At 48.1% G+C, this 113,762-nt stretch overlaps 2 protein-coding genes across 3 annotated transcripts; one reads left to right on the forward strand and one right to left on the reverse strand.

Annotated features, from left to right (window-relative positions):
- Positions 1 to 37,007: 37,007 nt before the first annotated feature.
- RIMS4 (regulating synaptic membrane exocytosis 4) lies at positions 37,008 to 95,790 on the forward strand. 2 transcript variants are annotated; one of them, XM_030826051.1, is made up of 6 exons: positions 37,008 to 37,373; positions 76,148 to 76,289; positions 89,395 to 89,507; positions 89,808 to 89,909; positions 90,540 to 90,679; positions 91,224 to 95,790. In XM_030826051.1, exons 1-6 carry the CDS (start codon positions 37,277 to 37,279, stop codon positions 91,440 to 91,442), a joined length of 813 nt encoding a protein of 270 aa, XP_030681911.1. In that variant the 5' UTR covers positions 37,008 to 37,276; the 3' UTR covers positions 91,443 to 95,790. The 2 variants fall into 2 exon arrangements, with proteins under 2 accessions (XP_030681911.1, XP_030681912.1); XM_030826052.1 differs by having other exon boundaries at positions 76,151 to 76,289.
- Positions 95,285 to 105,144, reverse strand: KCNK15 (potassium two pore domain channel subfamily K member 15). The gene is made up of 4 exons (XM_012511654.2): positions 105,021 to 105,144; positions 104,051 to 104,175; positions 101,559 to 101,838; positions 95,285 to 97,462 (listed from the first exon to the last, which is right to left on the reverse strand). Exons 1-4 carry the CDS (start codon positions 105,142 to 105,144, stop codon positions 96,762 to 96,764), a joined length of 1,230 nt encoding a protein of 409 aa, XP_012367108.2. The 3' UTR covers positions 95,285 to 96,761.
- Positions 105,145 to 113,762: the final 8,618 nt, after the last annotated feature.

Raw genomic sequence — 113,762 nt, forward strand, 5'->3', positions numbered from 1 at the left:
CCGTACAATGGAACTTTCTGCAATGCTGGAGATGTTCTGCACTGTCTGATGCAGTAGCCAGCCACTACCTTTGTGTGGCTATAGAGCACTTGAAAAGTGACTAGTGCAATTGAGAAGCTGAAAGTTTATTTTATTTTAATTATATTTATTTATTTCTGAGACGGAGTCTTGCTCTGTCACCCAGGCTGGAGTGCCAGTGGTGTGATCTTGGCTCACTGCAACCTCTGCCTCCTGCACTCAAGCAATTCCCCTGCCTCAGCCTCCCGAGTAGCAGGGATTACAGGCACTCGCCACCACACCCGGCTAATTTTTGTATTTTTAGTAGAGATGGGGTTTCACCATATCGGCCAGCTGGTCTCAAACTCCCAACCTCAAGTGATCCACCTACCTTGGCCTCCCAAAGTGCTGGGATTACAGGCATGAGCCACTGCACCCGGCTGAAATGCTCTTGGTTTAAGGATGACAGTCTCACTCTCACAGTAGCCAGTTTCTTCCTTTCATTGTGGGTACCTCTGTCTCTCTCTGTTTTTGTCTTTTTGGTTTTTTTTTGTTTTTTTGTTTTTTGAGACAAGGTCTTGCTCTGTTACCCAGGCTGGAGTACGGTGGTGCAATTATAGTTCACTGCAGGCTTGACCTCCCAGGCTCAAGTAATCCTCCCACCCCAGTCTCCCGAGTAGCTGGGACTACAAGTGCACATCACCATGCCTGGCTATTTTTTAAAGTTTTCTGTGGAGACATGGTCTACCTATGTTGCCCAGGCTGGTCTCAAGTTCTAACGTTCAAGTGATCCTCCCATCTTAGCCTCCCACAGTGCTGGGATTACAGGTGTGAGCCACCGTGCCTGGCTTTGGGTACATCTCTTATCTGAGTCCGACTAACCGGGTTCCTCTGCTTTCCACTACCTGTGTGAACTTTGGGCAAGCCACATCTTCGCTAAGAGTCTTCATGTCTTCAACTGTAAACTGCACATAGCAGTCATAACCATACCTACCTCACAGTAGGATTGCTGAGAAGGGAAAACGAGCTAGGGAAGTGTAGTGCAATGATTAACAACGAGAGTGCTTGGGTCAGCACTCATTCAAAGTGCTGGGGTCAGCCTGCATTCGAAGTCTGGCTCTACCGTTTTCTAGCCATATAACCTGTGGCAAATTATTTAGCCTCTCTGGGTCTTTGGCTTGTGTGGTAGGCACAATCACGGCCTCCCAAAAATGCCCATGTCCTAAAACCAAACCTATGAATATGTTAGGTTACATGGCAAAAGGGAATTGAGGTTGCAGATGGAATTAAGACTGCTAATCTGCTGGGCATGGTGGTTCACGCCTTTAATCCCAGTGCTTTGGGAGGTTGAGGCAGGAGGATTGCTTGAGCCCAGGAGTTCCAGACCAGCCTGGGAAACATGGCGAAAGCCCATCTTTACCAAAAAAAAAGTGGCGCCCACTTGTAGTCCCAGCTACTTGGGAGACTGAGGTGGGAGGCTCGCTTGAGTCCCACAGGCGGACGAAGGTTGCAGTGAGCCAAGATCGCGCCATTGTACCCCACCCTGAGTGACAGAGCCAAACCCTGTCTCAAAAAACAAAAACAAAAACAAAAACAAAACCCTCCTAATTGCCTGACTTTAAGGCAGGGAGAGTATTCTGTGTTACTCTCTGGGTGGACCCAGTGTAATCACGAAGGTCTTTAAAAGTGGAAGAGGGAGGCAGGAGAGGAAATTCAGAGGGAAGAAGATGCGACTGCAGAACAGCTGGAGTGATAAGAAAGACTTGATCATTGTTGCTGGGTAGATGAACAAGGTCACTAACCAAGGAATGCAGGTAGGCCCAGGAAGGAATGCAGCCCAAGGTGCCCATGTAGACTTGTAACCAGCAGAACTGTAAGATGACACATTTGCATTGTTTAAGCCACTAAGTTTGTGGCAATTTGTTGTAGCAGTAATAGGAAACTAACATGGCTTGTCAATTGAAAATGGGCAAAATGATAGTATTGGTGACAGCTGTTGTGAAACCTCAGTTCTTATCTTCTTAGTTTAAAATAACCAGCCGGGCGCAGTGGCTCACACCTGTAATCCCAGTACTTTGGGAGGCCGAGGCAGGTGGATCACCTGAGGTCAGGAGTTTGAGATCAGCCTGGCCAACACAGTGAAACCATGACTCTACTAAAAATACAAAAATAGCTGAGCATGGTGGCCTGAAATCCCAGCTACTTAGGGGGCTAAGGCAGGAGCACTGCTTGAACCCAGGAGGCAGAGGTTGCAGTGAGCCGAGATCGCATCACTGCACTCCAGCCTAGGTGACAGAGCGAGACTCTGTCTCAAAAAATATTAATAATAAAATAAAATAATTTAACCCATTTCTCATTTGCCCTGAGAATACTTGTGCAGCTGCAGCATTTAGCCTGAGATAACTCTCGGACAGACATCGTTCTACAGCATTCTCTTTTTAGTAGTGGTATTTCCATTTACAAAATATAGTGATTCTCAATCACTGAAAATGTCAAATCCTAGAAAACATAGCATTCCTATGCATGATGTTAATTCTGTGGTGAATTTATGGCACCAAAATGGTCTGACAAGGAGGTGATAATGTTTTCAGCATTCCACAATGATACTGTTATTGAAGTAGACCACAGAGATGGAAATAAAACTAAGAGGCCATGTGTCATTGTGGAATATACGAGAATATGGGAGCGGTGGACTCAGTTGATCAGATGCTCTCTTCTTATCCAACTGAGCACAAAAGGCACAAGGTTTGGTATAAGAAACTCTTTCGCCACCTTCTAAACATGGCAGTGCTGAACTCCTACATCCTGCTCCAGAAGGACAATCCTGAGGACACGATTAGCCATGTAAATTTCAGAATGACGCTGATTGGAAGAATGCTGGAAAAGCACCCTAAGCCAGGGTGGTAACGTCTTCGAGGTCGTCTGTGCTCTGATGATGTCACACCTCTTTACCTGTCTGGAAGACACTTTCCCAGGAGCATACCACCCACGTCAGGGAAACAGAATCCAGTGGTGGCTGCAAAGTTTACTGCTCACACAACAGGAATGGCAAGAAGATCTGAAGAGAAAGGCGACATTTTTGTGCGGAATGTGATGTTCTGCTTTGTGTTGTTCCGGGCTTTGCAATTCACCACATGAAAAAAAAAATTAAATACTGATCATCATATACATTTCTGTTACATTAGGATTAAAGACAAGTTCTATTTAGAAATAAGTAACTCCAGGCATGGTGGCTCACACCTGTATTCTCAGCACTTTGGGAGGCTGAGGCCGGTGGATCACTTGAGGCCAGGATTTTGAAACCAGACTGGCCAACATGGTGAAACCCCATCTCTACTAAAAATACAAAATTAGCCAGGTGTGGTGGTGGGCACCTGTAATCCCAGCTACTTGGGAGGCTGAGGCAGGAGAATCACTTGAACCCGGGAGGCAGAGGTTGCAGTGAGCCGAGATCGCACCATCGCTTTCCAGCCTGACAGGTGACAGAGCAAGACCTTGTCTCAGAAAAGAAAAAAAAAAAAGAAAGAAAGAAAAAAGAAATAAATAACTCCAAGAAGAGATTTTATATTTTATTTTCACATTGAAAATCAGTCAGATTTGCTTCAGCCTCAAAGAGCATGATAATGTAAAGTTAAATGAGTGCTGGCAGCCAGCTGCACTTTTTTTTTTTCCTAAATGGCAGTCGGTTAAACAAGAGACACACAGCAAAGGAGATGCAGCACAGAGCAATTTATTGCAAAGGAGAAAGAATATTCTGAAAGTTAGGTACAGAATAGACAGTCCACCCTGAGGGGTGATTCCGAGCGGGGAAACTCCCTTTATGGGAGTCTTACCTAAGGGGATAGGAAGAGGTGTTACTAGCAAGCATATTTTGGATGGTCCTCTGGGTGAACACGTGCAGTAGCACACGCTTGTTCATACACTGCACGTCTCAGTAGCATCTTAAATCTCTACCCAGGAGTGTGTTTTTTACTATTATAATGAGCAAGGGTCAGCCTGAGGACAGGTAAAATCAAAATGTGCATGCTCTTCACAGGAGACATTCCCTACTGGAGATAGCTTTGCTTGCATGAGCTGGACTACAATGCAAATGCTGGGGCTTATTGTGTTGACGGTCACAGTCACAGCCATGGTTCCTGTGGCCTGAGGACATGTTACTTCCTTGCCTATCTATCCTGCCTCAGTATGTACTTCTAGGTTTGTCCAGAGGATTGTATGAATTCACAGCAATTCCAGGTGCATATAAGTTGTGGTAGGTAAACTAGTGGTCTACCAAAGATGTCCACATCCCAATCTCTAGAACCTATGAATGTTACCTTACATGGCAAAAGGGATCTAGTAGGTGTGATTAAATTAAGGATTTTGAGATGGGGGCATTATCCTGGTGGACTCAGTATGATTGAAAATGGAAGAGGGAGGTAGGAGGGTTAGAATCTGAGAAGGAGACGTGACAATGAAAGCAGAGGCGAGGGTGTTTGTGTGTGGTGGGGAGAGATTGATTTGAACATGCTACACTGCCAGCTTTGAAGATGAAAGAAGGGGCCACAAGCCAAGGCATGCAGGTGGCCTTTAGAATCTGAAAAAAGCAAGGGAACGAGTTCACTAAACACAGCACTGCTGACACAGTGATCTCAGGAATTCTGACCTCCAGAACTGTAAAAGAATACATTTGTGTTTTGGGCTGGGTGTGGTGGCTTACTCCTGTAATCCCAGAACTTTTAGAGGTCGAGGTGGGAGGGTGGCTTGAGCCCAGGAGTTCAAGACCAGCCTGGGAAACGTAGACACCCTATCTCTAAAAAAATTTTTTTTTTATTAGCTAGACATGGTGGTGCATGCCTGTAATTCCAGCTACTCAGGAGGCCAAGGCAGGAGGCTCACTTGAGCCTGAGAGGTCGAGGCTGCAGTGAGCTATGATCACGCCACTGAATTCTAGCCTGGGCAACAGAATGAGACCCTGTCTCAAAAAAAAAAAAAAAAAAAAAAAAAAAAAGATGTGTTTTTAAGCCACTAAGTTTGTGGGATTTTGTTATAGCAGCCACAGGAAACTAACATAGTGTTCCATAAATGTTAGCTACTGCCATTAGGTAGACCCTTTAGCGTGATGTCAGGCACACAGTTGGTGCGCTTAGTAAATAATAGTAACAATGAGTAGAATTCACCAGAAGGGGCACAGCAGGATGCCTCTACCTTTTCTGCTTGACTTTTGGCATCTTCAGTATCTGAAATTTGAGGTTTGTGTTTTTAAATAAAATTCTAAATCAGCGACTTTGTTCTACATTCAGGCCTGATTTCACACTTTAATGAATGTTAATCATTTTGTTACAGAGACAGGCAGTGATGATAGGGAACACCCCTCAGGGTGGAAGTCGGATAGCCTGGGCCCGGTAGCAGCTCTGCTTCTATCTGGCTGTATGACTTAGGTCATCTTGCTTCCTCTCTCTGGGCTTCATTTTCACCATTTAGAAAAGGAGGGAATTAACGTAATAATAACTGCCATTTTTTTGATAGCTATGATATGCAATGTATACTTGAAGTTTCTTTTTCTTGATCCTCACAAAACCTGTGCAAGGTATCACCCCCATTTTAGAGAGGTTAAGTGATTCACCCAAGGTCAGAGCATTGCTATTCGGCAGAGCTTAGATTTGCAATCAGAGCTCTTTGACTCTTTTTTGGTGAACCCCTTTACCTTTCCCACGTTTCTCTGACCTCGATGCCATCTTTAAAGGACAGCTTTGGCCAGGCTCAGTGGCTCACGCCTGTAATTCCAACAATTTAGGATGCTGAAGCGGGCAGATCACCTGAGGTCAGGAGTTCAAGACCAGCCTGGCCAACATAATGAAACACTGTCTCTACTAAAAATACAAAAATTAGCTAGGCATGGTGGCACATGTCTATAATCCCAGCTACTCAGGAGGCTGAGGCATGAGAATCACTTGAACCCAGGAGGCGGAGGTTGCAGTGAGCCAAGATCGTGCCACTGCATTCCAGCCTGGGTGACAGAGCGAGACTCCATCTCTAAATAAATAAATAAAGGATAGATTCATATGCCTCCTGGTTTTCTCTGTAGGTTACCATGAGAACGAGGGCGGGGCTGCAAACAGCCCTAAGACCTTCCTCCAGCCCTCTGCCTTTCCACATGGGGACCCTGGAAATGGGTCCAGTTTGTGTGCTCCTGAGAACCTGTGACTAAGCCCCTTGGAAGCTTCCCTCAATCATGACCCATTTCCAATCTTCTCTTTTGTGACAGACACTACTAGTTACTTAACCAATGCCTTTACTCCCTTTCTTACTTAGTAACAGAATCCCAGTTTTGTTTGAATGACAATATGCCCAGTTAAAAATACCCTTGCAGCTGGTCCTCTGACCCAGTTCTGACCAATGAGATGTATAGGAAAATCTGGATGAGGCTTCCTTGGAATCTCTTGTCTTCCACATACAAAGGCGTGGGGAAAACTCATCAGGAACATGCCTTCTCATCTTTGCTTTTGCTTTTACCCCTACCTGGAATGTAGGTGAGACTTCTGGAAGTGGGGCAGCCATCTTGTGATTATGAGGGTGAGAGCCAGCTGCTAAGGATAGCAGATCAGGAAGACACAAAGAGCTTCAACCCTTAAGGATTTCTCTGAGCCTCTATAACCGCCTGGACTGCCTACCACTGGACTTCTTGTTAGGTGAGGGGAAAAAAACTGTATCTGGTCAGACTTGTTACATAAAACTCAATGTAATTTTGAACTGACAAGTTCCCCAAGACAAGTCTCTTGTCTGTCCTGTGGTCCTGATATGTGGTGTTAATAAGCATCTGTGGTGACCCAAAAATAGACTTGGGGATGGAGAGATTGGCTTTGGCTCTGATTCTGAACTTGCTGATCCATCACCTGTTCCATTTGTGCTCTGAACAAGAGTACTGTTAATTACCAGTCCCCTCCGCCAGCCAGAGCACAGGGGGCTGTGTCTGTGTGCTCTCAGAGAAGTTCAAATATAGCTCAGGCTCCTCCACTGCTTTTGCTGAGTGTGCAGCATCTGCAAGTCTGGCAGCCCCGGTGCAGAGTGGGGAAGCTTTTCCTGGAAGGCTAGGGTCTGAACGAGGGGCCAGAAGCCAGGGATGTCCGCAGGCCTGGCTGAAGTAAACAAGATTTCCTTCCTGTGAGGTGGGTGCAATACTTTCCAGTTAGTAGATAACAAAACCTGCTCTGGGTCAAATTAAGACCTAGAGGGTGAAGGGACAATGTGTTAGTTTCATTCTTTGGTTACATGCAACAGAAGTGAACTCTGTATAACTGGATAAAAAAAAGTGTATTGGAAAAATATGGGATGGCTTACAGAATCATAGGCAAAGCCGAAAAATCAACTTGAGAGCAAAAAGAGTCATACTTCCAGGAGGTCTTGACAGCAGAAAGCAGCATTGGAATGACATATTTGGGTTATGAACCCATTCTTCAGTTGAAGGAGGACAGGATGCCTTTACTGGAGTTTTTCTAGATGATCTTGGAGATTGGAAAGAGTGGTTTACCAGAAGTAATGGAGGTTTCTAGTACCTGAAGAATGGTGAGAAGATGTTGGGCAGTACAAACTTTTAAAAAATGTTCACTGAAGATAATATGGAATTGGTCAGGGGCATAGGTTTGGGGATCAGGCTGATCTTAAAATCTTAGCTCTGCCCTTTACTGTTTGTCCTCCGTTAAGCCAATTAACTTCAGTTTCCTCACCTGTGTGTGATGAGAATGAGACTTGTTTAAACCCGCTAGAATGTCAGCTGTATAAGAGCAGGGATTTGTGGGTTCCTTCCTTCCACTCTTAAACGCCCAGCACCTAGACCAGTACATGGCTCATCACTGATATTAATTGAATGGATGAATAAACTTTACATTTGTCCCAGAACATTTCTTAGGTAGAAAGCTATTTTGTTGAAAATATAACAAGGTAAGTGCTTGGAGTGAAATGTGAGCATTGCTCCTGCCTCACTGCTTCACTCCGGGGAGGGCGAAGGAGATTCAGGCAGACATTAAGAGAGAGGAACAGACGCACACGCTATAGTCTCTCTACCTAATGCACCCCCAGCAGCATGCCGGCCCGCTTACTCACAAGCACGGTCCCTGTGCCCTCATACTCACAAGCTTTAGTTGAAAATAACTAGCCCTCATTGATGCAGGATGAATCCATCCCAGAAGTCTTCAGGACTTCCGGGCACAATGTTGATGGGTTACACCCTGCTCATAAGTTTCACGTGTTGAGAAGTCTGAAGTCACCATGCTCCTATGTTTCACAGTGAAACATGACACTGTGGCAAGTAGAATAAATTATAGCCCCAGGGAATGTGAGCATTGTTAAAAAAAATACACACAACAGGACTTAACCGGTGGAATGAATGCACATCAATTCTCCAGTCATGTTTTCATCTACCAGTCTTGACAAGATGAAATTCTAAGTCGTTTCACTCCCCAGGGCCATTGTCGAAATACAAATCATAAAAGAAAGAGACAAACCTTGAAGAAATAGGGATGCTGGTACCCATGATCTTTAGCCCCTCCAATAACCAGCATCTCTGCTAAGGAATTTTGGTACCCATAATCGCTAGCCCCTCCAATAATTGTCACACTCACAAGCACCATGACATGTCACCACCACCACAACCAAGCCCCATGTTGCTGGCAGTGGCAGCAACAACAGTGGCAGCACCAGCTGAAGGTGAACCGCTTCTCCACCTCATCAGTTTCACCATAAAAATCAGCAGTGACATGGTTACCACTAGATAGTAAATGATACTGGGGCCCCGCCCATGTGCCCACACTGATTTCAAGTTATAGAAACCAAATTTGAACTAGCTTTAATAAAAAGGGGTTCCTCTTGGGCTCAAATCCATCCTTAGGAGGGATTGGCAGCTGGCCTTAGGGCTAACTGGAAAGAGGAATCCAAAACTAAACAGTTTCTCTCTCTCCCCCCCTTCTCTTTTTCCCTCCCTGCTCTTGCCATCTCTTTCTTTGTTTCTCCCTGCATCCTACGGTCTTGTCAAGAGCAGGGATAGGGGAAGGCTGTTCCAGCTACCCCAAGCCCTTTCCCCCATCTGATTGCAGAGAATAGCTGTCCAAATCATTCAGAGGGTGGTGGGATCTTGACCTGGGATTTCACGGATCTCTCTGATCCATGAGACAGAGACTGTGAAGAATCTGAAAAATCTTATGGATCAGAATAGTTGCAGAAGCTCATCTTCTTTCCCCATGATTGGGATTACTGTACGTGTCTGCAGCCCTTCCTGGGAAGCAGGTGGTGTAAATTGTGTGTATGTGGGGGGTAGGGGGAAGAGTGTGGCTTTAATGTCACAGAGATCTAGATTCAAACAGTAGCTTTCCTGTGCCTGCCTGGTACATTGCCTGATAGACATTTGATGGTTAACTGGCCGAGTGGCTTTAGACAAGTTACTTCACTTCTCTGAGTCTCTATTTCCCCATAAAATGGAGATGACCAGCATACTTAGCAGGCAGAGTTGTGATGATTTAGTCAAGCACTTGGAACATACCTGGTGCTTAGTCAACATTAGTTCCCATGCCCACTTGCTTTTGCAACGGAATAAGCTCTCTGCTGTTATGCCATTTCCAACTTGGCCAGAGGGGTAACCCCCACTCTCACCCAGGGCTATAGGCTAAAGGGAAATGTATCAATATTAAGAAATATTTGTATGAGGCCCTCACTCTTTGCTCTGCTAGCAGTTACATAATCTCAGTCATCTCCATCTTTCCCTGCCACCCTGGCTGGCCTCCGGGCAATTAAACATTGATGTCGTAGCTATACTTATCTTCTCTTCCCTCTTTCAGCCAAGCCTTGGACATCAGTCCGTCTTTCAAATAAAAAATTTGACCCTCACATTTGTGGAGTTCTTCAGTATATGTAGCACTTCCAAATTCCCTTTTTTTGACATACTCATTATAACGAATTAAAACAATATAAAAAAGTACAAAGAATAAAGTAAAAAAGTCAAATGATCAAGGTCAACATCACCAGTGAGAAGTCAGGTAGAGATCACGTGCCCTTTCATGTAATGAATGGGATGACAGGACACATCACTTCTGTGATTTTTCTTCCCCAAAGCCTAAAACCTCAGTCAAATCATAGAAAACACCAGACAAGCCAAAACTGAGAGACATTCTAAAAGTATCTGACCACCACTTTTCAAAAGTGTCAAGGCTATGAAAGGAAAGGAAAAACCAAGAAACTGTCATAGGCCAGAGGAGACGAAGGAGATGTGATATCTAAACACAATGTGGTATTCTGGTTTGGAAAGTGGAACATAAAAAAGACATCAGTGGAAAAATTAGAAAATCTGAATGAAGTATGTATTGTAGTTAACAGCATCATACTATAATAATTACCAAGTTAATGTCTTAATTTTTATACAGGTAGCATGATTACATAAGATGTTGACATTAGAGGAAGTTCAGTGAGGAGGAAATCAGAACTTTCTGTCCCATCTTTACAACTTTTCTGTAAATCTACAATCATTTCAAAATTAAAAGTTTAAAAATGAAAATAAAAAGCCAGAAATGAGCATAATTCAAATGAGATGAACATCACTCCAAACATCTTTCAATGCATCTGTACAGATAGGTAATCAGAAATAATTTCTAAAAATTATTTCATATTATAATACTCTTCTCAAGTTTTGAAGGGTATTTCATTTAGTTTACTTGAATTTAATGGAATTTTAGAAACAAATGTAAAGAAAGAATGAACTCTAGATACAAATTTCTCCACCAAAAGAAATATATGAGCCCCTTAAAGATCCCTCCTGAAAACATTAAGAGGTTGCAGACATTGTTGTTTTTAGCCTTATATATCAATTTTAGATGGTGACTACACGCAATAAAACACTGGCACTGTTATACTCTTTCCATCTCTTCTCCCCAGACTTCCCGTTTTATGTTGCTATTTTTACTATGTTGTTATTTTTACTTTAATGGAGTGAATCAGTTAAAAAGTGCTTTTAGGCTGGGCACGGTGGCTCATGCCTGTAATCCCAGCGCTTTGGGAGGCCGAGGTGGGCAGATCACCTGAGGTCAGGAGTTTGAGACCAGCCTGGCTAACATGGTGAAACCCCATTTCTACTAAAAATACAGAAAATTAGCAGGGCCTGGTGGTGCATACCTGTAATCCCCACTACTCAGGAGGCTGAGGCAGGGGAATTGCTTGAACCCAGGAGGCGTAGGTTGCAGTGAGCTGAGATCACACCATTGCACTCCAGCTTGGGCAAAAAGAACGAAACTCCATCTCAAAAAAAAAAAAAAAGATTGCTTTTAGCCATGAATTACAGAAAGCCTGAGTAGCCAGTATCTTAAATAAACAAGTAGTGAAGAGTTGGGCAGTTGCCGTCACCATTTCAGTGTTTCAAAGATGTCAGGGTTGAAGGGTCTGTGTAATTCTCCTGGGATTTTCCTTTCGATTGCAAAACAGCTGCTGAAGCTCCAGCCATTATGTTCTTATTCCACCCAGGAAAAAGGAGAGAATGACTAAATCAGAAAAGGAAAGTTTTCTGCGAATTTCTAGTCTGTATTTCATTGACCATAACTGTGTTATATGCCACCCCTAGCTGCAACAGAAGCTAGGAAATGTGGAATATTTTTTTAACTAGGCACATTTGATGGCCTCAATCAAATTAGTATTTCTTAGTAAGGAAGATGGAAATAACTGAAAATTCTCAGTTATTTTCTTCATTTTATATTTAAGCCTGTTTAGTATTTACCAGCAATTTTATATACCAAAGATTTTTAAAATATAATTTTTTAGATCCACTAAAAACATTTAGTGAAATTTTTTTATATCCACTGGATTTTAATTTTTTAGATCCATCTTTATTTTGATCCATGTCTTGGTTGGCAAGATTTTATTGTCAGGAGTAAGCTGAAGCTGGGATCTTGAGAAACACCCACAGTAACCTACCTTGCTCTTCTCTAATTTCTCCACTGCCCTGGAATTAGACTTGAAATGGAAAGAAAGAATCAAGGTGGCCCAAACCTAGCTCCCTTGCCCAGGCAGAAGCTGCCCCTTTAAAAGAGAGAGGAGGCAGAGATGGCTCACTGCTGCCAGAAAAAGGCTTCTGATTGACAGCCAGTGTGCTCCCTGGAGACCTGATGTCATCACCAGTGAGCAACAAGGCATCCAACAGGCAGCCGAACCATGAATTGTTGCTGTGACAAGGATGGCTCCATGGCCAGGATGGCTGCAGGCAGCCTTTGCCCAGCTGAATTTTAAAGTCGGAGGAACTTATCTTAAGGGTGTTGCTTCTAGTTCATCTAAGGCTACTCAGGGATTCTCACTTGCATTTCCTCCAAACAGGGCTGGCCACTGGACTTCTCTCCACCATTCTCAGTATCCTTGGAACCACGGTGTTGTGCCTGCGAGACTAGACACAGGCTGGTGCCCAGCACTGGAGTCCTTGAAAAGCTCTGCCACCTCCAGGGTTCTAGATCTGGACTACAGCCTGGCTGTCATGTGCATGTTCTCCCCCAGCCCCCAAGAATAAGATACTACAGGCTCATTGGAGGGGTGGGAGATGCAGGGGAAGGAAAGCACAGAAGGCCGGCCATGGTGGTACATGCCTGTAATCCTAGCTACTCAGGAGGCTGAGGCGGGAGGATTGCTTGATCCCAGGAGTTCGAGTCCAGCCTAGGCAACATAGCAAGCCCCCATCTCTAAAGAAAACCCCCAAAACAAAAAAATGAAAAATAAAAAAAGCCCACACATACACAGAACAGTATAAAGAATAAAATGAAAATTATACTTAGTGACAATCACTGCTAACGTTTTTTGTTGTTTTGTTTTGTTTTGTTTTGGGGGGGCCAGGGCTCTTTCTATGCATTTATGTATTTTTGAAGTGAGATATAACTTACATAAACTTGTATAAAGCACACAAATTTTAACTGTACAACTGGCTTAATTTTTATGTATGTATACATCCATGCAACCCAGCAGGCTTCCCAGTCGATGACCCCTTTCCCCTCCAACCTTGATCATTACACCCTGGTCTTTCCTATTTTTAAACTTCACAAAAATGGCACACATGCATTTTTAAAATTAAAATGGGACATAACTTATACATCATTTTCCCCATTTGATATACCATGAACATTTCCTGGTGTCATTGTTGTTTCAGAACTTATTTTTAATGACTATGTATTTTATCATATGATCCTACATGATTTATTTAATGTCCCCTAATTCTTGCACATTTAGCTTATTTCAGAATTTTTGCCATTTTAAACAGTACTATGTACAGCATCTTTTTTACACCTAGTGTTCCAGAGGATAGGATAACAAGGTGGTTCGGAGAATTGATTTTGGAGTTAAAGAGATCAGGATTTGAGCATCCTGTCACTTACCAGCTACTTGAACTTAATCAACTTACACCACTTCCTTGGGACTCAGTTTCCCCACCTAAAAATGGACTTGACAATACTTCTCACATTGCATGTTGCTATAAGGGCTAAATGAGTTAAGTGTAAGTGCTTAGCATACTGTCTGCACAGAGTGAACACCCTGTAAATGTTAAGCTGCTATTATTCGTTTTTGTATTCACTTCTAATTATTTCCTTAGGAGAAATTCCTAGAAGTAGAATTGCTGGATCAAAAAGAGTGCTTGTCTTTAGAATTTTTAAATACAGCCTGCCAAATTGCCCTCCAGAAAAGCCATGCCAACTCACACAACTACCAGCTGTGCTTGAGAATACCCTTTCACCACTCCCTCAACAATGAGTATCGAAGGAAGGAAGGAAGGAAGGAAGGAAGGAAGGAAGGAAGGAAGGAAGGAAGGAAGGAAATGAGTGAATGAGGGAGGGAGGGAGGGAAGGAAGGAAAAGAAAAAAGAAACTTTGCCAATCAGACAAGGAAAAAAAATATCCTTTGTTGTTTTACTTTCTAATGAGGCTGAACACTTCCTTTTTTCATATTGGCCATTTGTTTTTCTTCATTTGGAAATTTGTCTAGTCAGATCTTTTACTGTTTTTTCTGTTGGGATGTGGGTTGGTGTTTCAATAACTGGACAACTACCCAATTCAAGAAGTCTGTTAGACAGTTCCTGTGACAGGGCTCTGACCTTGGTCCCTGCCCCAAGTTGTCACCTTGGTGTCTGCCTGATTTTATGGCTCATCTAGGTTTGGGCTTCTACCAAGACCCCTTGCCAACCTGAGATATGCAAATGCCCAGAGCAACTAAGAAATCAGTGTCACTTTTTCCTTTAAATAAACATTTGCTCAAAATTTGTTTAGAAGAGAAGCTGCATCATGCATGAAGGAACAACTGGGAAGGAAGACCTCTTGTGACAATACTTTGGATCATCTGTTACAAGCAATTCAGCTCTGGCCCCAAACTTGCATTACTGGCTTAAAAAAACTAGAGTCCTGTAGTAAAGCATAGCTGTCTTCCTAGAAGGCAGTTTAACATCATCTTCCCTTCTCCAACACTCCAAATATTTATTTTAAAAGTATACTTAACCCCTGAACAACACACGTTTGAACTGTGTAGGTATATTTATGTGCAGATTTTTTTCAATAAATATATTGAAATGCTTTTGAAGATTTGTGACAATTTGAAAAAACTCACAGATGAAACATACCCTAGAAATATCAAAAAAAGGAGAAAGGAAATATGTCATCAACATATGAAAATATGTGAATACTTACCTATTGTTATCATTTACTACCATAAGATATACACACATCTATTATAAAAAGTTAAAATTCATCAAAACTTACACACACAAACGGATGGTGCGTGGTGCCATTCACAGTTAAGAGAAATGTGAACAAATATGAAGATGCAGTATTAACTCATAATTGCATAAAATTAGCTGTAGTTAAAAAAAATAGCCAAGTGTAGTGACATATGACTATCATCCTAGCTACTCAGGAGGATCTAGTGATCTCTGTATGGGAGGATCACTAGAGCCCAGGAATTCAAGGCTGCAGTGAACTATGACCACACCACTGCACTCCAGCCTGTGCAACATAGCAGGACCCTGTCTCAAAAAAAGCACAAACAAACAAAAAACTGTAAGTGTACTACTGTAATAATTTCGTAGCCACCTCCTGTTGCTATTGCTGTGAGCTCAAGGGTTGCAAGTTTCCACTTAAGACGCTGTGTGCTGCTAATAATCTCTGCATGAGCCGTTCATCTCTCCAGTAAATTGCCTGGGGCAGTAAAAAGTGATTTCGCAAAGTTCTTAGGTATTTTTCGCTGTGTTTAGTGCAATGCCATAAACCTTGAATGACATCATGGGACCCATAACAAGTGCCACCAGTGATGCAGGAAGTACTCCCAAGAAGTGGAGAAAAATTGAGACATTATAAGAAAGAGTGGAATTGCTTGATATATATCATAGGTTGAGGTCTGCAGCAGAGGTTGCTTGCCTTTTCAGGCAGACAATTCATCTTGTAAATCAATAACATAAACGTATGGTTTCAATAAGTACAGTATGGTAAATATATTTTGTCTCTCTTACAGTTTTCTTTTTTCTTTTTCTTTTTTTTTTTTTTTTAAGTCAGGGTTTCACTCTGTTGTCCAGTCAGGAGTGCAGTGGCATGATCTCTGCTCACTGCATCCTTGACCTCCCTGGGTTCAAGCGATCCTCCTACCTCAGCCTCCTATGTAGCTGGGACTACAGGCGCCCGCCATCATGTTCAGCTAATTTTTTTGTATTTTTTATAGAGACAGGGTTTTGTCATGTTACCCAGGCTGGTTTCAAGCTCCTGAACTCAAGGGATCGCCCTGCCTCAGCCTCCCAAAGTGTTGGGATTGCACGTATGAGCCTTGGTGCTCAGCTCATTTTCTTTTCTCTAGCTTACTGTAAGAATACAGTATGTGATACATATAACATACAAAATATGTGTTAATTGACTGCTTATGCTCTCAATAAGGCTTGTGGTCAGCAGTAGGCTATTAGTAAAGTTTAGGGGGAGTTAAGTTATCCTCAGGTTTTCGACTGCACAGGGGTTGGTGCCCCTAACCCCAACAAAGTACAAGAGTCAACTATATCACCTTCAAATACATACAGTCATAGCCTTGAGAATAAGTCAGGTTAATATAATTTTCTCCATGTCATTTTATTTCTAAAGTTCTTTTAGAGTCCCCAAGATGCTTTAACACCTTTTATAGGTGCTCATCTGACTAGTGCCTTACTGGTTCTGTTTGGTTTGTATAGGGTCTGGATTTCTGGGGTCATCTCTTGCTAAAGAGGTGATCCAGGAGGCAGTGTCATGAAGGGAAGGGTATTGAAAACTTGGCTGAGAGCCAGGCACTGTGGCTCACGTCTGTAATTCCAGGACTTTGGGAGGCTTAGGCAGGAGGATCCCTTGAGCCCAGGAGTTCAAGACTAGCCACAGTAACATAATGAGACCCTCTTTCTAAAAAAAAAAAAAAAAATTTAATTAATTACCCAGGAGTGATAGCTCATGCCTGTAGTCTCAGCTACTCGGGACAAAGCTAGCAAATGATTAGACAAAGCTAACAAATGATTAACAGACTGGGAAAGGTATTTATAGTATATTTTCAACAACAATCAAAGGATTTAAAATCTAAATTATATAAGAAACTCAGCAGTAAATCAGCAAGAAAAAACCTGGCAACTCAATACAAAAAATAGGCAAACTCACTCTCAGAGAAACTCAATTAGTGAATAAACATATAAAGAGAAGCTCAACTTATTAGTAATTAAAGAAAGAAAAATTAAAATAACAATGACATGCTGCTTTATACTCATCAGACTGGCAAAAAGAAAAAAATATAAAATCAGGTGTTGGTTAGGGTGTAGGGCAATGATAACCTGTCTTGTAAATTAGTGTATCTACCCTAAAGAGTAATTCCAAAGCATTTAGTGAAACCAAATATATTTTAATCCATCGTTTTTCAACTTGTGGGCCATGACCCATTGCTATGTTGTAAAATCAATTTGTGAGTTGTAATTGACATTTTAAAAAGGAAGTTGAATGAAATAAAATAAAACACATCAGAATACATTTCTAGTAATAAAGATAAGGGCTATTTCATGAAACTTTTGTTTTACTTGTGTATGTGGAGATCGTGATGTAAAATGTGTTTATTATCATAGGTCACAATAAAAAAAAGTTTGAAAAACAATGTTAACCTACCAACCAGCAAACCACTTCTGCATAGAAACCCTAGTAAAGATATAGGGACGAAGATGTTCATTACCTCATTGTTTATAATAGCAAAAGGATAGCAACAAGTTACATTAGTCTGAAAACAAATTTTAAAAATGAAGATAAAATTTAACACTAGTTAAAATGAATAGAGTTATGTAATTTAATGCAAATCTCAAAAACAGTCTTGATCGAACTAGAAGAGGCAAGAGAATATACAGTATGATAGCATTTACGTGGGGTTTTTAAAATGCCCTTCCAAAGCAACATTATGGATTGTTTGTGAGCATACATATATGTAAAGAAAGGTTTTAAAGGTGGCTTGTCTAAGTTCACACATTTAATACATCAGAGTAGGTGGCTATTAATGGTGTGTAATATGGTTTTGACATTTGTCCCCTCCAAATTTCATGTTAAATTGTAGTCCTCAGTGTTGGAAGTGAGGCCTGGTGGGAGGTGTTTGGATCGTGGAAGTGGATCTCTCTTGAATGATTTAGCACCATCTCCTTGTTGATGAGTGAGTTCATGTGAGAGCTGGTTGTTTAAAAGCATGTGGCACTTCACCCCTCTCTCTCCTGCTCCCACTCTTGTCATGTGATGTGCCTGCTCCCAATTCACCTTCTGCCATAGATTGTAAGCTTCTTGAGGGCCTTCGCAGAAGTTAAGCAGATGCTGGGACCATCCTTGTACAGCCTGCAGAACTGCGAACCAATTAAACCTCTTTTCTTTGTAAATTACCCAGCCTCAGGTATTTCTCTGTTTTTTTGTTTGTTTGTTTGTTTGTTTTGCTCTTGTTGTCCAGGCTGGAGTGCAATGGCACAATCTCAGCTCACTCTTGGGTTCAAGCAATTCTCTTGCCTCAGCCTCCCAAGTAGCTTGGATTACAGGCACACTCCAATATGCCCAGCTAATTTTTGTATTTTTAGTAGAGACAGGGTTTCACCATGTTGGTCAGGCTGGTCTCAAACTCCTGACCTCAGGTGACCCACCCACCTCGGCCTCCCAAAGTGCTGGGATTACAGGCATGAGCCACCGTGCTTGGTGGGTATTTCTTTATAGCCACCCAAGAATAGCCTAACACAGAAAATTGGTACTGAGGAGTGGAGCATTGCTATAAAGATACTTGAAATGTGGACACACCTTTGGAACTGGATAATGTGCAGAGGTTGAAGGAGTTTGGAGGGCTCAAAAGAAGGTAGGAAGATAAGGGAATGCTTGGAACTCCTTAGAGACTGGTTAAATGGTTGTGACCAAAATGCTGATAGAGATATGGACAGTAAAGTCCAGGCTGACTAGGTCTCAGATGGAAATGAGGAACTTATTGGGAACTGAAGTAAAGGTCACCTTGGTTACACCCTAGCAAAAAACTTGGCTGTATTGTGTTCATGTCCTAGGGATCTGTGGAACTTAAGAGTGATGACTTAGGGTATCTGGTAGAAGAAATTTCTGAGCAGCAAAGCATTCAAGATATGACCTGACTGCTTCTAACAACCTATGCTCAAATGTGGGAGCAAATAAATGACTTAAGTTGGAACTTATGTTTAAAAGGGAAGTAGAGCGTAAAAGTTTGGAATATTTGCAGCCTAGCCAAATGGTAAGAAAAGAAAAGGCCATTTTCAGAGAAAGAATCCAAGCAGGCTGTGGAGCAACCATTTGCTAGAGAGATGTGCATGAATAAAAGGGAGCTAGGTCTTGCTAGTCAAAACAAAGGGGGAAAGGCCTTGAAGGCATTTCAGAGATCTGTGAGGCAGCCCCTCTTATGACAGGCCAAGAGGCCTAGGAGGAAAGAATGGTTGTGCCCTGCTGCCCTGTGCCACACTGCACCATCCCAGGAGGTTGCTCCTTGCATCCCCACTGCTCCAGTTCTAGCCTCAGTTCATAGGGCCCCAGGTATAGAACCAGCTGCTGCTTTGGAAAGCACAAGCCACCATAAATTGTGGTGGCTTCCACATGACATTAAGCCTGTGGGTGCATGAAATGCAAGAGTGAGGGAGGCTTGGCAGCTTCCCCCTAGATTTCAGAGGATATGTGGAGAAGCCAGGATGCCCAGGCAGAAAAAGTCTGCTGCAGAGTTGTAGACCCCACAGAAAGTGTTTACCAGGGCACCACCTAGAGGAGCTATGGGAAGGGAGCCAACACCTGCCAGACCCCAGAATTGTAGATTCACCACCCGCTTACACCCTATGCCTGGAAAAGCCACAAGCACTCAACTCCAACCTGTGAGAGCAGCCACATAGGCTGCAATCCACAAAGCCACAGGGGTGGCTTGCACCAGAATACACCCCTTGACCCAGGATGTGGGACATGGAGTCAAGGATTATGTTGGAGCTTTAAGATTTAATGCCTGCCCTGCTGGGTTTCAGATTTGCATGGGGTCTATTACCCCTTTCTTCTGGCTGATTTCTCCCTTTGGGAAAGGGAAATGGAATTCTATCTTGGGAGTAAATAACTTGTTTTACCCATAGGTGGAGGGAGATGAGTCTCAGGTGAGACTTAGGACTTTGGACTTGATGTTGGAATGAATTAAGACGTTGTGGGACAGTTGTGAAGAGATTATTGTATTTTGCAATGTGAGAAGGACATGAGATTTGGGGGACCAGGAGCAGAATGATATGGTTTGGATATTGTCCCCTCCAAATCCCAGTGTTAGAGGTGGGGCCTTATTGGAGGTGTTTGGATCCTGGAGGCAGATCCCTCATGAATGGCTTAATGCCATCCCTTTGATGATGAGTGAGCTCACACGAGATCTGGTTGTTTAAAAGTTTGTAGCAGCCAGGTACAGTGGCTTATGCTTGTAATTTCAGTGCTTTGGGAGGTTGAGACAGGAGAATCGCTTGAGCCCAGGAGTTCTGACCAGCCTGGGCAACATAGTGAGACCCCATCTCTACAAAAAATAAAAACAAAATTAGCTGGGCACGGTGGCATGCACCTGTAGTCCCAGCTACTTAGGAGGCTGAGGTGGGAGGATTGCTTGAATCTAGGAAGATGAGACTGCAGTGAGCTGATATTGTACCTGCTCTCCAGCCTGGGCAACAGAGTGAGACCCTGTCTCAAAAAAACAAAACAAAAAATGTGTGGTACCTTCTCCCCTCTCTCTTGCACACGCTATTGCCATGTGAACATGCCCACTCCTGCTTCACCTTCTGCCATGATTGTAAGCGTCCTGAGGCCTCACCAGAAGCCAGGCAGACATTGGTGCCATGTTTGTGCAGCTTGCAGAACTCTGAGCCAATTAAACATCTTTTCTTTATAAATTACCCAGCCTCCAGTATTCCTTTATAGCAGCTCAAGAACGGCCTAATGTAGTGAGGAATGGAAGGTGTAAAATTATGGTATTGCTGGGCTGGGTGCAGTGGCTTATGCCTGTAATTCCAGCACTTTGGGAGGCGATGGCCAGGAGGATCACCTGAGGTTGGGAGGTCGAGACTAGCCTGACCAACACAGAGAAACCGTGTCTCTACTAAAAATACAAAATTAGTTGGGCATGGTGGCACATGCCTGTTATTGCAGCTACTCAGGAGGCTGAGGCAGGAGGATCACTTGAACCCGGGAGGTGGAATTTGCGATGAGATTGCACCATTGCGCTCCAGCCTGGGCAATAAGAGCAAAACTCCATTTCCAAAAAAAGAAAGAAAGAAAGAGAGAGAGAGAGAAAGAAAGAAAGAAAGAAAGAAAGAAAGAAAGAAAGAAAGAAAGAAAGAAAGAAAGAAAGAAAGAAAGAAGAAAGAAAGAAAGAAAGATAGATTATGGTATTGCTGATGGCAGACCACGAAAAACAGAATCACAAAGAAAATTGCTAGTTTTAGAGAATGAGAATGGGAAATAATGTCATATGCTCCTGGAGAGTGAATGTCATATGCTCCTGGAGAGTGAAGATTGGTACAATGTCATTAGAGGAAATTTGCCAAAACTTATTAAAAGCCTTCAAACCATGCAACATTTTGACCCAGCAGTTGTCCTGCTAGTGAAGTCATGGATGTGTTCAGCAATCTAATTGCAAAAGTATTTCTTTAAACTTTAACATGACAGCAAAAAACTGGTAATAATTTAAATGTCCAATATTAGAAATTAGTTAAATTATGTCAGTTGTTGTTCAGAAACTTAAAACAATGAGATGGAGGTATATTTATTGCTGTGAGAAGATGTTTATGATAGAAAGCTAAGTGGAAAAATAAACAAAACACAGGCTATAAAATCACTTACAGTATAATACCATTGGAAATATTTGCAGGTCACATATGGTCAAAAAACACATCAGGTTTAAAAGTGGTTATTTCTGGGTGGTATGATTAAGGTGATTTTCGATTTTTTTTCTTTGTGATTATTTTAATTTTTTCCCTAACTTTCCTAAAATGTGCAAAAATTATTGTTGTAATAAAATTAGTTTATTTTGATTTGCAAATTGGGCATCTGGGCAGCTGTCCAGATGATTTTTCAAATGGATGGAACTAGGCTAAGAAAAGAGAACCAGGCACAAAACCATCAGGGTGGGCAAGAAGGTTGGAAACAGGGAGAGTGAGAAGCAAGGCCTAGAGAACAGATGGCCTTGTAGTCGAGACTTATAGGGGCTCTCCAGTTTGGGGCATGGCCAGGAGGGAGCAGTTAAAAGTGGAGAGTCCTGTCCCTGTCCCCAGACCAGAGGCTAGAGCCCTACCTCCTTTAGGCAGCTTGCCCAGTGGCCTGGACTCCAACATCTCCAGGCCTTAATTTCCCATCATTCTCCTGTTTGTTGGGCTAGGAGTGAAGATCCCCTCACGTAGGGATACTGAGCTCTGTCTACCAAGGGAAACCTCAGCTACTGTCCACCTCAACTGAGTGCAGCCAGAATGAAATAGGGAAGGGTTCCTTGAGGGTCAGGTGTGGGAAGCTGAGCAATAGCCTCAAGACATCAGGGTCCATAAATGAGCTGTGCAAATAATCAGGACTCAGTGATATGGTTTGGCTGTGTCCCCACCCAAATCTCATCTTGAATTATAGCTCCCATAATTCCCATATGTGGTGGGAGGGACCCAGTGGGAGATAATTGAATCGTGGGGGTGGTTTCCCCCATACTGTTCTCACGGTAGTGAATAAGTCTCACAAGATCTGATGGTTTAATAAGGGATTTCCCTTTTAGCTTGGCTCTCATATTCTCTCTTGCCTGCCACCATGTGAGACGTGCCTTTGACCTTACGCCACGATTATGAGGCCTCCCCAGCCACATGGAACTGGGAGTCCGTTAAACCTCTTTTTCTTTATAAATTACCCAGTCCAGGCTGGGTGCAGTGGCTCATGCCTGTAATGCCAGCACTTTGGGAGGCTGAGGCAGGCAGATCATTTGAGGCTGGGAGTTCAAGTCCAGCCTGGCCAATATGATGAAATCCTGTCTTTACTAAAAATGCAAAAATTAGCTGGGCGTAGTGGTGCGAACCTGTAATCCCAGCTATTCAGGAGACTGAGGCAGGAGAATAGCTTGAATCCGGGAGGTGGAGGTTGCAGTGAGCCAATATTGTGCCACCACTGCACTCCAGCCTGCGTCTGAGTGAGGGTCCATCTCAAAAAAATATACATTAATAATAAATAAATTAACCAGTCTCTGGTATGTCATTATCAGCAGTATGAAAATGGACAAATATACCCAGAGAAGCAATAATTTGGAAAGGGTGTTTTAGTATTAGTAATCCTGAGTATCAAATGGCCATAGACTTAATGGCTTAAAACACACACACATGTTTATTATCTCACAGTTTCTGTGGATCAGAACTATGGGCAGGCTTAGCTGGTCACTCTACTTTCGGATCTCTCATGAGGCTGCAATCAATGCATCAGCCAGGGCTGGAGTCTCAATCTGAAGGCTCGATGAGGGAAGCATCTGCTTCCAAGCTCACACAGTTGTTGGCAACAGTTGGTTCCTTAGAGGTCTTTGAACTGAGGGTCTTAGTTCCCAGCTGGCTGCCCACCAGAGGTTTGCATTGGTCCCCTGCAGCACAGCTACTTGCTTCATCAAATCATGCAAGGTAGGAAGGCAATAGAGAGTTGCCAAGGTGAGAAGGCAATAAAGAGAGGAGTTAGCAATGTGGAAGTCACCATCTTATGTGGAGTCTAATCATGGAAGTAACATCCCATCACTTTTGCCATATTTTATGGGTAAGAAGCAAGTTTCAGGTCCTACCTACACTCAGGGGGAGGGAATGACCCAGGGACACCAACTCCAGGAGGTAAGGATCACCTTAGAGTCAGCCACCACAAAGGGCAATGTAAGAGAAGGGCAGGCTGAAGGCAGATGGTCTTAGACTACAGGGCGGGAGAGGGACTGCTGGTGATAGGAGGAACAACCATCCTGGTTTTTCCAGGACTGACTCAGTTACAGCAGTAAAAGTACATCCCAGGAAACCCCTCAGTCCCGGGGAAACCAGAACAATTTGGTCATCCTGCCTAGTGGGAGGTGAGATGATTTTCTATAGTGTAACACTAAATACCACACCGGAGAAACTCCCAATTGGTGCTAGTATGCTTTTTGCCCCCTTGGCACATGAAGTAGGAGCTGGGTGCTAGTATGTCTTGTCACTTCTCTAAGACTGTCAGTCAGACTTAAGCCTCCTGCAGGCCACCGCATCTCTCTATAATTTAATAATTGTTTCAGTGTTGTATTTATTTATTTGGTTACCTTCTATTTGTTGCAAGTGATACTGGTCCTTCATTTATAGTAGTGATATAAAATTTTCATTTCAAATGTATCCAAACAAAAAGCAAACCAATTTAAGGAACAGTAACAAACTAATAATATTTATGGCATATGAATATAGCACAAATTGATGGCCGGGCACAGTGGCTTATGCTCAGGCAGGTTGCTTGAGCCCAGGAGTTGGAGACTAGCCTGGGCAACATGGCGAAGCCCCATCTCTAAAAAAATTTAAAAATTAGCTGGGTATGGCGGTATGCGCCTGTAGTCCCAGCTACTCACAAGGCTGAGGAGGATCACTTGGGCCCAGGATGTCAAGGCTGCGGTGAGCCAAGATCACGCCACTGCACTCCACCTGGGCGACAGAGTGAGACCTTGTCTCCAAAAAAGAAAAAAAAAAGAATATTGCACAAATCAAGAAGGACTGTATCATTTTCCCACTCCTTTCCATCATTACTCTCTGACTTCATGTATTCCCGCCTGCCCTTCAGTCATCTACACTCACTGCCCTGGCCTGCTTTCCAATTCTCTGACATATGAGGGGCACTCCCACACCTCAGGGCCTTTGCACGTGTTGTTCCCTTTGCCTGTAATACTCTTTCTCCAGATATCTGCAGGAATCCTCCCCCATTCAGGTCTTTACTTGAATGTCACCATCTCATGACGCCTTTCTTGGCCATCCTGCACAACATTATAGACCCCTCCCAATTTTCCTCTACTTTATATACATTTCCCAACAGCACTTACATCTAAAACACTGTAATTTCTACTTGTTTCTCTTCTTAACCCATTTATGCTGGAGCTTGCAATTTTTTGTGTGTGTGTTGTGTGTGTGAAAAATTAGACCTTGGCGATGACCTTGAGCAGTAGGATATAAATAACTCCCACAGGCTTAGCGTTCCAATAATGGAACACTAGGCATAAATGGATTGTCTGTTTATCCTTACTAGGTAACGATGTTTCATGAGGGAAGACATTTCTGTCTGTTTGGGTATTTTCTGAGTTCCTAGGCCTAGAACCATGCCTGGCTCAGAGGCACTCACTCACTCACTATTACTATTGGCCAGGTGCAGTGACTCACACCTGTAATCCCAGCACTGTGGGAGTTTGAGGTGGGTGGATCACATGAGGCCTGGAGTTCAAGACCAGCCTGGCCAACATAGTGAAACCCTATCTCTATTAAAAATACAAAAATTAGCTGGGCGTGATGGCAGGTGCCTGTAATCCCAGCTACTCGTGAGGCTGAGGCAGGAGAACCACTTGAACCTGGGAGGTGGAGGCTGCAGTGAGCCAAGATTGTGCCACTGCACTCCAGCCTGGGTGACAGAATGAGACTCTGTCTCAAAAAAAAAAAAAAAAAAAAAAAAACTATCCAACGGCTCCATGGTGTGTATCAGCCTGGTTTAGAGGCACAAGGCTGGAGAGATGCCACCACTACCTCACCTTTCTGCCCTGTGTGTTTCGTCCATGATCCACAGCCTGCCCTACATTTCTTCCTAATGCCTGCCACTTTCTTCCCCAAATCAGAATCAAAGATGCCTGCCATGAAAATCTATACGCAGGGGTTGCTTGGAAAAGCTCTGGCTGGGTGTGTGGTTATTTGGTTTCAAGAAACAAAACGAGGAGGGGGTTTTATTGAAGGAATGCAGGAGAATGTCAAAGAGGTCATGGGCCAGAAGATAGTCAGGCGAGCAGGCAGGTCTACTCATTAGGAGGCTTTTGGTGACAAAAAGCATTTAACAGATGTGTGCCTCTATGCCTGGCTAATTAAAAAAAAATTTGTAGGCCAGGAGGAGTGGCTCATGCCTGTAATCCTAGCACTTTGGGAGGCTGAGGCAGGTGGATAATTCGAGGTCAGGGGTTCAAGACCAGCCTGGCCAACTTGGCGAAACCCCATCCTGTCTCTACTAAAAATACAAAAATTAGCTGGGTGTGGTGACTCACACCTGTAGTCTCAGCTACTTGGGTGGCTGAGGCAGGAGAATCACTTGAGCCCAGGAGGCAGATGTTGCAGTGAGCCAAGATTGCGCCACTGCACTCCAGCCTGGGCAACAGAGCAAGACTGTGTCAAAAAAAAAAACAAAAAAACAAAAAAAAACAAAACCCTGTTTTGTAAAGCTGGGGAATCTGAGGCCTAAGTTGACACTAAAGCCAACATTAAAGATAGGCACCTGGCACAGCAAGGAGATTGAGCCCACTCGCTTGGTATTAAGTTGGGATGGGAGTGGAGACAGAGAAACATGGAGGAATATCCAGCTTTTTCTACTGGGGACAATTCCATGTGGAGGTGATCACAGTAACATAATTTATGCAGCATCAAAAGCTCTCTTTATGTACACCTTCCCTGAATCTTAAGGGCTTGTCACAGTACCTGGAGGGAATGTACCCCTCCTGGAAAAGATATTGCAGATGAAACCCAGTTGAATTCCAAGAGGCCCCTGTCCCAAAATCCTTCCCACCCGTTAGCCTTTCCTGACCATCCCAGAGGTTTAGTCTTTATTAATCAATTATAATACACATGGGTGATTTGGATGGGGCCACACATTAACCTATGATTCCATATGAATTCATTTAATTAATTAATTTATTTATTTAGAGACAGAGTCTTGCTCTGTCCCCCAGGCTGGAGTGCAGTGCCACGATCTCAGCTCACTGCAACCTCCGCCTCCCAAGTTCAAGTGATTCTCATGTCTCAGCCGCCCACATAGCTGGGATTACAGGCATGTGACACTCCGCCTAGCTAATTTTTGTATTTTTAGTAGAGACAGGGTTTCACCATGTTGGCCAGGTTGCTCCTGAACTCCTGGCCTCATGTGATCCACCTGCCTCAGCCTCTCAAAGTGCTGGGATTATAGGCGTGAGCCACCGCACCCGCATGATTCCATATGAATTCAGTAGCAAGGATAAGGTTTTATGCTTATTGATTCCTAGGTCAGAGCACATGGCCCTCCCAGGGCAGAAGAGCTGTTGGGTACAGGTTGGGAGATGAGTGGGAAAGGTCCTTAAACTAGGGCTACTTCTGAGGGGCCAGGTCCAAGTAAGACTCTGGATGATGATGATGGCTGCCATTTATTGAGGTGTTACTATGTGCTATGTACAATTTTAATGCTTTATATACTTTATCTCCCAATTACTCTATGAAGTATATTATTTTCTGTTTTATAGATGACCAAATTAAAGCTCGGAGAGGTGAAGTGGTTTGCCCAATGGTACACAGCTAGTGACTTTCAGAGGTCAGATTTGAACCCATGACTATCTAACTTAAGTTAAATGGGTCAGAGTTGGGAGGGCTTTTGGCAATCATCCTATCCCATCCCCCTTCTGACATGTGGGGAAGCTGAGGCCCAGAGGGAGAGGGTGGCTTCCCCAAGATCACAATACAAACCTGTGGCAGGGCAGATTTTAATCTTGCACTAGGTTTCTAGACTCCAGCCATATCCTTCTTCCGGGCTGGGTGGCATCAAGGGACAGGTTTAGATGTCAAGGTTGCTTGGTCGGGGGGAGGAGGTGTGCGGTAGAAAAAGGTTGTGGTTCCTGGAAAGAAGAATCCACCTTTTCCACCCAGCCAGAGCCTCCCTTGGCTCAGGAGAGAAAGTGACCAGCTTGGGAAATGGCAGGTGGTTATTTTGGGCAGCCTAGCCTACTTTCCCACTCCCAGGAGACTGGCGGCAAAGCGTGCTCCCACCCTGAGGGTGGTCCCAAGGGGGATTCTGAACCTAATCCATGTTACTGAAGTCACAGATAACAGGAAGCTTGTAGGTAACCCTGGCCCAAGTAACACATTTACACTGTAATTATTTACTAACTATGGACACTAACTCCTTTTTTAGGTGAAAAAATGTACTTAAAATTATCTTATTCCAAACAATACATGCTCATGGTAAAAAAAAAAAAAAAAATTCATATGCTAGAGAAGGGCATAAAGCAAAAGACACTGACTACTCCCTAGAAGTTATCAGTCTTATGTACCTAAGGAAATCACCATTAATAGCTTCCTGTGTATGGCTCCTGAAATCTGTGTGCCCAAAGATTTATATTTAAATACCTACATACATATGTATTTTGGACACAGATGGGAGTGCACTATACATACTGTTCAGACATTGCTTTCTTATTTCATTATATATCTAGGCTATCAGTGCCAAACCCATCTACCTCGTTCATTTTAATGACTATAGAATTCCCCTATATGGATGTATCATAGTTTATTTGATGGGTACCTGGCTTATTTTCAATCCCTTGCTATTATAAACAATGCTACAAAACATTCTTTATACATTATCTTATTGCATATGTGCAAGTATATATGTAGAATGTAGAATAAATTCCTAGAAGTGGAATTGCTCTGTTCAAATGGTGAATTGCTAAGTTAAATGGTTTGTGAATTTAAATATTTTGATAGATACTAACAAATTAATCTCCAAAGTTTTCATCAATTAATATATACTTCCACTAACAATGTGTGACTGTGTCTATTTCTCCACTCTCTTCCCCATACAGTTTATTTTCAAGCAATTTCTTTGTTGGACTGATGGGTAAATAATGATGGCTTGCATTTGTTTTAACTGACATTCTGTTAATAGTGAGAAATGCTGAATAACTTTTTGCTGTTTATATGTCATTTGTATTTTTTTTCCTGTAAATTGCCTGTTAAGAGCCTTTCTCCATTTCCTACAGGAGTGATGGCTTTTTTGTACTGTTTTGTAAGTGCTCTTTATATATGAAGGGAATCCAACTTTTTTTGGCCTTTAAAAGAACTTACTGGGCCAGGCGTGGTGGCTCATGCCTGTAATCCCAGCACCTCGGGAGGCCGAGGCTGGCGGATCATGAGGTCAAGAGACTGAGACCATCCTGGCCAACATAGTGAAACCCAGTCTCTACTAAAAACAAAAATTAGCTGGGTGTGGTAGTGCGCACCTGTAGTCCCAGCTACTCAGGAGGCTGAGGCAGCAGAATCATTTGAACCAGGGAGGCGGCAGTTGCAGTGAGCCAAGATCTCGTCACTGCACTCCAGCCTGGCACCAGAGCAAGACACCGTCTAAAAAATAAAAAAACAAAACAACAACAAAAACCAACCAAACAAAAAAACTCACTGTAGTTTTAGGATGTTTTGGGATTTGACAGAGCTCCTGATCACTCATTATTCTTCCCCACTTTCCTCAACTGCACATTTTCCCAGCAATTTTCCATGTGAGCTGTATAATTAGCTTGCCTAGTTCCAAAGGTCCTTTTCCAAACTTTTCCATTATTTCTAAAACTTTTTTACATCCGTTATCCCCTTAAGCCTTGAAACCACTGAATGAGGTCTGCGGGCTTATTTTCCAAATGAGGAAACTGAGACTCAAATGGGATGTGGCTTGGCGTTGCGTAAGGTCACACACAGGGGTTCCTGATGACCAAAATCCACCCCTACTTTGAGGCCCCTGCCTCTTCCTCCATTTTGTGAGCATGTGTGTATGAGCATTTGAGGATGAGTGTGTTTGGGAGTGTGTGAATGTGTGTATGAGTGTGTATGAGTACACGTGTGTGTTGGATGAAGGTGGCCTGAGGAGAGTGGCAGTCCTTGCTACAGGGCTCTTACAGCTTTGTAAATTGGGGCAGCCCAAATCAGGTCTGCAAGAAAGCCCGACTTCATTCTGATCTCTTCCTCTCTCCAACCATCTCCCTCCCTCTCTCCTGTTTCTGCCTCTGAGTCTTCCATTCCCTGTCTCTTTGTGTCTCTCTGTTACAGTGTCCCCTGTCTCTTAGTTTCTGTCTCTTTCTACCCTTTCTCTCCTTTCTCTGTCTCTGTTTGTCTCTTGTCCACAGTAGTGGCTTACTGGGGTGGACATCACACCCCATACCTAGTTCTCTTTTTCCTTTTTCTTTTAAAAATAAGGCCAGGCACCTCACTAAATAGTAAGTGAGAGACAAACGGTGGAGAAGTGAAGAAGTTCTGCTCCATGGCTTCCCGGTAGGTGCATCCCCAGAGGGAGAACAGGGACTAGAAATGACAGGAAGGCCTGTCAGTGCCAGGGGGTCTAGCTTTGGTCTGTCAGTGCCAGCGGGTCTGGCTTTGGCCTGAAGTGCCAGGGTGTCTGGCTTTGTCCCAGCTCTGCCTGACCCTCTTGATGACCCAGGACAGGCCTCTGCCATTTTAAGGCTTTGGAATGTCCCCTGACCTGCTACATAACTGCACAGCTCCTTGCAGGTTAGGAAGTGTAGATGCCCCCAGAATCTCTGCAAGAAGGTGGGACAAGGGTGCTCTACCCACTTTATGGGTTCAGACAGGGCATAGGCGTTGTCCAAGGTCACACAAGAAGGTGATGGCAGAGGCACTTAATGGCCTCTGCTATGGATAGGGCCTCACCAGCTTCTAGCTCAGGGGTGGTCCTTAGTTAAGTACTGATGAGAATTTGCTGAATCATAGTGACCACAATGATGTGACAATAATCGTTACTCTAGTGAGCACCTACTATGTGTTAGGCAACATGTTAAGTATTTTATACACACTATCCCACTTAAATTTCTACCCCATATCCCCAGCCCTATCAGGTAGCTACCTTATCATCTCCATTTTATAGACGAGAAAACTCACGCCTAAGAGAAATAACTACATAGTTACTAAATGCCAGTGAAATCAAGAGGGAGGGAAGGAGAAAGGGAGGGAGGGAGAGATGGATGGATGGATGGATGGATGGATGGATGGATGGATGGATAGATGAAAGAATAAATTGATGGTTAGGTAAGTAGTTAGGGGATTTAGAGTTTATAACAGATTTTAATATCTCTATCCCTATTAGCTCTAAGGCATGTGTTAGCCACTTACAGACGGAGATTAATCCAAGAAAATATGAGTCCCCTCTCAAGCTACCAGTCAACATGGACAAGTTCACACAAAGCAACATTCACACACAGTCAGGGATGCATTCACACTGACCAGGATGCAAAGAGACACACATAAGCATAGGCATTACAGAAACCTTACACCGACACGCGAATACGGCTAACTCAACTCAGTTACACATAGACACCAATACACTTAGAGACAAGGCAAACACACAGAAAGACACACCATCAACAGAAGACACAAACACAACACAGAACCACATGGAAACGGGAACACATGGCTCATGTGCACACAGAGACAGGCACTGTCTTTCTCTGTCTGTGTGTTGTGTTTGTGTCTTTCACCCACATACATACCCACATATCAGTACATGCAAAGACCAGGATACATATCACATTCGAAACTAGACTGGATACATTTAACACAAGGACACGCACCTTGAAAGGATGTATTCAGAAACAAGGTTATTGCCTCAAAGACAATGACGCAGATATGCAGAAATGCTTATCAATCGGAGGCATGCACATTAGCGGGAAGTTTTACACACACACACACACATGCACACACACACATACATACACACACACAGAGCAGGCAGAACACAGACAAGATCAGTCTTTCTCTCTTGGATAAAACTGCAAATAGGACCCCCTAGAGGTTTAACTAACTACATTCCAGCCACTTGTCACTTCTCTAGATGAAAGCCACTCAGCTGGGTCTTGCAAAATATGGAAAATTTAAGGGGCACTCCCCTGAAGGCTTCAGCTTAGGGCAAGGTGCCTGAAGAGGAGGGCTCCATCTGTATGTGCCGTTTCTCTTGATGCTCAGAGCTTGGCAGTGTCTTTGTTCCTCCTTTTCCTTCTCAACCTTCACCCCACCCAGTCTGTCACCAAGTCCTGCTCAAGTGATCTCTGGAACTTTCAGGCCCAGCCCTCTCCTTAGCCAAGGCCTTGTTACCTCCCATCCATGTCTCAGCCTCCCCTAGCCATGGCCTCCTATCTGGCCTTAGGACCCTTGGTCACTCAGCCTCCTCCACTTCACCTTTCCACCGAGACATACTTTCTCAGCCATCTTCCTCTGCTAGGAGGCAAAAAAAAAAAAAACAAGCAATGGCTTTTTGGTTCAAATCAGGACTTACCTGAAGAGAAGGGTCAAGGCACTCTCTGAATTCACTCAAATCCATCCCTCTCAGAGCAGCCCCAGAGTTATTTTATTTTATTTTTTTGGAGACAGAGTCTTGCTCTATCCCTCAGGCTGGAGTGCAGTGGTGCAATCTCGGCTCACTGCAACTTCCACCTCCCGAGTTCAAGTGCTTCTCCTGCCTCAGCTCCCCCAAGGAGCTGGGATTACAGGCACCTGCCACAATGCCCAGCTAATTTTTGTAATTTTCATAGAGACAGGGTTTCTCCATGTTGGCCAAGCTGGTCTCAAACTCCTGACCTCAGGTGACCCACCCGCCTCGGCCTCCCAAAGTGTTGGGATTACAGGCGTGAGCCACTGCGCCTGGCCCCAGAGTTATTTTAAAATGCAAATCTGAGGGCAGTGATTTGGTTTAGTTACTGATATAAATAAGTAAAATGTGTTCTAAGAACAAGTTTGACCAAGAACAGGACCAAGAACAGTCCAGGTACATAGGAAGTGCCATTTTCAACATCACATCCTCAGGGAAGCCTTCTTCTATCTCCTCATGCTGGGTCACATGCTCCACCCACTTGAAGCTGCACACACACGTACACAAATGCACTGCAATGTATATACATACTGGGCTGGGCACGCGGGCACACGCCTGTAATCCTACCCACTTTGGGAGGCCAAGGCAGGAGGATTGCTTGAGGCTAGGAGTTTAAGACCAGCCTGGGCAACATAGCAAGACCCCATCTCACCCTATCTCACTCAAACACACACACACACACACACACACACACAGAGCATATAGATATATATCTTTTATGGCACTTATCACAATTGCAATGAAAATTATTATTATGCGACTATTAGATAAGGTAGTAATTAAATAATTTAAATAATTATTAGCATAATTATTTGTTTAATGTTACCAAACTATAAACTCCATGAAGGCAGAGACCAGGTCTGTTTTATTCATCCCTGTATTTTTAGAGCTGGGTACAATAGTGAGCACTTGGAATTTACATTCAATAAATTTATCTATCAAGTACCTATTACATGCGACACACTCTGTATATGTCCAATCTCCAATCTTCATCACGATTGTGCAAAGAGGTGTTAATTATTCTCTCTTTTTTTTTTTTTTTTTGGAGACAGTCTCACTCTGTCACCCAGGCTAAAATGCAGTGGCATGCTCTCTGCTCACTGCAACCTCTACCTCCCAGGTTCAAGCAATTCTTGTGCCTCAGCTTCCCAGGTAGCTGGGGTTACAGGCGTGCGCCACCATGCCCGGGTAATTTTTTTAATTTTTAGTACAGACAGGGTTTTGCCATGTTGGCCAGGCTTGTCTTGAATTCCTGACCTCAAGTAATCCTCCTGCCTCAGCCTCCCAAAGTATTGGGATTATAGGCGTGAGCCATCACACCCAGCCTATTACTCTCATTTTTTGATGAGAACCTTGAGGGAACATACCCAAGGTCACATAAATAAAATAAGGACAGGCGTTTAAACCCAAGTCAGGCAATGCTTCTTCCGCTCCACTCCACTGAGCTGCCTGGTTTTTGGCATCATCTATCTCATTGGGCTGTGAAGTCTAACCTGGAAGTTCATCTGTGGTTTCCCATCCCTTCCTTCTCTGGATCCACATCCACCACTTCCCTCATTCATATCCTTAAGCATCCCTCTCCACCCCCTAAACTTGTTCTTAGAATGCATTATTCATACCCAGGTGTAAGTGGCTGACCACTTAAATTTCCCATGGGGAAACATTACATATTTACAAAGGGTAAATGATTTAAGTTTACAGGCCCAAACCCTATGGATGGAATTTTAGGCATGAGCTAACCAAGAAAGGAGAAATCACACCAAGAAGTCCAGGCACATAGGAGGTGCTATTTTCAGCTTCAACATCACATCCTCAGGGAAGCCTTCTTCGATCTCCTTATGCTGGGTTAGATTCCCCACCCACTTTTTTTTTCTTTTTTTTTTTTTTTTTTTTTTGAGATGGAGTGTTTGCCCTGTTGCCCAGGCTGGAGTGCAGTGGCGAGATCTCGGCTCACTGCAACCTCCACCTCCTGGGTTTAAGCAATTCTCCTGCCTCAGCCTCCCAAGTAGCTGGGATTACAGGTGCCCGCTACCATGCCCGGCTAATTTTTGTATTTTTAGTAGAGATGAGGTTTCAGCATGTTGGCCAGGCTGGTCTCGAACTCCTGACCTCAGGTGATCCACCCGCCTTGGCCTCCCAAAGTGCTAGGATTACTGGCATGAGCCACTGCACCCAGCCCCCACCCACCATTTTTGACCAGAGGCCTACTCACTATGACCTTGAATAAGTCCATTCCCCTTCATAAGCCTCAGTTCTTTATCTGTAAGATGGGGAGAGGATGCAAAGGATACACCTATTTCCTTCCTAAGGCTGGTGTGAGAGTTTATTTATTCAATCAACAACTATTTACTGAACATGAACTTTTTGCCAGGCATCTTTCTGGGGTCTGGGAAGGGGAAAAAGAGACAATAAACAAACAAACAAGAATAAAAATGTGTGTGTTGTGTATGTGTATACATATATATGCAAACACACACATATATACACCCTTATACACATGTATGTGTGTTTGCACATATATACACGCATATACACATGTACATAAATATGTGTGTGTCCGTATATATACATGTACCCCCCACACATATATATGAAACATGTCAGATGGTGATGAGGGCTACAGAGAAAAATAAAGCAGGGTAGAGAGGATCTGGCATTTCAGGGAGGGGTTTTTGCTACTTCATAAAGAGTGGTGAGGGAAGACTTCAGAGGGAAAGTGACATTTGAGCAGAGATCTGTGAGTGAGCTAAACAGCCCCTTGCAAGGGAGAGGGCTTCAGGCAGAGAGAACAGCAGTACAGAGGTTCTGAAGCCGAGTGAGCCACCGGGGTGTCCTGGGTATGAGGACAGAGGGGTGGCAGAGCCAAAGAAGTTAGGACCTTGTAGAACATGGACTTTGACTGTGAGATGGGAGGGTTTGGGGCAGAAAAGTGGTTAGTTTCTGGTTACATTTTGTGTATAGAAACGACAGGAGTTGCCGATGGATTGAATGTGGTGTGTGTGAGACTGGAGTCAAGTATCCAACATTTCTGATCCAAACAAGTGGCAAAATGGAGCTGCCATTGACCAAGATGGGGATGATTATACCAGCACTCTTAACCATAACACCAGGCTGCCTTAAAGTCCAGATCTGGTACCTTGGAAGGGGCCAGGACTCAGGAGCACCTGCTGAAGGCCAGCACTGTGCTAGGTGTTTTGCACACTGTGATGGGCAGATGTGTCAGAATAACTCCAGTGATCCTTGCCCTTATGTAATACCTTGTGTGATCCCACCCTTGTGTGAGCATGGGTGGAAACTGCCACCCTGATCAGGAATCACTACCATGATTATATTACATTATATGTCAAAGGGACATCATGCGAGCGGACCTGACCTAATCACACGAGACCTTTAAAAGCAGAATCTCTCAGGCCAGTAAGCAGAAGGCAAGGTAGAAAGATTCTACTAAAGGATGAGAAGGGCTTGACATCCTGAGACTGGCCTTGAAGGTGGAAAGGGCCATGTGTAAGGACCAGAAAGCCACTTCTAGGAGCTGAGGTCGACTCCTGGCTGACAGCCAGCAAGGAAACAGGAACCTCAGTCCTGCAACCACAAGGAACTGAATCCTGCCAACAACCTGAATGATCTTGGAAGCAGATTCTTCTCCAGAGCCTGCAGAGAAGAGCCCAGTCTGGCCAATACCTTGTGAGGCCCTAAGCAGAGAACCCAGGTCAGGCTGTCCAGACTTCTGACCTACAGGATTGTAAACCACTAGATTGGTGTTTTTAAGCCGCTTCATTTGTTATGCAGCAATAGAAAACAAACACCTGTGTTATCTTGCAGGCAGTTCACAACCATCCAAAATGGAAGGCTCCTGTCCGCATTGTACAGATGAGGAACAGGACCCATGTGGTGAAGACTTTTGCCATAGGCCACCCAGAAAGACAGCACCACAGCTGAGATTCAAACTCTGGGCTGTCTCTTTCTGAGACCTGAACTGTTTCCATGTCGCCAGATGGCTCCATAAAGAGGTGTGCGAGCAGCTGGGAAGGTTGTTTGACATCTGGGGCCTGATTAGGTGGGCAGGGACCCTCACGTCCCAGGTCACAAGCAGGGAATGGAGCATGGGTTTCCGATTCGCTCGTCTCTGACCTGGGGCTGCAAGTGTCTGAGCCCGTGTGTGTCTGAGGACTGCGGGTCGCCGAGGGTGATAATGGGAGAGTCTGTGAGTGTGAGTCTGCCAAGTGTGTCTCAGTGTGCCTGAGTCTGAGGGTGTCAGTCAATCCGTCGGGATGCACCCACACTGGGACGAGGGATGGAGTTTGTGTGGCTGTGTCTTGGCGTGTGTGTGCTACTGGCCGTGTCAGTCAGAGTGTTTGACAGTGCTGAGATGGTCACAGGGGAAGGCGACACAGAGTGTGTGCTGGGTCTGGGCTTGTGTGTTCATCTGAGTGTATGAATGTGTGTATGAATTCTGGGGTGTCTGTGGGTAAGTGTGAATGCATGAGACTGTGTATGCCTACCTGAACTTCGTGGGGTTTTGTGGCATCTGAGAGTCTCCCCGTGAGGGAGGCCGGGCACCAGGGATGTCCTGCCTACCTCCCTGAGTGTGTTTGCAGGTCTCTGCGTGAGTCTGCGTGTGTCCGTGGACGTGTCTGTCCCCGCATCTGTGAGGGGGTGGGTCTGTGGGTGTATCTGTCCGGGTGTCTGCGGGGCATGTTGCAGAGTGAATGTGTAGGTGTGGGTGCCCGTTTGAGCTTCTCTGTGGGTGCAGGTGTGAAGTCGAGGGTCTCTGTGTGGGAGGCCGAGTGCCGACCCGCCTGGGCGGGACCCTCTGAGCGCATCCCCTCCGAGCGCGCCCGTGTCTCTGGGAAAGGCCTGTCTGGGTGGGGGACTGGACGCCGGCCTCTCCGCAAGTCGGCCGGCTGAGGGTGGGAGCCGCGGCGGGGTCGGGAACAGCCCTCGGACCAGGGCCCAGACAACCTCGCCCCACGCCTGCCTCCCCGCGCGCACCTGCCAGGCCCGGGGCTGCTAGAAGGGGCCGCAGCCCGCGCCCTCCGGGCTCCCACGCCCCGCAGCGGCGCCCCCTCCCCCGGCGGCACGGATTGGCTGCGGCGCCGCTCCAAGCCCGCCCCGCGCGGCCGGCGGGGGGCGCCGCGGGCCAGAGCGCGCTGCGCCGCCACAGCCAGCGCCACCGCCGCCACAGCCGCCGCCGCCGGGAGCACAGCGCGCCTCGGGCTCCGCGCGCCGCCAGCTCCTGGCCCGCCCGCCGGCCCCGCCGCGCCCGCCAGCCCCGCAGCGGAGCCTCGGCCCGGCCCCGGGCCGCCGCCACCACGCCGCGCGCCGTACTCCGCGTCAAGAATGGGGCGGCCAAGCTGCCCAAGCCGCCCGCCGCCGCCGCCGCCGCCGCGGCCGAGGCGCCCGGCGCCGGCGCGGGCATGGAGCGCTCGCAGAGCCGCCTCAGTCTGTCCGCCTCCTTCGAGGCGCTCGCCATCTACTTCCCGTGCATGAACTCCTTCGACGACGAGGACGCAGGTAAGCGCGCGGCCCGCCCCCAGACCCCCGGGGTGTCCCGGGATCAGGTCCGGTAGCCCCCTCCCCGACCCATGCGCCCTCCTCCCCACCGCCAACCCCCTGGGAAGGCGCCCCCTGGGTCTCCTCCGCACCCACGGGACCCCAGGGTCTCCAGGATGCGCTACCTCTGGCCTTCTCCCCCAGGGATCCCGAGATCGTCTGCATTCACCTTTCCCGCAGGTGGGCCCTTTCGGTCGCAGGACCCATCTCCCTCCTCACCTGCGCCTATTGGAGGCCCCTTGCCTCGTCCCTGGATCCGACCTGCCACCCTCCCTGAGTCTCCTGAATGTGCCCACTCTTCAAGCCCTGGGCTTTGGCCGTCCCACCCCTGGGGCTCCGACGCGCCCCCCGCCATTGGAGGTGGCGCGCAGACCTTACCTCTCCATCTTTGTCTTGGCCGCATCCAGAGGATCCCTGCCCAAGACCTCTGCCCGGCGCCCGAGGCCTTGAGCGCCCCCAATTATCTCTCCTCTCCTTCCCTCATGGGCTGGGGCTCCAGACTCCTGCTTCTTATACGCCTGGGGCAGACGGAGGGGAACCGGCCAGGTGACGGCCTTTCCTCCCCTCTCTTCCCGGAGAGAGGTGTAGGGCGGCGCCAACTCTACACTTGTCCGTGCCCCTGACCTCAGGTGCTCTCATCACTGGAGTCGCCTTTCTTGGTGGGCTGAAGCCGGCCACCATCCAGCAGCTTGAACCTCCTCCTCCCAGGCCTGCGCACAACCTCAGCCAGAGCGAGGGGTAGGGAGCTGTAGGGAAACCTACTCTTTAGGGCCCTGGGACCCGGCAGAAGGAACATGAGAGCTCCAGATTTGGTTCTGGGGTGAGGAAGGGAATCCACCAACAGGTGGGGTAGCTAGAGGGCTTGGGTGAGAGTTCCCCAAAGAATGCCAGATTGGGAATCGGAATCAGGTTCCAGTCTTCATTCTCTACTTGTTAGCTGTGACCTTGGGCAAGTCATGCCACCTCTGAGCCTGGATTTCCTCATCTCTGAAATGGGGATCATCGTATCGATGCAAGGCTCTGTATGGTGTGAGCTGAAAATCCGAGTCTTTGAATTCAATGGGGGAACAAAACAGAGGAGTGTATGTGCTGGAGGAGTGTATGTGCTTGAGGAGCAAAATGGTTTCATGGGCACTTTCAAGACCCTGAGGAAAACATGGACTATCTCTCCCGAAGTGCATATATGCACCATCCACAAAATGTAGCCTACGTTTTAGGAAGTTCCTGGGCCCAGGTTTAGACTTAGTCTTTGGGGACCGTTGTCTGATCAACCTGGCCACCAAGGTTCTATCATGGGATGAAGTGGTGGTCATGTCTTCCTGCCCTTTCTCCAGAAGAATTTGTTGACTGGTGAATGAATGGGGATAGGTGAGGCAGATCCCCAATAGACCTGTCTTTCTATTGACCTGGAGGTGGGGATGGGGGTAAGGGTAAAGATGATTACTGCAGAGACATTTTACCATTTTTATAATCACCATTTTACAGAAAAAAACAACTGAGGTTCAGAGGTTTAACTTCTGCCTTGATGTAGCTGAGGGAGGTTGTATTATTATTCTGGACAAGACAAGGTGGGAAGAAGTAGGGGGCTCCCCAACACAGTAGAGTGGTCAGCAGGCCACTTGGATCTCAAGAGCCAGGCTGGGCAGGAGCATGGGTTTGTAGGAGCATCAGAGGCAGGAACGGTTTGGTTTTTCTTCAAAGTCATGCTCTGTGTCATGGGTCAAACACCTTGGTTATTGCAGGCTGCAGGCAACTTGCTCTGGTTTCACTTAAGTCAGAACAGATAACTTCACGTAGTATTAATGATATTTTTAAAGGTCCACTCATGTTTGTTTTTTCCAGCAGTCTTCTTGAAATTCTTTAGTGTTTCACTTGGAAGAGACCTAGAAATCATCTTGTCTATCCCCTTTTTGCCCGCAAAGGGTGGGGGGGGGTGTATGTATTTGTATGAGTGTTTGTGTGTGATTGAAGCCCTGGAACGGGTGTGTGTGTGTGTGTGTGTGTGTGTGTGTGTGTGTATGCCAAGGTCATCTAGTGAGGCAGCCACAGAGCTGAGACTAAAATCAGGTTTATGGTTCTCTTTCCATTAAACCAGTAGCCCTCCCTCTGAAAGAGAATTTTTAAGAAATCCAGACCTTACTGTGTAGAAAATATTTCCCAGGTGGGGGGGGGCCTGGGGGTGCGGCTGGCGACCAAGAGAGTTTGGTTTGGGCATCTTGTGCTCACTGTCTGTTCTTGAGGGATGCTTCAAATTTGGGAGGGGGAGGGAGAAAGTCAACTTTCATTTCCGGAAGAATAATGAGTGTCTGGTGAAAGTCGGAAGTAGGCAGCGTTGTCTTGGTGCTTAATTTCTCTTGTTCTCCTTAAAGTCATTAATTTTCTCCTAAAAGAAGCCTTTTTGGATTTATTCTTTTAGAACAGCACTGTGCTGAACTGATTTCTAAAAGCAATGGAATGGTCTCTCCCATACTGGACACAGGCGTGGCTCCACCTGCCTCTTCTCCCTCCCTCCCCTGGCCTTCTTAATGCCTGTCTGTCTCTGCTGGCTCTGTCTCAGAAGTGTGTCCCTGACAGGCCTCCGGCTCATCTAGGAGCCTCCCCTTTGTTGAAATTCATGTTGAAATGCATCTTTTTCCAACTAGACTGAGCTAGAGCCATCTTCAGAGTTTAGTTGCCATCCTTTTGCTAGTTTCCTGAGAAATGGTGTGAGAAGGAGCCTTTTTCTCATTAGCCTTAACTGGGGCAGAGCACATTCCTGATTTGGACTTGGGATCCTTGGCCATTGGGGTGGGCACAGGAAGCTGAGCCTTCTTCACACCTCTTTCTAGCCCACCATGGGCCCAGGATGCTGGTCATTACTGGTTCCTAGAATTCCTCTCAAGGGGCATCTTCCCTCGTGCACTTCGAACTTATTTCTTGAGATGCTCCTTTTGCCCTCTTTCACAAGGATGCTGGGGCTTTAGGGAAACGTGCTTGGGGGCGTTTTTGTGTGTGTGTGTTTTGTTGCCCAGCCTTGCTGGCACTGGGTTTGTAATCGGGGAGGAGTTAGACACGTGGCCTCAGTTTCGTATCTGTAAGGAAGAAGAAAAATAATAACATGGACTGCATAGGGTTAACATTTTACAAATTATTACCTTTGTGCGAGACATATTCCCAGGCATTTTAAATATATTAACTCATTCCTCATAGCAAGTCTATAAAACTGCTATCCTGTTAACATCCCCATTTGCAGATGAGAAAACTGAGGCACAGACATATTAAGTCCTTCAAGGTCACTCAGCCAGGAAGTGAGGGAATGAAGCCTTGAACTTTGGCAATCTGACCCAAGCATCTATGCTTTTAATCAACTATTATGCTGTTTGTGCTGTGCAGAAGTCTTAGTACAGCACCTGGCATGAGGTAGGCTCTCAATACATGTTAGCTGTTATCTATCTTATTACTGAGAAAGAGTTGTTCCTGAACATGACCGTAGAAAAGAATCTGTGGGTTTGGGGAGGGGAGAAGGCTGATTCTCAAAATGCTAGCTTTATAATTTTAATAGGCTAATCTTATTGCATCGTTATAGTTGTTAAGGTAGAGCTGGGCCCTCCTTCTTTGAAGTGGCTTAAACAAGGGATTTGGGAGACTCGCCTGCCAGTCAAGAGGGGGGGGAGGATTTCAGCCACTGGTTCCCTGCTCTTCCTGACCACTTCATTTGCACCAATCACATCTACAGTCCCAGCCCTGACACTCTGCCTTGGGGCCTAGCTGGGGAGCTGGGGTGTCTCTAGTTTCCAACAGATGCCAAAGGGGGTTGTTACATCAGGGTCTGGAATTGAGCCTGGTGTTCCTGAGCCTGACCAAGTGGTTTCAGCGTCCAGTTCTCCCCCCTCCCGCCTGGGAGAAGGGCGGAGAAGCTGGAGCAGCCAGCTCTGATTTGCCCATAGGATGGAAGCTTCGATCCAGCGCAGGGAGGAGGTTGCCATGGCAACACCAGCCAGCTACCGGTCCCTCTCCTAGCGGTTTAGGCCACATCTCTGGGCTGGAAAGCCCTTCCTGGCACCACCCTCTTCCGCTCAGACCAAATCTGTTGGGCTTGGGGTGGGGTGGGATAGTGGATGGGATCCAAAAACTAGTACCACAACGCCCCGCTCCCCATTTTTGGACAGAGGGGAAATGTAGGGGGTGGTCTGAGTACTTCTGGGTGATGAGGCGGCGATACCCATATCCTGCCAGACAGATCCTGGCAGGGAGAATCAGAGTTCCAATTTCTCCCCACACCCGCAGGCACCTGGAATGACCTCACTGGAGTTCTCCCCCTCCCCCTTTATTCCATTTGGCAGAGTTTTCTTTCCCAGACCAAGTGCTAACTTTTGTCCTTGAAATTTGACCTGAGCTTTTTCTGGGAAACAAAATGTCCTGCTGTCTCACCCCTTCCCTCTAAGATGGTGGGAATGAATCCTTCAGCCCTAGAAGGAGGCTGGCAGGGTGGATGAGGGAGGAGGCCTTAAAATATCCTTCATGATCAGGACCACGTGGAGGCATGAAGTTGCGGCTTTGAAGCCTCCACTCCCACCCTCACCCTCCAGGGCAGGACACTTCCTCTCTCCCTTCTTCCTGACCACACCCCCCTTCCCATTTTCTTAATGTTTTCAGAGCTGGGCAGAACTCTTGTAGATTTGGATAAGTGAAGCATGATGGAGAATTGAACCAGTTGTTCCCATAGTTCAAGTGGAGGGGTGGGGTGAGAGTGTGGACACAAACCACTTTATTTATTTATTTACTTTGAGGCAGAGTCTCCCTCTGTCGCCCAAGGTGGGGTGCAGTGGTGCGATCTCAGCTCTCTGCAATCTCTGCCTCCCAGGCTCAAGTGATCCTCTCACTTCAGCCTCCCAAGTGGCTGGGACTGCAGGCATGTACCACCACCCCTGGCTAATTTTTTTTTTTCTTTTTGTAGAGGTGGGGTTTTACTATGTCACCCAGGCTGGTCTCAAACTCCTGAACTCAACGATCCTCCCATCTTGGCCTCCCAAAGTGCTAGGATTACAGGCATGAGCCACCATGCCCAGCCCAAACCACTTTATTTTAATCAAATTATCCTGAAAGAATGATCTTAGAAAATCAGGTGCATAAGGATTCACGCCTTACCCCATTGTACAGATCACTGGTCTGCAGGTCTGCTCTGGTGCAATCAGCGCTCTTTCCTTATCTTCTGTCTCCCTTAGGCACCCCCTTCCCCATCCCCAAGCCCCTAGACTCCTGGCTCCAGCTTCCTCGGGTTGCAGCTGCCATAGGCCCACCTGGTTCTGTTTGGTGGGAAGGGGGAGAGAGGTCCATCTACCTTGTTTCCCTTTCAGGATGTGGCTCTGCATCCCTCCCCACTCCCTGCTAGAACCAGAGGCAGAGCCAGTTCCAACTGAAGGCTGAGTGGGGGTGAAGGGAGAGGTGCGGAGGAGAGCGAGAATGGAAGGAAACCTTCACCCTCAGCCGACCCTCTCGCCTCTCTGGGGGACTTTTTTCTACTTTGCCTCCCCTGTGTCTTTTCTTTATGGCCGTAGCAACCATCACTTCATCATGTCTTTTAAAAATTTCTGGAAAGGTGCCACTTTTGGTGAATGTGCTCAAAAGGGTGCAGTATCTCCCCCACTATAAACCTTCCCCCATTCTGCATTCCTCGTCAGTTCCACTGCCTCTTTGTATTAGAAAGATAACTGGGCTTGGGTTTGAATCCGCTCTGGCTCTGACCTCAAGCAAGTCTCTTAACCTTCCTGAGCCTCATCTGGAAAAACAGGGTTAATTATTTTTGTTCAAGCATCTCCCAGGATTATAAAAATAAAATGATTGATGGGCTTGCTTGGCCATGCTCATTGCTTTCAGTGATCGCACTGAATCCTATGGCAACCTGAAGGGGTAGCTGCTGTTGCAGATGTACCCATTTTGCAGATGAGGAAAGCCAGGCAGCTCAGAGCAGTTGAATTCATGACTTTCTCAGGTTATAGGATGGCAATTCAAACCCAAGTGTGTTTGACTCTAGGCCATCTTCTGCTTTTGGGCATGAAATGAGATCCCGGGTGGGACAGGACTGTGTAAGCTCCTGGGCTGTGCTTGTGCTGTCAGAACAGCAGGTGACAAAGGCCTGGGTGTGATGTGCCCCACCAGGGTCCACCACCCCGCTACAATCCACCCATCCATTGGAGTGCCTTCCTGGCCATTGGTTCCTGGTTGATCCCTATCACAGTTGGCCCTCAGCTGCCGTGGCTGCCTGGCCTCCTTGAAGAATCCAGTTGTCTGCCCTGGCCCTGGGGGCCAAGCCATTACCTTCCTCTCCAGACTGATATAGGCCAGTGCTGGATTATATTTAACGCTGTGCTATTTCCACTTGACAGCTCCAGAGCGCCATCCCCCCTCCCCTTTTTTCCTTCCTCCCCCCTCCCCTTCTGATTCACTCGGAAACTGAGGAGGCTGATGTCAGCGCCTTATTCTTAGCCCCCGTAATTGTAACTGCATTTAGCAGTGCGCACTTCATTAACAGTTTCTGCGACGGGGGAGTGAGATGACTGTGTGGCTGGGCAGGGATGTGGATGGGGGTGGCGAGAGGGCAGCTGCTGTCAGGACCCTGGCCAGCTGCCTTCTCTGGATGGACCAGCTGGGCTGCTTCCAGGTCTGGCTTTCCAAGACTGGAAGTCTTGGAAGGACCCTTGGAGAGCATCTAGCCCATTTCCTCATTAAGCAAGTAGGGAAACAGTCTCAAAGAGGCGAAGTGGCTTGCCAAGGTTACATATTAAGGATCCAGAGCTCTGACCTCTGAGTCCAGGTTTTCTTTTCTGGTATTTATTCATTCAGCTAGTAGTTAATGAGCTGCTCAGTGTTAAACAATGTTCTAGATGCTAGGGTGCTAGGGATATATCAGGGAACAAGTCAGATGTGGTTTCTGCTCTCAGGGAGTTATGTTCTGGGGTGGGGGAAACAGACAATAAATAGGTAACCAATTCAGTAAAGAATTTCAGGTTCTGTTAAGTGGAATGAAAATGGAACGATGATGGGCTAGGAGATAATGTTAAGTAAGGTAGTCAGGGAAGGCTAAGGAGGTGATATCTGAGATAAAGCTTAAATGACAAAGAGCCAGCAATGGGAATATGAGGAGGAAGAGTGTTCCAGGCAGAGGGAATAGCTGTGCAAAGGCCCTGAGGTCAGTGCGAGTTTAAGTTTTAGGGAATAGAAAACAGACCAGTGTGGCTAGAGATGACAGACCAGTGTGGTTAGAGAGACGAGATCAGAGAAGGGGGCAAATTATCTCAGCCTCGTAGAGGATAAAGATTATCCGGTGCGGAACTGAAGTCCGAAGAAGGAAAAGAAAAGGCCCCCAGCTGAGTGAAGTTAGAGAGAGGCCAAGAACTCATGCCTCCTGAATCCCTGTTTTTTATGTTCCTTAGGCACAGATGGCTGTGCCTTTAAATGCGTAACGCAGCTTCCTTTCACATTGTAGCTGGAAGGCACTGTGGAGTCCAGGCTGGGTTCTTTCTGCTCACCCTGCCTGCCTCCACCCCTCTTCGAATCTCACCTGACCCAGACTGATGTAGGTGTGAGAGACCCTGGGGAACTTCCATTGACGGACAGAAAGAACATGGCTTTGGAATCCGACAGATCTGAATTTTCATCTTGACTGCCACTTCTAAATTGTGTGACTGTAGGCAAGTTTCTTCAACCCTCTGGGGTTCAATGTCCGCATCTGTAAAATGGGGCATAATAATAGTAAATACTCAAGAGGGTTATAGTAAGGAGTAAATGACATCATGCACACAACACACCTAGCCCAGAGCTGGACGTGTGGAATAAGGTGTCCTTTGCTATGAGGATTAATGGATGAGAGTGCGTGTTTAACCCTCGGCACATAGTAGGTTCCCAGTCATTGGTAGCAGCTGCAATTGTCACAGTGGCTGTTGTCAGTTTAAATGGGTTAGAGCAGGGCCGCCAAACTTGAGTGAGCCTCAGAATCCTCTGGAGGGATTCTTAACGCAGACTGCTGGGCCCACCCAGAGTCTTTTATTTAGTTTGGGGGCATGGGGGACTTGAGGATTTCATTGCTAACAAGTTCCCAGGTGATGCAGGTACGGATGGTGCTGATCCAGGGACCCTACCTTGAGAACCACTGGGTTGGAGGAAAAAGCTGGAGAGAACTGAAGGGGTCTTGCCAACGCGGGATATCTCCTGGCTCCTGATGTCTTAGATGCTGGGACATTGGGTACCAAATTCAGTCCTGGGTATGGTCTTCAGACCCTCTTGTTTCTGTCACAGAGTCTGTGATCCAAATGAGTCTCAGCTGCTGCCTGCATTGTGCCGGGTTTAACACGTAGGCCCTCATAAAGCCTCTAGGAAGTCATTTGTACAAAGGATAAGTGAGTCAAAATGAGCAATGCATCAGGCCATGAGACCATTGCATGGGATATTGGACCCAGACAGCTCTGAGAATTCTGAGGATTCGGGTCTAGCTCCTTTTTTGTCCAGAGAGAACAGGACGTGGTCCCTTTTCTGCATTGGGAAAAGGGAGGGCTATGTGTTAAAACCAGGAAGTTCATTTGAGGACAAGCCTCTACTGGGAAGAAGTAAATCAAAGGAATCATCGATGTAAAGGGGGCAAAGTGCTGGGAAATGCTACCGAGGGAGTTTACTGAGTCAGTTTATTCAGATGCTTCTAAGAAAGGGGTCGCTGATAATTTTCTAGGGAAGATTGGAGTCTAGCTCAGGTTGGAGGCAGGGGACCAACCTTATGATGTGATGAGATTCTCACCCAGCCCCATACAACTCAGAGTCTGAAGACAAAGGCACTTAAAAATAGTTTCCAGGTGGGACTTGTCCTAAACTGATGGGAAATACCCTCTGTGAGGGGTGGCTTGGGATAGTAAAAATGAGCGGACTTGGGAGGCCCAAAGACCTGGGTTTGCATCTCTGGCCCTTTCTAGCTGTGCGTCTTGACTGTGGTATGTAACTGATCTAGGCCTCAGCCTGTCCTTTGCAAAATGGAGTTAGAGATGCCTTGTGAGAATTCGAGAGGATGTATGTACAACACATTAGAAGACATCCAAGCGATGGAAGCTGCTGCCTTTCCTTTTCCTGTAGACTTCATAAAAATGATGTGATGTGCACATCTGGGTGGAGGAAGGGTGGGATGGGGCAGCACACAGCTGGCGTCAGGCCTCCTCGCTCTGATCTAGGTATGTGGTGTTTACTGTGTGCACAGTGGAGCCTGAAAGGCTGCATTAGGAGTGAAGAGAGAAGGACTTTGTTCATCACCGAGTCTCAATGTCTCCTACACCCACTTTTCTTTGACTCTTTGTGCCTCAGTATCCCTGCCTGCAGAGTGAGAGTCTGGTGGGCTTGGTTTAGATATACCCGGAGTCTCCCAGAGAAGGGAGGACACTTATACAGGCCCTCCAGTTCCTCCTTTGTCTCCCCCCGACTCTGCGGTAGCCCCTAGATGGTTATTTTTCATCCCCAGAGTGACCCCTCCTGCCAGTTTCTCTCTAGCTGATCTTTGCTTGATTGGTCCTTGGATAATTTTTAAAGTATTTTTTTGGATTAGGTAATATATGCAGATGCTACAACATTTTAAACACATGAAAAATATCTGGGGGAAGTGTCCTGGGCACCCCTGTCTTCTGATCCTCCTGTCCCATCCCTGGTACAAGCACTGTTGTCAGCTTTTGTAATGCTTTATGCTGTTATTACTGCTGATAATGTAGCTACATAGTAAAAAAGCTGAACAGCACCAGAGGACATCCAAAGAAATGGCATCTCCCTCCTACTCAGCTATCCAGTCCCACTCCCACAAGCCACCATCACACTCTTTCAGGCTACCAGTTTTTTCTTATTTTCCTGTTTTTGAATTCTTATTAAGCACTTATGGTGGTGCCCATCCCTGTGCCAGGCACTGTGAGAGTTCCAGAGAAGTTGGGTTGCACTAGGAAGTATAGCATGGTGAAAGTAATGAGCTCCGCAGCCAGGTAACCTGGATTTGAATCTTGGCTCTGCCGCTTATTGGCTGTGTGACTCTGAGCAAGTCACTTAACCTCCCTGAGCCTGTTTCCTCATCTGTAAAATGGGCTTATCATAGCCCCTTCCTGCCTCGAAGGTATCAAGAGGATTAGATGAATAAATATTGGTAGAGAGCCTGGTACACAGTAAAAGTGTCTTAAGAGTGTTAGCTGTCATTATTTTAGTTGAAAGTCCCTCTGAGGTCATCTACTGTGGCTATCTTAGCTGAGGCCCAGAGAGCAATCTCAATTGGCCTGAAGCCTCACAGGAGGTCTATGGCGCTGATGTTTCTGGATACACAGCTCAGGATCTCTCCCCGTCCCCCGAGGCACCCCAAGTAGCCATCCTGGACCCTGTGGCACCTGAGGCCTCAAGTCTGCTCCCTTCATCTCCAGCACTCAGTGTCCCTAGTGAATGCCACCTGGAGTCACCCTGAGAGTGGGTGGAAAGATATGTCACTAATCGGGTCCTCTAATGAAAATTAATTAGTTCCTCAGCAAATGTCTTGAGCAGCATCTTTCATCAGCCTGGGCCCAACACCAAGACTGGACCAGGTGCCTCCGGGGCCCATCCAAGCCCCGGCCGAGCCACCCCCGAGCCATCTGGCCTCAGGAAACTACCATTTGTGCCCAGCTTCTACTGGGCATGCTAAGTCCTCACAGAGGGACCCCCAAACTGGGCAGCTAGGCCCTGCAGGGAGTCAGGTGTGTGGCTCTAGTAAGGGAGAATTTTTTTTTTTTCTGAGATGGAGTCTCACTCTATCGCCCCGTCTAGAGTGCAGTGGCATGATCTCAAGTCACCGTAACCTCTGCCTCCTGGGTTCATGTGATTCTCCTGCCTCAGCCTCCTGAGTGGCTGGGACTACAGGCACGTGCCACCACGCCCAGCTAATTTTTATATTTTTAGTAGAGATGGAGTTTCATCATATTGGCCAGGCTGGTCTCGAACTCCTGACCTCAGATGATCTGCCCACCTCAGCCTCCCAAAGGGCTGGGATTACAGGCATGAGCCACCACACCCGGCTCAAGGGAGAATTTAACATGTACCTTCTTCTCTGGACTCTCCCCAGAAGTCACTTGATTTTGTAAAGAATATAGAAAGACAGGAGAACTCTTCACTTCTGTTTCCACTGTCTTAGCCTGAGACATGGATTTCTGTGCAAGTGCTCTGCGGGAGTGCTCGCAGGTGAAACCTGCAAGAGAGGGAGAGGGAGACGCAGCATGGGGCAGGAGAAGAAGCAGCCAGACATGGGCACTTGGCTGCAGGCTAACTTCAGCCAGATCCTGGGGAGCTCTGGAGAATGGATGACATGGCAGGGTTGACTAGGCTTCGGTACTCCTATAGCAGGGTAGTCCCCCAAGGGCATAACTGTTGGGGCAAGGCAGCTCCTATGAGCTAAGGGCAGTTGTCCAAAGATGGGGCAGCTGTGAGCCGGCACCAGGAGATACTCATGGCAGCTGAGTGATGGGGGACCTGCTTGGCACGGGGGATCTGGCCAGGACACCAGTGGGGTCCACTCACCCACTGTCTGGGAACCCCTGACTACAGAGTGGGGAGAGTGGGTGTGCTCAGCTCTGTGCTGAGCAATGTCCAACCCTCATTTCAGGTCACCCTCCACAAGGTGGACATAGTCATTACATTCGGCCATATGGAGAAATTGAGCATCTGGATGGACTTCTGACTTGGCCAAGGTCACACAGCTAGTGAGGGGCAGAACAGGGCTTCAAACCCAGGCCTATTCCAACACTTGTGTTCCTTCCAGCATTCTGTACTGTATTTAATGTTTTTCATGAATATATACATGTATCTCATGCTTCTTTGTGGACCTCTTTCCAAGTCCCTCTTTGGAGGGTGCCTGTCCTGACTTTCTACTTTGCACCTTGCAGACATGAAGTCCTTTGTGTCTGACAAAGGATTTTAATATATTTGAGCCTGCCTGATCCTCATGAAAAGTTGGCCATGTATTCAGAGAGGAGGGCAGAGGCACTAATAGGTGGCCTGAGGTGAAAGCAGAAGGGGTAGTTGATTTGTCATGGGATGAGCCCTGGATTTGTCATAAAGAAACCTGGGTTTGAGATCTCATTTCTGCCAGTTTGCCAACTGACCCTGGGCAAGGCATTCCCCTCTTTGAACTTTGATTTCCTCATTAGATGAACAGGTTCACCGCTATAAGCAGGAGGTAACCTACAGGTGTTTTAATGATACTGCATATGTCAAAGACACATGGCAAGGCTCTGACTGGGGAATGCAGGAAGGGTCTCAAGCCAAGGCTGACCTCTGCCTTTGCTGAGGAGACAACGTGTGTGCAGGGAACAGCTTTAAATTAGGGCTCGTCTGTAAAATGGGCATGATGACACTTGCCCTGCTCTCCTAGTTTAGGTCTTCCCAGAACAGAGCCTGACACGAGGAATCAAGTACAAGTATTGGGGCAAACCACCTGAGACTGCCATTTTATTAGTGGAAGCAGTCTAATAGAATTTTGTATGCTTCATATGGTTCACAAAGGTGGTGGATGAAACCCCAGGATGGGAGTGAGAAAGTGAGGCAGAGAAAGAAGTCAGGAGACTGTGTATTATCAGGCAGGTTACCCCAAGCAAGAGCAACTGGAGTTTAGTCTTGCTGGGGACTTCTGGGGAGACAGTGTAGCACAGAACTCAGCAAGCTGCTTCTGTAAAGGGCCAGACAGTAGATATTTTAGTCTTTGCAGGAATACAGTCTCTGTTGCAACTGCTCAATCATCACGAAGTTGTAGTGAGAAAGCAGCCCCAGACAATATGTAAATGAAAGGGTGAGCTGTGTTCTAATAAAACTTTATTTACAAAAATAGGCAGCAAGATGGATTTAGTCTGAGGCCCATAGTTTGCAGACTCCTGGGGTAGAACACGCGCTTTAGTTATCCCACCCAGGAAAGAGGGAGCTCAGGTATTTATACAGCAGTTCCCATCAGTCATTGGTTAAGAGCTGCTAGGGAAGATCAGAGAGTTGGTTATTGCCTGTTTTTTTCCAGCCTGCCAGGGGTGGTAGCCCTCAGGCAGAGAAATGCAGGTGCTGGCAATAGGAGACTGGGCCAGGACAAGGGGTTAGGACATGAGGAATGACAGCATTGCTCACTCCAGCTCAGGGGAATGGCTTGTTTGACTATTTGGAGAATGTACTAGAAAGGCACAGGATGAACACAGGAAACAAGTGTTGTATAGAGCCAGATTAGTTGACTTCATATTTCCAGCTCTTCCAAGCATTTGTTCCTTCCAGGCAAAACCCAGCTTCTTCATATTTGACAGTCTTGTTTGAGTTTTCTCCCTCCATGCCTCTACTTAGGCCATTTCCTCAGCTGGGATGCTTGATGTCTCCTTCTCCAGGGCTCCAGGGTCACCCCCTCCAGGAAGCACACCCTTCTTCTCTAGGGTGGAGGTGACCATTCCTGGGATCCCCCGTGGTACTTTACTTTTCTCCTTCTCCAGTGCTTGCACAGTCTGGCTTTTCACTTTTTCACTGTCATACTGTGAGCCCCTGCAGGGCAGGGACTGTGTGATTCCCATCTGCATCCCACCAATGGGCACTGACTTGGGAAAGGCAGAGTTGAATCCCAAGCCCCTCCCTTCCTCCCCTTCTCTCTCCTCTCCTTCCTCCCCACTCTATTTCTTCTCCAGTAGTTGCTCATGGCCAAGCCCTGTTCTAGTGACCTAAGGCAAGTCCAGTCTTTGTTGTCATGGAATTACATTCTGGTTCCTGGGGTGAGGGGAGGTGTTGGACATTACACAGCTTGAAGAAGCAACTAATAATCCGATCATGCCTGTGATAAAGAGTCATATAAGACAAGTACAGGGTGCTGGGAAAGGCCATAGCAGGGAGAACTGACATGTTGGGTGGGGGGCACAGGGAGGGGGACAGCTCAGCAGAGACCTGAGGTGTGAGTAGCGTTGGCCAAGTGAAGGCACGGCAGGGGAGGGGAGGGGGTGAGACAGGATGCTGTGAACACGGACTTGATAGTGATGGGAAGGGGGATGGAATCCTGGACTCTCTGGCTGTCTCTCCCGCTCCCGCTCCCCTCTCCCCACAGATGGAAATAACTATAATTGCTTCTGCATGACAGAATTATGGATAGTTTTTGCTTTCTAGTTTGTGCTTTTTTTGTATTTTCCAGATTTTCTACAATGGGTATATCATGGCAAAAATTAAGGGCTTCAGAGTCTGGAGACCACACTCTCCTTAGCTGCTGCGTGACCTGTTCCACATTATTTTTCACTTGGTGGTGCTTCTGTTTCTCTCTCTGTAAAAGGCCGATAAAGATAATTCACATGGCTTACATGGCACCCCTTGCATTCTGACACTTCACTTCCATTCACTCATTTGAGCCCCAAAACTACTCTGTGAGGTTGTTTTGGGGGTTATCCCTATTTTTTTCTTTTGGAGATGGAGTCTTGCTCTGTCGCCCAGGCTAGAGTGCAGTGGCACGATCTCGGCTCACTGCAAGCTCTGCCTCCCGGGTTCATGCCATTCTCCTGCCTCAGCCTCCCAAGTAGCTGGGACTTACAGGCGCCCGCCACCACACCTGGCTAATTTTTTGTTTTAGTAGAGATGGGGTTTCACTGTGTTAGCCAGGTGGGTCTCGATCTCCTGACTTCATGATCCGCCTGCCTCTGCCTCGGCCTCCCAAAGTGTTGAGATTACAGGCATGAACCACTGCACCTGGCTGGCTATGCCTATTTTATAGATGAGGAAACTGAGGCACAGAGACATTAGGTAAGTTGCCCAAGATCACACAGGGTCCAAGGCAGGATTCAAGTCCAGTTCTTTGGGCTCTGGAGCTTCACCACTTGGCTCCATTGCCTACCTCACAGGGTAGGGGTGAGAGAACACCTGTGAAGCCCTTAGCACAATGCGTGGTACATAGTTAGTGCTCAATAAATGTTAGCTCTTGTTAGTATTAGCAGTTGTGCAGGGGCCCTGAGGCAGGAGTGGGCCATGGTCTTTTGAAAGCCCAGGGAAAGGGGTATGTGGTTGGGAGGTGGCAGAACTGGATGATACTAGGCCTTTAAAGGTGAGGCTCTTGGGCTTGAGCTTAAGGTCAGTTGGAACCCCTCTTGGGTTTTTAGCAGGGATGTGACAAACTCAGATTTGGGGTTTGCCAATCTTTAAATACCTCTCTGGCCACAGGCAAGGAGTGAAGCCAAGAGACCCAGAGATGGCTCCCTTTGGTTATAGTGGCTCTCCCCAGACAGATCTGACCATCTACCCCTAGTTCTCAGGCCAGGATAGTGATATCTCCTGGTGTCTGGGCTGGCCGCGTAGGCCAGTGCGCAAGAGACAAAAAAAGTCAGCAGTGTGTCACCAGGCTGGTCTGGTGATGCTGGGAGGCTGGGAAGTGCCGGTTTGAAGGCAGGAACAAATTACTCTCCTGGAGACAAGGCCAGGCCAGTTCCTGCCGTGTTACATTATTAAATTTGTAATCTTCATTCTAATACTTTCCAGCAGTGAATAAGAACCAAATTTAAAATGCCAGCTTTATATTTCTGGAACGAAGCTCTTTGTCAAGAACTCTTGAAGCCCGTAATTTCTCTCCGGAGGTAAATGTCTAAGTCTTTAAAAAATTAAAATAAAAAAATAAAGGAAAAACACTCTTTAGTTAAGGCTAAGTTTGAATGGTTGGCGAACTCAACCCCGGTCAGGAATTGGGAGTGGGGTGTGAATGTCTCCAGCCCCAGAAAAGGCCCAGGCTGGGACGGGGCCTACAGATGCGATTCCTCAATCTGAGCCTTGCTGGGGAAGAAGGCGAGAGAAGCTTCATGCCTACCTCACCCCCAAGTGGTTGGTACATCTGTTGATTTGGGAAAGGGTTTGGTAAAAATTGGAGACCACAATTCCCAAAGGAATCACCCCATATAAACCTCTTGTGAGTTTTCTCATGACCCATTTGGTGAATATCAGACCTGGCTGGTGGTAGAATTGGGTACTGTCTCATTCCTGCCTTTATTTTTAGAGACAGGGTCTCACTCTGTCACCCAGGCTTGGAGTGCACTGGCTCAGTCATGGCTCACTGAAGCCGCAAACTCTTGGGCTCAAGTGATCCTCCTGCCTCAGCGTCCCAAAAAGCTGGGACTACAGGTACATGCCAGCCTGCCCAGCTAATTTTATTTTTTTGTAGAGACAGAATCTTGCTATGTTGCCCAGGCTGGTCTTGAACTCTTGGGCTGAAGCAATCCTTTCACCTTGGCCTCCCAATACACTGGGATTACAAGCATGAGCCACCATGCCCAGCCTTCATTTCTACCTTTAGACCTGGGCAAGGAGGGCCCTGATCTGGGGTCGCCAGCATTACTGGAATATTCTCTGACCCTCCTCCAGTCAGGCCTCTGGCTTCACTCTTGTTGAGTGAAGGGAATATTACCCACCTGGACTCCTCCTTTTAGGCCTGTTCTAGACATGGGGACCCTGAAATTCCCTGCCCAAATGGCCCTGAGTCAGCTTTCAGAGTCTGTCTCGACCCCTTCCCTGGCTTCATTCTCCTGAGGATGGATGCATCCATCGGTAGTATCCTGAGGGTGGCCCTGAAGGTGCTGTTTGTGGAGGCAACAGCCGGCACAGATGTGCAGAGTGAGCCCTCTGGATATGGGAGCAGAGGCAGAAAGGGTGGACCATGGCTGAGGGCTGGCTCCCTCCCCACTCCGCATTCATCTGTGGCACTTGGAGGATTCTAAATTTGAACTGTCCTGGCCTTGAAGGTCATTATGAAGACATATTTGTCAGAATGAAAGGATAGAACATATTTTATTTAATAGCCTGATTTATAACTTTTACATATTTAGAATAAGTATGAGGTCCTCCTTTTGTACTCCTGCCCTGGGCCCCACAATCTTGGAGGAGCCTTTGTGTTATCCTTAGAACCGAGAGTGAGCACAGCCCAGGGTGGCCCTTCCCCTCATGGTCCCATAACGAGGGCCTGGTCCAGACACAGCGCTTATATGGCGTCCTTATGCAAATTAGAGGAAGGCACTTCTCTCCCTACCCCCATCCTGGTGGTTGAATTTTAAAAACGCTACCTCCTCTAGGAGGATGAATCAGAACAAGGTTCCCCTTTCTCCAGTGCCAGCAGGGTGCACGGCTGGGCAAGGGAAAACAGGCTGTACCTCTGCTTGTGCCCCTTCTCAGTTGGGCATTTTTGTGCAGGGAGCACTCTGTCCGGGAGTTCATCTGACCCCACAGACCCGAACCAGACCTGAAAGGAAAGTGCTGAGACTGGTTTCCAGAGATAGCCACCAAGTCATTTTACATTTTTAATGATCATTCTCATTATGATAGTAATATTTATTATTTCATATATGCCAGGTATTCTGAACACTTTACCTAGATAATCTTACTGAAATGTCAGACTATGAGGGGTATACCATTGTCATACCCATTGTGCAGATGAGGAAACTAAAGCTCAGAAAGGACAGGCCCACCTTTTGCCCAGGGCCATTCAGTAATAAGTTCAGGCCGGGCACGGTGGCTCACGCCTGTAATCCCAGCACTTTGGGAGGCTGAGGTGGGTGGATCTCCTGAGGTCAAGAGTTCAAGACCAGCCTGACCAACATGGATAAACCCCATCTCTACTAAAAATACAAAATTAGCTGGACATGGTGGCACATGCCTGTAATCCCAGCTACTCAGGAGGCTGAGGCAGGAGAATCACTTGAATCCAGGAGGTGGAGGTTGCGGTGAGCCGAGATCACACCACTGTACTCCAGCCTGGGCAACAAGAGCAAAACTCCATCTGAAAAAAAAAAATTATAATAATAAGTTCAAACACAGACCTGCCTGACGCTCGAGTCTGTGAGCTACCCACTGCTCGGCACTGCCCTGGATCATGTTTTACAGCATTCTTTATGCAGTCAACAGGTATTTACTGGCCCACTCCAGTGTGCTGGGTACTGAAGTTATGGTGCTAAATAGGACCAGGACTTTCTCAGCCCAGGAGAAAAGACAAGCAGAGCAGATAACGGTGATTCCATTCAGCAGAGAGTGCTGAGTCCCACCTTGAAGGGTGAGAGGCTGATTACCAGGCTGGATGTGGGGAAGGTGCCCAGATCACTGGGGTCGTGTGTGGTTAGGAAGAAGCTTCCTGAGGTTTATTTATGTCTCAGTGGGGCAAAGCAGGTACATTAGGAAGTGGACACAGGGAAGAAATGGAGCTAGGAAAGGGGGTGGGTGGGACCAGCATCAGCTCCTTCTTGGAGATCCGAGTTACAGCATCATCTTCAGGCCTCTGGGGCCTCTGCTTAGAGGAGCAGGACTTAACATCCATCCCCTTACCACCATCCTTTTCAAAGTCAGAAAACTGATCAAGAGGAGGAGTCATTTGTGCATTTTCAGGCAGGTTGAGTTGGAACTCAGGCCTCTCAGCCCTCCTCAGCCAGCCATGATCCAGTCCCTTCTCAGGGCTCCTTCCACACCCGAAAGTGGGAGAGTCTCCATTTATGGTTTTAATTTTTAAAAACGGTATCATGCTTTCACGAGTTACAAATGCTTGTCCAGTTATACTAGCTGGCATTTCCTGAGCACATGCCACATTCCAGATGCCGTGCTAGGATTTCACATATGTTACCTTATACAATCCTTGGAGCAAACCTCTAAGAAAGGTTCTGTCACTATTCCCACTTTACAGATGAAGAAATTAGGTAATTCCCCCAAGGTCAGACAGCTAGCAAGTGGCAGAGCTGGTTTCCTTGAGTCGAACATCCTCATAACACCGTATATGCTATGTGCACCCATGGTGGCAATTTTGGGAAAATGCAGAGAAAGCACACCAAAAGAAAATTAAAATGTCTCAAATTCTATAATCCAAAAGTAGAATGCTTCACCACTAGGGCTATTTCTCTCTAGGGGGTGTGTGCGCGTGCGCGTGCACACACACACAACACATATTTAAACCAAAGCAGGGTCATGCTGTAATACTAGTTTGTAAGCTGAAGCTACCATTTAAAAATCACCTTAAAAGGACCTTCACAGGCCGGTCTCCACAGGCATACTCTGATTTCTAGGATCAGGTCTAGAACTGCGTGCAACTCTTCTGTCAACAGACTTGGCAAGGCAGACCCAGGGACAGCACGAGGCAGCCCACCCTAATAGCTGTGGTTCATTTTTATCCCTGCTTTCTGCTCCTGTTCTTATAGAAAATAAATAAATACATTTGAAAACTGACAGACCTCCCCAGGATTTTATTCTATGCCTGGCCCTGCATTTAAATGCAAGAAGCAGAAGGCTTGTGAGCTATAAATAGCCCAGGCCTCTTCTGAACAGTGGTGGGGAGAATTTGTAGGTTCTGTCTCCTTCCAACCTGGTGACCTGGATTACTTCCTTCCTGCAGTGGCTGCTTTCTTCACTGCCTCCTCTGTCCATCCTTCATGGAGCAGAGCAAGTCCTCTCTGCAGATGTTTAGTGAGCACCTCCGCTGGGCCAGGCCCTAGGTGCTGGGCACAAGGACTTGAGTGAGACACTAGCATTGTCACAGCCTGGAGTGGCAGCGGGTAAATATAGACACGGACATTCACAAGTGAGAATCATATCTGTTGTGGGACCCCAAGGAGGGGTCCCCAGCTCTGGGAATCAGGGGAGGCTTCCTGGAAGAGAGGATGCTGGCGTTGAAAAATGGAAGGAGGATAGAGGAGCCTGGGGAGGAAGTAGCCTGGGAGGAGGGGTCTATGGGACCATGGGTGTCATGCTTGGCACAGTGCCTGGCCAGAGCATGCCTTCATTGTTATTGGGCAAATCATATGTTTTTTAAGAGTGTGTCCTGAGTTCCTTTAGTGGCTCTGTGGCCTGTAATCCAGTGATCTTGGGTAAGAAGGACACTCAGCATTTTGCTAGTCCATGACTCTCAGCCTGCGCTGCATGTGCCTTTCGTCAGCAGCCAGGATCCTGATCCCCAACCCAGACCACTCAATTAAAAATCGGGCGTGCAGCCTGGACTCTGTTGCTTCACAAGCTCCCAGGCGATTCTGATGTTCAACCACATTTGGGATTCTCTGTGCTGATCCAGTGTCCCACCTGGGGATCACAGCTCAGTTCCCATCCCAGTCTCCCTGCTGGGTAGGAGTTTATTCTCCCTTGGGTGCCTCTAGCAATAGGAAAGAGAGCTCACAATCTCCTCATTCCGTTGACAGGCAGCTCAACTGTGGAAAATCCTTCTTCTCCCTGGGCCCATTAATCTTCACATGTTGGGCTGGGCACAGTGGCTCGTCTCATGCCTGTAATCCCAGCACTTTGGAAAGCTGAGGTGGCAGGAGGATTGCTTGAGGCCAGGAGTTCCAGCCCAGGCTGGGCAACATAGCAAGACCCCCATCTCTATAATAAATAAAAATCAGCCAGATGTGGTGGCGTGTGCTTATAGTCCTAGCTGCTCGGGAGGCTGAGGTACGACGATTGCTGAGCCCAGAAGTTTAAGGTTAAAATGAGCTGTGATTGTGTCATAGCACTCCAACCTGGACAATAGCAAGGCCCTATCTCTCAAAAAAATAAGAAATTCTCGTATCGTGATGACAGGCGGGTCATGAGGTCAGGAGATCGAGACCATCCTGGCTAACATGGTGAAACCCTGTCTCTACTAAAAATACAAAAAACTAGCCAGGTGTGGTGGCGGGCGCCTGCCATCCCAGCTACTCAGGAGGCCGAGGCAGGAGAATGGCGTGAACCGGGAGGCAGAGCTTGCAATGAGCCGAGATCGCACCACTGCACTCCAGCCTGGGTGACAGAGAGAGACTCCATCTCAAAAAAATAATAATAATAAAAAGAAATTCTCATACTGTGGTGATACTGGTAAGTAACATTTGTACAGACCTTTGTTGTACACAAAATACTCTCTTGATTTGGGAGGCAAAAAATATAGAAATTTTAAATTCAGACAGACCTGGGCTTAAACCACCCTCTCCCTTTTTTTCCTCTACCCTGTTAGCTGTGTCTTTAAACACATGACATAACCTCGCTGTGTCTCAGTGTCCTCATTTGTAAATAAAGACAATAACAGTGCTTACCCCTCAGGTTATTGGAAGGCTTATGACATTAAGCGTGGTTGGGCGCAGTGCAGCCGTAAGGCATTCACTTTATAGTAATTCATTATTATTACTGTTCTGTAAGATATTTTCATGATAAATTCAACATCCAAGACATTTTTATTGAGTGCTTAATACATGCCCAGCCCTGCTCCAGTTGATGGGGTACATTGTGAAAAAGTTATTACTAAATGGCAGTCACTGTTATCAGTATCATTTTTTTAAGTGGGTAGTAAAATCACCCACTTAAAAAATTATTTTTAGAGACAGGGTCTTTCTCTGTCACCCAGATTTTAGTGCAGTGGTATGATCATAGCTCACTGCAGCCTTGAATTCCTGGACTCAAACCTTAGCCTCCCAAGTAGCTTGTACAACAGGCACAAGCCACCTCGACTGGCTAATTTTCAAAATTTTTTTAGAGACAGGGTCTCGCTATGTTGCCCAGGCTGGTCTCGAACTCCTGGGCTGAAATGATCCTCCTGCTTTGGCCCCCCAAACTGCTGGGATTGTAAGTATGGACCATTGCACCCGCCTCCTGTCTCCTCTTCATGGTCAACTTCATTTATCAAGCAGAACTAATTTCTAGTAGCCCCTGACAGTGGAAAAACTAAAGTTGGGAGTCAAGAGACCAAGTTCTAGCCCAGCGCTGCCCAATAGACATTTCTGCAACGATGAAAATGTTCTGTGTCTGTACTGTGCGATACTGTAGCCGCTAGTCCCAGGTGGCTACTCAGCACTTGAAGTGTGATCCGTGCAACTGAGGACTGAATTCTTAATTTTTTTTTTAAGTTTAAGTGTTCACATGTGGCTAATGGCTACTCTGGATGTGCTGAGCTATGAGACCTTGAGCAAGTTTCTTCCCCTGTCTGGGAAGATGAAGAAAGGCCATTGGAGAAGCCAGAAGAGAATGTGTGGAATAGAGACTGAGGTCTGGAGCCAGCTAGATCTGTGGTTAATTTCAATTCTGCCAGATACCACCTCTGTGACCCTGCGCAAGTTACTTAAACTTTCTGTGTCTCAGTTTCCTAGTTTGTAAAGGGATCCTAATTATAATCACCTCACAGGACTAAAATGAGGTTTAAATGAGATACGATTCTACAGGTGCCTTATTCCTGATAGGCTCTTGGCAAATTGTATAGAAGTGGTTTTAGCTGGTATTGCAGACACTCGTGTTCCCCTATTGCATCTTTGGAAAACTCTGAAAATTCTTGTTTTTGCTATAAATGCTTACAAAATGCTTACTTTTAGGCCTGGAGTTTATAACCTTGAACCTCCTGAAATTATGCTCAAGTTGTATCATTGTGCATCTCTATTTTTTTTTTTTTTCTGGAGAAAACCAAAACTTTTCTCTGGGGAAAAGCAGCTCCCAGCAGATTTTCAAAGGAGTCCAAAAGGTTTAGGAACTCTGGGTGGGGGAGGAAACTGGTGTTCATGGTGCATGTGGAACAGGACAGGGTGTGATCAGCAAGCCAGTGGAGTTTGGCTCCAGACGGCCGGTATTCCTGTCCCAGCCCTGCCACCTCCAGGCTGTGTAAACTTTGTTGAACCTCAGCATCCCTATCTGTAAAATGGGTATAATATAAGACATATTTCACAGATTGTTGTGGGGATTAGGTAAACAAATCCATGTTAATTGAGTAGCATAGCACCTGTCACCCGTGCCCAATGAATGCTAGCTGCTTTTATCATCACATCGTCATTGTCATTATCATCATCACCACCATCTCTTCCATCAGTTGTATGCCAGCTTGGTGTGAGATGTGTCAGTTTTTCAGTCTGCCCTCTCCTCCTGCCCCATCATCTCAAACCTCATCTCACCCCACTCCCCCTTGCTCTGTCTGCTTCAGCCACTCTCATCTCCTTCGAACATACCAGACATGTCTGCCACGGGCCTTTATGTTTCTGTTCCCTGTGTTGGGACTGCTTTCTCTGATCACTGTGTTTCAGAGAGAAACACCTATCCCTGCCCTCATTGCCGTCTAGCATCCTCTCTCTATCTTTCTGTATTTGTCTGGCTTGATGTTTGCTTGCCTCTCCTAGCATGGAGATTCAGGAGGACAGTTCATTTTTCCTTGTTTTGTTTCCTGCTCTAGGTCCAGTGCCTAGAACAGTGCTGGACATGTAGAAAATGCTCAAAAAAATACTTTGTGAGTGAATGAGTGAATGAATGAATGAATCTCATCTAGTCTGAGACAGGCTCCTGTAGGGCTCTCAAACTTCACATGATGTCTCTTGTGTGATATTTTCAATCAACAAATAATCTCTGAACCGTCCTTTCTGCCAGCTTAGGCCTTAGGTTCCCTGGATAGAAAGATGAGTGAGAACATCCCAGTTCTTGAGGAATGCACAGCCATGTGGGGTGACCATGGTACAGTTCTCTTCTAAGCACTTAGACTATAGTTATAACTACAGAATTATGCTGCCGTCCTGTTTGCTGTCTGTCTTCCACCCTAGACTAGAAGAGCTCAGTGGGTGAGGACCCCCATCTGTCTTATTCAATGCTGCGTCCTCGGCACTAGTATGAAGGCTGGCACATATATGTAAATGGGGTGCATGAATGAACAAATCCAGGGTGCAGCAGGATAGGGACTAGCAGAGAGGTCTGTGGGTGTACCAAGGAGGGGCGACTGGCCCTGCCTGGGGAAGGATGGGATGGGGCTGTGAGAGATTCACACGGGAGGTGAGGAACCTTCTGTCCCTTGCCTCAACTCTCACTTGGCCAACCATGGAGCGGTTTGGGACTGATGGTGGGGGTGTGGTTCCCCTCCCTCAGAGGCTGGGTGGCCCTTCCATATTTGAGCTTCTGCCTGAGCTGCTGTCCTTCGAGTTAAAAATAGGGAAGGATGGGAGCACAAGGACATGCTGTCCTCTGCCACTGAGCAGGGATTCTGCTACCTCTTCTCAAAGGGGGCTGTAGGGCAGCAAGTTCGAGAAGCCAGAAGCTTAAAGAATTATCTCTTCCTGCCCTCTTGAGGACAGGCACAGACTTCTCTTTGCCCAGTCTGGCATGACTCTGAATGAGCTGTGTGGAATGTCGCAGCTGGAAGGGCTCTCTGGGGTAGGCGGACATCTGGCAGGAAGCCCATCACCCTCCAGGCCTGGGATCTTGGCAGACAACACCAATCAATCAAGGCCCCCATTCCTGGGACCGTGGCAGGCATCACCAATCAATCATGGCATCCTTTTCTGCCAAGTCCAGGCACAGTCTAAGAATTCTTAGCACAGGGTATTTCAGGCAACAGCTACCAGAGTTGGCAAAAAAAAAGAAAGAAAGAAAGAAAGAAAACCTATGTATCATCCCCAATCTAGTCCACTTCTCTCATGGTGGGAAAACTGAAGCTCAAGAGAGGAGCAGAAAGTTGTCTGATGTCACACCGGAAGTCAGTAGTGGAGCTGGGACAAGACCCAGGAGTTCTCACTCCCTGCCAAGGCTTTTTCTTTTTCTATCCCCTGTTGCATCCTCTTTTCTGCAGGAACTAAGATTTGCAGGTTTGTGTATGCGAAAGAATGGCTTTTAGGCTAGGCATGGTAGGTAGTTCATGCTTGTAATCCAAGCTCTTTGGAAGGCCAAGTCAGGAGGATCCCTTGAGCCCAGGAGCTGGAGACCAGCTTGGGCAACATGGCGAGACCCTGTCTCTACAAAAAATAAAGTAATTAGCTAGGCTTGGTGGTGTGCACCTGTAGTACCGGCTGAGATGGGAGGATCACTTGAGCCTGGGAAGTCAAGGCTGCAGTGAGCTGTGATTGTGTCACTGCACTCCAGCCTGGGTGACAGCCTGTCTCTTAAAAAAGAAAAAAAGAAGAAGAAGAATGGCTTTTAATCCAGGGACTGCAGGCTCCCAAAGTTTATGCAACATACTGTGTGTATGTGCTGGCAGGTCCTTTTCTAAGAGAGAGTAGCTTTTATCCACTCTCAAGAGGCTCCTTGAACAATGAAGAAGGCAAAGAAATCAGAAAAGAGTGAATGGAATGGGCTAGAATCTTGCTACTCAGTGTGTGGGCCACAGACCAGCAGCATTGACCTCACATAGGAGTTGTGAGAAATGCTGAATCTCAGGCCCCACCTGAGACCTGCTGAATTAGAATCTGCATTTTAACAAGATTCCTATGTGATCCATTTGCACATTAAAGTTGAGAAGCCATGAGCTGGAATTCCTTCAGCCTTTGGTGTCTGTGTGGAGGACCTGCTGAGTGCCAGCCAGTGTCCCTGCCCTCATTTGAGAGAGAAAAAAGCAACTAAGGGAGGTGCCTTAGCCAAGGTGGGGCCCAGCTTCTCTGCAACTCTGCTAAGGCCAAATCAAGGAAGGGATTTGTTTAAACTGCTTCAAGATAAAGGATAGTGCTGCTCATCCAAGGAGTAGGAGACCCAGCGTGCATTAAACATGTATGTGGGAGGTTCTTGAGAAGCCTTAGTGGACACCGGGTTAGCTGCTATCCTGCAGAACAGTCTGGAGAGAGACGGATTTTAAGTAGTTTTGGGACGTGGATGAGCCAAGCTGGAGCAACAGGGGATGTGCTGCCTAAGGCCAACATCACTACAGCCTCGGTGCTGAGAACAGCTAGTCCAAGGTGGGTTTGCTCTGGTGAGTGCTGATGCCAGGTGGTTTCAGGTGGTCTTAACTAAGCCTTGCTAGCTCTAGTCTTGCAGGCTCTGGAGGAAGCTGGCCATGTGTTGATTGAGGAAGGTGGTGGTGGGGAGCCTGAGGCTTGCCCTGGTGAGACTGGAAGGAAGGAATTCCCTCATTTCCAACCCCACCCCATCCCCTACATTCCTGCTCCCCATGTACCCACTGCATGTTTTCATCTGTGGGTCTTTGTGGGGATACATGTGCACATGTGTTATCTGAAGATGACATCTAAGGGGCCAGACTGTTCAATTTGGCCTTGTCTGGCCTTTGCAGCAGGTTTTCCACACTGCTTCTGGCTCGGGGGGAGCCTCCCTGCCTATGGGCTCCTTGACCCTCTTGGGGTCAGTGTAGAATAGGGGTTAACAACCTGGCCTGGGAGATGAGATGAAGTGGAAGGAGATTTATATGAGCTTTATTGAGATATAATTCATATACCATACAGTTTACTAGTTTAAAGTGAACAATTCAGTGGGTTTTAATATTTAATATATTCACAGTTTTGCAACCATCACTACAGTCAATTGTAGAATATTATCATCACCCTTGTACCCGTAAGCAGTCACATCCCATTTGCCCCTCCCTCTGGTCCTTGGCAACCACTAGTCTGCTTTCTAGTTCTATGGATTTACCTATCTTGGACATTTCAAATAAGTAGAGTCATAGAAGAGATGATCTTTTATGACCAGCTTCTTTCGCTTGCATAATGTCAAGGTTCATATATGTAGAAGCATGTATATGTAATACTTTTTTTTTTTGAGACAAGGTCTCCCTGTCAACCAGGCTGGAGTGCAGTGGCACCATCGCAGCTCACTGCAACCTCAGCCTCCTGGGTTCAAGTGATTCTCCTGCTTCAGCCTCCTGAGTAGCTAGGATTACAGACATACAGCACCACAGCCCAGCTAATTTTTGTATTTTTAGTAGAGACAGTGTTTCACCATATTGGTCAGGCTGATCTCAAACTCCCAACATCAGGTGATCCGCCCACCTTGGCCTCCCAAAGTACTGGGATTACAGGCGTGAGCCACCATGCCCGGCCCAGTACTGCATGCTTTTTATGGCTGAATAATACTTTATTGCCTGGATATACCACAGTTTGTTCATTCATCCGTGGATGGATATTCAGGCTGTGTCCACTTTTTGACTGTTACAGTTAATGCTACTGTGAACATTTGTGTTCAGCTTTGTTTGGATGGAGCGGATTTGTTTTGCATTCTTCCTCTCCACCCTTTACTTGCTGTGGGACTTGGGCAAACTGCTTCAGTTCTCAGAGCCTCAGTTTTTTGGGAGTTTCTGAGAATCAGGGACACTACTCTCTACCTCAGAGTATTGTTTATAATAGTAGCTGCAATTTACTGAGTGCCTGTATCTTACTGTGACAGTCATTGTGTACATGTTATGTCATTGAGTTCAGTCCCACAAGGGGTATGAGAGATTTATTTCACAGTTAACATGGATCTGTGCTATCATGGGCTAATGTAATATGCTGCCTTGTTGGAACAAACCATTTGGTGCCTTGAGGAGTTCTCTTTCCAGTGTTTGTGGGGAGGAGGGAGCTTCCTTGCCTCCCCTACATGTTTGGCAGCATCTCTCTGTTAGAGGCCATATTTCTTTGCCTTCCTTTTCTTTTAAAAGTTTTGAAATACACATAGAGAAAAGTGCAGCAGCTGGAAGAACTCCCTCATGGTTGCATCATTCCCCTGCCATGAGACCAGCTTGTCCCAGATAGGGCTTGCCCCTTCACCCTGGGTCCCAGAAGAGTTCGTGGGATAGAGCCATAGCTAACTCATAAAGTATGTTAAGTATGGCTGGGCGCGGTGGTTCACGCCTGTAATCCCAGCACTTTAGGAGGCTGAGGCAGGCAGATCATTTGAGGTTAGGAGTTTGAGACCAACCTGGCCAACATGGTGAAACCCCATCTCTACTAAAAATACAAAAAGGAAAAAAAATTAGCCAGGCATGGTTGTGCATGCATGTAACCCCAGCTACTTGGAAGGCTGAGGCAGGAAAATCACTTGAACCTGGGAGACAGAGGTTGCAGTGAGCCAAGGTTGCGCCACTGCACTCCAGTATAGGCCACAGAGCAAAAGTTCATCTCAAAAAAATATATATATATATGTTAAGTATGAACAAGAACTTTGTTCTGTAAGTCACTGAAATTTGGGGGTAACTTGTTATTGCAGCATAACCTAGTAAGAGCTTACTAGTACATTTAATCCTTACAACAATAGGTGGAGTGGGTTCTATTATTTTTCCTGTTTTGCAGGGGAACTTAGGCTCAGATTAGTTCAGTAACTTCCTTTAGTTTACTCAGAAAGTGGCAGAGGCACGCTTCAAGTCCCAAACTCAGTTTTTCTGGCTCCAAAGCCTGTTCTCCTAAGAAGACGGAAGTACGTGGGCTGTATTTGGTGAATGATGAGTAATTCCGTGTGGATAGAACACCTGGTATGTGCATCATGGCAGACTTGTAGTATAGGTTTGGGGCAAATCCTGGAAGTCTTGAATGCTGTGTGGATTGTGTAGCTTCCCAGTGCCATATGGGGCCATAGATTCTACCTTTTGCCCACAATCCAGTTCCTTCCAAGGCTTGTTTAGCTTGCCCCAAATGCTGATGGAAATAGCTTCCTGAGGAAAAACAGCTTTTTGTGGGACTGTGAATTGTCTTCCTTCCAATGATTGCGGAAATGGCTCTTCTTTAGAAGTCTTTCCACGTTGGCTCGAGGAGAGTAAATGACTTTCCCTGACCACCCCTGCTCAGCATAGGACCTCCCCCACCCCAAGTGCATTTACTCTGCATCTGTAACTTTTTGTCTTCGGTTTTCATTTGGTTCCACATTTTCCCCTTCACTCTATCTACTTGTTTTTATTTGTCAATATAACCTTCAGTTGTACTGGAAGGTAGTGCTTGCATGTACAATGAAATCTTCTGATTTTATTTGCAATCAAGTATAATTCAGCATTGAATCAATTCTGCTTACAACCCAGACCATGCCTGTAACTCCAGTGCTGCATTAATTACCCTTCTCCTCAGCTCCCATAATATTCTGTGTATATCTCTGCCCTTACATTATGCTACGTTGTAATTATTGCACAATTGCCCCTTTACTTGCCTATCTATTCTGGTAGACTGGGAGTTTCAGCAAGGTCTGGGTTTAATTCATCTATGTTATGAGTCTACAGCACAGGATCTGGCCCTGAATAGGCAATTAGTAAAGAGTTTGTTGAATGAATGATAATTACTTATCTGTTTCATGTCCCCTCCGCACTCTACTACCTGTAAGTTCCTTAAGGTCAAAGACTGTATCTTATTCAAATCCCCAGAGCCAAGAACAGCATGGCATAGGAAATGTGCTCAATAAATGTATATTTTGTTGGATAAGTGAGAGTAATGTTTCCTTCCAGGGGCATAACCCTTTAGAGTTACAAAGCACATTCCATATTTATTACCCAGTTGATTCTCACAAAATCTTTCCTCTCCCTCTCTAGGGTTCTGAAATCCTTATCATGTGCCTTTTGCCTCTCTTGCTTTCACTCACTTCATTTCTGTGTCTTTATGATCTCTCCCTCTTTCCTCTTCAAATCCTCTTGGAAAAAGGTCTGAGGCACTCATCCTTCCCTCCAGTGTAGAGCAGCCTAAAGGGCAAAAATTGCACTCTGGCCTGCGTTGAACCAGGATCACATCCCACATGCCAGCTTTGTAATTATGGGCGGGTTCATTAATCCCTGAGCTTCAACTTTCCCTTCTGAAAATGAAGACAATACTTACCTTCACTGGTGGTTGTGAAGATTACATGAAATGATGAGTGGTGAGCACCTCTCATAGGCTCTGGTTCAACTCGATAAATGGAAATTCCTGTCTTTATGTGGAAAGGTGATTCTTTGAGGGTGGAATTTCAGGCATCAGCAAGCCAGTGGGAAGGAATTGTGGTTTTAAAACAACCGCAGGATAGGGATGCTTCGTAGTTCTAAAATCTCCCTTGTGAGCCCCACCTCTGCCCTATGCAGGCCCAGTCCTCTGTGCTCAGTCAGCACCACGGACAGTTCCTGCACGCGCCAGTTCTTTGCTGTGGACTTAATCGCATTTTAGAGGCCTTCAGTTGCAAGTCACAACTTTATATACCACCAAGGGAGCTAAAACATGTCAGAATTTAACTCTGACATGTCATTGGTTGCCATTCACATCTTAATTTTGGAGATGTTGAAAAAATGCTTGTCTTAGAATCGATGAAATAACGAGTTTACTAGAGGTGGTATCAGTGAGCAGTTGACCATTGACCTTTAGAGAGGTTAATAATAATAGCCAGTATTTATTGAATCCAGCTGTATTCTAGGCCTTTTCCCCTCCTTCCTGTCCTGTTCTGGGTGCTGTTTGCCCTCTATACACATTCTCTTAACAAAGATTACATTTGGGGAATATAAATGTGAGCCAGATATACAGTAAATCAACAGGCTTTCCACCATCTTTTTCCTCAAAACCTTCCAATCTTTAGCCCCATTTCTTCAGAACATTGCTTCCTGCTGAATGACAGTCTAATGTGTTAACCTTTCCAGTCCACACACCATGGTTAATCCACCTAAAAGGCATTTCAAATGCATATCCTGTAACCCAGCAGCTGCACTCCTAGGTATGTGCCCTGAAGAACTGCACAGAAATGGTCACCAAAGACACATACAAGAATGTTTTTGGCAGAGCTATTTGTAATATCTCATTACTGGAGGCTACCCACCCAGATGCTCATCAGCAATAGAATGGATGAAAAATATTTTGATATATTCACACGATGTACTACAATAAGTCGTGAGAATGAATGAACTGCAATGAAACAATCGACATGGATGAACCCCACAAACGTCGTGTTGGGTAAAAGAAGCCAGATGCTAAAGAATATACGCTAGGTGATTTTATGTAGTGGAAACTACAAAATAGGCAAAACCAGTCTGTGCTGTTAGAAGTTAGGATAATGCTACTTTTGGTGGAAAGTAACTGGAAGTGGCATGTGGGCCTTCTGTAGGGCACTGGTAATGTTCTGCTTCTTGATCTGGGTGCTGGTTCCACAGAACTTTGTAATAGTTATCAAGGTATACACTTACAACTGTGTGATATATAATTGTACAGTTTTCTTTATGCGTATTATCCTGCAACAAACAGTTGTTTTAAAAAGCACCTTTCTCCAGAAGAGAAGAGAATGCTAAGACTTTTGTATGCAGGATGATGGGTAAGAAATTTGAGGGGCAGCTGGTCACATGGAAGATTTGGAATTATTCAGTGTGAATAGAATGTAAAGAACACTAGGGAAAAGGGAAAAAATGAGGCTGGAAATGTAAATTGGGACCAGGTCAGAAAGACTGTGTGTGTTAAATTGGAATTTATTCTGCAAGCAATGGGGTGCCATTGAAGGGTTTTAATCAAAGGGATGGTGTGTTCAGGACTGAGATTTGGGAAGCTCAGGCAGGCCACTGGGTAGAGAAGAAACTGGCAGAAGAGGACACTCTGGTGGTGTGGACACCAGTTAGCACAGAGGAGGAAACTGAGCCACAGAGAGGTTGAGTAACTTTCTCAAAATCACACAACTAATAGAGTGACTGGGGCCAGGTTTACAACCCAGGCATTGTCCATGCTTTTAACCATAAGGCCATGCTGCCTCCTGAAGATGCTCTAGAAATGGTGAAAGGCTGTCGACTGAAAAGGAGCAGGGAGGTTAGCAATTAGGAGACCAGAATTTTTTTTTCCTGAAACAGGGTCTCTGTCACCCAGGCAGCAACATGATCATAGCTCACTGCAGCCTCAAACTCCTGGGCTCAAGCAATCCTCCCACCACAGCCTCCTGAGTAGCTGGGACTACAGTGTGGGCTAGTAATTTTCAGATTTTTTATAGAGGCAGGGTCTCACTATGTTGCCCAGGCTGGTCTTGAACTCCTGGGCTCAAGCAGTCCTCCCATCTTGGCCTCCCAAAGTGTTGGGATTACAGCCATGAGCCACCGTACCCAGTCTGAATTCTAATACCAACATGGCCTTTGACTCCTGCCCCTCTTTGGGTCTCAGTTGCCTTCTGTACAATAAAAGCATTGATCTGGATCATCCCTAAGTTCCCTCCAGATGAAACCATCTGTTATTTTAAGGGAGGGCAGATTCCTATAGCTCCAGGGAGAAGGGGAAGGTTAGGGCCCTCACAGAAGTAATCAGGGTTGTGCTTCCTCCACCCATCCTTGGAGACACAGCCAGAGGCAACATCAGTGCCCTGAGGCCTAAGTATCTGCAGATGGTTCTCAGCCCTTGATTTTCAGATGGACTTAAAGACCTGGACAATGGAGGCATGTGAGGCCCAAGTCACTGGGAATAACTAGGCCAAGGAGAGGCTGACCATGGAGGAAGAAGAGGCAGCAGCCTCCAGGGTATTTATCTCAGAGATACAGAAGAGTAGTCGCTGTGGGAAGGGGAAGCAGTGAGCCAGGGGCCTTGGTGCCTTTCACATCCTGGTTTAAAATAACCCAGTCACCCAGAGTTCTTGTGTCTGGGGGAACTTCACAGGCTGCTCTATGGACTTGGAGTGGACACTCACACTGACCAGAATGTGGTTAGCAATTTTAGAGCCTGGGGACCTGGAACAGGTCATGGAGCCTCTCTTGGCTTGGGGCTTTTCTTCTGGAAGTTAAAGCTGATAATGCCCATCTTCAATAAAACATCAAAATGGGGACTGGTTGAGTTCTCTCCTTCTCCTTCCCCCCCCACCACATCCCTGAGGTCTCGTGGTTAAGAGTATATGATGATCTGTTTTCACACAGACCTGGTTTCAAGCCTAGCTCTGTCTTATCTGGTATAACCTTGGACAAGTTGCTGAACTGCTCTGAGCCTGTTTCCTTGTTGTAAAATTAGGATAATAATACTTGTCTTTCAGAGTTATGGTGGGGTTAAATTATATGTGTATATATAATTTGTACATGGGTAAATGCTAAAAACAATAGAATCTGTTTTCATAATTTATCATCGTTTTATTATCCTGTTCCTTATGAATACTTGCTCTTGGGAGAACATACATTAAACACATTCATATTCAAGTATAAACAGCAGAGTGAGATCTACTTGTTTTCTTTACCAGAGAGAATTTACATTTTTCTTGGGGACACATCCTAAAGCCAATTCAATTTAATACACTTTCAGTGGGGATGGGCAATGTGGGCGCTATCCCTGCTGCTGAATGGAAGTAAATGAGGAATGAGCTCATGCTGTAAACACAGAAATCGACTAGGTGGATGAGAACTGTGTTTCAAGGTGCTGTGGAATAGCTACCCCAAGAGAAGTGAAGATCGAAGTGCCCCTGGGACTCAAGGAGTCTGATGAGGGACGTCTTTGTGGAAGACATGGCATTTGAGTTCTGGGGTGGAGCTTGGTAAGTTTACTTTAGGGTGCATTTAAAACATGGCTTTGGAGCCAGAATAGCCTGGGTTTGAAGTCCAGCTCCACCATTAGTAGTCATGCATGTCCTTGGGAAAGTTACTTAACCTTCTCGGTCCTCATTTTCTTTCTGTGTAAAGGGGGCCAGTAGCTATCTCATGGTTTATTGTGAGAATTAAGTGGGAGATACCTTTGTAAAACACTTGGCATGGCATCTAGCACAATGGTAATAACCATATTAATAATAGTCAACTTTGTTGAGGGCTGACCATGCGTCCCAGCCCACCTAGGCCATCCTGAGGATTATATGTTATTACATTTTTACATTGCTTGCTTGTTAACATTTAGTGCTCACATAGCCCTGAGATGCTGGTGCTTTTATCCCTATTATATGATGAAGAAACTGAAGTACAGAGTGCCTGATAAGTTATAGGTGTTATTTAAAGCTAAACTCTGGAGGATGGTTAGAAATTTGATAGGGAAGATGAGGAAGGGAGGAAAGGAAAGGAGTGAGAACCAGGATGGGGAAGTTATGAGGATGTACAATATTTCTCAGGATGGAGCACCAAAGTGTCTGGCTGGGCTAGGATATAGAGACTGGGAGGGAGACCAGTAGCCGATGGGGAGGGAGTCAGAAAATGGAGTGTCTTGGATGCCTGGGTGCAAAAAACTGAACCTAAGTCAGCAGGCAGTGAAGAAACATTCTAAGGTTTTTGTTTTTGTTTTTGTTTTGAGATAGGATTTCACTCTGTCGCCCAGGCTGGAGTGCAACCAGCCTCAACCTCCCAAGCTCAAGCGATCCTCCTACCTCAGCCTCTCTAGTAGCTGAGACTACAGTTGCCCACTGCCATCCCTGGCTAATTTTTGTATTTTTCTTTTTTTTGTAGAGGTGGGGTTTCGCTATGTTGCCCAGGCTGGTCTGAAACTCCTGGGCTCAAGTGATCCACCTGCCTGGGTCTTTCAAAGTGCTGGGATTACAGGCATGAGCCACCGCACCTGGCTAAGGTTTAAAATAAGATGGTGGCATGATTGAAGCTGTGATTTATTTATGAATTTGTTTGTATTTACTTTCATTTGCATTATAGAATTAATACATTAATTATAAAAATTCAAATGACATAGAAACATACAAAAGAGAAATAAATTTACTTCCCAATGTGCTGGTTGGATGTAAATGGGTACAACTACAGTTATGATGCGGGAGCCCACCTGTGTGAAGATTTTTGAACTTTGACTTGCTTAGGGTGCCAGCCTGTCTTAGGTCAGGTGTCCCCAAACCAGACCCTGAGATGAGAATCGTGTGGGGGCAGTAATGAAGGAAGTGTCCCCAGAACAGACCCAGGGAAGCAGAACAAGACAGGGCAGGAGGCACGCAATGGTGTGCTCTCAGGCAGGTCCCGAAAGGGTGGCCCCAGCCCCGCTGTGGGGTTACTCTGGGGGCTGCATGAAGCCTCAGAGTTGTTCTGACCCAGGGTAGAGGAGGTGAGGGTTCATCCTCCCGTTTCATTTAGTCTTTGATGAAGGGGCAGGGCAGGGGCAGGTTAAGGGTCATACATTTCCAGACACTTCTAGCTCTGCCTGTGTGTGGGCAACATGGGCTCAGTAGCTGAAAGAAAGACACGCCCACACCCCATCCCAGAAAAAGGTGCCAGGTGCTGGCTGTGGGAAGCCACAGCACATAGCATGCTACAGTGGAGAGGGGCTCACAGAAGTGGTAAAACGGGGTCTTGGAGGAGGATCACATTGTTCACTACAGCGGGTCAAGTGAGGGTCTATTTCTGGGTCCTGATGGGTGACAAGCAGAGGCTGTTCATTTCTCCCTGGCTCCTGTCAGTGTGTGTTTTATCAGCAGGTGCAGCAGTTAGAAGCGTGTTTAACATCTTCTCAGGGGTTTCCACCTCACAAAAGGGTGTTCAATAGATGTCTGTTGAGAGAATGAAAGGGCCATGCTTCAGGGCCCGGGAGCTGGGTTGAGACCCTCGGACCTGGTCGTGAGCAGTCACTAGAGAATGGTTTAGTAAGCCACCCTGACAGAGCCGTGGGCTGCAGCCACACTGTGACAGATCAGAGAGGGTGTGGTGGGTGACATGGTGGCCAGAGGCTGTTCTCCGAGGAAGTTAGTTGGTGAAAGAGGTGGGAGGACTAGAAAGGGCCAGAGGATGGAGGGGCAGCAGACACAAGGCCCAGAGAGGACAAATGGGGGAGGAGGTCGTGGTGAGTGGGGGAGGAGGTGGGATGCTGAGGATGGACAGGGATCAGCCACGGCCAGGAGAAGGACGGCCTCTTCCTTTCAGAGAGGAGGGGAGGGCCAGGCAGGGTGAAAGGTCAGGATGGTGACTATATTAGTCAGTGTTCTCTGGAGGGACAGAACAAATAGGAGAGATGTATATATAAAGGAGAGTTTATTAAGGAGTGTTGATTCACATGATTACAAGGCAAGGTCCCACAATAGGCTGTCTGCAAGCTGAGGAGCAAGGAAGCCAGTCTAAGTCCCAAAGCTGAAGAACTTGGAGTCCAAAGTTCGAGAGCAGGAAGCATCCAGAATGGGAGGAAGAGGTACGCTGGGAGGATAAGCCAGTCTAGTCTTTCCACATTCTGCCTGCTTTTATTCTGGCCATGCTGGCAGCTGATTAGATGATGCCCACCCAGATTGAGGGTGGGTCTGCCTTTCCCGGTCCACTGACTCAAATGGTAATCTCCTTTGGCAACACCCTCACAGACACACCCAGGAATGATACTTTGTATCATTCAATCCAATCAAGTTGACACTCACTATTAACAATCACAGTGACATTTGGAAGTGAGGAAGAGCAGAACAAAGGGAACACATCTCAGTCACGTGGGATGGATGGATCTTGGTGGGGGGTAGTTGGGAAAGCATTGGAACAGTCACTTTGGGGGCCATGGCCCAGTTAGCAAGAGAAGACCCACAGAAGGGGTAGGTGGTAGAGGTTGGATGGTGGACATTGCTGTGGTTGGGTCCAGTCGTGGTCCCCAGCTTGGGGAAGGTGGTGTGTCAAGGGAAAAAATGCGCCTACAAGGGTATCAGCAAGACAGTTGACAAGGGCAGGTGTGGGGGCATTGGAAAGTCTTTCTCCCTCTGCACTGGTTTGGCTTTTTATGTTCGGCACCTACTTTGTGCCCGGCACTGTGGGAAATATCTGTCATTTAACCCTCTCAACAGCTCCGTGGGAAGATGCTGTCCAGCTTGCCCCAGGTCTCCATACCTGGACCTTCTGACTGCAAAGCCATATGCTCACCTGTGTGGGGAGCCAGGGCTGCTGTGAGGCAGATCCTAGGGCCTGGTTGGGAACTTTGAGGGCTGGAGGGTGCCACACAGATGCAAGGCACAGCTCTGGGGGACTGAATTGTTTGTCATGCTCTGCTCCTCCCCCTTCCGGGAGAAATGTGTCAGACCTAGGTAGGTGGAGATGGAACCGGGGTGGGGGCACCTGAACAGGGCTCAGCAGAGAGGGAGGGAGCTGAGGCAGGTGTGTGCTGCCTGCCTGCAGGGTGCCCAGTCATGGGTCTGTATCCCTAGTGTGGGGTGGGGGGGTGTTTGTTCCTGCACATCTGACAGGGACATAGGTACAGTGCTCTGTGTGTGTGTGTGCGTGTGTATGTGTGTGTGTGTGTGTGTGTGTGTGTACAGGGACATCTCTGAGTCTGTGTTTCTGAGTGTGCATGTGAGTGGTTCTGTCTTTCTCTGTGTCACTGTACCTGCTATACGCAGAGAAATACAGAAACAGTGGAGATGGAGGGTGGGGAGAGGCTGCAGATGCAAGCTAGGGAAAGAACAGATGATGGAATGGAGTAGAAACACAGATATAAGGGCACGCACGCTCTCCCACGTGTTCAGAAACACCCAGGGAAGATGTGTATACACGTACCCACTTAGCCTCAAACACACAGAGCGACAGGCATGTGGAGACCCCTGGGAACACACTCAGACCTGCATTAACATACTGTCTTTGCATGCATCTTACTGTGTGTGTGTGTTTTGCTGTGTGTTTTTCTGAGTGTGGGTGTCTGTGTGTCTGAATAACACAGACATGTGGGAGACAAAAATATGAGGCTACACATTCTGAGAAACACAGAGTGTTTGTATCTACGCATGCATGTGTGTGTGTACATGTGTGTGTGATTCTTAGAGGCAGGGAGGAAGGAGAGACCATCCTGGAGCTGGGAGGAGGAGGGAGGCCAGGAGAAGGCCAGCGGCAGGTGTCCTGGCTTGCCCTGCTCCTGGTATGTAGGCCCAGCTCTCCTGTCCTCTGGCAGGAGGGGGATGACTGGGTGTGATTGGGGCTGCTTTTCCCCAGTGGGTCAATCAGCAAGCATTGAAGGATCCTCTTGGGAATAAGCCCATGTCTGAATTTTGTGGGACCATGAGAAAGATCCCACTAATGATCTACCCCACCTCTAGCAAGCCCACAGTCCCTTGAATCACTAGGCCATGGAGCAGGGAGCAAAGACCCTCCCGGGGCTGTGTCCTGGCTCCCCACCTTACTAGCTCTATGGGTGTGGACAAGTCCTGACCTCTCCGTGCCTCCTGTTTTGGGTATTGGATGGGGGTGAACAGCAGCATCCACCTTATACTTGGTTGTAAGGATTAAGGCTGCCCTCAAGGCAGCCACAGTTATCAGTTGAGCTCAACAATGGTCTAGACCCTGTTCTTGGTGCTGAGGCTTCAAGAGTGAACAAAGTTCCCTGTCCTCATGGAGTTTATGGTCTTCGCAGAGGAAGCTGGCCAAAACATCAATATTGTTTAATGCATTTGGGTGGTAAGCGTTAGGAGGAAAACCAAAGCAGGAGTCAGGGCAGAGAGGGGCAGGGGGTAGGAGAAGGCTGCTGTTTTGGAGGGGGAGCGGCCAGGAGAGGTCAAGAAAGATCTTGGATAAGATGACGTTTGACCACAGAATGGAAGGAGGAGTGGGCTGCTGATGGGGGCCATTTAGCCTCATAAGAGCCTGTTATTCTCCCACTTGACAGTTGTGCAAATAGAGGCACACAGAGGCTGAGTAATTTGCCTAAAGCCTCCCAGCCACTGAGATAGATATCCAGGATTTGAACTCATGCCATCTGGTTTCAGAGCGAATAGTCCTCAATCAAGGGTGATTTTTGCTGCCTAGGGGCTATTTGGCAACGTCTGGAGATATTTTTGATTGCCGCAACTGGACTGCAGCGGGGTGGGGTGAGGGGTGCTATTAGTATCTAGTGGGCAAAGGCTGGGGATACTGTTAGACATTCTGTGATGCACAGGGCAGCCCCTACTGCAAAGCAATATGCCATCCACACAGCCAGTCTGCTGAGGTCAAGAAACCCTGGTCAAAATCCATGCAAAGCACTTGACACAGTAGGACACACAGTAGGTGCTCAATAAATAGTAGCTGAAGAGGAGGAAGAGAAATGATTTGGAGAAGGTTTCAGGGGAGAAATGAATTCAAGGGGGAGAAAAAGCACATGTAAATGAATCTATCATTTAACAAAACTCATGCAATACTGTTTGTTGGTGGGGTGGTTACTGGTGAGGCCAGGAGTCTGAGGAGGTTGATGGGCTGGGGGTGGAGGCTGAAGCTGGACAGCCCCCAGCTGCTGAAACACTGCTAACCAGATGACTCTTCTCTCTGTCCCCCTCCCACCTGTGTCTCTCTCCCCATCTCTCTTGGCCGCTTTGCCCAGAAGGGGACAGCCGGAGGCTGAAGGGGGCCATCCAGAGGAGCACGGAGACGGGCCTGGCAGTGGAGATGCCCAGCCGGACGCTGCGCCAGGCCAGCCACGAGTCCATTGAGGACAGCATGAACAGCTATGGCTCGGAGGGCAAGTAAGTGTGGGGCCACCAGCCCTCCTGGCTCTTGCAGTCTTTTGTGGTGGGGCACGGGAGGGACTGAGTAACCCCTCTGGGAGCCCTAGGGCAGCTCCAGGCTGTGGAGGCGCCAGCTCAGGGCTCCAGGTTCATCCCCCAACTTCAGAAGGGAGGCAGTGTAACAGCAAAGCCCCGAGGGAGAGCGAGCCCCGCTGCTTGGATTTGAATCCTGGCTCCACCCCTTTCCTGCTGTGTGACCTTGGGCAAGGTCTCTATGCCACACTTTCCTCATCTGTAAAATGGGATTAACAGCATCAGCTTCATAGGGATGTCATGAGGATTAGACGTTTACAATCCATATAATGCAGGGGTAATATTTATACACAGCATAAAGCAGTGTTTGGCATTAAGTGGTGTATATTAGTGCTGCTTAAGAAATAAAGGAGGGGGTAGAGAGGGGTTTTATTATCACCATTATTTCCTCTTTACTTTTTTAGTTTCCTGAATCCCATTGGTTTTGAAAAATATATACTACTGCTTTATAAAGGCATTTCTTGAGCATCAGCTCACTAGACAGTAGTGTGGCCGGCTCCTTGCCAGCGTTTCCCTCTGTGGGCTTCGTGTCAGAATCACGGGAACACATTACCCATGCAGCTCGCAGGGCCCCACATCCAGGCTGCTGAATTAGTCTCTGGGAGTGTGGCCTGAGAACCCCACTGTTAAAAAGCTTTTACCCTAGGGGAACTCACCTAGACTAGGGGTTTCTCATTTTCACAGACCCCTTTAAGAATTTCAGGAAAGCATTGGGCCCAGTTTCCCCCAATACGCACAGCCCTCAGTGCATGTACACCCTCATTCTCCCACACACAGTCCTGCAAACATGCTTTTCTCATAACTGTAGGGGTTATCAGAGTCCCCTAAAACCATCCATGGATCCCTAGATCAAAGAAACTTTCATCCAAAGCAACTTCCTTATCATACAGATGACCAGGGCACTCAGAGAGGTTAAGGGGCTCACTCTGCATCATGAAGCATGTTACCAGGTCTGGAACCCAGGAGTCTTGACTCCCAGCCAGGGGTTATTTCCCAGCAGTGCATCGCTTCATGGTCCTAGCTATCATCTAAAGTCAGGGAAGTGGGGTGGGATATCATGATTCTTGTGCACGTGGCAAGACTGAGGCTTAGAAAAGTTAAATTCCACAACTGTCCAGTAAAGTAGCCACTAGACGCATGTGGCTAATTAAATAAGATGAAACTTTCTGTTCTATTGCACTAGCCATATTTCAAGTGCTCGCTAGCAACTTGTGGCTAGTGACAACCATATTGGGTGGTGCAGAAAATAGAACACTTCCATCATCATAGAAAATTCGTTTGAACAGTACTGGCTAAGTGACTTGTGAAAGGACAGACACACAGCCACTGAGAGGTGGGGCTGGGGCTTGGCCTCCACTTTTGCTTCCCTTCATTCTGGCCCTGCCCCTCAGCTGGGGGCTCCTGCCGGCTAAAAGCCTTCCCCACCCCCAGCCCCTCCTAAACTGGGCATCTTCAGCCTCGTGAATGGCCTTGCCTTAGCAGATGCTGCTGTTCCACCCACCTCCTAGCGAGACTTTCCCGTGGGCGAGAACAGGAGGAGGACAGCGGAAGGGAGAGGAGGAGGAGGAGGAGGAAGGGAGCCAGTGTTTTCTTTAACCTGAGAAACATGGCAAGGCAGCAGAACTTGGAGGAAGATATTCTCAGCATCTGGGGAGCAGTGGGGCCCCACTGACAGGTGTGAGTCTCAGGGAGTCAGGAAGCTCAGGTCCTAATCCTGGCTCCGCCACTCATGCCCCTGGGTGGGCTTGAGCACATCAATGGGCCTCTCTAATGTTTGAGGCCAGTAAACATCTGTCAGCCTCAGGTCTGGAGATGTCAGCAGGTCTGGAGGACTAGATTGTGGGAAGGGCAACGTGCTTCAGTGAGCAGCAGCAGAGAAGTCAAACCCTCATTTCCGTTTTATAGAAGAGGAGATGAAGGCTCAGAAAGGCCGCATGACCAAGGGGAGCATTATCAGAGTGCGTTATGAGGAAGAAACGAGGTGATGCCTGCTGGTGACAGGTGTTTGGAACATGGCTCTTGTTACTGTTTGCTCTAATGGGCTTTAAGGGATGAGAGAGTCTAATTACAGACAGGTTCAAAGCCAGGACTCAAGAATGAGACTGCCCTGGTGTGTGGTTCATTTCAGCTTCTTAGTAACTGTGTGGCTTTGGGGAAGTTACTTCACCTCTCTGAGCCCAGTTTCTTCATCTATAGAAAGGGGACAGTAACAGTGCAGACACTTACAGAGTTGTGAGGGTTCAATATGTTAATACATGTAAAAGAACTTAGCACAGTGACCGGCTCTGTAATTGTTAGCTATTATTGTTTGTTGTTAATTAAGCCACTGTTTGTTGGCTATGTTGCTGTTTTGGTCAGTTGCGTTCTAACGGATATAGTGAGCCACCCCAAACACAGTTGTGTCTATAAAGTGCTTAGCACAGGGTAAGCACTGAGTAAGTGTTGGCTGTGAGGATTACGATTACTAAAAGGCTTGAGGTGGGTGTTCCGAGCCCAACTGAGGAGGTATCAGGTGGGTTGGAGGGTGACGGGTCCAGCAGCAGGGGACAGTCTTGGCCTCCTGAGAGGGGCTGAGTGTTGGTGGATCCCAGCCAGGCCAGGCGCTGCCACCTGCCCAGCACCTGGGTGAGGTAGGGACACAGAAAGAATGGGTGGGGACATTGAGCTGTGGTCAGCCTCCTTGTTCTGCAGGCATTTTGGGCACTGGTTGGCCCCAAATGCCAGGCTCTGAAATAGGAAGGGACTGTTCTCCCCTCTCCCCACCTCTCTTGGTCTTCTGCCAGCCCAGCTGAGGCTTACAGGGAGCTAGCCTCACTTGAGCAGCCCCTGCAAGGCTGCAGCCCCTGGCACCGCTGGGTCTGTCTGACTGCGCTGGATCACCAGGCATATGTATTCCTGCAAGTAGGCACAGGATTTTCATTTCACCAGATGTGACTGAGCACTTAGAATGTGCCAGGCAGTTGGGTCGGGCACCTCAGACACCCTGTCCTCCATGAGCTTCCACTCTTGGGCACTGACTAAGCAACTAGCAGTGTGGGGAGAGCTGCAAAGGACAGGTATAGAAAACTTGGGAAATGCTGTGTTCCCAGCCAGGTGTCAGGGATGGGGAAGGGGTGCCTGTGGGTTGGGTCGCTCTGTCAGTGAGAATGCCTTGAGTCCCGGGTTATGTAATACCAATGGACAATGGCTTCAGCCCTTGCTATTCAAAGTGTGGTCCACAGCCCAGCAACACTGGCATGGGAGCTTGTTAAATATGCAGAATCTCAGGCTCTATCCCAGACCCACTGAATCAGAATCTGTATTTTAATGAGACTCCCAGGTGGTTTGTATGTACATTAAGGTAGAGAAGCCCTGGCTTAATGGTAATAATGGCCTTGGCTAACTCTTGCAGAGAACACTTACTATGTGCAGACACTGTGCTATGCTTTTACTTATATTGACTCATTTAATTCTCACAACAACCTGACAATGGGACTGTTAATATTCCCATTTTACAGATGAGGAAATGGAAGCTCAGAGAGGGTAAATAAGTTGCCCCACGTCACACAGCCAGTCAGTGGCTGAGCCGGGATTCAAATCCGGGCATTGGGTATCTGCCTTTAATGTTTATACTCTTTTTCTCATTTAATGGTTGCATTTATCAAGATTTCTGGAAGTAGAGGCTTCCAGGATGGTTTGGTAGTTCAAGGATGCCGTCAAGGACCCAGAGCCCCTCTCTCTTTCCACACCACGGGCCTCATGCTGGGCCAGTTGTGGTTGATCCCCTGGGGCTGGGGAAGGGCTTTCTTTCCTTGAGCCTGTTTCTGCCTGATCAAAAATTGGAGCTCTGTGGGTTAAGGATGGAGAGTCAACCAGCCATGCCACCAGGCCAGGCCCATCTCACCCAGGAAAAGGGCAGGAGCTAGAGCTCAAGCCCTCTGAGATGGGACCATGAGAACAGAACCTTCCAGACATACCTTACTCCTCCCCACCTGCCCTAATCCTGAGATACTCCCTATTGACTGTGTGTTCTAGTTTGGGTTTTCTCTGAACCAGACCTGAGACATGGGTTCAAGTGCAAGTGATTCACCTGGGAGGTGATTCTAGAAAATAATAGCAGAGGAGCATGTGGGAGAGAGGTGATGCACCCAATAAAGCATGCTTTAAGAAGCCAGCTTTCCTGGTGGGCAACCAGAGCCAATCCTGATGAAGAACTCTGGGAACCCCTGTGAAACATGCACCTGGGAGTTACCTCCTCAGGAGGTGAGGGAGCTGAGGTATTTACATTCCAGCTCTTAACCAGTTACTGAGCAGTGGCTGCTCCCTGTTAACTCTGGCTCTTCCTGTGGTAAAATAGGCTCTTGAGGCCAAAGAAGCTCTTCAGGGGCCAGAGAAGCCTGGGCAAAGGCATGCAGATGCTGGCGGTTGGAAGTCAGCAAGCACTGACATAATAAGGGGTGCGGGGATGGCCCAGCAGAGCCTGCTACACTGCCTGGGTGCACAGGGCTACCGTCTCCCCAGCTGCCCAAACCAGAAATCTGGGGTTCTCGCAGACAGTTCCCCCTCTTCAATCCATAATCCATTCCCAATCCATAATCATGCTGTGCCATTTTATTCTTAATGATCTCTTGAATCCATCCATTCCTCCCCATCTCCATCTCCTGGTCAAGGCCATACATCGCTCTTGCGTGGACACCTGCAGGTCTCCTTTTTGGTCTGGACACCACAGTTTGCCACCCAGCACTTATTCTTCTGACTTTTCCCAGCCTCTCCCAGTCCCCATCCATGTGGGGACTCCACCACCCCGAACCTTTACCCTTCACTTTTCTCACCTCCAGGTCTTTGCATCCATTGCGCCCTCTACCTGGTACTTCCTTCTCTACCCTTGCTCCCCCTTCACCCTCTGACTCATTCCTTCTCCAGACCTCAGCTGAGAACTGGCACAAAGGCTGTATCTCATGTGCCAACACCAGTAATTGATAGCGGTTCCCTGGAGTGCTGTGTTGAGAAGGATTCTGGAGCCAAGTCCAGGCTTGGCAGGAGAGCTGAGGTTGATTAGCAATGTCTGTCCTGGGCGTGGGCAGAAGTGGAATGGAACGGGTAGGGCCTACCGTTCCTCTGGCTGTATCAGCAGCTCTCACAGTCCCCGTCCCTCCCCCACCACAGTGCCCTTCACTCTCTATCTTAATTGTCACATGTGTGTCTGTCTGTCCCACTAGACACTGAGTTCAGTGCCTGTCTAGCTGGCCCACAGTTGGTGCTCTGCACATTCTGATGAATAATGGGTGGGTGTGTGTGAGCAGAAGCATGCATACATTCCACTCCTTCCCGCCCCTTCAGCACACAGAATCCAGGGCCTTGGCATCCTCTCTGTTGACCCAGAAGCGCTCCAGGCTGGCTCACAGCACCCACCTGCTTCTTGCCTCTGTTCTTTGTTGTCCCGAGATGTCTGGGTCATCAGCATCCAGGTCTCTGAGTGTCTGGGTCACTGTGTCCACAGCCCAGGGAAGCAGAGTGTGAGGCAGTGGCAGGGCCACGGTTCTGCCAAGGCTGTTTCCTAATCACCAAAGGCTCAAGAGCCTGGGTGGGTGGTCAGAACCCCCTTTTCTTCTCCACCTCTAATATTTAGCAGCATTCCTGTGCCCAAAGGACAAAGCAGAACTGGATGCAGCTGTGGCTAGGAGACAGGGATTTGTTTTGTTTTGTTTTATAAGCACTAGTATTTCTTGAGCATTTGACTATGCCAGACTCTGTTCTAAGGCATTTATCTCATTTAAGACTTACAACAGCACTGGGATTATCCTATTGTTCTTTATTCCTGTTTTACTGGGAAGGAAACCAAGGCTCTGAGAAGTGAAGAATGTGCCTCCACGACTAGTGAGTGGTGGGGTCAGGATTCAGTTCCAGGCCTGCCTGACACCGTAGCTTTGGCCTGCAAATCCCTGTGCTCTGCTCTGGGCAAGGCTGAGGTCCCCTCAGAGCAAATAGAGACAGTATAACGTAGTGCTTAGGAGGGTGAATGCTGGAGCCAGACTCTCCAGGTTCAAGTCCTAGGTCTGCCACTCCTAGCAGAGTGATTTTGGTTCAATTACTTAACAATTCTGTGCCTCATTTTCCCATTTTATAAAATGGGTATTAATTACAAGTACCTAGCTTTTATAGAGTTGTTAAGAGGATTAAATGGAGCAACATTGACAAATAGTACTATCAGTGCTTGGCTCAAGATGAGTTTTTGACAAATAAAAACATAAATCCTTGGCTTGGCACCCATGAGCCACACACAGTCTCATAGAGGTGGTCAGGCTTGGAAATATCTTGAATGCTTGAGAAGTCGGAGTCAGGATTGTGTGATATGGTATATCCTGGCACAGGGCAATTCTGCTACAGTGCTTGTTTTGAAAACGAGAATTTGTTCCAACATGATTCAAGTATTAGGGAACAATTTGAGCATAACATAAATTTTGCATTTGTTCAGGTGCAGTTTCATCCACAAGGAGCACTGGGTGAATGAAGAAAACTGCACCCACATAAGAATACACAAAACACATGCGCCTCAGACATCCATGGCACCGTCAGTTTACTATTATAAGCCACACCCGTCCACACCTGGTGGTACAACTTTCCATTGACTTCAGTTTTTCCCTCACCACCTCACAATCACTCACAGGCTACACCTCTTCTGACACCCACTTCCACAAGCAAACTGCAGGTCGTTTTCAAGGTCAAGTGCCATTTTTATTGTAGTATTTATGCATTTCTAAAGCATTTAACATATTTAAAACCATGCTTTCATTTTTACTGCATTCTTGCCTTTTTCTTTTTTTGATGTGACACTGACCCCATTTTCCCATAAGCTCTGTGATTTTTATAGCAAGATTTTGCGTTGCACAGTAATTTTTAGAAATGTATATTTCATGTTACAGCAGAATTGACTGTATTGTAGCCTTGGTGAGTTTGTGGGAGGATGGATGGATGGATGAATGGATGGATGGATGGATAAATGGATGGATGTGTGGATGGATAAATGGATGGATGGATAAATGGATGGATGGATAAATGGATGGACAGATGGATGGATGGGTGAATGGATGGATGGATGGATAAATGGATGGATAAATGGACGGATGGATAAATGGATGGATGGATGGATGGATAAATGGATGGATGGATAAATCGATGGATGGATAAATGGATGGATGGATGGATAAATGGATGGATGGATGAAGGGATAGATGGATGGATAGATGGATAAATCGATGGATGGATGGATGGATGGATGGATGGATGGATGGATGGATGGGCGGGCGAGCATGTAGTGAATGGATGGACAGGGAACCCATAAACTCCTAAACCTTTGAGAACTACACAACCCATAATCACCACAAGGGCTGTGCAACCTTTTAATTTCTGATGCTGTTGATACGAGTGATCCATCTGGAGAAGAGAATGGAGTCAAACCCCTGCGTGACCCAGTTACTTCTTTCACCATCAAGAACACAGAAAATCCAGGGGCCAAACCAAGCTCAGAGGTTAATAATAAAAGACCAATGGGTTTCAGCTCCACAAACAAAAGTAACAGGATTTGAAATGCAGGGAATCTCATTTCACCATTAACACAAAATAAAAGGCCAGCAGAACATGGGTTGTAATCCTGTTTCAGGGCTTTGCACCTGTCCCAGTGGCACACATCCCTCGAAGGGACCCGCTGCTGCAGTACTCCCCAAAATGGCTTGGGCTTATTCTCAGGCGTCCAGATATGGTACTTACTAACAAGTCTAGAATCTGAAATGCCATGAAAATGCCAAGAATGTGGCAAGGAGGCTCTCCCAGGCCAGGCAGCAGGCCCAGCAGGCCATTGTATCTCACCCTTTGATTCACTCAGCAGGTCCTCTGTGCTAAGCACCTTGCCCACACTAGCTTTCTGACTCTCCCCAACAACTCAGCAAGGTGATTACTATTTATTCCCATTTTCTACATGAGGAAACTGCAGTTCAGAGAGGTTAAGACACTTGCCACAGGTTGTACAGTACTGGCATCCGGGGTCTGCGTTATGCCAAATCCAGTCTTTACCCCATCCTTTATTTTCCCAGTGTAAGTCCTGCTGTACGGTTTGGCAGTGAACATCTATTGAGCTCCTGTTGCATACAAGGACTTGTCAAAGTTGTAGCACATATGCAGCACTTAATTCAGTAAGCTCTTTTATACCCCTGTGCTCATGGATGCCATAAGCAGAAATTTTGAAAAAACATTTGAAACTGAGACAGCACAGGCACTGGCCAACGAAAAGGCCAGACACTGTCCATGAGGCAGTGTGATTTCATTTGCAGATAAGAACATTGAAATGCAGAGACAATAACAACTTGTCAGAGGTCACACAGCAAGCAGTTGGCTAGTGAGTTGTAGAGGCAGATTTGATTTTGCGGCCTCTGCCCTCTTTCGTACTCCAGGGAAGAACCGCAGTTGGATTTCTGGCCAGTAGGGCCCAGCCACCACTTTATTCCTCCTTCCTCCAGCCCCCAGGAGGACATGATAACCTATTCAGGGTTTCTGGGGCATCAGCCGGGTTCCTTGGCAGCTAGCAAGGCTCCCTGGGATAGGAAATCAGGCAACCGCCCAGATATTATAAACAATTACCGCTAATTACCAGGCCTGCCAGTTCCCCATTGTCTGCTCACAATCCCACCAGGAACTGAGAAGCAGACAATGATGATGTTGGAGGAAACTTTCAACTACAGGCTGCAGAGGGCCTCCCTCTGCCTGGGAGGCTGCGCTCCTTCCATGCCTGGAATCCGTGAGACCCCCACCATTTCTCAGGCTTTTGGAGCCCAGACACTCCGTACAAAATGGAGCCTGGCCCCCTAGATGGCTGGGAGGGTAGGGTGGAAAAGAGACCCAGGGGCATGGAGGAAAGGCCACGTCACCAGTGTGAAAGAGGTCAGGGGTCCCCAACCCCAGGGGCCTCCCCCAGGGGTACTGGTCTCTGGCCTCTTAGGAACCAGGCTGCAGAGCAGGTGAGCAGTGAGTGAGCGAGCGTTACCGCCTGAGCTCTGCCTCCTGTCAGATCAGTGACGACATTAGATTCTCATAGGAGCATGAACCCTACTGTGAAGTGTGCATGAGAGGGATCTAGGTTGCGAGCTCCTTGTGAGAATCTAACTAATGCCTGATGATCTGAGGTGGAGCAGTTTCATCCCGAAACCATCCCCACTCCCTGCCCCAGTCCATGGAAAAATTGTCTTCCACAAAACTGGTCCCTGGTGCTAAAAAGGTTAGGGACCCCTGGTCCAGACCATAGCCTCTGTGCTGTTAATTAAGGGTCTTTGGTTTTGCTAGAATAGTGGGTGCACCTTTCAGTCCCCAGACACCTAAGTGACTTTACGTTTCCATACTTTCTGTCTATAAAAAAACCATTGTTGCATAATTGTTAAGATAATAGACTTGGAAGCCTGACTCTCTGGGTTCAGATACCACTCAGCTTCTGTCTTGGTTTGGCTTCTTCCAGAGCAGACCCTGATTCAAAGAGTCAAGTGGAAATTGGTTATTTGGCAGGCCATCCCAGGAATCCCCAGTGTGGGAGCTGCAAGGAATGGGGTGGGAAGAGAGGGGAGCTAACAACGGATGCGTCATCGAGCCTGCTACCACTAAGGGCAGCTGGAGCTCGGGCCCACTGTGGAGCCTTGGGAGGCTGGGTGAACATTCACCTGCATTATCCCCCCTGCAGACTCCTAGTTTGTCACTGGGTGGGGGCTGCTTCTGGGGCATGAACCCTCGGGTGCTTCCAGCCTGCCCTGTGCAACAGGCTGAATTTGCTCCCCCAGCAAAATTCAGAATTCTCACAGCCAGAAAATAAGCCTTCAGACCTAGTGGCAGGTGTGAGAGCAGGTAGCCTTGGAGTATAGAGGTGAGTGCCGAGGGATAGGGTGGGGCCATGCAGTACCTGTGTGATTTGGGCAGGTTTCTTAACTCTCCAGCTCATCTATAAAATGGGCCCAGTAATAGTATTGACCTCATAGGGTTGCCGTGAGACCGAAATGAATTACTAAGTATAGAGCACTTTGACATTTGTGGCATTTAGTGAGCACTGGGAGTTCGCTGTTGCTAATCTCTGTATCAAGTCCTGCTGTGTCCTCCGTTTGCTGAAAACTTAGACTCACTTGGTTCAGGATTTTCCCAAACGTTATGCCTGTGTCCTGGGGGAGTTTATGTAGAGAGAATCCATGTAAATTTCCAGAACAGGCCCAGGGTAACAGTCAAAGTATTTAATAAGAAGCACAAGTCACAGCTACTGATCACACTATTTTGTATTGCTGCCCACATCCCCCCCCTGCCCACATTAATTCTCTACTTATTTATTCCTAAGATTTCTATCATTTACCACCTTCTAACATACCGTAATGTTTATGATATTAATTGTGTGTAATATGTCACTAGAATCTAAGCACCTCAAGGGCAGGAATCACTGTTCACTAACATATTCCAAGTGTCCAGAATAGTGCCTGGACACAATAGAGTGCATAGTATGTGCTCAGTAAACATTTGTTGGTTGAATGAATGGATCAAATGGATGCTGGCCATAACACCTGGTGTACCAGCTGAATGTCAGTGAGGGCTCGTGTCCAGTAGCATTGGCTGCTATTATTGTGGTGCTCAGACACTGGGGACAGAGTATGTGGTCCTCAATCATCATCCATCATTCTGGTGTCTCCTGGAACGTGATCTTACTGTGTGCTCCTTGGTCATTGTTTCCCATTGGTCTCAGCTACTTCTCTTTGCCCAGACCACCAGGCCTCTATGGATCTGCCCTTCTCTCCAGTGCACCTGGATCATATGTTCCTCTCTAGGGTACGGAGGGACGTACAGGGAGCCTCAGAGATCTCCCAGGGGGTTACTTGACAAGAAGCCCAAGCAGCCATTTCTGTAAAGTGTTCTACCCTTTCCTTAGCTCCACCCAATAAGAAGGGTGGGTGCAAGTCTCCTCTGCTTTCAGATCCCCCCAGCCTATCTGGAGTTTTCTGTCATCCCCCAGCACTCACCAGCTGCAGACTACAGACTGTCCGCAAGGATCCTGCAGCATCTCAGCTGTCTTCCCTCCTTGCCTGACTTCCTCTGCTGTCCCAGGCTGAGGGTTTGTCTGTTTCGGGGCAGGATAGCCTAGTTTTGTACCTGTTCTTTCAAGTCTGTTTCTTAGATTTGGAACTGAAAAGTCAAGAGCCCAAGTCTCTTGCTCTCTACCTCCTGCTGGGTCATTCCTTCTCTCAGGCAGCCGACATAGGACACCCTGGCTACTGTCTGAATGGGGAAAGCAGGCCAGGGGTCGTAGGAAATCAGGAAAAGGAAGAGCACTCAGGCTGAATATTCTGCCATTAACTCTGCAGATAACTTAAATAAAAACAGAACACTGAGGGACCTCAAATGGTTCAGGGAAGAATCGGGCAGCCAAGACTGGGTAGCTAGTAGAGTTTATGGGTTTTGCCTGAGGGCAGACCATTTATGTGGCTCAGTTCTTGTGACTTTTAGTCTCCAGGATTCTCTTTTTTATTTCCCAGAGAGAGGTTTTGATTGGCCTGGCTTGGGTTAAGCCTCTAACTCTGCATGCCTCAGCTCTGGCCAGGGAATAGGGTCACCATTTTGCTGGGCAAATGTGTTTCTTATTTAAATGATGGTGATAAAGATCAAAAGCCAACCTCTTGGGCTAGGCGTGGTGGCTCACCCCTATAATCCCAGCACTTTGGGAGGTCGAGGTGGGTGGATCACATGAGGCCAGGGGTTGGAGACCAGCCTGGCCAATGTGATGAAACTGTCTCTACTAAAAACACAAAAATTGGCCGGGCGTGGTGGTACACATCTGTATTCCCAGCTACTTGGGAGGCTGAGGCATGAGAATTGCTTAAACCCAGGAGTTCGAAGCTGCAGTGAGCCAAGACCATGCCACTGCACTCCAGACTGGGCAACAGAGTGAGACTGTGTCTCAAAAAAACAAAAACAAGAAAAACAACAAAAGAAAACCTCCTGTGGTTGTGGTGAGGATCAGATGAGAAAATGGGTTGCAAGTGCTTTGGTCCTCAGGATAACAGGGGCACATCAGGCATGGTACTTAGTGCCTCATCGCACTTCATACAACAGACCTAGGAGATGGGGACATTATTATTCCCATTTCACAGATGGGAAAGAGATACTTAGAGAAGTGAAGGGAGTGGGGAGAACTTACTAAAGCTGTCTTAAGCAAAATAATAAAATTATCTTTGTTGTTGCTGTTGATATTGACTTAACATAACCAAAAGATGAAGTAGCTTACTTCAGGCAGAGCTTGATCCAGGAGCTCACACAATGCTGTCATTTTGATGGTTTCATTCTCGGGATGCAGATGGTAGCTACATAGCACCAGAAGCTCCAGTCCTGCATCTCGGGCTCAAGTCTGGTGGGAAAGAGAGCGTCTCACTCCCCATAGTTCAAACAAAGCTTCCGGGCCTGATTCTTGTTGGCTGAACTGGGCTACGTGCCTGTCTCTGAGCTGATCACTGGCCAAGGGGAAGGGATGCCCTGATTGGCCAGGCTGAGCTGGAGGCCCAGTCTCAGGAGCTGTTCCCTCCACCCCACTGTGATCATGTGCCATGGGGAGGGGGCTCCGTAAAGAAAATTTGAGATCTTGTTACCAGAGGAAGGGGAAGTGGATATTAGGTAGCCAAGCAGCCGCAAGAAATGCACCCCTCAGAGTCTAGAGCCGTTGGCAGTGCAGCTCACACTTTTACGTGCAAGGGCATCATCTGGGGCTGGTGTTAAAATTCAGATTCTGATTCAGCAGCTGGGGGTGGAGTGGGCTGCAGTTCTATGTATCTAATTAGTTCCCAGGTGATGCTGATGCTGCTGGTCTCTGAACCACACTTTGAGTATCAAGGCACTAAACCACATGAGCCAGATACTGGGTAAACCTTATCTCCATCCCAAGAGGGAAGTATCAGCATATCCATTTCGTGGAGGTTGACTGCTTGAGTGCAGAGTTGTCAGTAAACCACTGGGAATGTGTGCTTTGTCTCATCTTTTCCTCTTGCAGCCTTAACTATGGAGGAGTTTGCCTGGCGTCGGACGCCCAGTTCAGTGACTTCCTGGGAAGCATGGGGCCGGCACAGTTTGTGGGCCGCCAGACCCTGGCCACCACACCCATGGGTGAGTGCCCCAAGGCTGGTTTCAAATGGACTAGGGGAGGTGTGTGTCACACCAGAAGCTCAGCATCTCTCCCTCCTTCCCCTTTGCCTGTTGATCCATCCTCTGCGCATGCCGCCTAGAGCCCAGGGCACACTCTTAAGCCCTCAGCAGAGCCTAGGCACTTGGTGGGAGTTGGTTCTGGTCTTATTCTGGGCTGGGAGCAGGGGAAGGGGGTTTCAGCCCTAAGTAAAGGAGAAGAGCCGAGTCCCAGCTTGAGCTTCTGAACCATTTCCCAGTCTCATCTCTTGGTGCCTCTTCCAGGGGATGTGGAGATTGGTCTGCAGGAGCGGAATGGTCAGCTGGAAGTGGACATTATCCAGGCTCGGGGACTGACAGCCAAGCCAGGCTCCAAGACACTGCCAGGTCTGGGGCCTACCTTCCCCTGCAAGGTGGGGGTGGAGGTCAGGGAGGATATCCTGATGGGTACTGAGGGCCTTGAAGAGAGAAAATTGGGCCCAACTGTGGGGACCCTGTCCCAACTCTAATGTCTTCTGTGGAACTGGTAGTTTAGGGTTTGTTTGAAGAGCCAGTTGAGATTGTCTGTTGACCTTGTTCCTCTCCTCCACTGGACTGAGCTCCTGGAAGGCAGGGACCATCTTTCCAGCTTATCATTATACCCCAGTGCCTAGCAGGGTTCTTGGCGTGCAGTAGGTGCTCAGGCTTGGTGAGTGAGTGGGTCAGCAGATAGATGCATAAGCCAGGGAGGGGGTGGGCACATTACGGACTGAGAGAGGAAACAGGTGAGCACAGAGTGAGCAAAGGAAGGGTGGAGACAGTGAGGACCACCAGAGGAGGTGGGGCAGGCTGCACCCAAGCCCAGCTGTACCTGCCGCCCCCAAATGCCCACCCCCCATGTGTCCTGGTGCGTCCTCCCCAGACCCCACGGGGGCACACCTATCTCCAGCAGAGGGTGGGCAGCCTCCCTCTGTTGCACCCTTTGCCCACCATTTGAGGGCCAAACTAGAACTCACCCCTGCTGGCCTCTGTCCCCAGCGGCCTACATCAAGGCCTACCTGCTAGAGAATGGCATCTGCATTGCCAAGAAGAAGACCAAAGTCGCTCGCAAGTCGCTGGACCCGCTGTATAACCAGGTGCTGCTGTTTCCCGAGAGTCCCCAGGGCAAAGTCCTCCAGGTGAGGGGCACTGGCGCGCTCACGTGTGTGTGTGCACGAGCACATATGCACAGTACCAGAATGAGAGGAGGGCACCCCTGGCGGGGGGTGTCTCTGGAGGGCCTCGCCTGGAGGAAATAGGTGAGGCCCTCAGTTCACTGTGGCTGAACTGAGCTCCACAACTTACTATGCGACTTTGAACAAGTTCCCTTCTGACCCTCGGTTTCTTCATCTGTAAATAGGGGACCCTAATAGTACCTACCTGGTAACATTCTGGTGCCAGTGGAATGTGTGCCGTGTGCAGGAAAAGTATTTGCAGTTTTGCCTACAGCAAGTGTTCTACCCATTACCATCATCACTGTCACCATTACCATCAACAACCTCTGGAGGCCAGGGGCTTGGCGTGGTGCCCAGTGATAAGAAAGGCCTGTTGAGGAATTGCAGTTTTGAGGAGGTAGAAATCACAGGACTGAGGTGGACTGGGCATGGGGGTGACCCAGGTTCTGCTTCTGGGCCTGTGAGTGGCACTGGCAGGATTTGAACCACTGTGTCTCTTGCCCTGCAGGTGATCGTGTGGGGGAACTACGGGCGGATGGAGCGGAAGCAGTTCATGGGTGTGGCTCGCGTGCTGCTGGAGGAGCTGGACTTGACCACCCTGGCCGTGGGCTGGTACAAGCTCTTCCCCACCTCCTCCATGGTGGACCCAGCCACAGGCCCCCTGCTCCGGCAGGCATCCCAGTTGTCCCTCGAGAGCACCGTGGGGCCCTGCGGAGAGCGATCTTAGTGCTGGGATGGGGAGGGGCTCCCCAAGATGGCCTGGAGACCACCCAGCCCTGACCTGGGACCCCAGGCCCAGGGGCACATTGAACAGGAGGACGGGGCTCTCCCCCACAGTGGGGAAGCAGAACGGGGAGACCTGCCCCCCTTGGGCCCCTCCTCACCCCTTCTTTGCCTCCTACCCCCTGAGACCTCCCCTCTCCCAACGGGATTGGCTACACTTTTGACTTGGCCGGTTCTTGACCTGGTGGATGTGGCTGCAGTCCAGAGAAAGGAAAGATTGAGGTGGCAGAGCAGACCACTCTCCCTTCCCAAACTCTGTCCAACTTCTCCCCCTATTTTTGCCTCCTCGGAAGCTCGCTGCCCAGAGCCAAGTCCAGAACCCAGCCGGCCATCTCCATGGTGCCAATTACCAGCAAGTGTCTTTCCTGCGGCACCGGGTTCAGGCAGCTACTCCTGCCCCAGAGATGAAGGGGCAGCTTTGCAAGGATCCGGAGCCAGCTCCCAGGGGCCCAGAGCCCCCCACTTGAAGAGGAGCTTGAGCTTCCCTCTGCCTGCCCGTGGAAGGAGCTTTGCCGCAGCCTGTCCGAGTCCATCCGTCCGTCCCCTCCTGCCTGCCCCTCTTCTGGTGGCTCTAGGAATTGGGGTTCAGCAGGGACCAAAGGAAAGGAGGAGGTGCTGGGGGCCTGGCATAGACCCCCAGGTGCCTCGCTTCATGGGATTGCAACAAGCTAGTTTAGGAACCGCTGGCGGACTAGAAAGAATGTTGTCGTCTGTGTTCTGGTGGAGGAGCTGTGGAACCTGAGTTTCCAGAACCCCAACCCTAGAGAGCATTTGGGGGTGCTGTATTGGAGGGGGAGGCTAAGAAAAGTTGGGATTGGGACTGGCGGTGCCAAGATAAGGGTTTCTCAAATTGGAGAACCCCTCCTTGTTGCATGAGGTCAATGATCTTCTTGTCTACCCCCACTGCCTCCAGGCCAGGGGGCTGGGGAGGCAAATAGAGCCCCCCTATTTTAGTCTTTTTAAAAAAACATCCTATACTAAGGGCAGAACCCACTGCCCCGGCCTCAATTACCTTGGCTGAAGGAAAGATGGTGGTAGGAGAGAAAAGTGAAGAGGCATGAGTGTAAGAACTGGGAGATTCCTTTTCCAGCAGGCCTGGGTAGCTGCCTTCCCAGCCCAGCCCTCCCTGGGGCCTGAGGGAGCCCTTTTGCATGCAAGGGAGGATGGAGGCTGGCCCCTCTTTATAGAAGCACATTTCTGCCACCTCCCCTGGGAGGCACCCAGAAGCCTGCCACTCTTTACCTAGTCCCTGCTGTGTAGGGGGTAGTCCAGGTTAGCTAGGTAGAGTTAGTGCTCCAAGCCCCGGGGCCTGTTCTTAGCTCATGCATAGTCCTTACAGAGTCCCAGGACCGGGGGTGGAGAGGAGCCTCAAGTACATTCCAGGAGACCACTGTCTCCTCGTTGGCCTGGGCCTAGATGGGGCAGCCTGGCTCACAGGAGGCCAGCCCCTCCTCCTCCGCCCCCTTCCTTCCCTTGTCCCCCATAGGGTTATAGCTGGAGCTGCCTGTTATACTCGGCTGTTCTGATTTATTATTCTTGGTACTGACTTTCTTTATGAGGCACTCCTAAGGGTTGTAGGACCTTGGCAGAGAGGGCCTGGTCTCCATTAGAGGGTGTTGTTTTCCCCTGAGGACACCCAGGCTGCCTTTGGTCCCATCCTGTTCCCGGTCCCAGTCCCGGTCCCAGTCCCAGTCCCACCAGGCAACTCCTTCCACCCGGAAATTCCTCCCTTCCCTTAGCCTGTGGAAGCCCTGGGTATCCTTTAAAGTTCTGGTCGATGTATATCACCTCCACAGAGCTGCTTACCCTGCACTGGGAAGGGGAGATGGAGACACCCCCTTTACCCAGGAGGCCTTCAGAGCTTCCTGGGACCGTGGTGGGTGGAATCCCAAGGCTGGGGGCAGAAGGAGCAGGGCTCTGGAGGGACTCACATTCAAGGCACAGAATTGGCCCCTTGCCTGTTTGTTTTTCTAACCAGTGTGATTTCTCTGCTGTTCGTTTATTACTCACCATTGGAATATTTTGAGCCAGGAGAGCGCCTTCTCTCTCCAGCCATCACAGCTGTGGTTGTTCAGGGGTAGCTTTTCAAAAACAGGGCAGAGCCTGGCTGTTCCAACCAGAGGGAGCAGGGGCCTGGCCCTGACAGCCTGAGCCCTTCCCCTGGTGTCTGCACAGCCTTTATAAAGAGAGAGAGAGCTCCGAAGCAATAACAACACCTGGGGGTGGTCAGTAAGGGCCCCCTCAATGATTTTCTTGTTTGTTCTGTGAAATCCCGCTCACCTCCTGGAGGGGTGGAGCAGCTGGGGGCTGGAGCCCTGTTTCTTTGTATCATCGTGAGCATGTGCCCCTTCCCAGGGGCTGTGACCATTGGGTGTGGGAACTACGGTCTGTCCTCACCAAGGGATGGGGGTTTGGGGAGGGGAGTGACATTTTCATCATTAGCTTCGGAGAAGCTTCAAGCCCATCCTGTCCCCGCTACTGCCTGGCCCCTTGCTGACTCAGGCTGCACTGTTTGAAGACGAGCACAGAGGCTGGCACGGGGGGCCATTGGGGGGCTGGGGTCTCCAGGGGGTGACTATTTTCAATCTCTGGGCCAAGATCACATGCAGGATACCAGGGGAAGGAGCCATCTCCATTCTCCTTCTCCAGAACCCCCTTTACATAGCAAAGGGGAAGGGCCTTTGGGACCATTAGTCCATTTCCATTTTACAGACAAGGAAATCAAGACCCAGCTTGGGGGAAAAGCCACCCCTGGAGTCACCTGTGTGTTCAGTGGCACCCCCAGCCTGGGTCCCCTCCTCCCAATAGAGGCTGAGCCGGAGCCAGGGCAGTATGAGGTGGGGCTGCCACTGCCCATACCTCCTCCTCCCTTCTTTCTTTGAAGCCTAATAGCCCCCAAAAATGGGCAGGACAAGCTGTAGCCCATCTGAGAGGTTGGGAAACTGAGGCCCAGAAACAGGAAGTGACTCACACAAGACCCCTCAGCAAGGGCACAAAGGGGGAAAAACTAGGGGCTCCATTGTTCTTCAGGCAACAGGAGACTGTTGCTCCAGTGCATGTCTGCTGGGACAAGGATTCCTGGCCTCGAAGCCCTGGGCTGCACAGCCCTACTGGGCTCCACCTCTATAAGCCAGTGACTTCTCTGGGCCTGGGTCTGGGGGAGAGGGTTGCCAGGGAGACTTAGCTCTCCTGGGGGGCTGGCCCAGCTGGCTGAGGGTACACAGGATTGGGTCTAGACCTTGATCCCTGGGTGGAGACCCCTTGTAAGGGGCCATAGCCTCTTCAGGACCAACTGGAGGGAGAGTTAGGAAGCACCAGCTCCTGCCTGGGGCAGTGAGGGAATGGGAGCAGCTGTGGGCGTTTCATTTCAGGGAAGTCCTCCCCAAACCTTCAGATGCAGTGAGACCTGGCCTTCCTGTTGTGCTTTTCAGACTTTGTTTTCAGAATGCTTTTACCTCGAGTGTGCCCTTCGGCCCTCACAAGAGCCCCTGGGGAGTAGGTGGTGGCCTGTGCCGTCATCCCCATTTCAAAGCGGGGAGCTGAGGTCCTGGGAGGGGAGAGTGCTCGCCTAAGGTCCCACAGTGTTAGTGGGTGGGCAGGACTGGAACTCGGTTCTCCAACAGCCCAGAGCTCACTCTTTTACACCCAGAGGTGGAGCAGATGGCTTAGGGGGTGGTTATGCACTTCACAAGCCAATTCCCTTCAGCCAAGAGCTCCTGGGTGCATTTCCGTGTCAGAAACAGTACTGAGTCCCACCCCCTCTGGAGGCACAGCTGTTGCGTCAGGCAAGGTCACCTGCATTTATTTATTGAGCAGCAGCGCTGTGTCAGGCCCGGGGACTGAGCCCCTCTCCCTGTTCCCCCATGGTGTCTCCGAGGCCGTCTGGGAGGGCCCCACATCTGGAGCAGCACCTCAGAGTGGACGGAAAGCATTAGCATCCACGAGCTCACCCGAGGCCGAGGCTGTGAGGTGGGCTGACGGTGCCCGTCTAACCCAGCGCTTCAGTGAGGTCAGAGTGGAGCCGAACCCAGGGCTGTGGGCATCACCTCTGGAGCCCTTTCCCTCTATGACTGCTTCCTGGGCAGGTGGTGGGAAGGCAGGAGCCCGGGTCCTTAGGCTGGGAGCCTCTCTCCAACCACCCACCTTTCCCTCATTCCCTCTCTTGGAGCAGGAGCTGCCCAGGCCTTTAGGGAGGGAGGGTTTCTGGGGTCCTTGGGTTGGAGTGGGGTCGTGTTGCATTGTGTTCATGACCATGTAGCTCATGTTGAAATTAAAGTTTTTGGCTTTTCTAACCTGGCTTGTTCATGCTTTGTGTTGAGACAGCCCTATCTGGGAAGCCAGGGGAAGTGGCTGAGTGCCACGGGGTGCCAGGATGCCACACCTCGGGCTTTGTCTCTGCCCCCTTATGGTGCAGGGGCCTGTTCCAGAAAGTCCTGCCAGAGATGCATAAGAGGGAGCAGGGTTCTGGATGAACCCAGTCATTCTACAGATGTGGAATCTGAGGCCCTGAGAGAAGATGCGATTCTCCAAGGTCATATTGCTGGTGATTGACAGGACCCAGAAGAGAGCTCGTCCCATGGCATTCTGCTGTGTCCAAGTGGCCCCAGTGACATGGCGGGTGGGTGACAGCAAGGCCTCCCTCATCCTGAAGTGGGACTGGCCAGGGACAAAGAGCATCAGCCATCTGGGGGAAAGAGGCCATCATTCACTCATGGGCTGATTCCACTCTATACACTGGGCAGAGAATGAGAGATCGTTTAGCGCACAGATTGACCCACTTGTCCACACCGGACTGTACACGGTCCCATTTGGTCCACCTTTGTTCCCCATGCTTCTCGTAGTGTGAGCTTCTGACCTCACTAATTCCAGCGAAGATTCCAGTGTTGAAAGTTGCACATTTCAACCGTTACTCAGAAAACCAGCCTCTTCACAACAGAAAAATTGCTCTGGAGGGTCGGCTCTGAAGTGGACCTGTGCAGAGCCTCTCCTAGGTGCTGATGTGGCCACGCCCTCATACAATTTGGACTACAAGGAATTTGCTCCTACAGGGTGACCCTGGAGCCTGGTTTGTGCTTATGATGTGACTGTAATATATTTTTGGAGAGGAGGGAGGGGAACTTAGCCACAGACAGTAATGAGAAACTGCTCGTAGCAGAAGACCGCCTAGAGGCCCCTCACCCGTCTCCAATCCCTGGGGAGGGTGCCCTGATAGCTGAAGCCAGACCCTCCCGATCCAGATTCGACCCTGGCCCGGGTGGGGTTGTCAGATGGACTTCCGCCGGGCCCCGAGCCTGGAGGCCTGCCCGCCAAGCATGACCCCCGGGCTAGAGAAGCCCAGGTTGTCGCGGGCGCACCTCTCCAGCTTGTGCACGTGGCAGGAGACAGAGGCGGAGCCCACGGAGCGGGCCGGGCGGCGGGGCAGCCAGAGGCCACGGCTCTCAGGCGCCCCCGGGCGGCGCGGGCTGGGGCGGCGGGCAGCGCGCTCGGGCCAGTCGCCGTTGGCAGCAAGGAAGCGCAGGACCACGAGGTTGAGGAAGGCGCCAATGACCATGAGCCCCAGGAGGATGTAGAGGAAGCTGAAGGCCACGTAGGGGAGCTTCCTCTGCAGGGCCTCGCCGCTCTGCAGTGCCACGAAGTCGCCGAAGCCGATGGTGGTGAGGGTGATGAAGCAGTGGTAGTAGGCGTGGAAGAAGGTCCAGCCCTCGAAGTGCGCGAAGGCGACGGCCCCGAGGGCCAGGGTGGTGGCACACGCCAGCAGCCCGGCCACCACCAGGTTCTCTGTGGACACGCGCGTCCGCCGCAGGCCCAGGCAGCGCTTCGCCGCCAACAAGAGGCGCCGCACCAGCACGTTCAGCCGTTCGCCCAGGCTCTGGAAAGTGACCAGCGTCAGCCGGATGCCCAGGAGCGCGTAGAACATGCAGAAGACCTTGCCGGAGTCCGTACCCGGCGCGGCGTGGCCGTACCCTAGGCAGGGAGAGCGGAGGGGAGGGCTGTGAGCGCCCAGCTCCAGCTGACGACAGTCCCGCCCGCAGCCTGCCTGCCTGGCGTGTCCCTCCCTGTCCCCAGGGCTGGAAGGGCATCTCCAAATACTAGTCCTAACTAGGTCATTCATCACCCCAAACTGCAGACAACCCAAGTGTCCCTCGACTGGGGAATGGATAAACAACCTGTGTGGCATCCAAACACTGCATTTCTTTTCAGCAACTGCATGAAACTCCTGTAACTTGCGGCAACCAAGGATGGATCTCAAATGTCTAAGCTGAGTAGAGGAAGACGAGCTCGAAAGCCTACAGACTGCATGGTTCCCTATAAATGACATTCTGGAAATGACAAAACTGTGGCGACAGAGAACAGATCTGTGGTTGGTTGCCAGTAGCTGGGGTTGGGGGCAGGCTTAACTACAGAAGGCATGGTAGAATTTTGGGGGTTGATGGCAATGCTCCGTCTTGACCGTGGCTGCAGTTACATGGCAGGTATTCATCTGTCAGGAGTGTACACAGGAAAATGGTGAGTTCTACTGTGTGTAAATTATGCCTTGATGAAGAAAAAAAGCAAAACTTTCCCCACTTTCCAGCTACACCCTGAGCTGCTTCCCCAGTCAGCATGTCCTCTCCACGTGCCTTTTCTCTTGCCTTTTCTCCTGACTACCTCCCCCTCCACTGCTCAGCCTGCCGCACTGAACACCTTTTGGTTCTGATTGTCTGGCGTGGCGATTCTTACTGGGTCCCTTCAACTACTATAGAGAATCTAAACACGACTGGGCAATCTCGAGTCCTGGAACACCGTGCCATTGCAGGGGAATGAATGGGTATCTCATTGTGTGTCTTTTCCTGGAAAGAGGAGCAATTGCTTTCATGGTATTCTCAAAGGAGCCTGTACTCCAGGAAGAGTCAGGTGGATGTTCCCAAGAAGAATGCACCTCCTCTAACAGATTGGCCCTACCTGCCAAAAAGTAAAAAATACAAATCCTTTGACCAAGGTAGTTCCACAGTTAGGAAGTTAGCCCTTCAATATACACATATGAGCAAAAATATGTGTGCACTTGAGTCATCATTGCAGCATTGTCGGTCATAGTGAAAATGAGAAACAATGTCAGTGTTCGTCCAAAGGGGCCTGGTTAAATACAGTGCCATCCAAACCATGGGATACTACACAGTAGCAGTTGTCGATCGAGAGTGGTTTTGCCCTTGAGGGGACATTTGGCAACATCTGGAGACATTCTGGTTGTCACAAATGGGGGTGAGGAGTGGGGATGGCTGGGTGCTACTGGCATCTAGAAAGTAGAGGCCAGGGACACTGCTAAACATCTTGCAATGCACAGGACAGTCCCCACAGCCCCAAATGTCAGTAGTTCCAAGGCTGAGAAACCCTACAAATAAGATGACGCAGCTCTTTAGAGACTGATGTAAAGACATCAACATATATTCTATAAGTGAAAAAAGAGACAAAACTGTGTGTATAATGTCTATACAACATGTGTGTGTGTGTTAAAGGAATATATAAGCAGATAATATATCTAGAAGGACACACAAATACTGGTAACTGTATTTGACCCAGGAAGAGGAATTTATGGGCTGAGAGACAGGGTGGGAGGGAGAATTCCTTTTCATTCCATACCCTTTTGTGCCCTGTGAAGTGTGTACTATGTGCATATATAACTTATTCAGAATATCAGCACTACACACATTTAAAGGCCTGTGGCTCCACTTCCACATTTCTGTTGCATAGCCCTATCACTTTGCCTCTCTGTTATTTTTGGGAGAAAGGGGGTCTGCTCATCACTAGACTTTGAGCTCTGTGAGGGCAGGGACGATGGTGATGTAGTCCCCATCACCAAGGTCCTGCACGGAGCCTGACGTAGACTAGAAGCTCAATGAAAGTTTATTGAATCAAACCGAGTTGAAGAGGGTGCTGGTGAGAAACAGAGGAGTCTCTTTAGGAATAAAAGGCTTCCAGCTGTTTGGGACTGTGCCAGGTTTTGGCAGAGAGTGAAATGAATAATGATAATAACTAATAATGACAGTAACTAACCCACGTATGTACTCTGCATGGATTATCAGATTTAACCCTCCCAATGACTATATGATATGTTGTTATTCCCATTTTATAGATAAGAAAACTAGGTTCAGAGGGACAAAACTGCCCAAAGGCCATGGGCCTGAGCTATTAACCAGCACCCTCCACAGGCCTGAGCTATTAACCAGCACCCTCCACAGGCCTGAGCTATTAACCAGCACCCTCCACAGGCCTGAACTATTCACCAGCACCCTCCACGGGCCTGAGCTATTAACCAGCACCCTCCACAGGCCTAAGGTATTAACCAGCACCCTCCACAGGCCTAAGCTATTAACCAGCACCCTCCACGGGCCTGAGCTATTAACCAGCACCCTCCACGGGCCTGAACTATTAACCAGCACCCTCCACAGGCCTGAGCTATTAACCAGCACCTTCCACGGGCCTGAGCTATTAACCAGCACCCTCCATTGTTTCAGTGCCTCTCTCCCATCCAAGCAAAGCCTAAATTCCTGGGGCCTGGCACCTGGCTCTCTGCAAAGCTGGCTTAAGCGGACTAGACCACAGAGGGTGGTGGTGCCCCCAAGTGGCCAGAAAAAGCAAAATTCCTCCTGTTTCCATTTGAGTCTCTTACATCAGCCTCCCAGATGTACCTCAGAGGTAAAGAACCAGGATAAGAGGCCAAAACCACCTGGCAAGCCTCCAAAGAATGTAGATAAAGGCAGAGAGAACAAGTTGACAGCATCCCAGACCAGTGGGCACGGTAACCAGGAGGGTCTCAGGCTGTACCGAAATAGGAAGCAGGGGTGTCCATGTGGACAGGAGGGGGCAAAAGAGCTGAATAAGAGCTGGAGCCACGTTGGCAAATAATGAATTATTACTAATGAATAGTGCCTACTTGGCCTCAGGCACTGTGCCAAGCATGTTACATGCTTGACCTCACTGAAACCTGGCAGCCACCCAGTGAGGTAGGAACAATTGCATTTTGCCTTTGGGGAAACCAGGGCTTGGACAGGTAGAATCAATTGCCAGAGAAGGCAGGTGGTAATAGAGACGAGAACAGAACTCCAGTCTCTGTGATTCCAGAACTCATGCTTTTAACTCCACTGCAGAAACCACAGCTCACATTCACTTGCAAGAGCGTTATGGGGAAACTCTGCAAGGCACTGGCTTTCAGGCTGGTGATCCAAGCCCCAGGGGGGTGCCGGGACACTCACAGCTGGAGCCTGGGGAGTGGCCGGCACCAAGCCTGTAGCCCTGCAGAGCCCGCTTCTCTCCTTCCTGTTCCCCCAGGCTTAGGCTCAGCAGGTACCAGCCAGATGGTAGTAATGGCAACAGCTGGTGGTCCAGATGCTCCAGAGGAAATGCTCTGCATCCCCGAGGGCAAGGTCCAGAGCCTGTGGTTATCAGTCATTCCTTTAACAAGTATTTATTGATCATCTACTGCATGCTAGGCACAGGTCATACAGCAGTCCCTAAGACAGACTAGGTCCCCATTCTCATGGGGTAACAATAACAATTGCAATAATAAAAAATTGATCTTTTCTTTGTAGTGCTCTGTGTGTGTCATATTTTAGTACAGGCCTTGTCTGTGCATAGTCTGTCTCCTGAATAATAACTCTCACCACAGCCCTGAGATAAGGCCGATTAGTGACACTGTTTTACAGAAAACTCTGGCTCAGAGAGGTTGAGCAACTCGTCTAAGGTCACACAGCAAGTGTGAGGCAACCAGGCAAGGAAAAGCAACTCCAGCCACTTGGTCTCGCAGCCCCGCTTCATCTATCTCCAAGCCCCTTGGACGTTTTCTGAGCACTCCTGGGTCAGCCTTTTGGCAAACTCGATTTACTGATTCCTCCCGTCCCTGCCTGCGTGGGCTGACAGCTCCATTCAGCAGAGGGAGGCAAAGGAGACAGGGAGACTCTGTGAGCCGAAATGAGCCGTCCGAAGTAGCTCAGCTGGGCGGGGGCAGAGGTGGGACCGAAACCCAGAGGCGCCCTGGGACGGCTGGGGCTGGAGCCGGCGCGGAGGGAGGCTCCGGGCGGCTCACCGATGGTAGTGATGACGGTGATGGCGAAGTAGAAGGAGCCGGCGAACTTCCACTGGCGGCCGGCGCGGTGGGGCTCAGCCTGGCGCGCCAGGCGCTCCAGCTCACGGTAGTCCTTGGCCAAGAAGCCGAACTTCCTCCGGAGAGCGCCCCGCTTCTGGACCAGCAGTCGCTGGCGGCCGCTCTCCGCCTCGGACTCGAGCGCGTCGAAGACGGCGGCGCCCACCAGCAGGTAGCACAGGGTGCACAGGACCAGCCTGGCCGCGCGCACGCTCGGCCTCCGCTAGGCGCCCCGGCCCCGGTACCCGCCCCGGTCCCAACCTGCTCCGTGGGCCTGGACCGCGCGCTCCGCCCCTTCCAGCCCCGGCCCCACGCCGCAGGGTTGTGACGGGCGAGGCGGGGCGGGGCGACTGCCGGGAACCTGGAGGCTGGGATCGCCACGGGTGGGGGCCCAAAGAGCCGCTCCCCTGTCCGCCTCCCGCTCGCCTGCCCGGGGTTCGTGTGTCTGTGAATAGTGAGATCTGAAGCAAAGGCCCAAACCCCGGGCCTGCAGAAGTCCTGTTCCCGCCACTAACTCATGTTGTGACCTCGTGCCAGTCTTCCTGTCTTCCTTCCTTCCTTCCTTCCGTCCTCCCTCCCTCCCTTCCGTCCTCCCTCCCTCCCTTCCCTCCCTTCCCTCCCTTCCTTTCATTCCTTCCTTCCTCCCTCCCTTCTTTCCTTCCTTCCTCCCTTCCCTCCCTTCCTTTCATTCCTTCTTCCCTCCCTTCCTTCCTGCCTCCCTTCCTTCCTTCCCTCCTCCTTTCCTTTCATTCCTTCCTTCCTTCCTCTCTTCCTTTCATTCCTTCTTCCCTTCCCTCCCTTCCTCCCCTTCCTTCCTTCCCTCCCTTCCTTCCTTCTTCTCTTGCTTCTCTCCTTCCTTCCTTCCTTCCTCCATTCCCTCCCTTCCTTTCATTCCTTCCTTCCTCCCTTCCTCTCTCCCTCCCTTCTTTCCTTCCTTCCTTCCCTTCCTTCCTTCCTTCCTTTCATTCCTTCCTCCCTTCTTCCCTCCCTTCCTTCCTCCCTCCCTTCCTTCCTCCATCCCTTCCTTCCCTCCCTTCCTTTCATTCCTTCCTCCCTTCCTTCCTTCCCTCCCTTCCTTTCATTTCTTCTCCCCTTCCTTCTCTCCTTCCTTCCTTCCTTCCTCCCTTCCTTTCATTCCTTCTTCCCTTCCTTCTCTCCTTCCTTCCTTCCTCCCTTCCTTTCATTCCTTCTTCCCTTCCTTCTCTCCTTCCTTCCTTCTTTAATTCAGTCAGTCAATCCTCTGACAAATATTTACCAAGTACCTACTGGTGCAAACAACATTCCTGTCGTAAGTAAAGTGGTATCCTAGTAAGGAGGGCCAGCTAACAAACAAACAAAAAACTGAGACAAGAGTGATAAAGAAGGAAAGGGGATAGTTTCTTGGGGAAGGTGAATCCCCAAGCACCTAAGGTGCTGCTTAAAAACAGAACTCAGCATGGCTTGGCAGCCAGAACAACAGGGAAGCCAGTGTCGCTGGAGCCCAGAGAATTGGGGTGCAGATACTTTGGGGGAGCAGAAGGAAGACAAACAGGCAACTTCACAACAGGGTCTTACAAGCCCTTAAGTGGGTTTATTGAAAGCCATGGAAAGGCTGTATTACAAACACAGGCACACAAACACACACACAAACACACACGCAACAACATCACAATGATCTGATTCATATTTTTTAAAGAGGCCCTGGCTGTCATGGGGAAAAGGGATGGCGGCTAGGAGTGGAGGCCAGTTCGAAGGCTAGTGTAGTCCTATGTGTGAAGATGGAGAGAAACGGGGGGATCCGGGATGCACCGGGGAGGTGGAGTTGGGCGTGCAGCTGGCCACATTGCCCGGCCTTTCTTGCACTTAGCGGGGTCTATGTGACCAAGCCTTAGCTCATGGAACATGGGCAGAAGTGACGTATGCCACTTCCAGGCCTGGCCCATAAAACCCTGCCCTACACGTGCTCCATCTCTTTCCCCCACCAGAAGGCTGAATGCGGAGACCTAAAGTCTTTAGAAGAGAGGGAGCCCACGAGGTGGGAAAAACCTGGGGCTGAATGACACATTGCAAGGTCATCCCCCAACCCCCAATCAGGAGCCCCAGTTTTGAGCTTCTGTTGTATTAAGTCGCTGACGCATGTTAAGCCCCTGAGGCCCAGCCTGCCGCCTAGGCCCTCCAGGTCCCAGAGGAGGCCATACTTCCATATGGAAGCCTCTAGAAAGGAACTCAGTCCTGCCAATGCCTTGATTTGAGCCCAGTGAGACCTGTGTAGCCCTCCACCCTACAGAACTAGAAGATAATACATTTGTGTTAAGCCACTAAGTTTGTAATAACTTATTGCAGCAGCAACAGGGAACTAATACAGTAGGTGTGAGGATTAAATGAACCAGTAGATGTGGAGCCGGAGAGCTGAGCTTGGCCCTGAGGATTTGTCTAGAAGTGTGAGCCACCGTTACAGATACCACAACTGAGCAGATGCCCGGGCCTGTAGGGATGTCTGACCCAGTGCCTGTCCGACTCAGTTCCCAGGCAGAAATGGGCCCCAGTACCTGGTAGAGAGGGCTTTGGACCCCTTCTTCTCCTGAGAAGCAGGATGAAGCTCAGTGGGCCAGAAGCAGGGTGCTGGTGCCACTACCTCAGCCTGAATTTTAGCAACAGCATCAGTAAGTTTAATATTCTGATTTCTGCTCAGACTTCAGAGGAGCAGAAACCTGGGCTAAAGTCTCAGAGTCAGAGTGAGTGGGGCTCCAAGGACCCACAGCCCAACAAGAGCCCGAAAAGACTTCGTGGAGACAGTGGGATGCGGGGAATGGCCTGATCTTAGGGGAAGGGCAGGGCCCACTCAGGGGAGAGTTAATGAGGGCCTGGTTGTGGACACAACTGGAGTCAATAAGACCTGAGTTTGAATTCCAGCTCCTCCACTTCCTAGCTGGGTGTATTAGTCTGTTGTCACACTGCCATGAAGAACTACCTGAGACTGGGTGATTTATAAAGGAAAGAGGTTCCATTGACTCACAGTTCCGCATGCCCGGGGAGGCCTCAGGAAACTTACAATCATGGCAGAGACCAAAGGGAAGCAAGCTACGTCTTACATAGCAGCGGGAGAGAGAGAGAGGAGGGGGGACTGCCAAACACTTTTAAACCATCAGATCTCGTGAGAACTCACTCACTATCACAAGAACAGCATGAGGAAAACCGCCTCCATGATTCAATCACTTCCCACCAAGTCCTTCCTTCAACACGCAGGGATTACAATTGGAGATGCAATTTGGGTGGGAACACAGAGCCAAACCATACCACTGGGTGTCCATAAACAGAACACTTGTACTTCCCTGTGCCTTGGTTTTCTCATCTGAGAAACAGGGGTAGTAATGACACTCACCCCTTAGGACCGTGTAGAGGATTATAGAAGCTGTTTTGTGTCACTATCCAGGTGCCCCTTAGCCAGTAGCTGCTTCTCCTCCTTTTTCACAACTGTCTGTGTGCAGATGTCGAAAATTCTTTTTCCAGAAGCAGGGGCAGGGCCAAACACTCTGCCTGTGCTACGCATAGTCACAGACATCACTCACAGGACTCTCACCTTACAGGACACAGAGGCACTTAACCTGCCAAGAGATACTTAACCTGCCAAGTCCTCCCAGCCAGGCTGTGGCTGAGCCAGGATTGAACTCAGGGCTGTCTGGTTCCCCAGGTCATGATCCTTGTCAGGCCAGATGCTGCTGGCTTTATCCCCCTCCCATCGCCTCTCTGGTTCTCACTTTCCTTGTCTCCGGGATGGGGCTGAGGATCCGTGGCTGGCTGTGCTCCCCCACTGTTGTGAGGGCCCCATGATGTGCAGCTGAGAGGCGTTTGGTCAGGTGTGCCCACTGAGGGTGGATGTTACTGGGGCCATGGGGGAGCTGTCTAGCCCCGTCAGGCAGATGACTCTGCCCTGTGCTTGGCATTTTTGGTTCAGTGGCTCTATTTTAAGCCAGAAGAGGTTAGACATTGTGTATGTGTGTTTCTCAGGTTGGAAAGCCGTCAGCTGAGCAGTCACAAAAACAGCAACACCCAAGGCACCTCCCCCTTCAACTTACCTCCCTCTGCCTCCTCCCCTCCTTCCTCCTTTGGAGACCTGAGGGAACCCAGTGATTTTCCTCTATCCCATCGCCCCAGAGGCACACCCGTGTCCCTCAACGGGGCCTTAGATTTTCTTCTTTCAGAGCTCCAAGGTTGTCAGCTTTAAGGATGACAAAAAAGGCAATCCCAGTCCCAGGCTGGGCGCTGGGCATGCTTCTAAGCACTTAGGAGTCTAGGTCCTTCTGAAGCCTTTGTGAGCCAGGCAAGCTATTCCCATCTCAGGAAGAGGAAACGGAGGCTCAGAAAGAGAGAGAGAGGCTCACCTAAGGCCACACAGGGTAGGGCAGTGGCAAGGAAGAACATGGGTGTCAGAGTTAGCCAGACCTTGGTTCCGTCTTGGGCAAGTAACTTCACCTCTCTGAGCCTCAGTTTCCTTGTCTGTGACCTGGGACTAGGAATGTCTGCCTGACAGTGTTCCCATGAGGATTACATGGAGTGTGTGAGGAAGTGCTCAGCACAGAGTATGCCCAGCAAATGTTAGCACTGTCCTCCACCCAATTAATTTCTTCTTTGCCCTTTTCCACACTGCCTATTCCCCAGGGCTACTGGGATCTTAAGGGATTGATTTTTTTTATAGTTAGACTATAGCCCAGTAATTTTCCAGAAAGCCAGAAGACCTGGCACATTCCCTAATAAGATCTCTCTCTTGTCTCTCTCCTGAAAGAATGGATTATTTTAACCTCAGGGGACAGTAGGTGCCAGCTCCTTAGAGGTGGCCGCTGTGGCTTTTCTGTAGCCTGACTGTCATTTAGGGATCTGGGTTACAAGAAATTAAAAGCTGTCTCTTGCTAATTTAAGCAACGTTACTGGTAGGAATTTGGGGTCTCTCATAATTTTCTGGGCACTGAAAGACAAAACATATAGTTTGGGGGACCCAGAGAGATGGAATCTTGAGTATCACCAGAAAAACACATAGCCACACCCAGTGGGGGAAACCACTGCTTCCAGGCAGATGAGGATATTATTTGGGGGACAAATGACAACTGTCCGAACAAGACTCTGTCTCTGACGGGTTGTAGGCAGCGCTGCTCAGAGAAGTCCTAACGTGTTTGTGACCATTTTGTTGGAGCCACTGAGAGTTTGTTCTTCAGCCTCATGAGGATGCATATCTCTGAGTTAATGGAGTTATTAAAACCCTTACTCTGGGCTGGGTGTGGTGGCTCATGCCTGTAATCCCAGCACTTTGGGAGGCTGAGGTGGATAGATCAATTGAACCCAGGGGTTCAAGACCAGCTTGGGTCACATGACGAAACCTTGTCTCTACAAAAAATACAAAAAAATTAGCTGGGCATGGTGGTGCATGCCTGTAGTCCCAGCTACTCGGGAGGCTGAGGTGGGAGGATCGCTTGAGCCTGGGAGGTCGAGGCTGCAGTGAGCCATGATCACATCACTTGAGCCTGGGGAGGTTGGTCCATCAGCCACTGCACTTCAGCCTGGGTGACAGAGTGAGACCCTGCCTCAACAAACAGAAACAAAACACACAAAAAAAGCCTTTACTGTGGTTTGTTTTATATTTGAAAATCTAAGTGATAGGAGTATAAAGGTTTGCTAAACCATTCTCTCTACTTTCATGTATATTTGAGAATTTTCACAATAAAACACTTTTTTTTTTGGAAATGGAGTTTTGTTCTTGTTGCCCAGGCTGGAGTGCAATGGCACGATCTCGGCTCACTGTAACCTCCGCCTCCTGGATTCAAGCGATTCTCCTGCCTCAGCCTCCCGAGTAGCTGGGACCACAGGCACGCGCCACCACACACGGCTAATTTTTTTTGTATTGTGAGTAGAGATGGGGTTTCGCCATGTTGGCCAGGCTGATCTGGAACACCTGACTTCAGGTGATCCACCCTCCTTGGCCTCCCAAAGTGCTGGGATTACAGGTGTGAGCCACTGTCCCTGGCCAATAAAACACTTTTTAAAAGAACATTTTCTGTCTGTCCATCCCACCCTATTTTTTCCCCTGCTGTTTATTTGGTCTGAGTGGGAGGTGACTCTGAGAGTTACAGTAAATAAGAACATTGATTGAGTAGTTAGTATGATCCAAGCACAAAGCAGGCCTCACTTCATTTAATCCTCAGAACAACAGTAGGCATTGTTAATTCCACCCTACAGATGAGGAAATTGAGGCTCAGAAGGATGCAGAGATTTTTTTCAAAGTCACAATTCCAAGGAGGGGGGAGCCAGCTGCCGAGCTCTTGCTCTTGACAGTGGCCCTTCCCTGCCAGTGAGGAGCTTAGCACGGCACTGTTACAGGTGGCAGTTGCTGCCATGTGGCAATTTGAGCCCAGTTGCTACAGACAGAGGCCTGTCCCTTTTCCTCCTGCCAAGGACCACCCCTCCCTTTCCCAGTCAGCATAATATGTTGGAATCAAGAGCTGTCTGTCTGAATCAACGGGGGCAGGACTTGCATTTCAGAAGACATCATGGGCTAGAAAGAGTCAAGGCAAAGAAATAAAGAGCCTGAGAAGTGAAGAAATACATGTGCTAATGTTAGTGTAACACAGAGCTTCCCTATCCAATGCCTTAGCCAGTAACCATATGTGGCCATTTATAGTTAAATTAATTAAAATTGAATTAAGTTGAAATTTCAAGCCAGGTGCCATGGTGTGAGCCTATTGTCCCAGATACTTGAGAGTCTGAGGCAGGAGGATTGCTTGATTCAAATACAGGCTGTCTGGTTCCAGAAACCTGCCCTTAACATTTATTCATAATCTTTGCTTTATGTAGGCTAAGGAGGCGTTTGAGAGAAGGAAAGCTGGTATAACGTCCTGAAGAAAGTCTGCAGGGGCTGGGCACAGTGGCTCATACCTGTAATTCCTCTCAAAGTGCTGGGATTGCAGGCGTGAGCCACCGTCCCTGGCCAATTCTGGTTTCTTTAAAGTGGGGCAAGGACCTGCAGACATTTGTATAGCAACCGGAGTGCAAATCCCTCTAGATTCTTGTGGGTTTTTTTTTTTCCAGATGTTTAGTAGTTGTTTCTTCCACACCTAATTTGACAGTATTCTTTTTAGCAACCAGTCTTTATTGAGTTTTCAGAAAAACAAATCTCTTCTTTTTGCACTCATATTTCATCAGTTTATAGAATATCTAATTCAGTTACATTGTTACAACATTAAGTGTGCCTTGTGCAAACTGATTTGGGAACAGACCCAGCAGACTGTTGGCAAGCATGCTCTTCTACCGCCAAGAGCCAAAGGGGACCAGGGGCCTAGGGAATGGCTTACTAGCCATAAGCATTTAGTATGCCTGTGGCAGTAGCGTTGCATTCAGAGAGCATGGAGAGTGCTGGTTAGCCTGGCAAGCTGTTTAAACAGATTGGTAAAGAGGACTTTGTGCATTAACTCTGGAAAGGACTCCATAGTGTGGAATTGTCTCTGGAAGACACATATGTGCCCCACTGGAGACTACATTTTCCAGCATCCTTGGCATCTAGGTATGACCATGTGACTAGTCTCCATCAATGGAATGTGAGCAGGAGTGGTGAGTATTACTTCCAGGCAGGGCCTTGAGGAAGCAAGTGAGCTTCTCCATCCCTGTCTGTCTAGATGCAAAGAACCCAAAACCCTGCAGGATGGCAAAGCTGCAACATGGAAGTCACCCGGATCACCATGTAAAGGAAATCTGCTCTCCAACCAGGAGCAAACACCTGCCTTGCAATATTAGGTAAGAGATAAACTGCTATTGTGTTAAGCCACTAGATCTTGGGGGCTGTTCGCTATAGCAACTAGCATTACCCTATTTAATACACTTCCCATATAGGGCTGTCATGAAGATTAAGTTAAATGACACACATGTAAGAGACTCTTAAGTGGGACTTTTCCTATTTTCTCAGATTTACAGTTAAAGCCCCAAAGCCAAGGATGGACAAGAGGTGTCAAATACCACCATATCATGCCTGCAGAACTTTTTTTTTTTTTTGAGAGAGAGGGGTCTCACTCTGTCACCCAGTCTGGAGTGCAGTGGTGCGATCTTGCCTCTGCAACCTCTGCCCCCTGGGCTCAAGCTATCCTCCCACCTCAGCCCCCACTAAGTAGCTGGGACTACAGGCACGAGCCACCACGCCTGGCTAATTTTTGTATTTTTTGTAGAGATGGGGTTTCACCATGTTGCCCATGCTAGTCTCGAACTCCTAAGCTCAAGCAATCCAACCGCCTCAGCCTCCCAAACTGCTGGAATTACAGGCGTGAGTCACTGTGCCCACTCCCTGCAGGACTTTCTTCAGGACGTGGAAGAGGCCATTGCTAGGCTCTCTCTGGTCCTCCAAAGGCCAGAGCCCATGTTCCAGTTGGGGACATGGCTGCTTTCCAAACTAGGATGGGATAATTTTTTAAATCCCTGGGCTGGGAGACAGGAGGCCTGGTTCTCAAATGGACTTTGCCCCAGACTTGCTAAATGACCATAGGAAAAACACTATTCTACATGGACCCCATTGTGGCCCACCTATACATGGGAGAGGAGTAGGCAAGAGAAACACAGAAACACCTTCTAAGTACTTTGCCAAGGGCCCATTAACCTCAGGAAACAGAGCCCTGAAGATGTTGTGAGTCCTCTTCTCTCAGGGCCATGGAACCTTCCCCGCACCTCCTCTCCCACTGCCAAGCTTGATCCCTAGGGCTCTGAGCCACACATTCCAACGTGGAGCTTGAGCCACACGAGTCCCCATAACCTGCATTTGCACCCTCCTTTACCTGCACGGTGTGAGTGTTCACCTAGAGCCAGGAAAACAGCACAAGAGGTACCCACCAATGAGGAGTGGGTGTCTGGGCTGTTTCCAGACCCCATGGCAACTACATTTCAGAGCTGGGCCTGTGTTCAAGGGACTCAGGCAAGTAGTTGAGGTAATAATAATGTTAATGTTTGAAAAGATTGTAGCAGAGTGGAATATTCTCCACCTTCCAGCTCCTTCCTAGGGCTTGGTGCATGTGCATATCTCCTTCTGGAATCCTGGTCAATACTAAGGTAAGATGAAAAAACTGAGGGTTTGGGATAAGCAGAAAAAAGAAGCAAACTCTCTTAGTGGTGGAACTTACTGAAGTTAAGCTTCGAGTCTGTATTGGTCAGGACTCTTGGTTGCAAGTGACAGAATCCTAACTCTGTTAATGTGGTTAAAAGGTTAAGCTGCTGTAACAAAGATGCCCAGTAGTGCAGTGACTTAAAGAAGACAAAAGTTTACTTCTTTTTCAACTGCGCTGCCAAGTTGTCAAGGCAGCTATGATCCAGGGGGCCACTCAGAGGCCCAGGTTTCTTCATAGTGCACTCCACCATTCCTTAGGACAGTGGTTTCCAGGGTGGTCCCTGGACCGGCAGCTTTGGCAGCACCTGGGAACTTGTTAGAAATGTCAATTCTCCAGCCCTATCCTGGGCCTAGTGAATCAGGAACTTTAGGTGTGGAGCCCAGCCATCTGTGTCTTTACAGGCCCTCCAAGTGATTCTGCAGGTTTGAGACTCACTGCACTGCCCCAGGATACTATTCCTGTCTGCACAGTGGAAGCTGGGGCACAGAGGGTTGCAGCCAATGGGAAGGGGAAAGAACTCATGAAGCACGCACACAAACTTGTAAGGCTCAGGTCAGGAAGTGGCACATGTCACTTCCCTTCATATTTTATTGGTAAAGATTGAGTCACATGGCCACACCTAGCTGCAAAGGTGACTGGGAAATGTAGTCTAGGCATGTGCTTAGATAGAAGGGAAATCATCTGAGTAGGAGAAAGAGGCAGTGGAAAGCTCTGTGAACTCAGCATTCTGGTCCCTGGGACAGTATAAAATTTGAGATCATTTGTTTCATGAGTTTGAACCATGACTATCTGTCCCATGGTAAAATTCCTATACTAGAGAAAGAAGACTCATAGAAGGTAGTTTATCCACATTCTTGTCTAACACAGACATTTAACATTTCTTTATTGTGAAATATTTAAGACATTGTGGAAAAGACTGATGGATGTTTGTGATAGCACATGAAATGTAGATAGACTACATTTCCCAGCCTCCCTTGCAGTTGGGTGTGACCATGTGACTGAGTTCTAACCAATAAGACAAGAGCAGAAGTTCTGTATGCAACTTCCTGGCTCCGGCTCTCCATGAATTGATTGTCTGGGCTTCCTCCCTGACCTAGTGAGGCCTTACTGGATGCAGATGATTGGGAGAAGGAGAAAGGAAGGAGGAGCCCTAGACGAAGGAGCCTGAGTCCCTGGATCACCATGTGGGGGAGCCCACCAAGCAGAAGCACCCGTTGGGAATGTTATGTAACACAAATAGACTTTGTGCTTTGGCTAGTAAGCATTTTGGCAGTGACGTTCCAATGGCGCTGGTGGTAGTGGAAGTGGATGCAGGTGATAAAGGAGTACATTGTCTATAGAGAATTTTAAAACAGTAATGAAAAGGTCTAAAAGTCAATCTGCTTTTTATTATCACCACATGCCAGCAATTCTAAACATTGCCAGTGTTAAAATATTCCTTCTCACCAGGGAGAAAACTCCCACTCTTAGAGGCGTTTGAACCAGAGCGATTCCATCTTGAATAGGGGCTGGGTAAAATGAGGCTGAGACCTGCTGGGCTTCATTCTCAGATGGTTAAGGCATTCTAAGTCACAGGATGAGATAGGAGGTTGGCATAAGATACAGGTCATAAAGACCTTGCTGATAAAACAGGTTGCAATAAAGAAGGGGGCTAAAACCCGCCAAAATCAAAATGGCCTCGAGTGACTGCTGGTTGTCCTCACTGCTACACTCTCACCAGTGCCATGACAGTTTACAAATGCCATGGCAACGTCAGGAAGTTACCCTATATGGTCTAAAAAGGGAGGCATGAATAATCCACCCCTTGTTTAGCATATAATCAAGAAATAACCATAAAAATAGGCAACCAGTAGCTCTCGGGGCTGCTCTGTCTATGGAGCATTATTCCTTTACTTTCTTAATAAATTCACTTTCACTTTGTGGACTCGCCCTGAGTTCTTTCTTACGTGAGTTCCAAGAACCCTCTCTTGGGGTCTGGATTGGGACCCCCTTCCTGTAACACCACCACCTCCCCTGGTCCCTTGGTATGCCACTGGATTTCGGGTTTATTTATTACTGGGATCTGGTTTACCCTAGCTAATAAAGACAGGCATAAAGGTATAAATAGCAATGACGAACATCCATATGTACAACATGTTTTTTAAGGAAAAAAACATTACAAATATGACTGTTGACATGAACATTTAAAATAAATTTAGATTTATTCTGGCAACTGCAGTCTGATACTTAAGCAATCTGCCTGACGTGGGGAAAAGACTCAGGGAGACTTTGCATTCCACAGATGCCACATCAGCCATCTGGAGTAAGCAGCGCGGCACCAGGTTCTGCCACCAGGTTCTGATTTAGCTGGCTTCTTTATTGCACTGTCTTACCAGCAAGGTCTTTGTGATCTGTATCTTGTGCTGACCTCCTATCTCATCCTGTGACTTAGAGCAGCCATTCTTTATTCCTTTACTTTCTTAATAAACTCACTTGTCACTTTATGGACTCATCCTGAGTTATTTCTTGTGCGAGCTCCAAGAACCCTCTCTTGGGGTCTGGAATGGGACCCGATCCAGAACATAAAGATCATCAGCCATCTGGAGTAAGTGGCGATACCACCAGGTTCCCAAACTTTGAGTTTTAGTCAGGTGGCCACAGAGCAGGGGTCAAGAGAGGCAGGCAGGGGAGTGGGACTGCAGTGAGATGTCTCAGAGACTGAGAGAGGCAGGGGGGTTAGTGGACCTGGAGGGCGTGTCCTTGAGGTGAGTGGCGGTGAGAGGGTTGAGAGGGTAGAGGAGTCAAGTCAGTCACCTGTGTCCCACCCCTGCTGGCTTCAGGGCAGGGGAGAAGCTGCTGAAGAGGTTCATGTTAGGTTATTGGCCATCCAACAGAGACTGGATGAAAAGACCTGGCCCAGCGAAGACATTAAAACCTTTTTCATGAAAGCCAGTGGTGAGGGGGCATTGGGCAGTGGAGGTGTGACCAGAAAGGGGTCCTGATCCAGACCCCAAGAGGGTGTTCTTGGATCTCCGGCAAGAAAGAATTTGAGGCAAGT

This window comes from Nomascus leucogenys, chromosome 13, assembly GCF_006542625.1.
Source record: "Nomascus leucogenys isolate Asia chromosome 13, Asia_NLE_v1, whole genome shotgun sequence".
Lineage (NCBI taxonomy): Eukaryota > Metazoa > Chordata > Mammalia > Primates > Hylobatidae > Nomascus > Nomascus leucogenys.

Bases quoted from the DNA above. Each gene is read 5' to 3' on its own strand.
- RIMS4 (XM_030826051.1), top strand. From the start codon at position 37,277: ATGGAGCGCTCGCAGAGCCGCCTCAGTCTGTCCGCCTCCTTCGAGGCG. The intron at 37,374-76,147 runs GTAAGCGCGCGG...CGCTTTGCCCAG, and splicing joins CTTCGACGACGAGGACGCAG to AAGGGGACAGCCGGAGGCTG. The intron at 90,680-91,223 runs GTGAGGGGCACT...CTTGCCCTGCAG, and splicing joins CCCAGGGCAAAGTCCTCCAG to GTGATCGTGTGGGGGAACTA.
- KCNK15 (XM_012511654.2), bottom strand. From the start codon at position 105,144: ATGCGTAGCACAGGCAGAGTGTTTGGCCCTGCCCCTGCTTCTGGAAAA. The intron at 101,839-104,050 runs GTAACGGTGGCT...CGGGGCGCCTAG, and splicing joins TCTGCTCAGTTGTGGTATCT to CGGAGGCCGAGCGTGCGCGC. The intron at 97,463-101,558 runs GTGAGCCGCCCG...CTCCCTGCCTAG, and splicing joins CACCGTCATCACTACCATCG to GGTACGGCCACGCCGCGCCG.